Source organism: Gordionus sp. m RMFG-2023, chromosome 1, assembly GCF_954871325.1.
Source record: "Gordionus sp. m RMFG-2023 chromosome 1, tfGorSpeb1-WG-v2, whole genome shotgun sequence".
In the NCBI taxonomy this organism is placed as follows: domain Eukaryota; kingdom Metazoa; phylum Nematomorpha; class Gordioida; order Chordodea; family Parachordodidae; genus Gordionus; species Gordionus sp. m RMFG-2023.
In genome coordinates this window covers 17,907,053-18,051,231 of record NC_088775.1, presented here as the reverse complement: position 1 = coordinate 18,051,231, position 144,179 = coordinate 17,907,053, and the positions used below count along the sequence as shown (strand labels likewise).

At 27.3% G+C, this 144,179-nt stretch overlaps 2 protein-coding genes and 4 long non-coding RNA genes across 8 annotated transcripts; 4 read left to right on the top strand and 2 right to left on the bottom strand.

The window, feature by feature from the left end:
- The first annotated feature begins 27,182 nt into the window (after positions 1-27,182).
- On the top strand, positions 27,183-28,709 carry LOC135922031 (uncharacterized). The gene is made up of 4 exons (XR_010570704.1): positions 27,183-27,840; positions 27,884-27,969; positions 28,209-28,328; positions 28,380-28,709. It is a non-coding gene; the product is annotated as an uncharacterized LOC135922031 (long non-coding RNA).
- An 11,972-nt stretch (positions 28,710-40,681) lies between these two features.
- On the bottom strand, positions 40,682-43,721 carry LOC135931248 (uncharacterized). The gene is made up of 3 exons (XR_010572985.1): positions 42,871-43,721; positions 41,408-42,813; positions 40,682-41,071 (listed from the first exon to the last, which is right to left on the bottom strand). It is a non-coding gene; the product is annotated as an uncharacterized LOC135931248 (long non-coding RNA).
- Positions 43,722-47,407: 3,686 nt separating this feature from the next.
- Positions 47,408-57,321, top strand: LOC135931479 (CDP-diacylglycerol--inositol 3-phosphatidyltransferase-like). The gene is made up of 6 exons (XM_065468615.1): positions 47,408-47,505; positions 47,547-47,681; positions 47,725-47,878; positions 47,924-48,002; positions 48,042-48,123; positions 56,877-57,321. Exons 1-6 carry the CDS (start codon positions 47,442-47,444, stop codon positions 57,017-57,019), a joined length of 657 nt encoding a protein of 218 aa, XP_065324687.1. The 5' UTR covers positions 47,408-47,441; the 3' UTR covers positions 57,020-57,321.
- Positions 57,322-63,809: 6,488 nt separating this feature from the next.
- LOC135922762 (uncharacterized) lies at positions 63,810-64,416 on the top strand. Its single transcript, XR_010571028.1, has 3 exons — positions 63,810-63,852; positions 63,907-64,053; positions 64,350-64,416. It is a non-coding gene; the product is annotated as an uncharacterized LOC135922762 (long non-coding RNA).
- A 13,848-nt stretch (positions 64,417-78,264) lies between these two features.
- LOC135922112 (probable cyclin-dependent serine/threonine-protein kinase DDB_G0292550) lies at positions 78,265-129,489 on the bottom strand. Of its 3 annotated transcripts, XM_065456524.1 has the most exons (12): positions 129,342-129,489; positions 121,788-121,930; positions 119,032-119,417; positions 117,859-117,970; positions 114,468-114,556; positions 99,268-99,382; positions 86,502-86,685; positions 86,076-86,198; positions 83,480-84,221; positions 83,127-83,316; positions 82,848-82,920; positions 78,265-81,533 (listed from the first exon to the last, which is right to left on the bottom strand). In XM_065456524.1, the coding sequence occupies exons 3-12, from the start codon at positions 119,206-119,208 to the stop codon at positions 78,875-78,877; spliced, it is 4,464 nt and encodes a 1,487-aa protein (XP_065312596.1). In that variant the 5' UTR covers positions 119,209-119,417; positions 121,788-121,930; positions 129,342-129,489; the 3' UTR covers positions 78,265-78,874. The 3 variants fall into 3 exon arrangements, with proteins under 3 accessions (XP_065312596.1, XP_065312597.1, XP_065312598.1); XM_065456525.1 differs by lacking the exons at positions 121,788-121,930; positions 129,342-129,489 and adding an exon at positions 119,805-119,953; XM_065456526.1 differs by lacking the exons at positions 117,859-117,970; positions 119,032-119,417; positions 121,788-121,930; positions 129,342-129,489 and adding an exon at positions 107,617-107,708 and having other exon boundaries at positions 114,468-114,530.
- On the top strand, positions 118,413-119,870 carry LOC135922113 (uncharacterized). The gene is made up of 3 exons (XR_010570742.1): positions 118,413-118,442; positions 118,483-118,549; positions 119,820-119,870. It is a non-coding gene; the product is annotated as an uncharacterized LOC135922113 (long non-coding RNA).
- Positions 129,490-144,179: the final 14,690 nt, after the last annotated feature.

The window sequence follows — 144,179 nt, the reverse complement described above, 5'->3', positions numbered from 1 at the left end:
TATAAAAAATATCATATTAAGTACTGTAAATGGAAAGAAAATAGGGAAATTAAAAGGGAAAGGAAGCAAAAGAGAAAGAAATAGGAAATTAAAAAGTTTGAGAAATGTGAAGATAATAAAAGAAATTAAAAGGAAAGGAAAATAGAATAGAATAGTTTTTTTAAATTTTTATCAGGCTGATTTTTCACATATTATTTGACACTATTGTTAAAATAATTAATGTTAGTGACATCTTCAATAATGATATATATGTTGTCGGCGTAGCATAGCCAGTCTACATTTTGTAGGTTACTGGTATTTGTGATGTCACTAATTCGTAGATTGAAAATGGGGGGGGGGGGGGTTGGCACATCCTTGTTTTATACCTGTTAATTGTGTTGTTTATTTAAATTTGTGATCAGTTGAAATAATTTATTTTAATGTTAATTGAGTATTAATTTAAATATTTATTGAAATGTTTTAGTATATATACCAGTTGATTGTTATACATATGATCATTATTATTATTTGATTTTTTAAAGTAGAAATAAAATTTATTTAAAACACAAAATTTAACTTGTTTCTTTCGTGGTGCCCCGGCACGTTTTTGTTAAAAAAAAAATATTTTTAACATACAAAATTTGCATTAAATTTAAAAAAAAACTAAAAAGAAATTCGAAGGACATGACTTGTCTTTTTCTTTTTTTTAAAAAAAAAAAATATAGTCAAATATTATTCTGATTATACATATACAAAAGGTAAAAGTTAAAACTTACAATTTTACGCCAATTTATATTTTGATACGCTTATTATGCTACAAATTATAGTATATAAATTTAATACGAATTACACATTTTTTCATGTTATAGTATTTTCTGATCTATTTTGATAATTTAAATATAAAGACATAATATTATCTGATTTTCTTTTATAACTTAAAATTAGAGATTTAGAATAATCAAGTCTTTAAAAACTTAAATTTAAAGAATTATCCAATTTCCTTTGACGACTTAAAATTCAACGAGATTGAATTATCTAATTTCCTTTGACGACTCAAAATTAAAGCATAGGATTTCTCTTTGATTTGCTTTGACGATATAAAATTTAAAGACATAGAATTATTTAATTCCGTTTGACGATGAACATAATTTTTTTGTACGATATGAAATTCATAACTTAAAACATATAGTATTTTCTTAAAGTAAAATTTTTATTATGGACCATAAACTTAATGCTAACTATGGACAATAAACTTAATGCTAATTATGGACAATAAACTTACTGCTATATGCGATCCTTATCTCAGATTTCCAAAACTTATTGGAGAGATGACGAACACATACCTTGATATGGTTGAGACATACTTTGAGGATTACATTGCGTCTGACGCATCTAAGGCTAGGACCTTATTAGGTAACTTATCAATTGACATTTACGACAAAATCCATCCGTGTGTTTAAAGGCACAGTTAAAAGATTATAAGGTTATTTTTAATAAACTCAAGTTATTAATTCCGAAGGAAGATATAAATTTATGTATAAAAAATTTTAACTTAGCGGTACAACGTGACGACGAGTCTTTTTATACATTTTTCTATAGAATACATAAATTACATAAGAAGTGCAATTTCATAGATGACAGTTGATAATGTCTACTTTAAACGATCATATCAGAAGGAAGCTGAATAAGCATAAGGACTGGACTGTAGATGAGATGATGAAATTAGGAGTTGAGTTAGATGGTAGTAATATTAAACCAGACGTTAGCGATACAAATTATGTAGACAATGATAAAAAATTGGATAAAAATAAAAAAATTTCTAATTCAAATATTGATAAAATACCATGCAAAAGTACTTTTAGTAATAATGAGAATAATTCTAATGATACTGAACGTAATAATTTTAGAGAAAATAATTTTAATTGTAATGGACTAGGGAAAATTTTGATTTTAAGAAGAGGAATTATAATGATTTTAGGCCTAATGATAATGCTAGCCGAAACTATCAAAACAATAATTTTCGAGACAGTGAGGACAACTCTAGAAATTTTCGTAATAACCAATCTTCGAACAACAATTCAAACTATTACGGAAGAAACTCCATGTGGCACAATAACAATAATGCAAACAATTATGATAGAAACAATGCCTGGCAAAACAACAACAATTCAAACTATAACGGAAGAAACTCCAGGTGGCACGATAATAGCAATTCAAACAATTATGGTAGAAATAATGCCTGGCAAAACAATAATAACTTTGGGATAAACATCTCCTGGTCTTACAACAACCAAAGAAATCAGAATCAATATGATGATCGAAATGGTAATCGATATGAATCCTACAATTATAACAATAATAGTGATGGAGGAAACAATACATGGAAAAACTATAATCTAAGAAAACAAATACAATATCATGATCAGAGCCAAAGTAATAGCAACAATTGCAATATGAATATTGAAGAGATTGTGGAAAATAAAAATGACGTTATACAAAATAATAATGATAGTGATTTTAATGTCAACAATTTAACCGAACATAAACTTATTGACAATGCATTTATGACTTCTTTAAAAGTAAACGATGTTACCGTTACTATGCAAGTAGATACTGGATCTAAATTTACGATTATACCTCATGAAATGGTTAAACAAATAGGTATTAAAGATATTAAAAAGTCCACTCTACAACTCTCAGCTTATCATGGAAACTTAATTGAAATTATCGGCGTAACTCAATTAAAGTAAGCTACGATGGTATCGCCAAACACTTGCAAGCAGTGATCGTAAAGTCTAATAAAAATGCATTATTGGGACGAATGTGGATCAATGCCTTTAGTAATATTTTGAACAAGTGTATAGCAAACATCGATATCAATTATGAAGATAGAATAAATAAATTAATAAAAGATTGTGAATTTAAACTGACTACCAAACCAATCAACAAAGTTAACGTCAAGATACATTTACGAAATGATGCCAAACTTAAGATAATACCACCAAGGCGTATACCTTATTCAAAAATAGATGCTGTAACTAAAGAATTTATGAGATAGATAGACGAGGAAGTCTTGAACGGATGTTCGATGGGCAAGTCCTATAACCGCTGTCTACAAAGAAAATGGGAGAGTTAGGGTTAGCGCCGATTTCAAAGACACTGTTAATCCTGCTCTTGAAGATTTCAGATACCCACTTCCAAGAATAAACGATCTTATAGCTAAGCTCAAGGAGGGGAAGAAATTCAACAAGATCGATTTCAAAGACGCGTTCTTACAAATCCTTATCGACATAAACTGCATAAACATATTAACCATATCTACACACAGGGGATACTACCGGTTTACTAGACTTCCTTTTGGGTTAAAGACTTCTTCTGCAGTTTTTCAACAGATTATGGATAAAATTTTCGGTGACATGAAAGATGTCATCTTTTATATTGATACCAATTAATAACGAGAAGTAGTGACGAAGCTCATTTCAACAACATAAAAAGAGTTTTTGAAAGAATATTATGTTATGGCTTAGTGCCTAATTTTGCAAAAAGCTTATTCTTCAAAAAAAGTCTGAGGTTCTTAGGACACGATATCGACGCCAATGGGATCTACGCCAACCATGACAAGATAGAGGCGATCGTTAGAATGCCGGAACCTAAATCAGCTGCTGAATTGTCAACGTTTCTAGGTATGGCGGGCTACTACAGAAAATTTTTGAACAACTTTGCTGAAATAGCTGATCCTTTATACAAGATTGTCAACAAGAAAAAATGGGAGTGGAATTTAGAACACTCCAAAAGTGATGATCTTAAGACGTTGATTAGTATTCCTCCAGCTTTGACATACTTTAATCCTGAATTACCTATCGGAATTGCTACTGATGCATCTAAAAGAGGTTTAGGAGCTGTTTTGTTTCACACCGAAAAAGATGGCAAAGAAAAACGAATAGCTTTTGCCTCGAGAACGTTAGCAAAGTCCGAGATATACCAATATTGAGCGTGAAGCTCTGGCCATTATGCTTTCTATCAAGAGATTTCAAGAATACTTGATAGGGACTAAGTTCACTATTGTAACGGACCACAAGCCGCTAATCCATGTTTTCACCAAAGAGCTCAAAGATAATAGTACATGTCCTTAAAGTTATAGAAGTGGAATATAATTTTTTTTTTTTGGGGGGGGGGGGGGTTACGACTTTAACATCAGATATAAAGCTGGTAAATACAATGTTGTTCCTGATTGCCTCTCAAGACTACCACAAGTAATTGATGATGACGTTATTGATGATATCGCAATTATAAATGACTTTGGCGATATACCTCTTAGTTTAATACGTGATGAAACGTCCAAAGATTTTGAATTATCTCAAGTTATTAATGATATAAGAAATAATGTGCCTATTAAAAACAAAACTTATGAAAATATTGAATATGAACTTAGTATTATTAAAAATTGTCTGTACAAAAGCAACAAAATAATAATTCCAACAAGTCTGAGAAAGAACATATTAAAGGCATTACATGAAGGTCACATGGGAGCAGGTAAAATTAAATCCTTAGCCAAAGATCGCATGTGGTGGTTTGGTATGGTCAACGACATTGATTTGGAAGTTAGAAGTTGCGACGATTCTAATATTTTTCACGACAATCCAAAGAAAATACAAAATACATGGGTATTGGCGACTAAACCTTTTGAAAGGATACACGTAGATTATGCGGGTCCATTTTTTAAAAAAAATTGGTTAATAATCGTCGATGCCTATAGTAAATTCCCAATTATAGTTCCTGTAAAAAACATCACGACTGAATTCACGTTGAAAGAAATTTTTAAAACTATTTCACTATTTGGCATACCTGAAACCATTGTTACAGATAACGGTACCAACTTTAGAAGCAAAGACTTTGGGATATTTTGTAGTAACTATGGAATAAAACATGTACTAACAGCCGCCTACCATCAGCAATCTAATGGACAAGCTGAACGTATGGTGAGAACATTCAAAGCTCACTTGAAAAGAAACATAAAAATTGACTTAGAAACTGCACTGGACAGATTCTTGTTTAACTACAGAAACATTCCGAATGATACTACAGGTGTCACACCATCCAAAAGAGTGTTTAACCGCGATATTAGAATAAAGTGGGACTTATTGAAACCATTGGAGGATAAAATTGACAAAGTCAACATATCGCTACCGAGAAATCGAACCTTTAATGTAGGAGACTTCGTTTTGTACAAGAAACAGAGTGACGACACGTGGTGCAAAGGCAACATCATGCACAAAGAGAGTGACACCATGTTCCAAGTTAATACGGATAAAGGTGTAGTAAGGAGACATATAGACCAGTTACGAAAAAGGGAATGTTATAATAGATTTAAATATTATGAAAGTGACCATAAGAATTCTTTTAAGAAGGGAAGTGTAGATATAAGTGAAAATAGTAAGATATCTTTCAGACCATTAAGAATTAAACAAAAACCTTCTTATTTAAAAGATTTTATATCTTAAATTATTAAAATAAAATATATAAAACGCAAAATTTGAAAAAACGCGAAATATTATATAATAATCTTTTTTGATTTATCATTCTTACGGAATTCTACATATTTATCATTCCATATTCCAAAATTATTATAGAATATCATTCTTACGGAATTCTACATATTTATCATTCCATATTCCAAAATTTTTATTCCAAATTCTTTTTTCCAAATTTAAAATTTTATTCCGTATTCCATATATTCAAATTTGATCAATTATTCCTTATGATAATGATAAGTACAACAATTTTAACAAACCTACGAAAACGTATGGACTCACGCGACTCAAACAGACTTATGCGCCCACCGAGCAGCAACTTGATACTTGTGTTGTTTATTTAAATTTGTGATCAGTTGAAATAATTTATTTTAATGTTAATTGAGTATTAATTTAAATATCTATTGAAATGTTTTAGTATATATACCAGTTGATTGTTATATATATGATCATTATTATTATTTGATTTTTTAAAAGTAGAAATAAAATTTATTTAAAACACAAAATTTAACTTGTTTCTTTCAATACCACATTCTTGTTTAAAAAAAGGTAGGGTTAATCTTTTGTGTTTTGAAACTATTTTCATAAATATTTATAATAATTTTGAATGTGTGTAGCTGGAATGGAAAAGTTTAAATTATTGATGTTATACTTTTTGTAAACTAAGGGTGTATGATGATTGTTTGATTTGTAAAAACTCATTTTTATAAATTAAAATATTATTTACCCTTATTTTGCTTTTCTTCTTAAAAAATATGGGCTGAATTAATAATTGAATGATATTTATTTTTAGATATCAACCTTTGTAAAAACTCATTTTAATAAATAAAAAATAATAATTTACCAGGATAATAATTGCTTAACCAGCATCTGTACAATCATTGAGAGAGGTTAAGAAGGGCTTGTTATCTTAAGAATAATTTTAAAAATATTAATGTATTAAACCTGAAGAGGAATCAATATTAGGTTCAACTCTCTAGAAAGAGTGGGAATATCATCAGAACTAAAATTGATATATTCTAAATGTAAAAAAAATATAAGCATTTATAATTTAATTTACTTGAAAGAATTGAATGATATTTATTTTTTGATATTAGCTCTTGTAAAAACTAATTTTTTGGAATATAAGGGTATATGATTGTTTGATTTGTTATAACTCATCATTTTTATAAATAAAAAAATATTATTTTCCCTTTCTTCTCAAAATGAATATGGGTTGAGTTAATAATTGAATGATATTTAACTTTTGATATCATAAATTAAAAATATTATTTACCAGGATTATAGTTGCTTTTTATTTGAGTCTTGCTTTCTTGGATTTTCTTCTCAAAATATTTCACCTATAAAAAAAGTAAATAAATTTTTTATAAATTATAAATATTATTTACCAGGATATAATAGTTGCTTTTTATTTGAGTCTTGCTTTTATAAAAAATAAATTAATTAATAAAAATAAATAAATATGTAGCTATGACATGACGTAGGGATGACATGACGTCACAATGACGTAGTTAGGACATCGGAAAATTATAATATAGATAATGATAAATTTTTTAAATAATCATTTTTATTATTATTCCAAAACTGGAGATAGAATAGATACCAAATTTTATTTTTATCTATTCTCCAAATAACTTCTCTTTAAATCCAAAAAATTTATTGAATAATAATTAACTAATATTTGATTTTAAGCTGTGTCCAAAATGTTTTAAAAAAATCCTTAAAATTTTTACAAATTAATAACAACACTTTGGACACATTCAAGTTTTAAAAAAAATTAAAATATTAATTATTAGTTATTTATTAAAAGATATGTAAATATTTAATTGTATTTATTATTGTATATTACCTTTCAGTTATTAAACTTTGTATGAACCTATTATTTGATAATGGTTTTTAAAATTTATTTATATACTTAATAAATAAATATATGTTGTAAATAATTGTATCAATAAACAGTTGGAAAACCAATATTAACTTTTATTTTGAAAGCTAATTTTTCCATAAAATATATATAATTATATTTGAGTTATATAATAAAATTATAATAGAAATGATATAATATCTTCTAAGAGTAGGAATATAAATTTTTTTATTAATAACTATAAGATTTTCATTTTCTTTGTTGGCATTGTCTTGATTTAGCTATTATACAATAATAAATATCAAATAATAGTAATATTGTACATAATCAATAAACATATTTTGTTCAATATTTATATCCTTAAGTGGGATAGCAATTTCATTAAGGTACGATGCAGTTAATTTTATATACAAATAAAAAATAATACTGTTCCCAGATGTCATATTTCAGATTCCTAAAATAAAAAACTATTTTATATTTTTGCCTTTTAATATTTTACATTTGTCTTTGTCAATTTAAAACTTGAGTCAGAGTATTTGGTAATATTATCTCTTTTACCCATATATATTGTTTGACATATAGTAGCTCCTTATTTTCCAGCACCTTTTAATGTTACGATCTGAGTTATTGTAATATATTTATTGTATGTTTTAAGAGAAAAATGACAGATTATTCCAAGAGAAATTGCAGAGATTATTAGCAGTGTAAAATTTTAAAGAATTTAAATCTAAATATAAAAAAAAATTAAATTCATTCATTCATTCATTACCACGCCTAGAAATTGCACGAAGTGCAATTTCATCACCCACCAGGAGTTGGGCATGCACCAAGTATATTCACTAGTATGTAGATCCCAATGATATATATAACTATAGATTGGCGATCATGCATAAAAAAACGTCCACCTATTGAAATCAGCTGTAGCGCCATTTTGTAGCTTGTACGTTGATCAAATGCCTCAATAATAATACTAATTTTTAAAAATTTAACAATTTTATATCTAATAATGATTTAAAAAAATTTTGTTTATTAAGCACGTATGGGTTCGGTTCATCCGGTGGTAAATATTATTTTATTTTAATCATATTTATTTACAGATATAACTTACATTAAAGAAATTAAGCTTAAAATCAGCCATCACCCACCTTTAAAGTAATTAAATTATGCTGTAGTTCTCGGGTATAGGCTTTTTCTTTGTCCCACTCCTTCTAAATTAAAGCCTATAGAGGTTTAAGCAACATTTTTCGAAATGCTGTGCCTACAAGTACGTGCGGCTTGCCCACAAACGTGTGGAGGGCTCCTCATATTTTTATTTTTATACCCAAATTAAATTGTTCCAATTAGATGGAAATGAGGAAAACCTAGCGTAGCTCTGTTGAATCTTCAACGTTAGAGGGCAAAAGCGCTATATATCACTATCACGTATATTTAATAATTTGTTAATAATGTAATTATGTAAAATAATCAAATGAATCCTAACCTCAACTGATCTTCAATTAAATTACATTGGTATTCTATAAAATAAAAAAACTCAACATTTAATCCAATAGTAGTATATAATATCATTAAATTACTTTCACCCAGAAATTATTCAGAAACATAGATTGCTACAATATCACTGAAACAAAAATCACCAAAATTATACCCATACAAAATATTCCATACTTATATCTAATACACCCTCAAATATTCAACCAAATAAAGTCCACTGCCTATATTTAATTGCCAAAAAAGCTTATCACATGACTCAATCAAGAAAATACTTCTTTCAATTAGTTTTAAGTTAATTTATCTACTTGATTAATATTATTATAAAAATAAATTTATTTTTAAACATTCCTCAACCATTAACCCCCAATTATTTATTAGAAAATCTAATTTATTTTATACAAATTAATTGCATATATCAAAATCATTTATTTTTTTATATATATTTGTTAATTTTTCTTATAAAATTAGTTTTTATAATTTTATCAAATTCACTTGATGTTTCAAAAAAAATCTTACTATCCACTTATTGTTCATTTATGGAATCCTTATTATTAAATATAATATTTTATGATTCATATCTTATTAATAAATAAAAATGATGCATCGATATTTATTGTAGTTGCTGGTACTTTTAATTTTAAGTAATTTATACCTTAAAATAATAATCAAAATTTATATAAAAAAAGAGATCTGTATAGATATAATTAAATAAAATCTACAAATTTTGTTTTACTAATAAGAGAAATCAGTGTTAATTTTTTTCTTACTTTTTTAACTTATTTTTATTTTGTATTATTAATTTTATTATAAAGGATTAACCAAAGATATACTCTAAAAGTAGATGAAGATCAATTAATTACGTTAAGAAAATAAGATTTTATAAAAAAATATCCTGTCAATTAAAAATTATTTTGGATTATGTGTTCTAGATGAAATAAGTTAAACCATCTTAAAAGATGGGTTGAGAGCTCATCTCACTTAATTTTTATTGTAATAATCATTTATAATTTTTTTTGTTTTAATTATTTCATCTTAATTATAAATGACAAATGAAAACATCTTTTATTTTTTTTTCAATAAAAACATAGTGTAATAATAACATTTTTTGCATGGGTATAAATTATTATATAAATCATTTAAATAAGGTTTATACAATAAATATATAAAAATATAAATGTGTACACTTTAAAAAACAAAATGTATTTTTAACAATATGATGATTCACATTCATATTATCTTTGATTATAAACATTCATCCTTTTTGATTCTATCATCACCTATAAAAAATAAAATATATTTACATTAGCATAGATTATATATAATATCATAATTTTTATAATATGTCTTATATAAGGCCTGTTCTTTATACAATATAATTTTTAAAAAATAAAAATGTAATAAATTAATAAATGATTATTTATGTATATTGTATATTAAAACAGAATCGAACATTCGAAAAATAATAAATAAAAATTTGATATCAAAAATAAATTGAAATATAAATCAGTGGTCGTATTGTTTATAATTAGTAGTTGGTATTACTACAAATGGCGACGATAAATGGAGAAAATAATTCCTTAAATGGAGATAATAATTCCTTAAATGGAGAAAATAATTCCTTAAATGGAGATTCAAAAAAAATAGCGGATTTATCTACGATTAAATTTGATAAATTCGAGTTGGATACTTCTATCCACAGATATTTTTCTCAATGGGAAGCCAGTTTTCGGTTAAAAAACGTAAGCCCATGAATGTCAATATAAAGATATATTTTTAACATTTTTTGGCAATAAGAATATTGAGTTGGTGGACCGTTTTTGTTATCCTGATTCGATCGAAACTTTATCTTTTAAGGAAATTAAGTCAATATGTTTTAAACTATTTAAACCGACGTCAACAGCTTTTGCTTCTAGATTTGATTTCGTTAGATTACGGAGAACAACTGAAACCATAACTGAATTTGCAGATAAAATTAGAACAATTGGCAAGCGTTGTCATTATCTTAATGATATTGACGAGCGTTTACGTGATCAGTTTATGGTTGGCATGGAAATACCGGGATTGGAAAGAGATCTTAGAGCTCTATATCCCGACGGTCTTGATAGAGATAATAATGTACTGACTTTTCAATTTATTCTTGATCTGGCATTAGCTTCTGAGCGAGCAGATAAAGAAATGGCAAATAAAAATATGCCAGTTGTTAATAAGATAAATGTTAATAACAAAAGAAATGATAATGATAATAATTATAAACATCCAATAAAAACGACGACTACAATTGATAAAGGCTATAATAAAGTCAAGTATAATAATACATTTGATAAAGAGAATAATAACTACAAATATAATAATGATAAAGATTATAATAAACTTAAATGTTATAAATGTGGTTTTATTCATAACCGAGAAGTGAGATGTCCAGCTACAAATGCGGCATGTAATAAATGTAAAAAAATTGGTCATTTTGCAGTTTGCTGTAAATCAAAGAATTTAAATTATATAAGAGTGTCATCAAGTGATTCTATTCATAATATTTGGAAGATTCAACAAAATCGAGAGAATCGAGCAAAACTAACTGCAGAGATAAATGGGTTAGATGTTGAATTTGATTTTGACACTGGTGCACAAGCGTCATTGATAGGAATTGATATATGGACAAGTATTGGGCGACCAAAAATTAGGCCAACCAGTCCATTGACTGCATATGGTGATCATCCGTTAGACGTCAAGGGCGAGACCCAAGTCAATGTTAGGATTGGATCACAGACAAGGACTCTACCAGTGGTAATAATGAATACAACTGGGGTGCCTCTTTTCGGATTACCATGGATTATAGCATTCAATTTAGAAATGCCTCGTCAGGTTATGATTAAACAAGTACGCAATTTGGTCAACAATATTGAAAAAGAAAAATGTTGCATAACACTAGATTCTAGAATTCGAGATTTGATTAATAAACATCAAGAAATTTTTGATGATAAGATGGGACATATACGTGATTTTGCAGTGCGAATACATTTAAAGGATACCGCTGTACCAAGATCGTTTCCAGCATGTAGGGTACCATTTCCACTTCGCAAAGCAATTGAAATGGAATTAGACAGATTACATGCAGCAGATCTTAAGGCGAAATTAACAAAAGTGAGATTTTTACAAAAATCGGTTTCATTTTTAGGGGTTATAATTGATAAATTCGGTATACATCCTAACCCGGAAAAGGTGAAGGCTATCCGAAATGCACCAAAACCTAAAAATATACAACAACTTAGATCTTTTCTAGGACTAGTTAATTATCATGAACGTTTTATTCGCAATCTACATTCTAAAGCGGCGCTACTACATAGATTAACGAGCGTGAAAGTACCTTGGCAGTGGTCGAAAGATGAACAAAATTCCTTCGATGAGGTTAAGAAATTATTGTCATCCGAGGAAACGTTAATTCCTTATAACGCGCAGTTGCCTATAATTTTGGAATGCGACGCATCTGATTCAGGATTAGGGGCTGTGTTGTTACATCAATTAGTAGACGGAAGGACAAAACCTATTTCGTTTGCGTCACGTACTTTATTAGAATCAGAGAAACACTACGCTCCGATTGATAAAGAAGCTCGAGCACTTTTATTTGGTATTGAAAAATTTCATTCATTTATTTATGATAGAAAATTTTTACTTCGAACTGATCATAAACCATTAGAGCGATTATTTGGGGAGAAACGCGATTTACCTAAAATTTCTAATAATCGTTTGACACGTTGGGCCTGGAAGATGGCTTCTTATGATTTTACAATAGAATATAGACCTGGTAATAAAAATGTAATCGCCGACGCATTATCAAGGCTTCCAATATTAGACACGGAAGAGAATCAAGATTCTAAACATGCTTTGGATATTCGAAGTATTAATTTGGATGATATGCAATTGTCAGAAAATATTCTACGAAAAGAGTCGAAGCAAGATTTAATATTAAAAAAAGTAGCCATACATATTCAGCAAAGTTGGCGAAACTTTGATCGTTATAAAGATAAAGAAATAGTTAATTTTTATAATCGACGGGAAGAGCTTTCTGTCGATCGTGATATTATAGAATGGAATGGGAGATTGGTTATTCCTAATAAATTAAGAAATGCAGTGTTAGGAATGATTCACCGGGGACATCCTGGGGAAAATGTAATGAAATCTATTTTTAGATTGTATTGCTGGTGGCCCAGATGTGATGTTGATATAGAAAATTTTATCAAAATATGTTCTGGATGCCAGAAAAATAGACCTAGTATTCAAGAAGTACCTCTATATTCTTGGACTGTTGGAAAGGAACCAGGGAGCGAATCCATATTGATTTTGCTGGACCAGTAGATTCGCGATACTGGCTAATAGGTGTCGATTCCTATTCCAAATGGTTAGAAGTTGATCTAATGCAAAATACCTCTGCTGATGCTATGATAAAACGACTAAAAAAATGGTTTGCTAGGTTTGGAATACCCAAGTACATTGTGTCAGACAATGAACCACAATTCTTATCTGGGGAATTCCGTAGGTATTGTGATTTAAATAACATACGTCATATACGTTCAGCACCCTATCATCCAAAAACTAACGGATTAGCTGAACGTACAGTACGAACTTTGAAAGGTCGGTATTATGCAACGAGAGATTCAATTAGCGATCCCGAAGAAGCTATGACACAGGTTTTAACAACCTACCGATTGGGAGAGCATAGTTCCACAGGGAGATCTCCTGCTAAAATTATGTTTGGGAGGCAATTGAAAACAAGTCTGGATTGGATCCGACCAAATGCCGAACACGAAATAGTAAGGGCTAATGATAAACAAAGCCTTCATCATGATTTACATTCAAAGGAAAGAGAATTTGAAATCTCACAACCTATATGGTTAAATAATGAAAATACCAATGGTTGGAGAGAGGGAGTAATTAAAGAAAGAATAGGACTTTATTCTTATATTGTTGAATCTTCCGGGAAAACATTACGAAAGCATGCAGATCAGTTAAGAAATCGTTTAGTTATCCCAAATCATGAAAGTTCTTTGGAAGTTACAGAAATGGTTGTGCCAGTGAATGAAGCAAATACAAACACAAATACAAATACCACATTACGTTGCTCATCAAGAAACCGTAAACCTACAAAGAGGTTTATTGAAGAAATCTAACTTTAAATTGTTTGAAGGAAATGTAATAAATTAATAAATGATTATTTATGTATATTGTATATTAAAACAGAATCGAACATTCGAAAAATAATAAATAAAAATTTGATATCAAAAATAAATTGAAATATAAATCAGTGGTCGTATTGTTTATAATTAGTAGTTGGTATTACTACAAAAAGAGATATAAATATTAATTTACATGACTTATTGATTATTAAATTGTATTGCTTTTGTAAGATTTTGCCTCATACCAGTTCTCAATTCCTGGTTTCTCAAGTCAGCAAAATGGAAAAATCTAATATTTAAATATCTTTAAAAAAAATAGTATTAAAACTAATAAATGATTACCTTTGAACAATTAATTTTACAAGAATTTGAAAATGGCTGTAACCAATCTCATGTTCATTAATATGTTCAGTAAGATCAATAAAAATATTTGTACCAATTATTGTGGAAAAAACCAACACTTCCATTTTTTTAATAATATTTTTACGTTTAATATCATTTTGATAAGTTCTAAATGAACTTTCACAAATTCGGCATAATATAGACATACTAGATGAAGGAATCACTAACCCCCCATTGTCAAACAATATCAAACTTCTTCTTGAGAGAAGAATTAATCCCACTATAATTCAAAGTTAGCAATCTGATTATATATAAATAATTTAGTTTTAATTTTAAAAAACAAAATTACTAATAAAAAATCCAAAAGAGGACGTGATATTTTATGTTTTAATGATTTAGAATATACCATCCATAGAGTAATAAATGCCACATCGTATTACAGGTGTAGACAAAGGAGTTGCTTAGGACAGGGTATTTTACAATCAGGTAGGTTCACAGAGATGCAGGATCATACCATAGAACAGTGTAAATCACATATTGGTAAATATTTTTATAAATAAATCACTAAATCAATTTATTTTTAGGCAATATGTTTACTCCATGTCAACCCTTAGTAACACAGAACATGCAACCTGTTAATGCCATATCAAGTTTCACAAATTAAAATTTCTATAATCAATTTAATTTTAGGCAATATATGTGCCCTATCTCAACTCTCTGTAGCAAACTACCAAACAACTATAACTAGTTTCATCAATTATTTTATTTTTATAAACAGTTTATTTTTAGGCAATATGTTTACTCCATGTCAACCCTTAGTAACACAGAACATGGAACCTGATAAGGCCATATCAAGTTTCACAAATTAAAATTTCTATAATCAATTTAATTTTAGGCAATATATGTGCCCCATCTCAACTCTCTGTAGCAAACTACCAAACAACTATAACTAGTTTCATCAATTATTTTATTTTTATAAACAGTTTATTTTTAGGCAATATGTTTACTCCATGTCAACCCTTAGTAACACAGAACATGCAACCTACTAATGCCAGATCAAGTTTCACAAATTAATAAATTTTATAATCAATTAATTATTATTAGGCATTATATTAACTCAATCTCAGCTATTACCAGCATTTAATATACAACCTACAATATCTAGTAATTTTTTATAACTTATTTTATTAAATTATTTTTTAAATAGGTACAGAAGATGTAAATAATGCCCAAATGCTATTAGAATTACAATATGCTAGCATCCAAAATTCAAGTAATAAATTCATGATTTAATTATTTTTATTTATATATCATAGATATTCAATACATTAAATCCTCAAAGGGTAATTATTGCCTTTACTATCAAGGATTTCTGTACATAAGAGATTATTGTAGGAAGGATTCTATATATTACAAATGCCGTCAAAATTTATGTAATGGACATGTAATATTAAGAATCCAAGATTCTAGAGTTGATATTAAAAGGAAACATACACGTGAAGAGGACAAGGATGAATTCTTGGGCCTTGAAACAAGAAACAGTCTTAAAACTGCAATGTAAGCGAACCCATTAGAATCAAGAAAGACAATATATAATCGAATTTTAACAGAAAGGCTCCATAACACTCCAGATATCTCAGACTTCCCTAATGCAATTCCACCATTTGAATCAGTCCAAAAAACAATGATTCAAATGATCAAGCAGTCACGGCCAGCTTTGCCTCTTACAACAGGTGAGCTAATATTACCAACAGAATACATCACATTTGAAGGGGAACCATTCCTCTTAGCCAATGATAATGAGATCCTGATATTCTCAACACATGAATTTATTAGAATCCTTGCAGAGGTTGAAACCATCTACATGGATGGTAGAGAACAGCACGGGCTGTCCGTAGCCCGACCCGAGCCTCGGGCTCGGGTCGGGTTCGGACATCAAAAAAAAATTTCTCGGGTTCGGGCTCGGGTCGGGTTGTAAAAGCTGTCCGACCCGAAAACCCGACCCGAAAATAAATAATAATATTAATATCTTAAATAGTCAGTATAATTTATAATATTAATTATAAAATCATATTATTTAATATTTATCACATTTTAGGATTAAAATGTCAATCATATTAACATGTCATGTCATTATTAATTATTATTTTATAAACCTAACAACCGGATACCAAACTATTTTATCACTAAATTGTGTGTTTCCCGTGAATTACAAGATAAGACATATTTTGTGTACTAAAGATAAGTTTTATTCATTATTTATTATTTATCTAGCCTATACATTGTCTTTTATAACATTTGTTTTAAAAAATTTCCATATAAAATTTAAGATTGGGATTTGATTCAGGGGAACTTATTTCTATAATTTAAATTTCACTACCATAAATGTTAATCATCCCATCCTAGAAATTAAAAAATATTATATAAAATTGGTAAGTTACATTTATATATAAAATATAATCTTTACTTATTTCGTTTTGGTATTATTATTTTTTTATCTATCTACCTTAATATTAGTTATAAATTTTCCAGATAATTTTGGTTGTCAATATTTTAAAATATGGCAGAAAAAAAATAGGAAATTAATACAAGATTCTCAAAGAAAATAAGATGTATACTGTGATATGTAAAATTTAAAACATGAATATTAAAAAGAATCTGTATCTGTATCTTTTGTCAAGAAAATGAAAAAGATACAAGATTCTTTTCAGAATTAAGGATCTTAGATACAGATATTAGTATTTTATTAAAAATGTCAAAATATACTGAGTACAAGATATAAAGGGATCTTGTATCATGTATCTTAGATACAAATATTAGCAGTACTGCCCAACTCTGTTTATTTCAATCTAATTTATTAAAGTCATTTTAAATATTTTTTTTAACACAGCCATATTAAAAAAATTATCTTAATGGATGCAAAATTAAAAAGAATTGGTGAAAAGATTAAGACAAAGGAGTATGAAGTAAGGAAGAATCTTAATGGAAAATCCGATGTATGGAAGAAATTTTCATTTATATATGATGAAAATAAAGAAAAGCTTAATTATGTCATTTCTATTATATGCAAATTTATTTATGTATATAATTCAATAACAACAGGTATATGAACTTATTAAATTATTTTAAGAACAAATCAATTTAAAAGACATAAATGTGTATATACAAATACAAGTACAACAGCAGAGAGTAAAAAGACACAATTAACAATTGATAGTCTTTTTGGTACTGATCCGAAAAAACTCAAAAGTTGTACAAAATTGAAAAAAGAGTGCACAAAGGTGCTTACTATGTTTTGTGGACGTGATTTGAGATCATTTGATACAATTCATGGGGAAGGCTTTGTTGATTGTTGCCAATATTTTGCCAAAATTGGTTCAATATATGGAAATATTGATGTTAAAAGTATCATTCCAAATCCTACGACAATTTCTAGAAATTCAGTAGATACTGCTGATGGTATCCGCAATAAATTATTTTCTATATTAAACTCATATATGAAAAAGGGTCGATGTGCTGGTAACAAATTTATGAAAATATGGTTAAATTATTAATAAAATTATTTATTAAAAAATAATAAAATAAATATATATCTTAACATTATTAATGAATATTTTTTTCTTAAGAAACTACAGAGGTGGTAGATACGTTTTTGGACTTCTCTCTATGGGAGGCTGACAATGCGTATTCTGATGCTAGCGCCGAAGTTGACGAGCTAAAAAAATACCTAGATCCGAAATTATGTATTGATGACGATAATATTTTAAAATGGTGGAAAACAAACCATTATGAGTTTCCAAATTTAAGTATTTTAGCTCTTAAATTCCTGGCTATCCCTGCTTCGTCGGCGTGAAAGGGCGTTTTCCAGGTAGGGCCTTTGAGGATAGAAGGACTCGTTTAAAGCCAGATTAACTGGACGCCTCTTTATTTATATATCATAATTATTCACTTTGTGATAATTTTGATAATGATATTGATGAGGTCAATATAATATAATATGTTCATTATATTTTTTATATATTTATTAACTTTTATATCATATCTATATTCGCATAAATGATGCTTATTGTATTATATAATCGTTATAATTTTTAAATTCGCTTGTATATTAATCATTTTAAAATATTTTTTACAAATTTAATAAAATGCAACTTAATATATATCTTGAATAGATTATGGCCGTCAAATAAACTTTTATTTAAGGTGGCTGAACTGAATAAATACACATAAATTTTTTTTTGGTTATTATAATATTAAAACTTAAATTGCAAAATTTTATTCGGGTCGGGCTCGGGTCGGGTTGGACTAAAAAATGTGTGCTCGGGCTCGGGTCGGGCTCGGACAAAAATTTTTTTTTAATTCGGGCTCGGGTTGCGAAAAGATAACTTTGCAGTTCTCTAATGGATGGCACCTTTTTCATTTCCCCCAAAATTTACAAACAATTATACACTTTTCATATTTATTATAAAGAGCATATGTTAGTAACCATATATGCTTTATTGCCAAATAAAAGTAAAGCTACTTATATAAAACTCTTCCAAATGACAAAGAAGATATGTGAGGACTATAACTTAATACTTAGTCCAAAATATGTTCAATTAAATTTTGAACAGGCAGCCATAGAGGCCTTGTATGATGTATTTATAAATATACAAATCAAAGGTTAATTGATAATATTGTTTATATTTTTTTAATTTTATAATTAGGCTGTTTTTTCCACTTTACCCAAAGTGTTTGGAGAAAAGTCAATTCCTTATTGCTAAAAAAAATATATCATGAAAATCCTATCGCCAGAAAAATTGTAAGGAGGATGTGCATTTTACCTCTTCTCAAGCTTGAGGATATTGATGATGTCCTAGATATAAGTAAAAGTTTGGCCCAAATAAATAATATAGACCTAAATCTTTTGTTTCTAGTAAAATAAAAATATTTTTTTTTTCTTTATAAGGCGTAATTCAATGTTCTCAAGGGAGATCTGGAGTAGATATGCAATAGGTGGCCCGTACACAAACAATCACCTTGAAGGATGGCATTCAGCCTTAAATAAGTCGGTGAAGTCATCTAACCCAAATATTTATTCCTATAACGCTAATACAATTGGACCATCCTCAGCTAAAGAAGGTTCAAATTGATCTAGGGATGACACTTAAGAAAACAAATACTAAATATATATTAAAAGAGAGAAATTTGGAAAAATTGACTGTACAATACAATAATTGTATCATTAATAAATTAGAATTTGTGATAAAGCATCAGCTTATATTAAATTAATATATAATTCAAATTTATTTGATAATATATAATTTTTATTATTGTATTTTACATTGTAAATAATTTATATTTGTTTTATACATGCTAAATAAATATTAGTTGTTTATATTTTTGTATTCGATTTATACATTTGAAATAATTAAAATATGTCATATACATTATAAATTTGAATAATAAAATAAGCTTCTTAATTTGCTGTAAAAATTGTATCCTAGGTTGTTCTTTTGATATTGTGTAAGAGCTAAGATAAAAAGATAAATTTTTGCCATTTGAAACCTGCTAAATATTCTATATTTGAATAATAATATATATTAAATTTTACCATTTTAAACCTATTAATCTTCTTAATTTTCTGTAGAAATTATATCCTAGGTTGTTCTTTTGATATTGTGTAAGAGCTAAGATAAATTGTTACCATTTGAAACCTGCTAAATATTCTATATTTGAATAATAATATATATTAAATTTTACCATTTTAAACCTATTAATCTTCTTAATTTGATGTAGAAATTATATCCTAGGTTGTTCTTATGATATTGTGTAAGAGCTAAGATAAATTGTTACCATTTGAAACCTGCTAAATATTCTATATTTGAATAATAATATATATTAAATTTTACCATTTTAAACTTATTAATCTTCTTAATTTGCTGTAGAAATTATATCCTAGGTTGTTCTTTTGATATTGTGTAAGAGCTAAGATAAATTGTTACCATTTGAAACCTGCTAAATATTCTATATTTGAATAATAATATATATTAAATTTTACCATTTTAAACCTATTAATCTTAATTTGCTGTATAAATTATATCCTAGGTTGTTCTTTTGATATTGTGTAAGAGCTAAGATAAATTGTTACCATTTGAAACCTGCTAAATATTCTATATTTGAATAATAATATATATTAAATTTTACCATTTTAAACTTATTAATCTTCTTAATTTGCTGTAGAAATTATATCCTAGGTTGTTCTTTTGATATTGTGTAAGAGCTAAGATAAATTGTTACCATTTGAAACCTGCTTAATATTCTATATTTGAATAATAATATATATTAAATTTTACCATTTTAAACCTATTAATCTTAATTTGCTGTAGAAATTATATCCTAGGTTGTTCTTTTGATATTGTGTAAGAGCTAAGATAAATTGTTACCATTTGAAACCTGCTAAATATTCTATATTTGAATAATAATATATATTAAATTTTACCATTTTAAACCTATTAATCTTCTTAATTTGCTGTAGAAATTATATTTTGCCATTTGAAACCTGCTAAATATTCTATATTTGAATAATATATATAAAATTTTACCATTCCAAAAGAATTATTAACATTTAACGTAAGATTATGGTAAAAAATTAAATTTTACCATTTCAAACTTATTAATCTCCATTTTGAACGAATTGGACGAAAAATACGATGAAGTGTCTTACGATCAAAGGCACCCCTATCAAAATTTTTTTTTTTTTCTCTTTAGCTTTCACCTTTTCTGGTGGTAAGCTCCTTCAACATCTCTCTCCACTTTATGTTATTCGTACAATCTCTTTTATCTATTTTATACTTCTTTATATTGGCTCTAACTTTATGGCCCCATTGAAGTTTTGGCCTTCCTCTTTTACGTTTGCCCATCACTTCCAATCTTTCAACTTTATTTCCTATGTAGTTCATAGGCCTTCTCATTGTGTGCCCATACCACCTAAGTCTGTTTACCATTAACTTAGTCTTAATGGGCACTACCTTTAAACTATTTAGTATTCTTGTACTGCGCACCTTATCCTTTCTTGTTACCCCAGCAATCATCCTCAGCATTCTCATCTCCATAGTTTGTAGACTTCTCTCGTCTGATTCTTTGGTTGGCCATGTTTCCGAACTATATAGAATAGTTGGTTGTACTATGGAACTGTAAATTTTTCCCTTTAATTTGTGTGGGATTCTTTTGTCAAATAGCACTCCAGATAAAGATCTCCACTTTAACCACCCTTGATTAATCTTATTCTTTATCTCTTTTTCTATTGTGCCGTTTGTTTGTATAGTGGAGCCCAAATATTTGCAGCTTTCAATTGCGGATATCTGCCAATCATTTATATCAATACTCTCCGTTTCATCTCCTCATATCACCATATACTCCGTCTTTTCTCTATTTACTTTTAATCCGTGCGTTTCTAGGATATTTATCCAATTCACTAACCTTTCTTTCATTTCATCCTTGGATTCGGCAAGTATCACAATATCATCTGCAAATATCATATTCCACGGGACTGTTTGAGGTATAGACTGTGCTAATACATCTATTACTGTAATGAAGAGAAGTGGGCTGAGAGCCGACCCTTGATGAACTCCTTCGGCTATTGTGAAGCCTGCTGAAGTACCTGTTGTGCTACGGACCATTGTTGGATGTCCCATATACATATCCTCTATTATTCTTATATATTTTTCGGGAACTTTTTTGTGGCGTAGCGCCCACCAGATAAGTTTTCTTGGGATTCTATCGAAGGCCTTTTCTAGATCGAGAAAGACCATGTGTAGCTTTTTGTTCTTTTCCCTGTATTTTTCACTCATTTGCCTAATTGCATGGATAGCATCGGTTGTTGATCTTCCAGGCATAAAGCCAAACTGTGTCTCTCCTATTTCGATTATATCTCTTAATCTTTTTTCTATTATTTTTTCGTATAGTTTTAGACAGTGTGACATTAGTTTTATGCCCCTGTAATTTTGACAATTGTGTGGATCCCCTTTATTTTTGAAGATAGGAACTAGATAGCTCTGCCTCCATTTTTGGGGGACCTCTTCATTTCCAAGTATTTTATTGTACAGATTTGTGAGGAGATGTATTCCATCATCTCCTAGTGCTTTAAGGCTTTCTATTGGAATATCGTCTGGACCCCTAGCTTTGTTGTTTTTCATATGCTTGAGGCATGTGATTATTTCTTGTTCCGTTATAGGTTGTACAAGGTTTTGACAAGGGGAGTGTTCATCGAGATGCAATATGTGGGAATTAAAGTTGAGAAGCTCCTGAAAATATTCTTTCCATCTATTCATTATTTCTTTTTCCTTTATTATCAATTTCCCATTTTATTTTTGATTACTTTCGGAGCTCCGTTTATATCCCTAGAGTTCTTTTCTCGCTGTTTGGCTAATCTGTATATTTTATTTTGCCCTTCTTTGGTATGTAGATCTTCGTACATGTCATCGTATGCCATAGATTTGGCCCTAGCCACCGCCTTTGTAGCTAATCTCTTGGATTTTTTGTATCTTGACTTGTCATCTGCATTTTTGGATTTGTACCATATTTTATAAAGGGCTTTTTTCTCCTGTATAGTGGTTTGTACCTCTTGATTCCACCACCATAGTTCTTTGTGTGATTTGTTGCCTCCTCTTGTCAAGCCTAGCGTCGATTTTGCAGTGTCTATTAATCTGGATGAAAGGTCTGTCCATATTTTTTCACTGACTTGTGAGCAATTTATTGTTTCAATGTTTGCATTGATTGCAAAGGCATCTGTCATTGTTTTTAATTTGCCCCATTTGATGCATGGTTCCAGTTTTATCTTATTTTGAGTGGATTTATTTGAAATTTGTAAATCCATGATTAAGCTTGTGTTGGGCGGCGATATCTTCTCCTGGGATGACTTTGCAGTCTATTACATCTTTTAATCTTCTGCGAGAGATTAGCATGTAATCTATCTGTGTTTTCCTAGTACCACTTTCATATGATATTAAATGACTGTCTTTTTTCCTATAGTAGGTGTTGGTTAAGGCAAGGTCGAAGGCTTGCGCAAATTTCAGTACGTGCTCTCCTTCATCATTTCTTTCTCCATATCCAAAACCACCATGATGCCTTTTGTAGCTATCTCTTGCTTTCCCCACATGCGCATTTAAGTCACCACCAATTATGACTAGGTCATCCTTAGGGATTTCCATTACGGCTTCATCAAGGATAGCTCTAAAGTCATCTTTCTCTTCTTCCTTGCAACCCGTTTGAGGAGCATATACTGATAGGATGTGTAGTATTGATTGACCAATGCAGAGTTTTATCCTCATTAGTCTATCAGAGATCCTGTTGACTTCTACAACTGAGGAGGTTAGATCTTGACTGAGGATGATGCCGACACCGTTCCTATTGCTAACAAGTCCATTATAGTACAATTTATACCCATCTCCAATCATCAAAGTCTTCTGTCCTTTCCATTTCGTCTCTTGTATGCACGCTATATCAACTTTTCTCCTGTTCAACATTGATGCCAATTCTCTCGTCTTACCTTTAAGCGTCCCAATATTCAAACTTGCCAGTCTTGTCTTCTTTGCTTTGACCTTTACTTTATTTTTCACAGGATGGAGGTCTACACCCTGCGCGTCGCATGGAGGGAACGCCCTAGCTTTCATATTCATATTTTCATTTGTGTCCTTCATTTTGTTTATTGGACAGGTATCCTTAGCACCCGGCTGTCCAGGCCTGTCGGTGACCGGGGTGTCATCTCTAAGCTCCGAAATTCATCATACCATATGTCTTTACACATCAGTCATCGAAGAAAAACTTGAAAGTTTTTATGGTTCTTACCAGGATTGAACCCGCGTCCTTGTTCATACTCGTGTTTCCAAGCCTACATCTTACCCATTAGGCCACCCCAAATATTTATATATAATACAATTTAATTTGAAATTCTTTTTCATTTTGAAGTAAGAGATTTTTTTCTATTTCAAAATTCAAATTTATCTTACAATTTACTTTAAAATTTATATTATGTCAATTTTCAAAAATCTAACAATCTACTCCTACAACATTCCTGGCCTACTTTCAAAAACAACTATACTTAGGAAACTCCTTGATCAATATGATATTAACATTTTTTTAATTTTAACACAAGAATCTCTTATTACCAATAATATAAAAAAAAAAAAAGAGAAAACAAAACAAAACAAAAAAGAGAAAACAAAAATAAATAAATTACAAATTATAAAAACTAACTCTTCTTCCTTTACTCCTTCACCCCCCCCCCCCCCTCCTCCTTTTTTCTAATACATATTCCTATCTTATCTTATAATAAAAAACATTATTTACAATGTGGATCCTGGCTTATCCACGAGTGGTACCCGTCATCCCACTCAAATTAAACGGGACCATGACAGTAGGGTAAATTACTGTCAACTTTGTGGATCCTGGCTTATCCACGAGTGGTACCCGTCATTCCACTCAAATTAAATGGGACCCAGACAGTAGGGTAAATTTTCTGCCAAACGGTGAATGCAAATTCACTGCACTGGAGACGCCCTCTATGGGGTGGTGGAGTGCCAACTTAATTGTGGGATGTCTCCCCAGTGTATAATATGATATGATGATATTATGAAGTAAGAGAAATTATCCATGAGTAGTGTTGTTGAAAGGGTTGATTTAGCCAATTTTTTAAAAACGATTCATTAAAATTTTATCTAAAATAATATTACTTAAAATAAGTCTTGAAATTTCGCTAATAGATATCCATATCTTTCAGTTATATATGAACAAAATCTCCAGATTTGTGTAATATTTATTGGTTGAAATAGTGAATTAGTCGTTTTTAAAATTAAAATGTGCTTAATCAGCCGTACCCATGATAATGAAATATTGATGGTTTCATTTTCAAGCACACTATATTCCTTAAATATTTACTTTGCAACTACATACATTTTTTATGACATGAAAAGCCTGACTTCTACTCTTCTGAATCAAAACTCTAGTAAATTCTTTCAAATGCATGGAAGATGTTTGGGAGAGTAATGAGACTCTTTTTTAATTGCTGAGGATTATACATAATACATAATATATCTCTGTCAAGTTATTACTTTTATTCATTAATTTTTTATTTTTTCTAGATTCAAAGAAATAAATTCTCTTCTTTATTTACTAATTTATCTCAATCAATTCATCATAACTTAATTCTTTCTTATCTTCTCCAATTCTTTACCTAAGTTATTATAAAGTTTAGCAAGTACCATTATAAATCAATTATTTATTTCCTTTAACAATTTATTTTTTCTATATATTAATCTTATTAACTTAATTTAAACAAAATAATATAAATCAACATTTAATATAATTACAACTTCTTTCTTAAACAAAATTTAACTTTAATCCTCTCTTAAAACTCAATTTCATGGATATTTTCTTATTCATCATTTCTCTTGTCTGCTTTTTGCTTTTTCAATTTTCCAAGTATCGTCTGCTTGTTTTTTCCCCATTTTTTTCTATTTCAAAATTCAAATTTATCTTACAATTTACTTTAAAATTTATATTATGTCAATTTTCAAAAATCTAACAATCTACTCCTACAACATTCCTGGCCTACTTTCAAAAACAACTATACTTAGGAAACTCCTTGATCAATATGATATTAACATTATTTTAACACAAGAATCTCTTATTACCAATAATATTTAAAAAAAAAAAAGAGAAAACAAAAAAAATAAATAAATAAATTACAAAAACTAATTCTTCTTCCTCTTTACTCCTTAATCATCCCCCCCCCTTTTTTCTAATACATATTCCTATCTTATCTTTTTTAATAAATAAACATTATTTACAATGTGGATCCTGGCTTATCCACGAGTGGTACCCGTCATCCCACTCAAATTAAACGGGACCCTGTCAGTAGGGTAAATTACTGTCAACTTTGTGGATCCTGGCTTATCCACGAGTGGTACCCGTCATCCCACTCAAATTAAACGGGACCCAGACAGTAAGGTAAATTTTCTGCCAAACGGTGAATGCAAATTCACTGCACCGGAGACGCCCTCTATGGGGTGGTGGAGTGCCCACTTAATTGTGGGATGTCCCCCCAGTGTATAATATGATATGATATGACATTATGAAGTAAAGACTTTTTCGTCTGCGGAAAAATGGCTGATGTTAAATCGCCACCTCCAAGAAATAATGATATCTATCAATTCTACAAATACTTCTATCACTCACAATTTCATTTTCAAGCACACTAATTTCCTTAAATATTTACTTTGCGACTACATACATTTTTTATGACATGAAAAGCCTGACTTCTACTCTTCTGAATCAAAACTAGTAAATTCTTTCAAATGCATGGAAGATGTTTGGGAGAGTAATGAGACTCTTTTTTAATTGCTGAGGATTATACATATCCCATAATATATCTCTGTCAAGTTATTACTTTTATTCATTAATTTTTTTATTTTTACTAGATTCAAAGAAATAAATTCTCTTCTTTATTTACTAATTTATCTCAATCAATTCATCATAACTTAATTCTTTCTTATCTTCTCCAATTCTTTACCTAGGCTACTATTATTTATCTTTTATTTCAATTATTTATTTCCTTTAACAATTTATTTTATCTATATATTAATCTTATTAACTTAATTTAAACAAAATAATATAAATCAACATTTAATATAATTACAACTTCTTTCTTAAACAAAATTTAACTTTAATCCTCTCTTAAAACTCAATTTCATGGATATTTTCTTATTCATCATTTCTATTGTCTGCTTTTTGCATTTTCAATTTTCCAAGTATCGTCTGCTTATTTTTCCCCATTTTTTTTTTCTATTTCAAAATTCAAATTTATCTTACAATTTACTTTAAAATTTATATTATGTCAATTTTCAAAAATCTAACAATCTACTCCTACAACATTCCTGGCCTACTTTCAAAAACAACTATACTTAGGAAACTCCTTGATCAATATGATATTAACATTATTTTAACACAAGAATCTTTTATTACCAATTATATATAAAAAAAAATAGAAAACAAAACAAAAAAGAGAAAACAAAACAAAAAAAAATAAATAAATTACAAAAACTAATTCTTCTTCCTCTTACTCCTTAATCACCCCACCTCCTCCTCTTTTTTCTAATACATATTCCTATCTTATCTTTTATAATAAATAAACATTATTTACAATGTGGATCCTGGCTTATCCACGAGTGGTACCCGTCATCCCACTCAAATGAAACGGGACACTGACAGTAGGGTAAATTACTGTCAACTTTGTGGATCCTGGCTTATCCACGAGTGGTACCTGTCATCCCACTCAAATTAAACAGGACCCAGACAGTAGGGTAAATTTTCTGCCAAACAGTGAATGCAAATTCACTGCACTGGAGACGCCCTCTATGGGGTGGTGGAGTGCCCACTTAAATGTGGGATGTCTCCCCAGTGTATAATATGATATGATTATGAAGTAAAATTTTAACAATATATTTTTTATTTCAGAAATATTTTAGCTCAAATTATAATGATATATATGACTTCCTAAAATGTTCTAACACCGCCTTCAAGATTATAGAAAATCAATTATTCTATGGGGAAAGTAAATTTTAGATATGTCATGATTAATTTATTAAAATTAGCCATTATAAGTTTAATGCAATATATAATATTTTAACATTGAAAAATGATCAGGCCATTGATTATTATCTTTTTTTCATTAAAAATTAATTATAGCTGCAAATGTAAGTGTATATATATATATATATATGTAAGAACATTTGATAAAATTTTACATATAGGCATTATTAAATGCTATTTTACAACTAAAATTTAATTTAGATTATCATATAAAGATGGTCTAAAGCCTCCCAAACGTTGTCGGGATGTAGACTATGGGAAACAACTTGGTGAACCCACCATCCTGGTGCAAATTGAAGGTGATGGGAATTGTTTTTATAGGTAAAACATATTAATATAAAATTTCATTTTATTCTACTTTATATAATTTAGGGCGATTAGTGTAGAGCTTACTGGAGCTCAAAATTTCCATGTTATTCTCAGGCAATGGTTGGCACAATTTATGCTAACATCCGAGATGGGAAAGGTAATTGAAAATTATCTTTACGACACGAACAAAAAAATAGACATAAAAACTTATGTCTTAAATAATGTAATGACACAGCAGATATGGGCTTCTGACACAGAAGTCAGGGCGATGGCCACAATGTTAAATACGGCTATTTTTACTTATATAAAATATAATAATTTTGTATGGGCCCGATATGACCCATTTTATATTCGCTACAATATTAAAATATTTAATAATAATTTTATTTATATAAAAAATGGGGGGAGTCATTTTGAAAATGTTTTAGATTGTGATTTATCTTATATCTAATCACTATTTATTATTTTTATTAAAAAAAATTTTTTATATAAATATATTTCATTCATATTATAATTTATTGCTTTATATATATATTTTTTATGAAAGTTGTAGTTTATAAATAATATTAAATTACATTCTGATATGCATTATATGATAATAATTATATTTTTCCATGATGTATTTATTAAATTTAAAATTATGTATAAATATTTATATCAATAAAGTTCTTCGTCTATTTTCTTATACCAAATAAAGTTTTATTTAATATTTGTGACCCAATTCAGTACAAAATAATATAGAGATGGATTATCTTTAAAACATTATATTAGGTAAACAAAATAAGCATTACGATTAAGCCATTTAGGCTAAGAATTATCTTACTGTTTCTTTGCAGTGATTTTTAGAGGGTTGGGTAGAAAAGTCGGTTTGCCTCTAGTAAATTTTCTGGCATATATGAGCTTTGTCTAAATTTCGAGAAGATGTACTTTGTATAAGAAATATCATGGGATCGGAGTATTTGGTTATTTTATAAATTTCATGTTGTGTAAATTAGCATGTTAGTAAGGATCTTTTCCCTACCTAAATATTGGTAAACTTTAATTGGAGCCTCCTATCAATAATCTGAGCTAGAGGTCTGGATTGTGTGGTTTTTTTGCCCGTACTTTAAAAAAAATATTTTCAACATTAGGCGAGAGTGTTAAAAAATTTGGGAGAATTATATTTTTCAGGCGAAATGAGCAGAACAGTAAATAGTTTTTCATAATATTCTATATTATGTTTAATTAAAAATACATTAAAGCCATAAAATAATTTTAAAACAAAATATATATAAAAAAAATTAAAAGTGAGAGCGAGGGCAGGTTAAATAAATCTTTTCGCTAAAAACCTGCCCATTACAGACCTCGAATCTGCATATCTTATCACACACTATTTGGTATGATATGCAGACTAAAATTATAAATTTAAAACTATAGAGAGGAGGCGACTATTTAGATACGATAGATAAAAAAAAACAATTTAAATAAAAAATGTACGCTACATGGATTTAAACCCGTATTTTGAGGATAGGTAATGTAAGTCTTACTAACTAGACTACCCACCACACCTAGTAATGCTTAATTTTATTTGTTATATATAATCTAATTAAATTTATATATATCAAAAAGAGAAATTTTATTATATTGTTAACTTTAATGATGTTAAAATAAAGATGAGCTCTTGAAATGAAACAATATATATTTTACAAAGCATTACTTAGATATTATTTTAAAACATAGATTATAATTAAATAGTTAGGTGTGATACCATTATTGTCTCTATATTATATATTATATCCTTAACTTTAATGATGTTTCTTGATTTTAAAGCTCTCATTATTCGACTTAAACTTAAAAAAATAAAGATGAGTTCTTAAAATGAAACGATATATATCTTGCAAAGCATTATTAAAATATTTTCGTGTGAAAGTGATCTGTGAGATTTCGAAATCTCACGCAATCACTTTCACACGGATGGGTTGTGAGATTTTGATGATAATGGCCCCCAATGTTTTTGAAGCGATAAATCTAAAGCAAAAATTTTCATGACATGAATTTAAATGATAGTATAATATAGAGACAATAATGGTATAAAATTTAAGTGTTAAATTATAATCTATGTTTTAGAATAATATTTTAATAATGCTTTGCAAGATATATATCGTTTCATTTTAAGAACTCATCTTTATTTTTTTAAGATCATTAAGTCGAATAATGAGAGCTGTAAAATCAAGGAACATCATTAAAGTTAAGGATATAAAATATAATATAGAGACAATAATGGTATCACACCTAACTATTTAATTATAATTTATGTTTTAAAATCAGAGTTGTTAAAAGATCGAATCAAAAGATCGACGATCTGGATTCGATCGCAAATTTGTCAATTTTACGAGATTTATGATTCTGACTTAAATTGAGGATCGAGATCATTTTGTTTAAAATTCGATCCCGATATTTTTAAAAATTAATTTTTTATTTAAAAAGCAGTAAATAAAATAAAAATTTTGAAAATTAAATTAAAATATAATTTTTAAAAAAATATCTATCTTCATATTTTATCAACTTTCATTATCAACTTCCATTCCACCATTTATTTTATAGATATATTTATTCATTTCCTAAATTTTACGAGATTTAGAGCTCTTACAAGTTATTTAATATAAATTTATAATAATATATTAATATTTATTTTAATAGGTAAATGTAAATGTCCATTATAGATTTAAAAGATTCTATTGCTTCTACCATTGATGTAACAGCAGATATAAGTGAGAATGAGAATCTTTTACCATTTTTGAAATTACGTAAATATTTTACTTTATATGAAATGGATGAAAGCAACTCTTATAATATGATCAGCACCAAATGCCGTCTCTGTAAGAAGATAATATCATCTTCCAAAATATCATCCTCGAACTTAAAGAGACATTTACAATTAATTCTTATAAATTTTTTTTATTTGATAATCTTAATGTCAACATGTTTAAATTTAATTTATTACATTAATGAGTTGAGCAGGTCCTACAGAAATGGAATCTAGATACAGATTCTTTATAAAAAAAATGAATTATTAGATACAGTATAATTAATAAAATATTTGATGAGGAGTTAATCTTGGTTTTGTTATTTATATATAATAATTAGGCATTTATTTTTTAATATTACTATTATATTAGTTTAATTTTCAAAAGAAGAGTATTTATAATAAATAGAAGTGTAATAACTAATAATTAAGCTTTTATAATGTATTTTGACTTTCTTTAATATAATTAAAACATCCAGTTCAATGTTATTTGTATTGAACTTAGCAATGTTTCACCAAAATAAATATCTATTCTATTATTTCTTTATTATAATATGTTAAATCTAATCAATTAGTATTATAGTTTCAGTTTGAGCTTGATTATATAATCCTCTTGACACAATTTTTAGGGCTATTTTTAATAATATATTTTGAATTGAAAGTATTTTTTGTATCATTTGACTCAATCTATAAGTTCTTAAATGCCAAAAAGCCTCATTATATTCATAATAGGAAAATACTTTATCAAAATCTTAGGCCCATATCATCTTGGGCAACTATTAATAATGATAGACAATATTGTAAACTTAAATTTTTAAGATCCCCCTTTTAACTACTAATAAAACATACTTTAATATGTTTAAGAAAATTTGTTAAACCCTTAATCCATAGTTCTTAAATGCCAAAAAGGCTCATTATATTCATATATAGAAAAATATTTTATCAAAATCTTTAGCCCATATCATCTTGGGCAACTTTTAATAATGATAGACAAAGACAATATTGTAAACTTAAAATTTAAAATAACCTATATGAACCTTTTTTAACCATATATAAATTTAATAATATACTTTAATATGTTTAACAAAATTTGTGTTAAACCCTTTATCATTTTTTTGTTTATATAGGTTTTACATTCAGCCTGTACATTGTTTTTTTAACTTTAAATTTCCATATAAAATTTTAAAAATGAAATTTGATTCAGGAGAAGTTATTTTCATCTTTTATAAAGAAAAAGCACAGTGAATTTAAAAATGAGATTACCAAACACATCAACGAATTCTCTACACAAAAAAATATATCACTGCAAAACCAAAGTGGTTCTGGTTGCAAATCCAGACAATCTAAATTAAATTTCAACAATCTAAACATTCCAGCTGTATCGCAAAAAACAGCAGACAAGGTTATCATGGATTTTATTATTGACACCTTCCAACCACTGTCTCTGGTTGATGATCCTTCATTTGAAAAAATGATTAAAACATTTTCTCCTGCGACAAAAATTATTTATCGCCAAACTGGGCAACAGGATATCTACTTCCTTCTCTTATATGACGACAAATCTTATAAGAGATTTGTCTGAAATTTCTTATATATGAACCATTGCTGATTGTCGGAGTGGTCATCGAAGGTATATTATATTTATATAAATTTTATAATGTTTATTTTATTAGGGCTTTTATTGGACTTACTGCACATTAGCTGGATCCGTTAACCCTCAAGAGAAGGTCAGCCGCTTTGGCACTGAAGAGGATAATTGGGAGGCAAACATATGATGTTTTGGCCAACGAAATCATGGGCATCCATAAGTTCTATAAAATTCATAAATAGGTGGTGAAGATGGTGACTGACAATGGAACCAACTTTGTCAAGGCATTTAAGTAATATTTATATTTAGCAAAAAATATTTAAATAAATTTATTTTTTCTAGAGTTTTTGGAGAAATTGAAGAAGATATTAGTGAGGATATGGAATTGATAAATTTGGATGACATATTATCCGTTGATGACCCAATTATTCCTACTATCAGCCTACAAAAACATCAACTTTGTTGCCATAATCTTAACCTTATTGCAACAAGAGATGCGGAGATGGCAGATTGTGATCTCAATTATAAACGAATATCTAGATCCACTTTTGCAAAATGTTTTGCTTTAGCTAATAAACAAAATATGTCGTCAAAAATGGCGGATATTTTATTGGAGAAATTGGGAAGATATTTAATAGCTCCCAACGAGACAAGATGGAATTCTTATTACCAATCCATGAAATTAATAGATAAGATGCTTTCTGAAATGTTTTCAGAAGTAGAACAAGTATGTGATCAAATTGGATTTGCAATGTTTAGGCAAGAGGAATGTTTTTTTGTTAAAGAGTATGCAACAGTAATACAATGATATTCTCTAAATAAATTTAAATTTTATAGGTTATTGAACCTTTGGCGATCTCGTTAAAAATGTTGGAACGGGAGGATAATATGGAGCAGGGATATCTAACTCCCGTTCTATCGATATTAATAGATAAATTAACGAAATTTAGCTGCCTGCGGTATTGTCAGCCCCTTGTAGATAGTGTTCTTAGAGGTATTGATAAAAGGTAATATTTTTTTATGCAATTATTTTATATTATCAGATATCTGCAAAATATATTAAGAAATTGCAAAGATCTGGCAAATTTAGGAAAATATTTTTAACAGGCCAGTTCTACTAAACCTCTGATATCTAGTAAAATATTAATGGGCCTTTGAAGACATTAAAATTTATTAGATTATTTGAATTTTAAAATATTTTGATTAATATTCTTTGTAAATAAATTACAATGTTAATTTCTTTGTATATTAAGTATTAAGTTTACATTTAATCAATATTTATGATATGACCCAAATATAAATAAATACCATACAGATGATGTGCCAGACTTGACTGTAAAATTTAAAAGGGTTAAGTTTTGCAGATACTCGATTTGATTTATATGAATAAAATGAACACTTATTTAATAATAAATTAATTATCATTTCATAATATAGATTTCCTGTATGAAGACAGTAACATTTTGGCAGCCATGACACCCTAAATTTAAACTTAATTGGCCTTATATTAATCTGCCACAAAATATGATGGTAAAAGAAAGATTAGTTGCCCATTTGGAAAATATGCAGGAACAACCATATGCGGATACCTCAAATGATTGTATGGATGACAATGCTTTTTTTGGGAAAAATACTGTACAAAATGCTTGTTCCGTTAAATAAAATTTTTATTCAAATGATGATTCCATGAATATTTTTAATACTTATATTAATTTAAAAAAAATATTGAATATAATACACCTTTGCCTTATTTAGTAAAGCTAAACATGTTTTAAATGAAAGACGCGGATGTTTAAATGATGATAATTTAAAAAAAATTTAATTATTAAAAGCTAATTTTAATTATAAATAAATATATTATAATTGTTATATTTATTATTCAATTACAATAAATTTCTACCATATTTAATTTATTTTTATATTAGTTAATTTTGCATCGGTTATATTATATTATTATTCAATTACAATAAATTTATAACATATATTAGTTAATTTTGCATCGGTCAGAAATTTCCTTCAGAAATTTAAATAGAAAAAAGATCGATTGGATTTCGATCCTCTTTTTTTGAAAAGATCGTGATCGGGATTCGATCGTTTTAAAAAGATCGGTTAACAAGCCTGTTTAAAATAATATTTTAGTAATGCTTTGTAAAATATATATTGTTTCATTTAAAGAGCTCATCTTTATTTTAACATCATTAAAGTTAACAATATAATAAATTTCTCTTTTTGATATATATAAATTTAATTAGATTATATATAACAAATAAAATTAAGCATTACAAGGTGTGGTAGATAGTCTAGTTAGTAAGACTTACATTACCTATCCTCAAAATGCGGGTTCAAATATATGTAGCGTACATTTTTTATTTAAATTATTTTTTTTCATTTATCTTATCTAAATAGTCGCCGCCTCTCTATAGTTTTAAATTTATAATTTTAGTCTGCATATCATACCAAATAGTGTGTGATAAGATATGCAGATTAGAGGTCTGTAATGGGCAGGTTTTTACTGCCCTCGCTCTCACTTATAATTTTTTTTATATATATTTTGTTTTAAAATTATTTTATGGCTGGTTTGGCTCTTTATTTATTTTAATGTATTTTTAATTAAACATATAATATGGAATATTATGAAAAACTATTTACTGTTCTGCTCATTTCGCCTGAAAAATATCAAATTCTCCCAAATTTTTTAACCCTCTCGCCTATTGTTGTTAAACGACTAGTTTTGAGTCGATTTTTAAAAACGGCTAACTCAATATTTTAACCAGAAAAAATATTGCCTAAACCTCGAGATTTGGCTACTAGATGCCCAAACCTCTGTTCCTTCCACTTACAAAATCTTCAGGCTTGCGCAATAGTATTCTGGATGAAATATTGAGTTAGCCGTTTTTAAAAATCGGCTCAAATTGAGCCGTTTAACAACACTACTCTCGCCCAATGTTGAAAATATTTTTTTTAAAGTACGGGGGAAAAAACCACTCAATCCAGACCTTTAGTTCAGATTATTGATTGGAGCCTTCAATCAATATCATAATAAAAGTTTAGCAATATTTAGGTAGGGAAGAGATCCTTACTAATATGCTAATTTACACAACATGAAATTTATAAAATAACCAAATACTCCGATCCCATGATATTTCTTATACAGAGTACATCTTCTCGATAGACATTAACTTAGACAAATCTCATAAATGACAGAAAATTTACTAGAGGCAAACCGCCTTTTCTACCCAACCCTCTAAAAATCACTACAAAGAAACAATAAGATAAATTCTTAGCCTAAATGGCTTAATCGTAATGCTTATTTTGTTTACCTATTATAATGTTTTAAAGATAATCCATCTCTATATTATTTTGTACTAAATTGGGTCACAAATATTAGATAAAACTTTATTTGGTATAAGAAAATAGACGAAGAACTTTATTGATATAAATATTTATAGATAATTTTAAATTTAATAAAAACATCATGGAAAAATATAATTATTATCATATATTGCATATCAGAATGTAATTGAATATTATTTATAAACTACAACTTTCATAAAAAATACATATATAAGGCGATAAATTATAATATGAATGAAATATATTTATTTATTTAGGAAGTCATAAATATCATTATAATTTGAGCTAAAATATTTCTGAAATAAAAAATATATTGTTAAAAACTTACTTCATAATCGTATCGTATCATACACTGGGGAGACATCCCACAATTAAGTGGGCACTCCACCACCCTATAGGCGTCTCCAGTGCAGTGAATTTGCATTCACTGTTGGCAGAAAATTTACCCTACTGTCTGGGCCCGTTTAATTTGAGTGGGATGACGGATACCACTCGTGGATAAGCCAGGATCCACAAAGTTGACAGTAATTTAATTTACCCTACTGTCAGGGTCCCGTTTAATTTGAATGGGATGACGGGTACCACTCGTGGATAAGCCAGGATCCACAAAGTTGACAGTAATAATATCATATTGATTAAGGAGCTTCCTAAGTATAGTTATTTTTGAAAGCAGGCCAGGAATGTTGTAGGAGTAGATTATTAGATTTTACCTTAAATCGAGGAGCCAACCCGAGGACCATTCTCTACTCTTCTCCATTTCCGCAGACAGCGGGTATGAATTTCTCGAAGCTTTTCCATCGCGAAACCTTGACAAGCTCCTAAGCAATGATGAGCTACGTCACGCCATCAGTCTAAGACTTAATTGTGATATGGTAATACCCTATCACTGCATCCTTTGTCAAACGCCGGTCAACTCCAAAGGCCGTCACTCTTTACACTGCAAGCGCTGTAGAGGCAGATTCATTAGACATTCAAAATGCAATGATACTATTGCCAGGGCCCTAAAATCTGCTGGTATCCCATCAACCCTAGAACCCACTGGACTCTACAATTCTGATGGTAAACGTCCCGATGGCTCTACCATGATCCCTTGGAAGAGGGGGGAATTTCTAACCTGGGATTTCTCATGCATCGATCCCCTTGCCCCTTCCCAATATAAATAGAGATGCTCTAGTAGACGTCGAGACGAATAAACTCGCTAAATATTCGCCATCGCTTCCGGCCAATTACACATTCCTACCACTAATCGCCACGACTCTAACATCGTTCGGCTCTCACGCCCTTGCCTTCTTTAAAGAGCTGGGGAAACGGATCTCTACTAGGACCGAAGATCCCAACGAGGGTTACTACCTACGCCAAAGATTAGCCCTCAATATAATAAAATCCAATTACCTCAGCTTCATATTCTCAATGACTGATACCCCCTAATTACTTACAATTTATATCTAAATTTTATTCATTAATTAATATTGAATTTATGATTTTATTTTTATATTTAATATTACATAAATTACTAATATCTTAAATGTTCTATTATATGATATTCTAACTGATTAATATAATATATTGTATTTAATTTAATATAAATTTTAAAGTAAATTGTAAGATAAATTTGAATTTTGAAATAGAAAAAAATGGGGAAAAAATAAGCAGACGATACTTGGAAAATTGAAAAAGCAAAAAGCAGACAAGAGAAATGATGAATAAGAAAATTTCCATGAAATTAAGTTTTAAGAGAGGATTAAAGTTAAATTTTGTTTAAGAATGAATTTGTAATGATATTAAATGTTGATTTATATTATATTGTTTAAATTAAGTTAATAAGATTAATATATAGAAAAAATAAATTGTTAAAGGAAATAAATAATTAAAATAAAAGATAAATAAATGATTTATAATGGTATTTGATAAACTTTATAGTAGCTTAGGTAAAGAATTGGAGAAGATAAGAAAGAATTAAGTTATGATGAATTGATTGAGATAAATTAGTAAATAAAGAAGAGAATTTATTTCTTTGATTGAAAAAAAAAAAAATTTAATGAATAAAAGTAATAACTTGACAGAGATATATTATGGGTTATGTATAATCATCAGATTAAAAAAAGAGTCTCATTACTCTCGCAAAACATCTTCCATGCATTTGAAAGAATCTACTAGAGTTTTGATTCAGAAGAGTAGAAGTCAGGCTTTTCATGTCATAAAAAATGTATGTAGTCGCAAAGTAAATATTTAAGGAATATAGTGTGCTTGAAAATGAAATTGTGAGTGATAGAAGTATTTGTAGAATTGATAGATATCTATAAAATATAAAAGATTAAATAAAAAATAAATAGGCCTGGGAGTTCAAATAAAGATATGGTAATCCATTATTTCTCGGAAGTGGCGATTTAACATCAGCCATTTTCCCACAGACGAAAAATCAAAAAAATTCATTTTTAATATTGGATTCAGGTCTAAATCGCATTAATCAAAATAGCATAAACATACTCACTTTATGTTCACAATAGAAATGATATAATATATTAAATGGAAAATATGCCTTACTTATCATATCATATTATACACTGGGGAGACATCCCACAATTAAGTGGGCACTCTACCACCCCATCTGGGCCCTGTTTAATTTGAGTGGGATGACAGGTACCACTCGTGGATAAGCCAGGATCCACAAAGTTGACAGTAATTTACCCTACTGTCAGGGTCCCGTTTAATTTGAGTGGGATGACGGGTACCACTCGTGGATAAGCCAGGATCCACATTGTAAATAATGTTATTTATTATAAAAGATAAGATAGGAATATGTATTAGAAAAAAGGGGAGGGGGGGTGGTGATTAAGGAGTAAAGAGGAAGAAGAATTAGTTTTTGTAATTTATTTATTTTTTTTGTTTTGTTTTCTCTTTTTTGTTTTGTTTTCTCTTTTTTTTATTTTTATATTATTGGTAATAAGATATTCTTGTGTTAAAATAATGTTAATATCATATTGATCAAGGAGTTTCCTAAGTATAGTTGTTTTTGAAAGTAAGCCAGGAATGTTGTAGGAGTAGATTGTTAGATTTTTGAAAATTGACATAATATAAATTTTAAAGTAAATTGTAAGATAAATTTGAATTTTGAAATAGAAAAAAATGGGGAAAAAACAAGCAGACAATACTTGGAAAATTGAAAAAGCAAAAAGCAGACAAGAGAAATGATGAATAAGAAAATATCCATGAAATTGAGTTTTAAGAGAGGATTAAAGTTAAATTTTGTTTAAGAAAGAAGTTGTAATTATATTAAATGTTGATTTATATTATTTTGTTTAAATTAAGTTAATAAGATTAATATATAGAAAAAATAAATTGTTAAAGGAAATAAATAATTGAAATAAAAGATAAATAGATGATTTATAATGGTACTTGCTAAACTTTATAGTAGCTTAGGTAAAGAATTGGAGAAGATAAGAATGAATTAAGTTATGATGAATTGATTGAGATAAATTAGTAAATAAAGAAGAGAATTTATTTCTTTGAATCTAGAAAAAATAAAAAAATTAATGAATAAAAGTAACAACTTGACAGAGATATATTATGGGTTATGTATAATCCTCAGCAATTAAAAAAGAGTCTCATTACTCTCACAAACATCTTCCATGCATTTGAAAGAATTTACTAGAGTTTTGATTCAGAAGAGTAGAAGTCAGGCTTTTCATGTCATAAAAAATGCATGTAGTCGCAAAGTAAATATTTAAGGAATATAGTGTGCTTGAAAATGAAATTGTGAGTGATAGAAGTATTTGTAGAATTGATAGATATCATTATTTCTTGGAGGTGGCGATTTAACATCAGCCATTTTCCCGCAGACAAAAAAAGTCTTTACTTCAAAATCATATCATATTATACACTGGGGAGACATCCCACAATTAAGTGGGCACTCCACCACCCCATAGAGGGCGTCTCCAGTGCAGTGAATTTGCATTCACTGTTTGGCAGAAAATTTACCCTACTGTCTGGGCCCTGTTTAATTTGAGTGGGATGACAGGTACCACTCGTGGATAAGCCAGGATCCACAAAGTTGACAGTAATTTACCCTACTGTCAGGGTCCCGTTTAATTTGAGTGGGATGACGGGTACCACTCGTGGATAAGCCAGGATCCACAATGTAAATAATGTTTATTTATTATAAAAGATAAGATAGGAATATGTATTAGAAAAAAGGGAAGGGGGGGTGATTAAGGAGTAAAGAGGAAGAAGAATTAGTTTTTGTAATTTGTAATTTATTTATTTTTTTTTGTTTTCTCTTTTTTGTTTTGTTTTCTCTTTTTTTTTATATATAATTGGTAATAAGAGATTCTTATGTTAAAATAATGTTAATATCATATTGATCAAGGAGTTTCCTAAGTATAGTTGTTTTTGAAAGTAGGCCAGGAATGTTGTAAGAGTAGATTGTTAGATTTTTGAAAATTGACATAATATAAATTTTAAAGTAAATTGTAAGATAAATTTGAATTTTGAAATAGAAAAAAAAACGGGGAAAAAATAAGCAGACGATACTTGGAAAATTGAAAAAGTAAAAAGCTGACAAGAGAAATGATGAATAAGAAAATATCCAAGAAATTGAGTTTTAAGAGAGGATTAAAGTTAAATTTTGTTTAAGAAAGAAGTTGTAATTATATTAAATGTTGATTTATATTATTTTGTTTAAATTAAGTTAATAAGATTAATATATAGATAAAATAAATTGTTAAAGGAAATAAATAATTGAAATAAAAGATAAATAATAGTAGCCTAGGTAAAGAATTGGAGAAGATAAGAAAGAATTAAGTTATGATAAATTGATTGAGATAAATTAGTAAATAAAGAAGAGAATTTATTTCTTTGAATCTAGAAAAAATAAAAAATTAATGAATAAAAGTAATAACTTGACAGAGATATATTATGTGTTATGTATAATCCTCAGCAATTAAAAAAGAGTCTCATTACTCTCCCAAACATCTTCCATGCATTTGAAAGAATTTACTAGAGTTTTGATTCAGAAGAGTAGAAGTCAGGCTTTTCATGTCATAAAAAATGTATGTAGTCGCAAAGTAAATATTTAAGGAATATAGTGTGCTTGAAAATGAAACCATCAATATTTCATTATCATGGGTACGGCTGATTAAGCACATTTTAATTTTAAAAACGACTAATTCACTATTTCAACCAATAAATATTACACAAATCTGGAGATTTTGTTCATATATAACTGAAAGATATGCGTATCTATTAGCGAAATTTCAAGACTTATTTTAAGTAATATTATTTTAGATAAAATTTTAATGAATCGTTTTTAAAAAATTGGCTAAATCAACCCTTTCAACAACACTACTCATAGATAATTTCTCTTACTTCTTAATCATATCATATATCATATTATACACTGGGGAGACATCCCACAATTAAGTGGGCACTCCACCACCCCATAGAGGGCGTTTCCAGTGCAGTGAATTTGCATTCACCGTTTGGCAGAAAATTTACCCTACTGTCTGGGTCCCGTTTAATTTGAGTGGGATGACAGGTACCACTCGTGGATAAGCCAGGATCCACAAAGTTGACAGTAATTTACCCTACTGTCTGGGTCCCGTTTAATTTGAGTGGGATGACGGGTACCACTCGTGGATAAGCCAGGATCCACATTGTAAATAATGTTTTTTATTATAAGATAAGATAGGAATATGTATTAGAAAAAAGGAGGAGGGGGGGGGGTGAAGGAGTAAAGGAAGAAGAGTTAGTTTTTATAATTTGTAATTTATTTATTTTTGTTTTCTCTTTTTTGTTTTGTTTTGTTTTGTTTTCTCTTTTTTTTTTTTTATATTATTGGTAATAAGAGATTCTTGTGTTAAAATTAAAAAAATGTTAATATCATATTGATCAAGGAGTTTCCTAAGTATAGTTGTTTTTGAAAGTAGGCCAGGAATGTTGTAGGAGTAGATTGTTAGATTTTTGAAAATTGACATAATATAAATTTTAAAGTAAATTGTAAGATAAATTTGAATTTTGAAATAGAAAAAAATGGGGAAAAAACAAGCAGACGATACTTGGAAAATTGAAAAAGCAAAAAGCAGACAAGAGAAATGATGAATAAGAAAATATCCATGAAATTGAGTTTTAAGAGAGGATTAAAGTTAAATTTTGTTTAAGAAAGAAGTTGTAATTATATTAAATGTTGATTTATATTATTTTGTTTAAATTAAGTTAATAAGATTAATATATAGAAAAAATAAATTGTTAAAGGAAATAAATAATTGATTTATAATGGTACTTGCTAAACTTTATAGTAACTTAGGTAAAGAATTGGAGAAGATAAGAAAGAATTAAGTTATGATGAATTGATTGAGATAAATTAGTAAATAAAGAAGAGAATTTATTTCTTTGAATCTAGAAAAAATAAAAAATTAATGAATAAAAGTAATAACTTGACAGAGATATATTATGTGTTATGTATAATCCTCAGCAATTAAAAAAGAGTCTCATTACTCTCCCAAACATCTTCCATGCATTTGAAAGAATTTACTAGAGTTTTGATTCAGAAGAGTAGAAGTCAGGCTTTTCATGTCATAAAAAATGTATGTAGTCGCAAAGTAAATATTTAAGGAATATAGTGTGCTTGAAAATGAGATTGTGAGTGATAGAAGTATTTGTAGAATTGATAGATATCATTATTTCTTGGAGGTGCGATTTAACATCAGCCATTTTCCCGCAGACCGAAAGATCACATAAAATTACTCAATCAAATTTTTATATTTTTTTACAAGCTGAGAAATAATTTCATAATGAAAAAGAATTTCAAATTAAATTGTATTATCTCTTACTTCATAATCATATCATATTATACACTGGGGAGACATCCCACAATTAAGTGGGCACTCCACCACCCCATAGAGGGCGTCTCCAGTGCAGTGAATTTGCATTCACCGTTTGGCAGAAAATTTACCCTACTGTCTGGGTCCCGTTTAATTTGAGTGGGATGACGGGTACCACTCGTGGATAAGCCAGGATCCACAAAGTTGACAGTAATTTACCCTACTGACAGGGTCCCGTTTAATTTGAGTGGGATGACGGGTACCACTCGTGGATAAGCCAGGATCCACATTGTAAATAATGTTTATTTATTAAAAAAGATAAGATAGGAATATGTATTAGAAAAAAGGGGGGGGGATGATTAAGGAGTAAAGAGGAAGAAGAATTAGTTTTTGTAATTTATTTATTTATTTTTTTTGTTTTGTTTTCTCTTTTTTTTTTTAAATATTATTGGTAATAAGAGATTCTTGTGTTAAAATAATGTTAATATCATATTGATCAAGGAGTTTCCTAAGTATAGTTGTTTTTGAAAGTAGGCCAGGAATGTTGTAGGAGTAGATTGTTAGATTTTTGAAAATTGACATAATATAAATTTTAAAGTAAATTGTAAGATAAATTTGAATTTTGAAATAGAAAAAAAAATGGGGAAAAAATAAGCAGACGATACTTGGAAAATTGAAAAAGCAAAAAGCAGACAAGAGAAATGATAAATAAGAAAATATCCATGAAATTGAGTTTTAAGAGAGGATTAAAGTTAAATTTTGTTTAAGAAAGAAGTTGTAATTATATTAAATGTTGATTTATATTATTTTGTTTAAATTAAGTTAATAAGATTAATATATAGAAAAAATAAATTGTTAAAGGAAATAAATAATTGATTTATAATGGTACTTGCTAAACTTTATAATAACTTAGGTAAAGAATTGGAGAAGATAAGAAAGAATTAAGTTATGATGAATTGATTGAGATAAATTAGTAAATAAAGAAGAGAATTTATTTCTTTGAATCTAGAAAAAATAAAAAATTAATGAATAAAAGTAATAACTTGACAGAGATATATTATGTGTTATGTATAATCCTCAGCAATTAAAAAAGAGTCTCATTACTCTCCCAAACATCTTCCATGCATTTGAAAGAATTTACTAGAGTTTTGATTCAGAAGAGTAGAAGTCAGGCTTTTCATTTCATAAAAAATGTATGTAGTGGCAAAGTAAATATTTAAGGAATATAGTGTGCTTGAAAATGAAATTGTGAGTGCGATTTAACATCAGCCATTTTCCCGCAGACGAAAAAAATCTCAATATAATTATTTTATCGATTAGTTTAATAAAAATGAAAATTTAATATAATTTAAAGTGACCTCTTACTTCATAATATCATATCATATATCATATCATATTATACACTGGGGAGACATCCCACAATTAAGTGGGCACTCCACCACCCCATAGAGGGCGTCTCCAGTGCAGTGAATTTGCATTCACCGTTTGGCAGAAAATTTACCCTACTGTCTGGGTCCCGTTTAATTTGAGTGGGATGACGGGTACCACTCGTGGATAAGCCAGGATCCACAAAGTTGACAGTAATTTACCCTACTGACAGGGTCCCGTTTAATTTGAGTGGGATGACGGGTACCACTCGTGGATAAGCCAGGATCCACATTGTAAATAATGTTTATTTATTAAAAAAGATAAGATAGGAATATGTATTAGAAAAAGGGGGGGGGATGATTAAGGAGTAAAGAGGAAGAAGAATTAGTTTTTGTAATTTATTTATTTATTTTTTTTGTTTTGTTTTCTCTTTTTTTTTTTTAAATATTATTGGTAATAAGAGATTCTTGTGTTAAAATAATGTTAATATCATATTGATCAAGGAGTTTCCTAAGTATAGTTGTTTTTGAAAGTAGGCCAGGAATGTTGTAGGAGTAGATTGTTAGATTTTTGAAAATTGACATAATATAAATTTTAAAGTAAATTGTAAGATAATTTGAATTTTGAAATAGAAAAAAAAATGGGGAAAAAATCAGACGATACTTGGAAAATTGAAAAAGCAAAAAGCAGACAAGAGAAATGATAAATAAGAAAATATCCATGAAATTGAGTTTTAAGAGAGGATTAAAGTTAAATTTTGTTTAAGAAAGAAGTTGTAATTATATTAAATGTTGATTTATATTATTTTGTTTAAATTAAGTTAATAAGATTAATATATAGAAAAAATAAATTGTTAAAGGAAATAAATAATTGATTTATAATGGTACTTGCTAAACTTTATAATAACTTAGGTAAAGAATTGGAGAAGATAAGAAAGAATTAAGTTATGATGAATTGATTGAGATAAATTAGTAAATAAAGAAGAGAAATTATTTCTTTGAATATAGAAAAAATAAAAAATTAATGAATAAAAGTAATAACTTGACAGAGATATATTATGTGTTATGTATAATCCTCAGCAATTAAAAAAGAGTCTCATTACTCTCCCAAACATCTTCCATGCATTTGAAAGAATTTACTAGTTTTGATTCAGAAGAGTAGAAGTCAGGCTTTTCATGTCATAAAAAATGTATGTAGTCGCAAAGTAAATATTTAAGGAATATAGTGTGCTTGAAAATGAAATTGTGAGTGCGATTTAACATCAGCCATTTTCCCGCAGACGAAAAAAATCTCAATATCCCATAAATGTTTTTCGACTATATAAGTAAATTATAAAAATCTCTTACTTCATAATGAAAAAGAATTTCAAATTAAATTGTATTATATAGAAATCTTTCTAAATTGACAGCCTCATTCAAATCTGACGTTTTAAAAGTATATTTAAATTAATAATGCGAGATTTTAAAAATATCTATGAGATTTTGAAAAAATCCATGAGATTTTGAAATATTGAATAGCCGTGAGATTTCGATGGTTTAAATGGCCCCCAATGTATTTGAAGCGATAAAAATCAAAATCTCATGAAATCACTTTCACACGGTGTCAGCCGTGAGATTTTGATGGTGTGAGAATTCGAAATCTCACGGTAATCACTTTCACACGTTACAAAAAATAGATATGGTTTTTAGAAATTTATCTATCTCCTGGTTCGGGAAAAAATTTTGAAAATTACTATGGGTTGGCCAGGTTTGAGAATAATTTTGTGAGTTGGACTGGGCTTGGAAAATATTTTTATAAATTATGTTGGGCTGGGCTTGAGGAAAATTTTTCAAATTATTATAAGCTTGAACGTTTGATAATTTTTTTATTATTAACTATGGGTCTTAGCCGGCCTAGGCTCGGCCTGATCAAAAAACCAAGGCCCATGAAAATCTGATTTTGATTGTATTTTTAAGTTCATTATGATTGTTTAAATATTTTATTTCAGTTCTCAACTACCAAAATTATTATGATCTTTCATTGGGCTTGGGAGAATTTTTCAAAATTATTATGGCTTAGTACTTTGCCTGGGAATTTTTTTAATATTAAATACTAGGTATAACAAGTGATCAGTAATATTTAACAAATAATATTGGTATTGAAGGGGGGGGGGGTAAAAAGAATAGGAATTGGTTATTATTTTCAAATAACAGGTAACAACTAGCATGTAAGAAGAAAATTCTCATTCCCCGTCATTTTTGACGGGCTATCCCTAGTATATTATATAACTGACAAATGCGTCTGTAAAAGTGTATCTAATATTTTATAACCAATTATATATAATAGGATTATAAACTATATATCTACTTACTTTTTATAAAGAAATCTCATATACTTATTTAGACCTTGAAAATATTTTTAGGAAGAGGCATGGTAATTAAATTCAAAAATGAATAATATAGTTGATTCGTGATTTTGAACTCCGCTAATTACAATATTAAATTTGTTAATTTCAAATAATCTTTATATAATAAAAATAATCAATTAGTTCAACTGATGCTAAATTAATATTTAGTGAATGATATTGATATTCTATTTAATTCAGAATTTGATTGCAAGCGGACATAATGAAAATATAATTTATATGTATTAACCTAATCTAATAATTATAATAGTATTCATTTAATAAAAATTTAGATAGTCTTATTAATTTTTAAATAATAAAATTAAATCTATATATTATTTAATAGAATTATAAAAGAAATGATTCAGAGGGCAATCAAAAAAATTTATTTTTAGTTCATATTAAGGAGCCATTAAAAAAAATTTTTTGATTCAGTGGTCTATTCAAATTTTTCAGGGTAACGGCACTGGTTGAAAAAGTTAATGTAAAGATCACTTTTTAATTTTTGGATTTTTATACAATTTTTTACAAGAATAAGATGAAGAGAAAAAGAATATTTATGAAAATTAATTATAGGGTATCGCCATCTGCAGCAATACTCATGAATTAAAAATAAATATCTTCAATAAATTTAACAAAGGAGCGTTGTTTATTCTTTTAATTCATTTTTTTGACAGTAAAGAGAAACCTAATAGGGAGATTTATTCTCGATTAATAACCTTAAAATAATTAAAAATATTGAAGGTGCCAGGATGCTAATTTTTTTTTTTTTAAACATATTAACATATGCTAAATATCATTTATCCAAAAATTAAAAATTATTGATTTTATGGACATTATCAATAACTTCAAAAAATCTGATAATATCTATATATTTATTCCAAATTTATTAGGTTAAATGTTTATTTATATGCCTTTTTATTTAAAAAATTAGGTTACATCAGAATTATATTAGCAATTTTTTCTATATGGTTTATGCCTTATGATTACAAAAAAGCTATCATATTATATGTTTCAAGTGAATTATTAGATGCTTTTGATGGTTATGCGGCCAGATATTTTAAACAGAGTAAGGTATCTTTGTATTTTCTTAATTTATCTACAGTTTTAAGGCACACATTTTGGGGCAATGTTAGATATGTTGACTGATAGATGTTGTACACTAGTTTTATTGACTGTTTTATGCTCATTCTATCCCAGATGGGCCTTTCTTTTTCAACTCAGTATATGCTTGGACATATGTAGCCACTGGATACATATATATAGGTTATGAAATATTAATAAGTTTAATTTAAATTTTTATAAATATAGCTCTAGTTTAGTTGGCAAAACTCATAAAACTATTTCACCAAGTGGTAATCGATTTATGAAAATTTATTATTCATCACGGGTAATTAATAAAAATTATTCTAAATTTAAAAAAATATAGGTGTTACTATTTTGTATGTGTGCTGGAAATGAATTATTTTATGCCTCTTTATATTTATTAAACTTTAACCTGGGACCTAAAGGTTTTTATTATTTAAATATCAAAAATTATTTTTGACATAACATTATAAGAGTTGAAATTTATATTAAAAATAATTTTTAATATTTACTCATCACATTTAGAATGGTTTTTATAATACAATAAAAAATTAATATTTTATCTAGAATTATATTTGGAATAATCATTTGAATCTAAAGGCTCATACACAGTGTTGTGATGATTTAATGAAACATGTTAACGATTAAATTAAAACCCATCCATATAAAAATATTTTTATGTTTGCAAAAATAATTAAAATATAAACTAACATTTATATAAATGGGTTTTAATTTAATCATCAATATGTTTCATAAATCATCACAACACTGTAATTATATACCAATTTTAATAAGTTAAGATGTTACCACAGATTTGCCAATACTAGGGTTGTTAAATTGCCTTATTTGGGCCAGTTTTAAAAAATGACTCTAATAAGATTTTATCCAAATTAATATATCAGGTTTTTGCAACAAATGCATTTATAATGAATATATTAGCACATTTTATGGAATACTATTTTATAAAGGGTAGTAATGTCATCACCAACATAATACCTGGCATATTTAGTAAAAGGGCAAGCTTTAATCTTTTAACCCATATTCATATGGCAATGACCTGAGTCAGTGTAATTATTACAAAAATCTAGTGCTGTAAACATTTCTAAAACAAATCGAACGCGTTCCACGTTCATTGACAAAAATCGAACATTACTGTCAAAAAAAGTATCGGGTTTACTTATTTTTAAAAATTCATTTTCTTAAAAAAATTTAGAATATTAAATTAATATTTTTTATTATAAAAATAAGATTTTCTAAATTTAAACAAACTAAAAAAAAACAAACGCGTTTGTCAAAAAAGGGAACGCGTTCACGTTTAAAGTTTGTCAAAAATAAAATAAATCTCGTTGATTATTTTTTTTCAAGAACGCGGACTTCGTTCACAAACGCGTTCATTTTGAACACGTGATTTACAACATTTCAAAAAACAAATTTCCAAATGTAATTTATCATATTATATTGCAAAAAGTAAATTAACATTATTTACATGATCGATATCATTTGTCCATGTAATGTATTATTAAACTATTGCTACAATACGCGCAGTTGGTAAATAGTCATAAACTAAAAAGTATATTTGAGACTCCTGTTATACCTCCTACACTCCTATTTTTAAATATAAAGGTAATCCTACTCCATATAAGGTTTTTAACCAAGTTTATATAGCCTTGATGTGAATCTATCGACTAATACACAATAATTGTATTAATTAATATTACCAAGGCCAAAATAATTAAAAAAATGTAATTATTTTTTGATTTTTTAATATTCTCATGCAGAAATTTTTCAGGCAAAAAAATATATCATGTAGTAAGAGTTTATAAATTTTAAAAATAAATGCTATCATTTAAATTTGTCACAAAAAAGCATGTGAAATTAATATTGAGCAAAAGATAATCATCAAAGGCCAGTAAACATCTGACCGGCTCACCAATAAAATTTATGTGATAGAGAAGGGCAAATGTAGGAGAAATAAGAAAATTGCAGGAGAATTTTTTTTTGCAGGTGCCGACCTTCGTTCGGATTTGTGAAAGGGCTTAGTTACCCCCCCCCCCCCACCCAATTTATTCTTATAAATAGTCAGTAACGTTAATATTTTTTCAAAATATGTAATAGAGAATACATGCTCGCATATTCTTTCTACGGGTGAAGATTTATCGTTAAAATTATACTCATTTTTCCAATGCTTTTAGACCATTTATTTTGGGCATTCTGGAGAATCTAAAAAATTAGATAGTATAAAAATCTCCTTAAACAAGATAACAAATCTAGGTATACTTTTAATATATTTATTAAATAACAAAATCCATCAATTGTTGATTTTGTTCCACGGTCACAACCAGAGATGCGTACCCGGCATTTGCCCGGGTTCGGTTCGGGTTCGGTTCATGAATATTTTGAACCCGGGTTTGGTACCGGGTTCAGCTTGGGTTTAAGATTTTTTGAATTTATAAAAAAAATATTCTATATTTAAATAATAATTAAAAAATTAGACATAAATTTGGTATAAAAAATGAATTTTTTATTTTATTTATAGGCAAAATATAGTTAAAAATACAAAGCATAATCATGTATAGATTTAAAGACGTATTTCAATTAACAATATTCAATATAATAATTTTTACTTTGACCTGTTCACTTTCATTTTCCTCTAATTAAAAATCTTTGAGAATAAAAATTAAAAATAAATGGCGTAAATGAATTTAATTGTTTAAAATTTATTAACAAACCATTAGGAATCTTTGAGAATAAATTAAAAAATTTAAAAAGTAAATGAATTAAGTTGTTTAAAATTTATTAACACTTCACTTAATTGGAAATTTGAAAATATTATAAAATGTCAAGTAAATTATTAATATTCAATTCATATTTACAATTATACAAATATCTTTTATTAATTTAAACAATATACTGAACCCGGTTGAACCCAGGTTCAAATAAAATTCCCGGGTTTGCGGGGTTTTGAAAATTTTATAAACGGGGTTCAGATTCGGTTCGGGTTCAAATTTTTTCCCCCAAAATCCGGGTTTTCTTCTCCGGGTTCGGTTTGAATCCCTGCATTTATACATTTGTAAATAGAATTACTAAAATCTAATTTTGATTGCTAGTAAAAACATCTGCTTCATTTAAAAAGCCATTAATTAGAACATTGAAAATGACATTTTTAACAATAGAGCCATAAAATTTATTATCAATTTTTAGCTATAAAGTTAAACATTGCTGTAACATAATTTTGTGAATCTCTATTAACGAAGATTCTTGTGATTGCAATTGCATATTAAGATTAACAGCCTATTTCCTAAATGTGAAACCATGCTTAAATATTCTTCCGCCAATTCATTTACGGAAAATTCTTTCAAAATATTTGGACAGCTTTTATAATTTTTATTAAAAAAATAATTTTTTAGAGTTTCGTGATATTTTATAATTCTATCATGGCGGGTATTAGTGATAATCATCTGTTAGGGATCTTAATATTTCACACCATTTCATATCATACGTTGTGCCTGTGCTTGACATTGTTGAAATAGGAATTAATTATTGATTGATTCTTCATAATTCTAAAATATTGAGGAGTTATGCAATGATATGTTTTAAATAACTGGTTATAATGATCATGGATTGCTCTTGCTCAAAGTGAACTATAATAAATAAAATAATTATCTTATAGAAGTAAGTCCAATATTATAATTATGTTATGTATTTATAGTCCTGATAAAATATTTCTATCCTAATTCCTAAAATACACAAACACATGGTTATTATGATGTGTTATTTGGAGATCTGCAAAAATAGACCCGGGCCAGGCCTAATATTTTTTAAGAAAATTTGGGCCGGGTCGGGTTTTTTAAATATATCTAAATTTATTAATTTTATGTTGAATTTTTTATGTAAAATAAAAATATGTGGTTTTATTTAAAGAAAGTAGACGCCATATAACATATATCGTTTATTTGAGTAATTATAAAAATTAATTATACAAATTTTTATTATTATTATGCTTAGTCATTCTTTTTATTACGCAATCAGTATATAATGTCGCTTCTTTCTGCTGGTATATTATTTTTTTTATGTTTATTTTTTTCAGAGTTGGCATGTCAGTCAATTGACGGTCAAATTCGATCAATTGACCAAAGGCATATGTGACCTGGTCATATACTCTTATTGGCGAATAAATATATTGATTTAATTAAATAATATGTATTTAAAGCATGTTTATCAATCTAATTAAGTTACAATTTATTTAAAAAAAAAATTTTCTCATTAATAATTTGATTGGATATCAATATATAAATAAATATAATAATTTTGCTAAAGCCTCCAAACAAGATGTACATCGTCAATAAAATGCAAGGAACAAATACAAATATGCAAGAAAGCTCTGAAAGCAGCTGTTAAAGATTTTGGATATTTGTTCGAAAAATATTGTGAATAATATATTAAATGAAGAAATAACTTGGACGAAAAATTTAAAATTTTAAACTATTCTTAACATTTTACACTCTTATTGCTGTAAGTGCAAAGGAATGGCCTACGTAAAAAACGAAATGCTTAATTTGGAAAACACATAATTCAATCATGCCATGATTTTATAATTTCTTCACCTGAGGAAAAAATTGCTATATTAATCAAAAAAAAATTTAATTTAAATTACTGATAAGGAATTTATTTGATTTTAATAAAACACTTATGAAAAAATATAAATATAAAATTAATATTTGTTGATTATTTCTAATTATAATGCAAAAATAATAACGAATCCACATTTTCTGGATTCACTCACGTTCCTTTTTTTATCTATAAACCTTCCCACAATGTTAATTCCTCGTTCAGAAGAAGATCTTAATCTTGATAGCTTCGATAAATCTCTTTCTTGTCGTTTCCACCAAAGTAGGATATTTGTTTGAAATATATCCTCTATTTAAGTGAAACCATTAATAATAAATAAAAAAAAGTAATTTAAATTAATTGTTTATAAATGGTAAACTTAAACTAAACTTAGTAGCCTAAAATCTTGCTAAATTGTACAAAAACTCACTACTTTAAGATTTAAATATTTTGTTATGTCATTAGGTAAGGTGCTCTCTGTAAAAGCTAGGGGTACCAATACCAATATAAACAAATATATAATTAAATATTGGTATTGGTTGACCTAATTGGTTGATATATTTGAATACAATATTAACCAATCCCAATATCAATATTAAAAATAGATAAATACATATAATTACTTGCTTTTATCGTGGGTGATTATATCGGCCTAAACTTATTACATCCGATATTTCTTTAGTGCAAATACTAACTTTTCTGTATTGTGATATATTGGTGTTATTTATAATTGTAGTATATTTTTATTATGGAAGTAAATTTTTTACAAGATATCAATTTTTATCTATTCATTTAGGATATTGAAGACCAATTAGTGTTAGTAAATATAGATAATGTTGATGATACTAATAACGATAATGAACAAGAACAATCATCAATATTTAAAAAAAGACGAAATACCAGCAAAAATCTGGGAATTTTATACGAGTTGCGATAACAAAAAGAATGCTATTTGTAATAAATGCAAAAAAAAATATGTCTTCACAATTTTGGAACCAAGGTTATGAACACGCCTTAAATCCATCCACCCAACATTGTGAACAAATAGAATTGGCAGTAAAAAAAATTCACACATTAAAATCATTTTTATTAATAAATAAAACTAATTTTAATTATTTAATTAGAGACTTTTTTATTCAAAATAACTTAGCCTTTTCAAAGGTTGAGGATATCACTTTTAAAAATTTAATATCATATTGTAACCCTTCACTTCTAGAAAAACACTAAAAATAGACATTATGAAACATTATCATAGCTCTTTTAACATTCTAAAATCTATACTTTCTAACATTACATCCAAATCTTCCTTAAAAATGGACATATGGTCCTCTCCAAATAAAATATCCTTTATGGGCATAACATTTCATTATATTGATAATGATTTTAAATCAAATAATCATTTATTAGATTTCATTCCTTTTAAATCAGCACATAATTCTATTAATATTTATAATATTTTTAATTCTGTATTAAAAGTAAAATTTGAAACTGATTTTTTTTGTATTACATTAGACAATGCAAGTTATAATTTAGCATTTCTAAAATTTTAAATCAAAGAGATAATTTTAATTTAAATAATGTGTGCAAATTCTTTTGCCATGCTATACATTTGACTGTTATGGCCGCCTTGGAACTCATAAATAAAGCTTTTAAAAAAATAAGAAAATTTTTAAAAATTTAAATTTTATTAACTCGAAAAAATATTTCTTGATCCAACCTTAAATTTCCTTACCCAATTTTGGATATACCAACACGCTGAAATTCAACACCAAATGGTTGAAAGGGCAATATTGCTCAAACTCTATTTGACAACATATACCAATCATTTACAAATGCCAATCAAGAAAATTATATTAGCACCTTAGCCTGGAATAATATAGAAAAGAAATATAGCGAGAATTTCTGCAACCATTTAATTCGCCACAGTGATGACCTCATGTGCAAACACTCCATCAGTCAACCATCATCCTTTATATTCCAGCATTTTTGAGCATGTTGAGAGTTAAATTAATATTCTTAATACTATTTTAAAGAGGGCTTCTTTAGCTGCCTTAGCAAAACTTGATAAATACTATAATTTTAATAAACACCTGGTATATTATATCAACAATGATTGACCCACTGTTTAAAATTCAAGTCACCTATTAAAGGATAATAGTATAGACACTCTCATTGGATACCTAACCAAAGAATATAATATTTATAAGAAATAATTTTAATTCAGCTAAACATATAAATGAAACAGAAAATAAATCTAAAAAATTGTCCTTTTATGATAAAATATATCAAGTTAAACATAGTCATTACAATAATAGCTTAGAAATAAGCAAATATGTGCATGAAGTCACAATTTCTAATGATACAAATCCAACAGACTGGTGGAAATTAAATCAAAATAGATATCCAATATTATCGAAAATTGCCAGAGATTATCTTGCAATTCCAGCTACCTCAGCTAGCTCTGGGGTTTTCAGAAGGACGGTATGTCATAACGGACCAACGTTGTTCACTAGATGATAATACTATCCCTAAAAAGTTGGATGCGCATGCAGGATCCTTCTTAAAGACATAAAATTATTTTTCCTTACATTAAATTTATATCAATCTTTTGCACTGTATTATATATAAATAGACAGTTATGTTATATTTTAGTATACTCATTTTGCTATATTTTTTGAATTTTCAAAATCAATACGTTTATTATTTGATTGGTTTAGTTAGGACATCACCTAATAAGTTCCTAGTTTAAAAAAAGAATTTGGATTCATTGAGAGTTGGTTCTTAGTCCTATTTTTATGGTAATGCTTCATGATTTTTTTCCCATATTTATTTAAAACTAGAAATTACAGGTGTTTTAAATGACTATTTTTATTATTTTATTTAGTAATTTGAATTTAAACCAATATCAATACAAGAAATACAAAATATTGTTTAAAAAAATACCAATACAATATTTCGTTTATCTTGGGTTTTTAATATTGGTTCCCCTAATAACAACCACATCTTCCAATCTGTTATTGTTAAATTTTGACGTGGATATTTTCATCCACGTTGATATTATATTCTTTCATGCAAATACATGTTTTCGATATCAACACATCCTCAGATATCAACACATCCTCAGATATCAACACATCCTCAGATATCGATTGGCATTAAAAATGTTGAAATTTCATGGAGCATTATTTTTGATATTTACATAAATGATTTTAAATAACAAATAAAAGTTGTAACAATTTTTATAAAGAACGGATGGGTGGGCGGTTGGGCGGAAAAAATATGTAAATGTGGCCCACCCTCCCACTTAAATGGATAGGCGGGCTGGCTAAAACCTCGCCCAATTCAGACCTCTAGCTCACACTGTTGATTATTTATGTGATTCCCAATTAAAGGGATTTACTAATAATGAGTTTGATGAAGCATGTGATATAATACAAGAATTAAACATTTTATAGTTATGATAATCAAAATATTTTAAGTGATCATAAATTTCGAAGGGGCTATATATTTAATTGCCAAAATTGGAAAGCAGTAACGTTCATAAAAAACAATCAGATTTCGGTCTCAAGCGTTAAAATGGGATTTTCCCACCTTGAAAATTAAGAGAAGTGTATATGGTAAATATCTAACAATTCCTAGTTTTACTTCTTTTAAGAAAGAAATTGGTAAGAGTACATAACCTCAGATTGATTAAAAATATGATAATATTGAATATAAATCAGAACAAAACTCTGCCATGGAGAGCGAATTAATTATAATTTAAAAAAATATAATTTAATATTACACAGATTCATTTTTTACTTATTATATATAAAATAAAGTTAATATTGTCTTAAAAAACATTTTGAATTTGACGATATTTGACTGGTCAAATATTGCTCAATTGACTAAATCATATTTGACCGGTCAATGGACAACCCATTTTTTAAAATTTATATATTTTTTTTTTATTTATAAATTTTTTAAATGATTTAGGAATTTTTAAGATTATTTTTTAGAAATTATTTGGATAAATTGATGGCGCTTAGCCATATATATAGAGTCTACATAAGCTGAGGTTGGGTAGGAGCATTTTGCCTAGAATTTTTTGAAAAGGTTAATTTTTGGGGGTTATCGATTAAATTTTTAGATGAAATAGGGCAAAATATATTGATGTATAAATTATATTTAATAAGCTATATAGAAAATTAAAATTGACGTAGTTTTATTCATTAAATCAAAAATGCCCTAGCTTGATTACAGTTTTTAAAATTTTTATACCAATAAATCTTTTAGACGTAATAAAAATAATTGAAAACTTCTTCTCTACTCTTATTTTTACAAAACAAGCTTATATATTTTCGTCGATCGATAGTTTAGGAAATAGTAATCTCCATTTATACCAGACCCGTCTAAAATTTTACTGGGTCCACAACCCCGAGAGAAAAACAGCTAGGACGTCGTATTTTGATTTATTTATTTATAGGTTTTGACATCTTTACCACTATCAAAAAAATTTCCCAATAATATTTTTATCTTTATTCTCATAATTTACGATTTAAAAAGGTGCATTTTATTAAAATAAATATAGTAATGGGTATCCCATGTTGGCTCCTAATGTTGTATATGACACTACCAATTTGTATTGCTAAGACTATCCTCAATTTAATTCAAATGATCAAAGCTTGCCAATTCATTGTAGACTACGATGTAAGTGAAAGGACGAAAAAATAAATGTACAAAATAAACTATAAATGATAAAGTTTAGATGTTATTTACATAATGTATATATTATTTATTTTTTCTTCGAATAAGAATATTATTATATAATTACATTTTTTTATTTATTTTATATGTGATTACACTTAATATTTTATCTCAAGATAATACCAAAAAATAACTCATATCTCATTTCAGCTTAATAATTTATATTATTTATTAAAAAAAAATGTCAATCAAGAAATACTATTTTTGTCGTCATTTATAATCTTGTTTTTTTAAAAAAAAATGAATTTATTTATTTTAATATTTGTGCAATAAAATTGAGTAATTTTTTTTATAGAAGTAAAAAAATATATTTTTAGAATGGCATAATTATATAAATTTTTTTATCATTAAAATCATTTATTAAAACTATTAAGATTTTTTTAAAAAAAAATTATTTTAAGAAAAATATAATTGAGTTCCTAAAAAGGAACAATAGTTAAATTTGTAAATATTGATTTTTATATTCTGTCTGAGGAATAGGAATTCTCTTGGCTCAGATGTATGCGAATTAAATTTATGAGTTAAATTTTTTAAAACTAAAACGAACTGTCCGTTGGTAGACATAGCTATTGGTGAGAATATAAAATTACTAAGGCTTTTGTATTTGTTTATTTTGTTATTCTTTGCTTGAGTAAGCAGGTTGCTATTAATAATAGTGGGGAAGGATGAGACAAATGTAATTGTCGTTATAAAAAAAATGGACACTAAAAAAACATTTCTAAAAATTTTAAAATATGAAAGATGATGACTGGAGAACATGGTATTTTAAAATATGAAAGATGATGACTGGAGAACATGGTTGGGCAACTTTTCAAAAAAATTAATCGAATCTAAAGTACCTACAAAAAAATTTCAAAAAAAGTATTTAAATACAACACTTTGACGAAAACATTCTGCATAAATAAATACTTTTCACGAAAGCCATTTCTAAACATAACATTTTTTCGATGTGAGAAAAACCCAAATATATTACTTCCATCCAAACAGATTATTTTTAATGCATTCGATTTTTTTTTTTTTTAATAATTCAAATTTTTATTCAATATAGTTTTCTCACATCAAATATAAAATAAAATAAAACAATATTATATAAATTTTTTTTTTAATTATCATCAATTAAATGGTGTCTGAAACGATTGAAACCAGTTGCTTTTTAATATTATATTATGCAATAATTTTAAACCAGGTGAAACATATTTACTAAAAAAAATTAGATAAATTGTGTATATAAAAGGTAAAATTGTTTGATATTGCATCACATCTTGTTGAGTTTATTAAACACCCTTCTATCAATAATTTTTGATCAAAAGATTTTTTAATTGATTAATTGAGCATCATTATTTGATCTGAATATAATAATTTATATTTCTATTATTAAATTAATTATAATAATAGAATTATTAGATAACTATCCATGATCATATTATAGAAATGAATATTTAGCAGATCAGATATTACATTTAATCCAGAATATCTTGGAACAATTACAAATCTTAACCTTAGCTAATATGAGAGTGTTATTGAGTTATTTTTTAACAATTTGCATAAATTTTATAGAATTTTTATACAATTTACATAATTGAAATATTATAAACAATTACAAATAAAAACCTTGCAAATTATTTATTGCACAGTTATGTGGATTCCATTTAATATAATTTTAATAAACATGTATTATATATTTAAAATAATTTTTGAATATTTTTATACCACTAAAAAAAGATAATTTAGGATAATGTTAGGTCAAAAAAAATGGTAATTTTAGATAATGTCTATTAAAAAAAGGTAATTTTGAAAATAATGTAAAAATTTTTTTTTGAGCCCCCTGAGATTGTAAAGGCTAGTGACGCCTCTGGTCATTACATTTATTAATGTAAAGTTTATAATAAAAATATATAAGTTTATCTGATGAATAATATTTTAATAAAAGTAATCTATAAATTCATTTTTGCAATCGCCAAATAGAGAACAAAAAATAGTTTTTATTAGCAAATATTGAATTAGAAGTTTATTCAAAATTATTTACTGTGTGTTTACCGAAGACATTACCTGAAACATCATACGATGATATAATTAAATTTTTAAAAAATTATTACTCGAAGAAAACTTTTATGCTGGAGTGATATTAATTTTTCAAAGCGGAACAAGGAAAAGAAAACTATTACAGAATATATAAGTAAATTAATGATAAAAGCAAACACGTGTGATTTTAAAGAGATGTATAATACAGTGTGTGATAAATTAGTGTTGAGAATTACGAATGAAAAATATTAAAAATAAACACTCCAGACTTGACATGAGAAAATGCTGTTCAAATCGCTACACCAATGGATATAACCAAAATGATAACATACAAAATTATCTGCAAGAAATCAAAAATTATTTGTTATTGTTTTGGGTTAGAAAACCACATCCAAATTTAAATGCAATTTGTCTTGATTGTGGCACAAAAGGAAGAAAGAATATATTCTAATGGCAGATGTCCCAAAAAAGGGGCGAGAAAATTTTGAATATTAGGATTCTCAAGAGGAGTCGCGAAAAAACTGACGTGAAATAATTTATAGATAAATGATATTCGATAGTCTCCATTTTAAATATAAGACTGTTTAAAAATACCAGTAACAAGAACGGATATTATTTTAAAATCTTATAATTTAATGACCAATATTAGAGGTAAATGTATATTATACCTTAAATTATAAAAATAAAATTATATATCATGAATTTATAATTGTAAACAATGGTATTAATCTGATATGTAGAAATTTAATAAACTAAATTTAATAATTAATGAGTTGTTTTTTTTTGGGGGGGGGGGGGGGTAATAGTGAACAAAAAACAAGTTTATCGATAAATACCAACCCCAACTTTCAATGTCTTAAACAGGGTTGCCATGTCTCCCTCCATCAGCGGGAGACTCCCGCATTTTTTTAGTTTACACGCAGACATCTCTCTCCCGCAAAACTACCGCAATTAGAAATCTCCCGCAAAAATATACCGCAATTTTTTAATTTTTTCCGGAATTTTTTTAAAATAATATTTTAATGTTTTTAATATATAAATAATAATTTTGAGAGACAGTAATTGATTATTTTTATATTTTTAAAATAAATTTTAAATATTTATTCGAAAAACATGTCTAGTTTGTAAATTTCTTTTTATCCTGTTTTATTTTTATCCAATAATAAATCAACATCATTTCATTCATATACGTCAGTACAGGGGAGTATATCGTATATCAACTTCGATATCAATGCAAAAATATTCTCCAAAATAATAAATAATACAGATGCAACTACAGCTGTGGAAATTGTATAAACCTATCATGTAGTTCAACAATCACAGAGCTATAGCATCACAATGTTGGTCGAATCTTTTTCTCATATTTAATGTCCCAATATAAGTGCAAACCTTACTTGTGTTAGAACACAAATGAGCAAGAATCTACTTAATGCAGTTAATATTCAGTTATTTTTTATTAATAAAGATTCACAAAATCATGCTACAGCTCTGTTCATCTCTACAGTTAAAAATTTATAATAAATTTTATGGCGCTATTGCTAAAAATATTATGTTCAAATAATACTCTAATTATACATTTTTAAATGAAGCAGATATTTTTATTAAGACAATTTCAGAATATTTACAAAATTTGATTTTAATAACTCTATTTACAAATGTATAAATATTATGACCTTGGAACAGAACCATCAATTGATGGTTTTTATAATTTAATAAATATACTAAAAATACCGAAAGACATTGATGCCTTGTTTGAAGAGATTGTAATTCTATTTTTTTTATGATTCGCCAAAATACTTAAAGTTAGATGGTCTAAAAGCAGAGGCAAATGGGTAGAATTTTTTCGTGATAACGATAAATCCCCATACCAGAGTTGGGCAGGTCCTCTGGAAAAAGAATCTAGATACAGATACAGATTCTTTATAAAAAAATGAATCTTAGATTCAAAATATCAAAAAGTTACAAGATAAAAGATACTTGTATCTTTTACTAAATTAGAGTATCTTAAATTAAATACAAGAAATTATAATTACCAATTAAATTAGAATAGTTTATAAAATACAGTTTTTATTATTTATTTGTGGAACATAGCATACACATATAAGAATGAATATTTGCAATAATTAATATAATATTTATTGATGACTAGGTTTTATGTAAAAAGAAATTTAATAAAATCATTCGTATTCACAAAAAAAATTTATAATAACCAGAGATTTTAATATTAATTTTTGCCCATTAATAGTATAAACAGGGAAGGGAGAGTAGTATATATAAAGGTAGTTGAAAATGTGCAAATAAGAAAAAAAATTAATTCAAATGGTTAATTAGAATTTGCAGGTTATTTTCTTTTGTTTTAAATATAGATTATATTCGGAGTATATGGCTAAATGGCATCTCTAAAAAAAATATTCATTATCTTTGATAAGTATTTATCATTACTTGTTTGTGATATTTATGTATTTTTTTAAATTAGATATATTTTCTAATTTGACTTATTAATTCTTACATTTGTAATATCATATATATATAAATATCATTTAAATCTCTTTTTAAATTTTTTTATATATTTCTTGCAAAATCATTAATTATATATAAAAAATATGAAAATAATGTACAACATTATATTATTTAATTGTTAATTACATAGCAATTTTCTTTAATGCATTTTAAATTGATTAAATTTTGCAAATAAATACTGTAATGTAATTTTACTTATATCATAAATAAAAGTAACTAATAAAGTTAAATTCTACCTTATTATAATTATTTTATTAAGAGCCTTTTAAAATTATCTAATATTATATATCAATTGTAGCTTAAATATTTCCTCTAATTAGAACTTTCTAAAATAATAAATATAATATATTAGGGATGTGTCGATATTTTTTATCGGATCGCATCGGGCCGATATTTTACACATTTTAAAATATCGGTTATCGGTCAATATTATAAAATTTGATCCGAACAAAATTAAAATGTTATAAAATTAAAAAAAATAGTTATATCTGAAATCATTTATTTTTATAAATAAAATCGAAATCCATTTTTATGTATATTTTTTTAATAATAATAATTAATTAATAAACATTCATATTGTTATTTTTTTGCGCATTCTGTTTATCAATAATCTCTTCAGAATCTGTTTTAGTGAAGCTGGTGATATTGACAGTTACTATCGCCGCAAGCTGACCTCTGATAAATTGGAAATATTGGTATTTCTAAAAAGAAATCTTCGATATTAATGTTAAATATTATTATAAATATTTATTTCAAATTTCATAATATAATTGTTTATTACTTAATATGTATATAGATTAATGTTATTACTTATTATATAAAAGTGATTTAACAATAAAAATATTTTATATACTTTTAGAATTGCAATCGAATTGAATATAAACTATAACTGATCATTATAATATATTTAAATGACATAAGTTTGGTATAGTTAAATTATAGATGTTATACTAATAAAAATATTAAAAATTAAAACCATTGGTATCTTTACAGAATACAAAATTATATACGATATCGAATCGGTAATCGGCCGATATAAATTTAATATCGGATCGGATCGACCTCTAAAAAGTGGTATCGGTATATATCCAAAATGATTTTAATTTTCAACCATGTTTTTACCAAATTCACTGAGGCATTATCAGATCAAAAAGCTAACATGCAATTTATTGATAATCTCAAATTTGCTATATTTACCATTAGTTAGCTATGTCTTTGGATTTTTCACTATTTGAGGGAAAAAATTTAATAGTTTTATTGAAACGACCTTAATTTTGTTGAAATAGCGGAGGATCAAGAGAAATATTTTAATATTTCCTTATTAGATGCATCTGTTAGAATTGCATATGTATGCCCATCTTTCAAAACGTCAAGAATTGACCTCCTGGATTTAGGTCCTAAAACATTGATGATAGCCTTGCTCATTTCTGTTTTACAAGTATAGTTTTCATTTATTATGGGTAAAAGATTCTACCAACATTGTGATGATAAGTATCTCTGTGAATGTTGTACTACAAGATAAGTGATTACAATTGCCGCAACTGTAGTTGCAGTATTATTTCTTATTTATGGAGTCCTTCTCCTTATTATGCATTTAAACGTGATATGTGATAAATAAGTGCCTAACCCTATAATGTTATATACACACACGGTAGATTTCCAATCGGTCGTTTTGCGGGACATTCACATAAAATATATTTTTAAGTAAAATTAAAAAATTTTTTTTATAAAATTTTATCTTGTTTACATTCTTTTAATTTAAAAAAGATCGTTGGTGTTTTTATAAATTTATTTTATTAAATCAAGATGTTATTTTATTTTGAAAAATAGTTACCGACTTTGTATTTATATAAACTAATTATAAAAAATAATAGGCGGAAAATTAAGTCAATTCAAAATCCCGGCCTAAGGCCGAGGCCCGCGAAAAATTTTTTTTTAGCCATTTTTTTTCTACCGCAATTTTCATATTTCTTCCGCATAATCCAAATTTCTCCCGCAATTTGAAAATTTTGACCTGGCAATCCTGGTCTTAAGAGCAGACTTATACCATTTACGTGGAAGATAAAATTAGAAGCAGAATTACAACGACTGGAATCCATGGGAGTTTTAGAAAAACTGTAATATTCGAATATCGTTTCTCCGATCGTGTGCTGAAAAATATGGATCCATAGGTGACTTCCGACAGACCGTTGATGCAAATATTTTGATGATTGATCAATATCCTATACCCAGAATTAATGTATTATTAGCCACACTAGGTAATGGATCCAAATATATGGTATTAGATTTATAAGAAGTTTCTTTTCAAATAGCACTAGATGAGGAGGCGAAAAAGCTGTTAATCATCAATACGCCAAGTATATTGTATCGTTTCACACGACTTTCGTTTGGGATAGCTTCAGCGCCATCCATTTTTCAACAAGCAATGGATTCGTTATTAGAAGGAACCTTGGATAGCGGTATATTTGGACGATATAATAATTACTGGGGAATCAATTGAGATATATAAAAAATTTTTGATAAATGTATTAAGGACGTTAGAAATAAACGGTATGAAATTAAATCTAAAAAAATGTAATTTATTTAAAGAAAGGATTTAATTCTTAGGTCATGCCATTAGCAAAGGGAGAATCACAACAAATAAGAATGTCATTGCGATTTTAGACGCTACTTAAAAATGTTAAAAAATGCAAGCTTTTATCGTTAAATTAATTATTATCAAAAATAAATAATAAATTAAAAAAATTAATATTAGAAGCACCATTTTTGGCCCATTATAATCCCAAAAAGCCGATAATTCTCTGCTGATGCGTTGCAACATGGAATAGGATCAGTTATCACATATCAATAAAAACGAGGAAAAACCAGTTGGATTCGTTTTTCGAACATTAAATGCCGCCGAACTAAATTACAGTCATATAGAGCGTGAGTCTTTAGCAATCATATTTGGATTAATTAAATTTAAGCAATATTTAATTGGTAATCATTTTACTATAATCACTGATCATAAACCACTTATAACGTTACTTAATCTACATAAAAGAATAACAGATATGTCGTCAAGATTGGTAAGTTGGTCATTACTACTAGCAGAGGAACGAAAAAAAATAGCAATACGGATATGCTTTACCGTTTTCCAATTCACGGTAGACAAACTGTGTAGGACGATTTAGATATTAATTTAATATTATCGAATGCTCCACAATTTATTTCAGCGTTAGATATAAAATCTCACGTAAGACCGTACTATCAAAAGTTTCACATTACATTATAAATGACCGAAAATAATAGAGGAAAATCTAAAACCGTTTTTCCAACCCTGAAATGAAGTCACGGTAGAGGCAAGGTTTATATTATAGGGATTAAGAACCATAATTTCAAAAAAATTAAAAGTAAATTTTGTATTTATTTACATATGAACACAATTATTACCCAAGAAAACGTTTGGTAGCCTAATATTAACGAAGACATTTACACGGTAGGAATTGTGAATTATGTCAAACAAATAGCCCTGGCGGTAAAACGATCATAGGAAAATGGACATCCGGAAATAAACCATGGGGAAGATTTTATTTAAATTTTGCGGCGAAGACATCGAATTACACGGTAAGAATTGTGAATTAGGTCAAATAAATAACCCGGAAATGGACATCCGCAAATAAACCATGGAGAAGATTTCATTTAGATGCGGAGATATATATCAAGTAAATAGATAATTTTAGTAAATGACATGAACAAAAATTTTTGATAAATAATTTTACTGAAGTAAGAAAAATATCATTAAGATTTTTTGCTATTTTCGGTTACCCCAATACGATTGTTGTGGATAATGGGCCCTCATTTTGAAGTAATTCAGTGTATTTTGATACAATTAACAATTAGAAATGTATATAGTGCTCCTTACCACACAAGAACCAACGGAGAAGCGGAGCGTTTAATACAAACTTTTAAGAGTTTTTTTTAAAAAACATAATGATTATAATAAAATACAAGATTTTCTTTTTAATTATCAAAATACTCCACAAATGACCGCAAAACAACCACCAATTTCAATTATGCTTAAATTTCAACCCATAGGACCCTTACAATTAATAAAATTATCCTCATCCATGGTTTTTTAAAATATAAATGAGAAAATATATGCAAAATATTTTTAAAGATATTTGAATACTAAATATTATTGTTAAAGGAACAGGACCAATGAGTTTTTAGCTAAAAGACATATTAAGCATTTAAAACATAGGTTTGACGATTCCAATTTTAAAAATAGAAAGGAGGGAAGATAAGGAAAACTATACCACGAATGGATGAAATTGATCCTATACAAAATTCGATAGCCAAAAACATTCATCCTATAAAAAACACAATAGACAAAGACATTGATCCTTACAAAACTCGTTAAAATATTGATCTTATAAAAAACTCGATAGCTAAAGACGCTTGATAACCGGACACCATCATAAATGAAAAGATTGAAATCGATAGTATGGGCGTTACCCAAAACGGTTAAGAATAACTGTTTCAAATCGAAAGCCCAAAAAGGCGAGAATAGATGTATTAGAATCAATCAACCTTGAAAATAAAGGCAATTAGTAATTAATTGTAATTGTATATTATGATTAACTGATGTATTTATATTGATTTGTAAAAAATATATAAAATGACGAAATTAATCACAAAGATATAATAAAATTATTCATTGTTTTCCCGATAGTTCAGCCTGAACTGTAAAATAGGCTTGAAAATATTAGTCGAGTTGCGATAATGAATATCTCGAAAAATGACGCGAGATTAAAATATAAAAAAAATCCGAAGCAAAGCGAGAAAATAAAATTGAGATAGAGAGGCGCGAATTATTAATATGCGATTAATGAATTTTGCACCACCAAACTAATAGACCAGATGGAATATAAAAGAAAAATTTGCGCGCGATAAAAAAATGACATTTAATATTAACAGGTTTTATTTAAAAAAAATAATGAAATGATACAAAAACTGAATAGCTCCTAATTTGACGAAAATGAAGCGAAATATTGGCAAGTTTAAATATATACGATAAGCCACAATTGGATAAGAAAATGTATAATAGCGCGATAATTAAAGCTAAATGGCGATATAAAAGAGGGATAATTGGAATTGAAAGGTTAAATTAATACAAACTATGTAAGAAGTTATGAATTGATATGCGAAAATAACAAAGGAATAATAAATATGTTGGCAAGAAATATCAAACAAAGAAGGTTTATGGATATTATTTTAAAAAAATGTGACCTAGAACATTATCAACGGTTTATTTTAATTAATTTATATATATTTTTTTTTCCTTTACATTTCAAATTAATTTATAAGAAAAATCTATATATATCTTTTAGTATATTTAAAATTTATTTTTAATATAAGTTTTTCAAATAAAATATCATTTAATCTATACCTCAGAGACCTGCAGGCCTGGCTCTAAGCCCGACTTGGTTACATGCAGGGCGTGGTTTAATTTTTTAAATATACCTAGGCCGGCCTAAAAAATTTTTTTTAATAAATACCTGGGCCGGGCGATATATTTTAAAACCAAATATATTAAATCGCCATTATTAGATATAAAAATTAAAAATGAATATATAATATTTAAATAAATCTGGGCCGGCCGGGCCATAAAAATATAAAATCCGGACCGGGCTGTGCAAATGGTACCTCTGCAGGTCTCTGCTATACTTATTAATTAAATTTCCGACTTAATAATCTTTCTACCGGATAAAAGATGGTAAAATAGAATTATATTTAAAAAATTATCATATATATACACCTATGCGCTTATTATAAATAATTAAATACTTCTGACCTTACTGTTAGAAGCATTATTAACTGTTGTATATGCAAATTCGAATGTTAATTTTGAAAAGTGATTATTCATAAATAGATGGTAGACGAAGATAATATTTTTGGGGTAATTTGTCTATGTAAATAATCTTAAATTGAACATAATATTTTTCTATAAATTTTATATATATATTCAAATATGCAAATTTTATACATTTTAATTCTTCGAAAATTGTTTAATTTTTTTATATATATATATACATTGTTAATTCAAAAAAGCCCAGTTTTGGATAATTTGGATTCTTCGAAAATTATTTTATTATTTATTGACCGATGATTTTTTGATTATTAATTTACAGACGATATTTTGATGATTATTTTGGATTTGATAGAAGTTGAATAAAGAGTAAAAGTAGTGAATTAGTATTAGAAATTATTAATAATTATATATTTATTTATTTATTATTAGTTCCATAGATATTCAGTCTCTCCCACTAGCCTCAGCAATAAATATCAATCTCATATTGGTACAGTGGTGCCTTACAGCGATTGATCCAGGCTTTAGAAGATCAAAAGTCAGTCTAATTATACATTGGAACAAGGTAAAAAAAAATAATAATAAAAAATATATATAAATTTTTGATAATTTCGGTTCTCTTATTGATGTTATATAAATTTTGGATCTTGGTATTGGTTTTATTCGTATGTTTATATTTATTTAATTGTTTAAGATTATTTAAAATTATTTTAATCAAGTGGTTATTGAGTACACTTTAATGTATATTACGCAAATAAATTTATTAAGTTTAATTCTTGAAAATATAAGTATAATTATATTTTTGCTGCTTATTTTAAGTTTCACGTTAGGTTTAATTATAGGAAGAAATACGACTTACGTTAAGATAGAGATTAAAGAGTTAGAAAATATTAAGAATATATTAAGAGAGGAAGATAAGAAAAGAAACATAAACAACTTCATACGAACGGATAATTACAGACAAATAATTTGCTATAGTTGTGGTCAGCCGGGCCACATGTCGCGCCAGTGTGAGATAACGAAGAATCTAAGATGCGCGAGGTGTGGCAAGAATGGCCATGTGGCTATAAGTTGCAGAGTAAACAATTCAATTGTAAGGTGCAATAATTGTGCCCAAGAAGGACACACACAAGAAAATTGCAATAAATGACTAAGAGAGAAATATTTTAATTTTAATGATAAATTTTGTAATGATAATAATTTTTCTAAGGATGATAATTTTAATTCAGTTAAGAATAAATATTTTAATTTTAATGATAAATTTTGTAATGATAATAATTTTTCTAATGTTAATAGTTTTAATTCAGGTAAGAATAAATATTTTAATTTTAATGATAAATTTTGTAATGATAATAATTTTTCTAATGTTAATAGTTTTAATTCAGGTAAGAATAAATATTTTAATTTTAATGATAAATTTTGTAATGATAATAATTTTTCTAAGGTTGATAATTCTAGTTCAGGTAAGAATAAATATTTTAATTATAATGATAAATTTGGTAATGATAATAATTTTTTTAACGTTGATAATTTAGTAGAAAATAAGAATAAAGATTTTAATTTTAATAATGAGAATTTGGATAATGTTGATAATGCTAGTGCAAGTAAAAATAATTATGGTAATAAGAACGAGAAATTTTGCGATGATAAAAAGTGCTTTAACGTTGATAATTATAATTCAAGCGATATTAATAGAAGTGATATAAAGATAAAAAGTAGAGATTTTGAAATATATAGAATTAAAAAGGCAACTAGGATAGACGTACTAAAAATGGAATTAGAGAATTTTTTAATGAAAAATAGATGCCCTAGAGTAAAGATAAACATGGAGGAAGCAGAAATTTGTTTTTTATTAGATACAGGAGCAGAGATTAGTTTAATAAGTATAAAGGATTTTATGAGATTTTGGCCAGAGAAAGAGTTTGTTACTAAAAAGATAAGAGCCAAACAATTGGATGGTAGCATGGTGAAAATTTTAGGGTATTATAGGGTAAGGTTACCAAGAGTTAATAAAAGTATAAATTTGTGGATAACGACGTTGAAGATTGAACCGATTTTAGGATGGTATGATATAAGAACGTTAGGTCCAGTTTATAATTGGTGGAAATTTTTTGACTCTATCCCTGTAAGTTATGAAGAAAATAGTGAAATGATAGATTTCGATAGATTTAAGTTACCTATTATAGAGGATAAACAAGAATTAGTTCTCGATAAACTTAAAAATCGAACACCAGAATTTTTGATTAAATATAGAAGCAACTTAGAAGAAAATAAGAAAACAAGAGATACAAAGATAATAGAGGTAAATTCGAAATTAAACAAGAAATTAATAATATGGTAGATCAGAATGTTGTTGAAGATATGGTTGACAAAGAAATAAAGATTATTTTGAATAGGTATAATGAAGTCTTTAAAGAAGAATTAGGTACTCTGAAAAATTTTGAAGTAGATATACGATTAGAAGAAAATTATAGACCTAAGTTTTGCGGCATAAGAAGATTACCGTTTTCTTGGATAGAAGAGATAGATAAAGAATTAGATAAATGGTTAAGAGACGGAATAATAAAACCAATAGTGCATAGTGAATGGGCAACACCTTTAGTGCCCATAAGGAAACCAGATAACAGTTTAAGATTGTGTATAGACTATAGAGTAACAGTTAATAAGTGCGTAATAAATGAAAAGTATCCACTACCTAGAATAGAACAACTGCTAGCGAATTTAAGAGGAGACACCCTGTTTTCAAAGATTGATTTTTCGAATGCGTATTTGCAAATTAAGGTGAGTGAAAAGACAAGTAAGATACTAACGATTACAACTCATAGAGGTTTGTTTGCATTCTGTCGATTACCTTTTGGTTTGAAAATATCAGCGCCAATATTTCAAAGAACGATGACGGCGTTATTTCAAGGAATAAAAGGAATAATGTATTATTTAGATGATGTTTTGATATCTGGTAGAACAGAAGAAGAACACAATTCGAGATTAGTTAAAGTGTTAAATATTATAGTAGAAAATGGTTTAAAAGCTAATTTGAAGAAGAGCGTTTTTGGAGTAAAAGAAATAAAGTATTTAGGACATGTTATAAAGGGAAATGAGATTACGCCAATTGGAAAGAATATAGATAAGATCATGAATATGAGAGCCCCGAATAATAAAGCGGAGGTACAAGCGTTTTTAGGAGCAACAAATTATTATCATCGGTTTGTTCAAAATTTTGCAGAAATTGCTACACCGTTGTATGATTTATTAAAGAAAAATAAAAAATTTGAATGGGGAGAAGCACAGGAGAAAAGTTTCGAAAAGTTGAAAATAAAGATGGTAGAGAAGCCTATTTTAAGTTGTTTTAATGAGAAATTAAATATTATTTTAGCAGTAGATGCTTCTAATGAAGGTATAGGAGGAGTTTTGTTGCAGATGATAGATAATGTGGAGAAACCTGTTTTATTTTTATCGAGACGATTTAATAGCACTGAGAAAAATTACTCAACGATAGAAAGAGAGGCTCTAGCAGTGAAATTCGGGCTTACGAAATGTAAGGAATATCTGATAGGAAAAAGGTTTTTATTGTATACGGACCATAAACCGTTGGTAGATTTATTTAAAAAAGAGAATAAGGAACTTATGATTTCACCCAGGTTGCAAAAATGGCTAATTTTAGTTGGTAATTTCGATTTTGAAATAAAATTCAGAGAAGGTAAACAAAATTGCTTACCGGACATTTTATCAAGATTGTTTAATAAAGACATTGAAGACAAAGAACCAGTAATCAATAGTTTAGAATATATAGAAGAAGAAGAAAATGTAAATGGTAATATTATAAGAGCGGTGAGAATAGATACAAGCGAAAAACCTATAACATTTGATATAGTAGATAAGATATCCCAAAAAGATGAAGAATTAATAAGAATTAAAGCTTGTTTAAAAGGAGATATAGAATGGAAAAATGAAGATAAAGCGTTTAAAAAAGTTAAGAGTGAATTAAATATAGAAGACAATTGTTTATTGAGAGGATATAGATTAGTGATACCGAATAAATTAAGAAAGGAAACCTTAAATGTAATACATTCAGGTCATCAAGGCATAGAAAGAATGAAAAATAAAGCAAGAGAATATATGTGGTGGCCTAAGATGAATAAGGAAATAGAAGAGTTAACAAGGAGCTGTGAAACCTGTAACATGTGGGCTAATGTTCCAGCAAAGAATAAGGAAGATAAATGGCCAAAGACAGACATTCCATGCGAAAGAATACACGTAGATTTTTTAGAATATGAGAAGAAAAGATTTTTTATCATGGTAGATGCAGGTTCAAAATGGATAGATTGTCAGCAAGTTTCAGGTTTATCAACAAGAGTAGCTTTAGACAAGATAAAGGATTTTGTAGGCAAATATGGTTTGATGAAGACGATAGTATCAGATGGAGGTCCAGCGTTTAAAGGTAGAGCATTTGATAAATTTTGTGATAGGTGGAATATTAGACATTTATTAACACCACCTTATTACCCAAGAAGCAATGGACAGGCTGAACGAATGGTAGCTTTAGTAAAGAGTTGGTTGAAAAAGGCAAAATATGGAGAAGGGCAATGGTGGTTATCATTGTTAGCATACAACAGTACGGAAACAGCAAAAGGAAAGTCACCAGCGGAAATATTTTTAGGAAGAAAGACGAGATCAGAATTAGATTTTTTAAAGGAAAAGGTGATAAGGAGAGAACAAGCAGAGAGTGAAAGATTTCCAGTAGGAAGTTTGGTGTGGGTATTGTTGTTTGATGGGCCTATTAAATGGGGGAAGGGGGTAATAAGCAAAAATATAGGAAAGAAAAAAGTAGAAGTAAAGATTGAAGGACAAGAAGGAACCTTTACAAGGCACCTGAAGCAAGTAAGGTGTAGAAGCTTAAGGCCTTAGAGAGAAATGAGAAATATACGAAGAATTAGAAAGGAATAAATTGATGATAGACATAGTAGGAGAATCATAATTTAGAAAGGAATAAATTGATGATAGACATAGTAGGAGAATCATAATTTAGAAAGGAATAAATTGATGATAGACATAGTAGGACAATCATAATTTAGAAAGGAATAAATTGATGATAGACATAGTAGGAGAATCATAATTTAGAAAGGAATAAATTGATGATAGACATAGTAGGAGAATCATAATTTGGAAAGGAATAACGTGATGATAGACGTAGTAGGAGAATCATACGTTGTAGGAAATAAAAGGGATGTTAGACTTAATTAGGAGAGTTATATTTTATAAAGAGTTAGAGAAGAAAGTCGAAGAATATATATATATATGTGTATAAAGTATTTGATTTAGATGGCCTCCTATGTTAGAGTGGGTAACAAAATAATGAAGATAGAGATCCGAGAGGTTGACGGTTCAGAAGAGTCCAACAGATGGGTAGAAGCCGCTAGGAACGAAGCAAAACAAAGATATGGAGATTGGCTACAAGAGACGCCAACGAGAGGGGTTCACAGGATAGCACCATATAACACAAGAAGGAGAGTGGAATGTTGGGCTTGTGGGGGAGGACACAAGTTACGATATTGTCCCAGTGTAGAGTTGACAGCGAACAATAATACGAATTTACCGATGCGAAATATGGTTGAATCAGCGAACACTTCGGGGGCAAGGGAGATCTAAAGGAAGGAGGACTGTACCAATATGAGATTGATATTTATTGCTGAGGCTAGTGGGAGAGACTGAATATCTATGGAACTAATAATAAATAAATAAATATATAATTATTAATAATTTCTAATACTAATTCACTACTTTTACTCTTTATTCAACTTCTATCAAATCCAAAATAATCATCAAAATATCGTCTGTAAATTAATAATCAAAAAATCATCGGTCAATAAATAATAAAATAATTTTCGAAGAATCCAAATTATCCAAAACTGGGCTTTTTTGAATTAACAATGTATATATATATATAAAAAATTAAACAATTTTCGAAGAATTAAAATGTATAAAATTTGCATATTTGAATATATATATAAAATTTATAGAAAAATATTATGTTCAATTTAAGATTATTTACATAGACAAATTACCCCAAAAATATTATCTTCGTCTACCATCTATTTATGAATAATCACTTTTCAAAATTAACATTCGAATTTGCATATACAACATTAACATTTATAGAATTTTCTAAAATAAAATAATCTTCTTTCTCAACATAAAATGGATCCCTAATTTTCTTTATGAAGATGGCTTCATCCAAAAGCATATTTTGCAAATATTATTTTTCACTACTTGCTACCTATTCATTTTAAAAATATGTGAGTTGCTATAGGCCTTATTTTTTTGCATCAAACTTGATGTGGACGTTGTTGTGTTAGAGAATATATGACAAAAGCATCTGATAAACATAATAGCTTAATAAAAAAAATAACTCGGTGGAACTGGAATCTACTATACCTTATTCTAAATCATTATATTCTTCAAAAAAATAATATCTTTGGTTTCACTTTTGTAAATATTCATTTTAAAAATAAAATGGGATTAAAAGGATAAGATGAGTTTTTCCAAAATAAATTGTGGATTTACTTTTAGAATCAATTTATAATAAAGAGATCGTAATAAACACAAAATACTTATTATTTTTTAGTATTTAAAATACAAATAATATTCAAAAAAGTATTTGTATTTAGTATTTCTAATACAAGTTCTCGTATTACTGTCTGTTGTAATTGTGGTAATATGAAAATTTACTAGATTAAGAAAAACGCCAGACAGGCAAATTACTTTTAAACAAAATTACGAAGCCGAAAGATATTCAAAGCTACTCAAGAAAAAAGAATTAAATTTCGATACAAATTGAGACTTTGCAAATGTTGATTAAAGAAAAAGGATATATAATGGAAAAATTATGATGCGAAAGATAATGATTAAATTATGATTTTACGAACTTAATTTTTAATTTTAATTTTTTTATATTATTTTAATTTCTTATTTATAATTATGTAATTAGTATTTATATTAATTAATAAAGTATTAGTAGTTAATTTATTTATACTATTTATTTTATTCTCTAAATTCTTTCAACCACTATAATTGTTGGCCGGAACATTATATTCATGGATAAATTCAGTTTACATAAAATACTAAAATGTTACAATGATGTTGGAGAGTGGAGGCGACAGGGCAATTTCAACAATTCAGTCTAATTAACTCCGAAAAGAAATTCTAAATAAAGGGAAAAGGGGATGAATGAAATGAGTATCGACACTAAGACAAAGAATGAGAGCAATAAAACGGTATCAATATTAATGGTAGTGATTCGGAAAAGAATAGAATTAGTCGTTTAACTAAAAAGAATTCGTCACAAGAGATCGTTATAGGTAAAAGTAATCGTTTATATATAATATTAGGTTGTGGATTAACCAAAAAATCTTCATAAAGAGAAACGGCTTTTCGTCATTAGAAAATTTATGCCGCAATCGAGCTCAATTAGAGATCGGATTTTTTTATTTTGGCAAAATAGACAAGAAATCATTATTGTATAAGAGATCTTAAGACAAAGTCGATATCTTGACAAGCGACTAGGTAGAACAAGTGGTCAAGACCAGGATGCTATCGTTAATCGTTGACAAATTATCGCCAATTGCTTATCAAAACTTTAGTATAGGATAAAAAATCGATGATCTTAGAAACAAGAAGTCGTGGAAACAATCGTTACTCGCAGACAAATTATCGTCAGTGGTTTACCGTCATTTGTTACTAGAAACCGTTAGAAACAAGCAAAGACTAGGATAATTTGGGATTAAAACGAAATATAATTAAAAGAGCTAGAAGAATGTATCGGGAATCATGATAATAGAAGTGAATCGAGTTCGTCAATGGCCTATAGAGATCAAGAGATAATCGTTTACAAGGGGTTGACAAGAAACAGAAGGATTCAAGAATTTCAGATTGTAATCGGATACAAACAGTCCTTAGAAGTGAAGAATATTAGACAATAGACCGCCGTCGTTAGAAACTAGAAGACATTAAAGATTAAAACGAATAGATTCGGTGGAGAAACAAGATCAGTAAAGTCAAAATTGGAAGAAAGGAGATCACTCGCAGAATGGTGGGACTAATCTAAGTGGAAGGGTGTTGTAATTGTGGTAACATGCATACTAGATTAAGAAAAACGCCAGACAGGCAAATTACTTTTAAACAAAATTACGAAGCCGAAAGATATTCAAAGCTACTCAAGAAAAAAGAATTAAATTTCGATACAAATTGAGACTATGCAAATGTTGATTAAAGAAAAAGGATACATAATGGAAAAATTATGCCAAAGATGATGATTAAATTATGATTTTACGAACTTAATTTTTTTATATTACTTTAATTTCTTAGTTTAATTTCTTATTTATAATTATGTAATTACTATTTATATTAATTAATAAAGTATTAGTAGTTAATTTATTTATATTATTATTTTATTCTCTAAATTCTTTCAACCGCTATAATTGTTGGCCGAAACATTATATTCTATGGAAATATTCAGTCTACGTAAAACACTAAAATGTTACACTGTCCAACTCTGCTGGAGAGGACATGAATTCACATATTTCTACGCCCATCTATGAAGATGTTGAATATAATGAGGCAGAGCTATATTTATTTATTGAGCAAAAATATTTAATACATGATAATAAATATGTTAAACAAAAATTATTTAATTATTGTATATTATATTTAAACTAAGTTATATTATATTTAAGAACATCAGACAGTCAGCTTTAAATTTGGAGTCATAGTTTTTAGCAAAAATTAGTGAACAAGATTTGTCAACTGATCGAGATTATAAAAATATTTTAATTTATTTCTTAAATATAAATAATTTTATCTTAAAATCCAATCCGTCACCATTGATAATTTAATAAAGTATTAATTGATCTAATTAAAAAGATTTCCCATTTAGATAACTGTTAAATAGCACTCACTAAGAATTTAGCTCAAGTTAAAAAAAACAGATTTAAAAATCAAAAACATCTGGGATTTTTAAAAAACTAACTTACTGGGGCAGGGGGAATCCTTTTGCATCAAATATATGTAAAATATTATTGACGAACGAGATTTTCTGGTTTCTCCAAGGTTGTAGTGAAGGTCACTGTCCGGACTGGACCGATACCCTCGGACCGGACCACGGTTCTTAAGAAAAAGATCGATCCAGACCGTGGTCCTAAATAAAAAACATATTTTTTTTAACCTAATTTAATTTGTTTTATCATTTTATTAAATATAAGAGTATTATATAAACAATAAAATTTATCCAATGGTATTGAAGAAAGTGATTTTGTGCTTGTGGAGGGCATATTAAAATTAAGACTAGATTATGTTTTTGAGATATTTTCATCATTAGAAATATATATTTTATGTTTTATCAGATGTCTGCTTAAGGTACCTAATTATTTTATTAAGAATAAGGTTAAGTTATGACAATTAATTATTCAGACAGTTTCTTAAGAAAAAATAGAACTATATAAATAATAACCAAAATATTTTAATAATAATACTGCTTATTTTGATTAATTTATTGCTTAAAAAATTATAAACAAATATTTTGTTACTTGTTGGTGACGATACATTAAATTTGGTACTGCAGTGAACACATACTCCATGTTTTTTATTGGGACTATAAGTAAAATGTTTCTTGGACAAACTTATGGTTTTCATATTGTAAAATAAAAATTAACAAAATCTAAAATAACTCATCTAGAAAAATATCATAAAATAAAATATACAAAAAAATTATATTAATTGAATAGTAAAGCAAACTTAAATAATAATAAAAGACCGGTCCGGACCGTAGAAAATAAAAAGACCGGTCCGGACCACGGTCCTCAAAAAAGATCGGTCATCGGTCTTAGACCGGACCGCTGACCTTCACTACAAGGTTGACACTTTTCAAAAAAACCCTGATTGGAATGATAGTTTCTTCGACTAAAAACTATTTAGCCGTTTTTGAAATCAAATAAAAAATAAAATATTACCCCACTAAACTCAGCAAGTTTCGATTTAATCAGATCTAAATAATAAATGCTAGTGAAGTTTTTTTCGACAAAAACTATTTAAGCGTTTTTGAAATCGGCTAAAATATAAGATAATAGCCAACTAAACTCAGCAAATTTCGATTATATCTGAGCAGACCTAAATGATAAATAATGACGTTGATGAGTTAATTCATTTACTAAAAACATCTATTAAATTTCGCTTACTCGCGCTATTTTATTTCCTAAAATAGCATATATATTAAATTTTATGCCGATCTTCAGGCTTGGGTAATATTATTCTGGATAAAATATTGAGTTAGGCGTTTCTAAAAATGGGCTCACACTTGGAGCAATCATTTGCTAAAACACTTTTATATAGTTTTATATTTTGCCAATAAAAATTTCATTAAATCTGGCAATTTTTAGTTTCAGAAAAAAAGTTTAAAGAAATTTCGCCCAAAATTGTGAGCAAAAATCTTTAAGGATCAACAAAAATTAAAAATTTTTAAAAAAAAATTACGAGGAAAAAATAATTTTTAGGCATAAAAATTACAATTCTGAGCAAAATTTGATCAAAAATTTTTTTTTATCTCCAGATCACAAAATTTTTTTCTTAAGAGTTTGTGAAATCAAAAAAATATTACCATATATCTTTTTTTATTTGAATCTATTTAATTTATATTTGGATTGATGTGGATGTTAGAAAATTCAAATTCATTTACTTCCTTCTCTTCAACTCGTATATAATATATTTATCGAATAGAAATAATTATTGTATAAACAGTTTCTTTTATTGATATCGAGTTTTTTAGTATATTTTGGTAAGTATTACAAGTTTCTATGTAGCTTTTTAAAATTATAAATACAATGTTTTCCCATTTTTTAAGCGTTTTTCACAATAAAAATAAATTGAGCAAAGGGGGGAGTAGAATGAAATATGACCCTATAAATTGAATATTAATCTGTTTTTTATATATTTTGAGATGAAATAATGGAAATTAAATATAATATTTTGTTTGTTTAAAAAAAATATATTTTTGAAATAAAATAGTTGGTTTATATTATATAATATCAAAATTAGTGAATGAATGGTATTATAATCACAAAGAAACGAGCATAAATAAATTACTATCTTTTTTAATATAAATTTTAATATCGCAAATATATGATGATATAAAAAAATGTACAATTGGATTTAAACAATATATATTTCTTAGTAATTTATAATACATAATACTAATTAATTCGGGCAATATATTTTTTTCCTAATGGAGAGAAAAAAATATAATAAGAACTATTCATTATTAAAATATCGCATGAATTAATGATTTAAGTAAAAATTGCGAGTATTAAAGTATAATTTGTAAATCTTTGGTTCGGTTCCACATTTTATTTTTTTAAATCAGGACAAATTATATAGTAAAGTTTTTAAATTTGTTTTATGGGACTGGAATGGATGTTTTTATGAGCCACTTCTTTGATGGAATCGTACAAATTAGAAGAAGGCTCTGGAATACCTTTTATGTATATATCACATTTTCCATCACAAATATTCACCTTGCACTGCTGATTATGATTTTGGGCGTTAGCTCTGTTCACAACACCGCTAGAAGATGACGATTGGTAATCTCCGTTACAAATTTCTCCTCTTGGTTTAGAACCAAGTGTTGCATCCTTATCGGGATCTATGTTTCCTATACCGCCGTTTTGAATAGATTCGGTATAACGATGATCATAATTTAGTTCCAAACGGTTAAACTCGTTATTACGAATATTAACGAGAAGATGACTGTTTTGTTTATTGCAATTCGTTTCCTCTCTTATCATGTCGCCAATTAAGCCTTCTTCCTCTAACCCGTCTTCCCCAGTTTCCTCCAATACGCCCAAGCCCAAATCATCCTTCGGAGGAGCCCCTTCGAATTGATAGCAATGCAAATCATCATCGTCCGGGTGAGCCTTCTGCTTTTTCAAGACTACGTCTTTAACTGGCTCGCTCTTAACGCTATTATCGTTCACACTTTTGTTACTAGCATTATTTAGATGATCCAAAACATCGGAACTTGAATCTGGTGGTTGAAGCGGAGAATCAAGGCAATCTATCGCTTTACCACTTTTGATCTCTATTCCCATTTTTTGAGGATTATGTGACGAATCCTTATCGCATTTAAATTTAAGGGAATTATTATATTTGTTGTACTTATGGTGAACCTTAGAGCTATTAGGTTGATTATCATTACTAAAAGAAGCGAGATTATGTTGGTGTGATGTAGATGAATCATAATTATGATGATAGTAAGAACTTCCAGCCGAAAACTTTTTATTATGATAAGATTTGTGAGTTGTCTTGCGGTGCTTACTCGCGTTATTGCTATTATTGATGTTAGAGGGGGAGGGAGAGAAAGTTCCAGCCTCAAAATCATATATTCCCCCCTGGGTTTCTCCATTGTGTTGCGATGAAACGTGGTGGTGACTGTAATGATGATCACCGCTGGCGGCTCTGGCTGCCATCCAGTAGTTGTAAAGGTAAAAGTGGTCGGGGAATGGCGGAGGACTGTAGTGATGACGTCGATTGTTAGCGTTGTTATTGTAAGGAGAGAAATGAGACGGAGGAGATGGCCCTGAGTTATCTTGACAATCGCAACTTTTTTTATTGCAAGAAGGAGGTGGTCGCCACAGTAAGTTACCGAAATCAGGAGGGGTAGGCCAGAATGGGTTTAGAGGACTCAGAACGGGATGGTAGTAAGAGTGAGGTGCTATGGGAGAGTTTTTATCGTGCCGAAATTTTTTGGTTGAGCCAACCCCACCTTTTTCTCGGATATACTTCCTTTTTGTGATCTGTAATTTCGTATTTTTTACACTCCCTTCTGCTCCCTCTTCGCTATTATATTTATCGTCAATATCTTCGGGACAACAAGGCGAATTGGGAGGGGATACCGAAAGTGGCGATAGTGGAGAACCTCCATCATTGTCCCAAGAACTACCGCATTCAACCTTAGATTCGATTTCGTGCCCCATCGCATCCTCTTGAGATGACGAGATAGGATCAGATGGTGAAGGGTTTGTTAAAGGTATCCCACCAGTTTCTTTACAATATTTAGTTAAAGATTTTCGACTATTGTTACCAAAAAATCGTTTCCGCCCGGTCCCATGATGAGCTGTGTGTGCTAAACCATGCGTACGAGACGATATCTTCGATTTATTAGCCTTGGACTGACTGCGATTTATCATAGAAAAAGGAGACAAAGAATTTGACTTGTTAGAATCATGTGATAAAGATGCACGAGGAGGCAGCAATTGTGGGATTGCCAATGGATTGCCTTGATTACTAACAGCTGCTGCTCCCAGCATTGCTAGGAAGTAGGGTTGATAAAGAGGAGAAAATGGCGATGAAAGCATGTGTTCGGGGCCTTGGTTATAAATGCCGTGATGAGGATGGCGATAACGATGTCGAGAGCGATTTTTCTTCTTATTACTACTGCAATTTCCCGTGTTGCACCGACAATCGACTTCCTTCTGACTATTGTCCTTATGAGTTACTTTATCGCTTTGATCAGTATTTCCTTCTCCAATTATTTGATTAGTATCAGAATTAGGTGGATCCGTAGAAACAATTTTTTTTTGAGATATGCTGTCATAGGCAGTCGTCGAATAATCTGTTTTGCTATGATGAATTTTTTCAATGAGGTTAGTTTCATCGTCGTTGTTATTTTGGTTTACAGGTAGAACTCCGTCGATTAGCTTATCGCTATTGTGACTAATGAAACTGGACGTAGAAGTTTCGTCGCTTCCATCTATATTGCATGAACCGGTTCTGTTGTCGTTTAATATGAAAGAGGAGGAAGGGTTCGAATGGTCGATTTTGTTTGTATTAACGATATTATTAATATTTCCATTGCGATCATTGCCATTGTTAAGAACTTTGGTATAGTTATTGTATACGTCGATTAATTGAGAAGAGTTTAATGTGCTGTCACAATTATTATCGAGGAGCGGTTGTTGTGAATTTTCTAATTTGAAATCTTGGGTAATGTTATCAGTTGGGTTGGTTTCGTAGTCCTCAATGAACTTGATGCATTTTTTCTTCCTCCTAAAATAGTTACAATAATTTTTGTAAAAAACAAGGGGATGTTTTAATTATCATGCAATATTCCTATTTTTTTTAACAAACTTTATAAACAGTATCATAAATTTATATAAGAATCAAAAACCCCTCATTAACAATTTTTTAAAATTACATAACTATTTTATAATTTATATATATTTTTTTAATCAGAAATAAAATTTTTCAAGAAAACGAAAAATTACAAGCGCATTAGAGGAAAAATTTTAAAAAATTTGTTATTTGCTTGAAAAGAATAATAATAAAAGGAAAACAAAATAATTTAAATCCCGCGTTCCGACATTCCATAATCAAGGTTCGGTCCAAGCTAGCCCTAGAAAATTTGTGAGCTCTATTGTAAATTAACTATTTGGTACAATTTAAAATTAGATGAATAATGGTAATCTCTCAAAATAATGAAACAAATATCCAAAACAGGCTAAATTTTGATATATTATTTCACATTTATCAAAAATAGATTTTTTTATAAAAAATTATTGTAGATTAACCATTTCATGTTTAGGACATCAATTCCAAATTTAAAAATTTAATGCGAATAAAAAGGTGCGTTAAAGAAATGAACTATGACGATAATTATATAATCCATCACATTCGGCTGGCTCTTCGTATATATGTATTTAATTTTAATTTAGGCTAAAATTAGTTATCCTTGCTTACTGGAAAGTCGTGGTTAAGTTGAGATTTTATGAGTTCCACCCAAACAAACCTAAATATGAAACTAAACCAGTTCAGTAATGTGGTTCAATTAGAAATTAAATATCAAGTTAATAGCGTAAAAATTCTAACCCTCTAATATTTTAGTAGTATGATTAATTCGGTCATATTTAAGACACATATGAAGCATAATATTCGAGGTCTATAATGCCCTACCGAATGGTATAAAAAAATTATATGGGCCGGGAGAACAATTATTGGGCTGGATTATTGATGAATTCTGATATTTGATAGAAGTGATAATCCATAAAGTGTAGTGTTTTTAATTTACCCACTCCTTAATATTACAAATACCCGTTTAACTGCATATATTTCGGGTTATGGCTTATATAAATAAACGGGACCGGGCAACCTTAATCAAAAATTGGAAATTGGGCCTGAAATTTTTGTAATGTATATATATATATATATATATATCGTATAAGAATTATGACAAGCGATTTTTTTTCTCTTTATTTTTTTTAAACTTTAATGACACTTTTACCAGTAAATCTATTATAAAAAGAGGACTAGTTTATAATTTATATTGTTTAAAATAGCATCAATAAAATTACCGAGGTATAATACCTGCAGGGTTTGCACCAATTATTCTGTTGATCTATGCCGTACCTTGCCCTACACTTTTTTGATGCCGATAGTTCTGTTAAGGAATTTAAATTTAAAAGTAATAATATATAATCAGCATAATTGTCTTATCGCAATAAATAAATGTATCGTACCGATGCTTGTATCTAAATGTATCGGTTTATTAAAAAATTATATTCAATAATAAAAGCCATTGAAAGTTTAAATATCGCACTCTATACATTTTCCCTAAACTTAACATTAGGTATATAAAAGTTTTACCGGTGTTTATGTCGGAAGGGTCCACGACTTTCTCCCGTTTTTTCTTCCTCTTTTTAGTTCCTACTGCGTTATTGTGGGAAGTATAATTATCCCTAGCTGTCCAGCCGGGGTAGAGTTGCATGTGTATTTGCCTTTCTTTCCGAGCCATTTCGTAATATTTAGCCTGTTCTTCACGAGTTAAACTGTGCCACTTTAAATGGTTTAAAAATTAAATTTACTTATATACACAAATATTAAAACAATTATGGTCCAAAATAAATTTTTTATTTTTATTAAATTTTAAAAAATAAATTTAAAAATATTAAACTCACATATTATCAGGGATACTTATGTTTTAAAAAAAATAAACAAACTTTTCTGCCCAAGAGCTGATTGATAGCGGAGCTCTCTTTGAGGGTGCATTCCTCCATTACCTTCGATCGTTGATCCTTCATGAAAAGCATGAAAGCATTTAATGGCTTTTTTATATGTGGAACAATCGGGTTGTTGGGATTCGAATTACCGTTGGAATTGTTATTATTGTGACATTTTTTCTTTTTGACCGAAATTTTACCATTAATGACTTTGGAATTTTTGTTTGCAATGTCATGCAGGGAGTAGGGATTAGATGGGTCTGGGTCATTGTTTATGTTAAGGGAATTAGGGGAGGAAGGACCGGTTCGAATTTTGGATTTAGAGTTGGGTACCTGGTTATTGTCAGTGTTATTATTACTATTATTAGGATTCGTAGGAAACATCGAAGAAATGGGAGTCAGGGTTGGAAGGGATGAGATCGAGTGATGAGATGGTGGAAAATGGTAAAACGGGTGATGAAATCCGTTCATGAAAAGATTGTTGTGATTGCTCAAGGACCCGTTGTAACTCGAATTATTGGGGATTCCGTTATTAGCATTGGGAGTATTCTTGAAAATGATTGATTTCCCGTTTTTCGAGGGAGTGTTGTTATTATTCAAGAAAGGCGAACCATTCATTCCATTATTCATCAAAGGGTGAGAGTAAGGGCTTTGATGATGGTTGAAATTTAGGTTGAATGCCGGGTGTGGATGATGTGATAAATGTGAAGGGTCGAGGGGGGAAGGAAAGTGAGGCGATGATCTGGATATATTTATAAAAAATTTTAAATATATAAATAATTTAATAGATTTAAAATGAGGGGACATCCATATCCTTAAGGACTAAAATATGAGGTCCAAAAAATAATGCCTTCATTTAATATTTCAAATAGATACATGACATTAAGAAGAAACAAAATATCAAAATATAACTTATATTATTTATAATAAGAAAAGTATATTTATATTAACAAGAAATAGGCATAGGTATTTTTTAAGATTACGAGATAAAAGAAATTAAATTTATTGGTAATATTAAATAATTTATGAATCATTTACAATATATAAAATGTTATGTGTCAGTCATTATATTTTAGTAAAAGGAACCTCAGACAATTAATATTTTTTTATTCAAAGTTATAAAAAGTGTTATCTAGGAAGCCTATCGTCCCGTAGTCTCGAATTATGATTATGTTTATACATTTTATCGCCTTACGAAAAGGTGAAAAAATGTGATTATCATTTACGGCCTACTTTAGTTGGATTTACAAGTTAAATACCATTTTTCAATAATCAACCCAGCATAATACTTTAAGTTTATATAAATAGGAAGTATAAAGGTAACCAATTTTTTTAAAACTATTAATTAAATATGACATGCAGATATTTTATGCTATTCTAATTACATAATTATTATATTTATATAGTAAATAAAGGTGCACATTCTATTATCAATCAAAAGGATCCTACCCACACCAAATCCGATATGTATGATTATGATATTTTATTTTTTATTATAAAATTAAATTTTAGTAGATCAACTTGCCCATAAATATAGACCTCTCAATACTCCATTCAGCCTATAGAAAATATTTTACATATTTTCCAATACTAATATAACAAAGTACTATATTTAACAAAAAAATATATCTTATAAATTTTATTTTTTATTTACTTAACATTTAAAATTAGGTTATGTAAATTAAAATAATAGAAACATTATCAGCACCATCTTTTCTTTATAAAAATTATAAATATCATTATTAGTTGTAAATTGAAAAAATGAGCTATGGTAGACCTTAAAAATATAGGCTGATTGGTTAAATTCTTTTTTATTAACATATTATGAAATTCAGAATTTATTACAAACCTGTCTTTATTTTATTGGCACATATAAATTTATTTACAATTAATGAATATAAATTTGTAACTATATATATAGCTTTCTTGAGTATCATTAAAATCTTGAAAAAAGACATGATATAATTTAACTTGCTTACCAAATTTAATATTAATATTTTAAATTCTCTCGCTTCAAACTGTAGGGGCCATATTGGTCGCCATTTTAGTTTATTTGTCTTTTTGATATTTTTTAATATTCGATAGAGTGGATCCAAATCGGAAGAAGTTGACAAATTATCGGTCACATTACATTGGAAATAAAAACTGTCATTTGATTATTATTAAAGGGTTCAAGTTGTTTAATAGGGTTTTTAAAAGCCCGATTCGGGTCTATTTTTAAAAAATACCCAATTAAAATTTTAGCCAAAATAACTTTATGTAAGCGAGATTTGGCAAGTTTCTGCCATCTACGAAATAAAATGACCAGGCTTCCATAATATTTATATGGCTTAGATTAAAAAATGAATAGCTCAGAAAAAATATACTCAGAAAATCGTCTTAGATTTTATGAAAACTATCTGTGAAATTTTAAAATTCTTAGCTTTATGTATTTCTTAATTCTGAGTTTGAATTTCTATTCTGAGCTAATAACATAAGTCTTCATTTACACCTGTCTAATACTACCCGCTTTAGAAAAATTCTAACATGCCTGTGTATAGAATCCGAACATTTACAAATGTGGGAAAATATTAAATAAATATAAATAAAGGCATACTTTAAATCGGGATGATGGTACATGTAATCAGATTTCATCGAATTGACGGGCATAAATGCTGGAGAGAGACAAGCTGCTCCAAAAGATGAAGCGGTTATTGGTGACAATAACGGGGGACTGTACCTATAGTTACATATTAAATTCATCGAATATTATGAAATCTTATAAAATTTTGTTGTGTTTTTTTATTTTTAAATTCAAGTAATTAATTTTTTTTGATTATATTAAATAATACAAAATTCTGGAAACAATTAAATGACAAATTAAATAAACAATTTGTAGTGTTGTTAGGTAACACCGAAGAAAGTAACTCCATTAGTAATGGAATTACTTTAAAAATAAAATGACGAGTATTGGTAATGCGTTTTAGAGGTAATAAATAGTTTTGTTAATTGTACACTTATAAAATGTATATTTAAAACTTACTTGGCAAAATTATGAGGAAATGGGTGAGCTCCGGGACTGTAAGGTAGAGATGAAATGGGATGTTGGTACAATGCCGGCGGCGTCGGCCAACTGCCTTGTCTAAAATCGGAAGGATATAGAGCTTGATGATGGGGGGAATATTGATGAGGCGACGGAAATGGGTAAGGTGATATTCTAGGAATTCCTGGATAATTTTTTTTGCAAAGATTTATTATTTTTATTATATATGATTTTAATTTCTGATTAATAGTGGAGTTTCTAGGTAACTCTTTTATTGAAGGGTGGTGAAAAATATTTTAGTTGCTCCAATCAAATTCATGGACATTAGCACACTTTATCTCTCATGTCGCAGTCTTATGGAATAGATTTATTAGAATAAATGATAATATTTTACATAAAATAACAAATCATTAATCTAAAATTTTATTCAAAATTTGAGCCCTAAAACTTATTAAAAATAAAATAATTCTTCCATTATTTAAATTAATAACCAGTCAACCAACACCGCTAATAGGTTTAAAATAAGTTAATTATGAAATTTACTCGAAACGTCTTAAGATATAATGTTTACAATTATAGTATGATAAAAAAAAATCATTACATTTTTTAAAAATGAAAACAAAATTATTAAATTAATTTGGCACAATTTATCCAAATAGTGTGATGTAGTCAAGAAATCATTTTAAAAAGATATTTTGCTTAAGTATTAAGCTAAACAAATAAAAAAATTATAAACCATAAATCAAAAAAAAAAATTAAATAATTTTTAATAATGAAAAAAATTTCAAAAGAAGGATTATGTTGTGAATTGTGATATTCATTTTCATAAAAATAAAAGAAAAAAATAAGCTATTTCGAATAATAAATTATATTTTTAATATTGATTTTTGAATAATTCAGTTCTTTTTTAGATTAATTTTTTTTCCCTTTTTTTAAAAAGGGATTAATTTTTTTTGAATAAATCACGACGATACAAAGGGGGAGGACGAATATTTAATGAGACATTGTTTCATTTATGCTTTAAAAAAAGAACTTAACAACGAATTTGAACTCGAAGCAGCTGTGCCGTTAGGGAAGTGTACCGATGTATACAACTTTTTAGAGACCGATTTGATTCGTTGTCAGCCGAACTGGTTTACGATACATTTATGAAATAGGAACAAACCAAAAATACACTAATATTAAATATAATTAACTCATCTATTTGATATATCTAAGCCTGTGCGCTATCGCAGAAATCTGCTGCGGGCGGGATCACACCACCGCCAAAAAGTGTCAGTACTTGTCACGCCGCCGATTCAAAAATTCAGAAAAAAGGGGAAGTAAAAATATTGTAAAATAGAAATAAAAACTGACTTAAACTTTTCAATCGAAATTGATTAATAATAATCTTTAAAATAATTCGGATATAAATTTAAATTTTAGTAATATACCAGTAATAACATTCACATTATTTTATAAGCATAATATCATGAAGTTGAACTGGTTCACAAGCATTTTTAGCAGTTAAGTTCAGGTAAAAATCACTAGATGGTTCGGGTTCGATAAAAGATCCGGCCTAAAAGGTTCGGTTTGGACCCCTAGTTTTACTATCTTTCAGGGCTTATAATTTTTCTGATTTTATTAAAATATACCGTATACTTTCTTTCATCAGTCAAATTTAAAAAAAAAATTAAGATCGAACCTATTTTACAATAAAAATTTGGGATCGGTTCGCGGATCTTTGAAAAAAAATATTCTCGGATAGGACCGGACTTTAAAATATAGGCCCGATGAAGGGCTCAAATATATTTTATTTCGTTTTAAAAATGAACAATTTGAAAAAATATGGTTTATGCTAATTAAAAAAAATTTACTATTTAAGATTTATATATTAAAAAAAATATCTTTAAGTGTTTTATTTTTACAATTATATAAAAATATTATGTTCATTTTGATATAATAGCTGTAGTGTTATATAAAAATAAATTGAACAGTTATCTTTTTTTCCATATATTTAATCATTAACTTAGATTCATGTCAGCAATAGCGTGATGTTTTATTCGGTTAAAAATCTTTTCTCAATAAGGACTTTATGGAAGAACTTTAAAACTTTCAAGAATACCGTTTAATTTCAGTTCAAAAATGATGTGCCCTAAACGTATATCCATTATTTTTACAAATATGATTATAGATTTCCAATTAACCAATATTCATATACTATTTAAATACATAAATTTTTCAATAGATAAACATAGCAAATGAATATTTAAAAGAAATCATGTTAACTCTGTACAATTCACGTGACAACATGCTGTGTCTTTACTGCCTTACATGACTTTATTCAGTTCGAATCATTCGTCATCAGAATTTGGAACAATTAGAAGTATGTTATTAATTATTTTCGTCTCACAACTGATGAGTTTTTGAACACTGGAAGACCTTTATTATGCTCTTTGTCGAAATTAAATATTTTCATAGATGAAAACTATAATTTATAATCGTATTTATGTTTACAAGAGTAATATTATAACTACAAATTTTACATATTAAATTATTTCAAAAAGTTGTTTCCAATATATTAATATATTTAATTTAAAAAAATTAAAAATAAATATTTGGCACCAGTAAGATTCGATACTCAGCCGAGATAAAACTCGGCCTTTAAGTCTAGATATATCGGATCCGCCAATTTATGGATATCGGCTAAGTAAAAATGTATAAAACAAAAAAAGTTTTTTTTCAAATATTTGATTATGCAAAAAAACTAATTCGACAAATTGTTATCTTTTGTTTAAAAAATAAAATAAAAAATTGTTGGAAACATGACTCGGAAAATCAAAAAAACGTATTGCCAGGAAGTGGCATAAAAATTATTTTTAAACATTTCAAAGATTAATTTTCTCAAAAAAATTATTTTTTTGTAATAACCTCAAAAATTAGGTGTGAACAAGTTATAAATGATTATAGCGATGAAAAATATCCAACAAATATTGGTAGAATATATTGGATGATTGCGATTTTGAAAAAAAATTTGTAATAAAATTGGCAATTTAAATATAAGATTGTATTGTAGTAGCCGAAAAAAATAGTTTTTTTCATCCCTAATTTCAGCCGATAATTCTTAAAAAATTTAATCGACTAATGGTATTAGCCTACACTGACGATTAATTTATTAAAAGTGTACATACATCGAAGTCAGCTGTAGTCACTACCAATGTGTCTATAATAAACCCATAAAAAATATTTAAATGTCTTTTCTTTAACAAATTGCCTTTCAATGGGAGACTTCAATGTATGTAGAGTGTGTACAATCAGACAGATTCGATATCATATCATAAAATCATCTAATTTTAAATATATACAAAGGTTGATAAATAAATAAGACTATTAATTGAAAAAAAAAAACTGTTTTTTTAAAGTGGAAATCAATCTTTCTAAATCAAGATAATTAATAAGATTAAACATATTTTAAATCAAGCATAATGCTCACAAATAATTTTGCTATGTCAACTTTTATTTTTGTAATGAATAAATATTTCTTGACTAATACAAAAATAGGTATTTAATAAATTTTAATTAATTACCCTTTAAATTTTTTTAATAAATTAATCCCTTATTTCTGTTTTTTCTATATAAAAAGATATCGAATTTTTATAGAAAAAAAAGAAGAAAAACTTTTACATCTTTTCACTGTCATCAAAAGCTCTACGACTTGTGTGTTTTATTTCAATCCGTTTAATAATATTATATTACAGATACAGTGGTATGTATCTGTTTATAACAAATACATAAATAAATAGTATTTTTTACACCAATAATAATATAAAACTATCATTATCAATTTTTGGCAATCTCAAACCAGACGTGACAAAAAAAAAAGAAATATCTTTTATGTTTTTCTTATACATTTTGACAATATATTTTTTTCTTACATTATATAAAGTATAAAACATGATTTATCTTTCTTTCTTAATTTTTTTATCGCCTTCAGTTGTAATATTCACTAATATATAATTTTTTTGTTATTGTAAAGAAAAAAATGAATTGTATAAATATTTTGCGATTCAATTGTAAAGATTAGATATTTGGTTAAAATTTAAGCGAAGATTAAAAACCACAATGTTTTAAATTTATTTATTATAAATAATTATATAAGAACATATTTTTTAGGCCCGTAATCATTTTGAAATATCACCAAGCAGGGGCGTAACCAATAGGGGGGATAATATCACCCCCCATCGCAAATTTGACTGTTTTCCTAAATATCATTTTAAGCTAATAAAAATTTTACCCCCCCCCCCTGCCCTGTCAAAATTTTTCAATATCAAGCAGTTAATCCTTACTGCTAGTTGCATTAAGAAATTATTTTCCTATAGCTCACTACTATGTAGAAATTTACAAAAACCAAATTTCGATTTGGTTCAAGTTATTGATTTGGAGGAAAATGTGAACAGGAAGAATGAATGTAGATAAATATTTCATAATATTTATATAGACGTTGAATCAAACTAAATCTTATAAAATATCCAATTTCATCCCATTCTTATATACTTTTTTATCGCAAATTAAAGTACGGTTTTTAGATAAAAAACAAGTCTTTGGTAATCTTCATATTTTATTACCTAAAGACCCTTCTTCGTTTTCTGATGCCATTATTGGTAAAATTAAATATTTAGCAAAATTTTATTCCTATGATATTGATATTGATACTGAAATCACTTTAATCAGTGAATTCGAATTGTGGTATAAATATTTACTACGTTTATTATTTTACCTGAGCATGCTATTGATGCGCTTAATCGGTATAAGGAAACCTTGGCTTTATTTCCAAATATTTTGAAGGTATTTAATATTCTTGCATGTTTGCCTATTACAACATATACGAATGTAAGGACCTTTTTCAAATTGAGAAGGTTGAAAACTTATTTACAAAATACTTCTTCCTAATCTCGGCTGAATAGGTTAGCTCTGTTAAATATCCATAGAGATTTGATTTCAACGACAAACGAAATTCTTGATGAATTGGCAAATTTCCCACGAAAATTAAAAATCGCATTATAATTTTAGTATTTAATAAATTTTTTGTATAATATTGTATTTGATAATGAGTTATAAAACCTGTTCTTTAAAAAATTTTCTAGTCAATATTTTATAAACACTACAATCAGTATTTTCAATTAAAATTTTTTTATTCTATTTATATTATATGAGAATTTAAGTTGAAACTAGTTTTTAAGCCAATTTTATAAAAAAAATTGACACTAAACTTTATTTCAATTTTATATTAAAAATTTTTTTTTATTTATAATATACCTAACTTAAAATAAAGATTGGGTTATAACCTTTATTTCTTCTTTAAATATTCATAAGCACGAATTAGTAAATAAAAGCTAAAAACGGCTCTCATGCTCTAGACTTCTTTAAAGAGCTAGGAAAACTGATCTCTGCTAGGACCGAGAATCCCAACGAGGGATTCTACCTACGCCAACGATTAGCCATAAACATAGTAAAATACAATTATCTCAGCTTTATTTTTTCAATATCCGAAACGCCGTAATTGAACATCCTATATGCATGGTATAGACTTTGGCCATTTTGTTGCATATTATTTTAATATTAGCGCTTTATATTAATGTATAATTAATCTATGTTATTTTATTAATTTATTTTACTAATAATGTAATATTACTTAATTAATTTATATTTTTAATATAATTATTATTGAATTATGAATAATTTAAAAGAATAGCTCAAAGATATGACCCGGCCGAAGGTGGAAGAAAAGCTGGCCGAAGGCCAGCCAAAGGGGGGTTTGGGGGCAAAGGCCCCAAAAAACGCCACTGTCACCAAGAATATATCTTAGAAAGCTATTAATCAAGATAAGCTTATTTTCAAATAGGTCCGGGTTAAAAAATTAGAAGTCAAAACTAATTTAAATGAAAGATGGCGATACAGTAACATAGGTATATCCAGGTTTTAACTTCTTTTTTATATTAAAATCCCTTTTTTTAAATTTTGAATTATAGTCGTTATTTTAAATGATTATAAACTTTAACTAACTTTCAAATTCTTCCTTATAATAATAAAGAGGGGGAATTTATATTAGCTTAAGATGATATTTACGAGAGCAATCAAATTTTCATCCCTTGGTTACGTGCATGATTTGTTTGTATAATATTTCCATATATTTGTAACAATTTTCTTGTAGAATTATTTAACTGTAATTATTGTAAAAATAACATTGATAAAATTTAGATTTACAAAAAAAAACAATTATACATCAAGTTAAACAATTTTATGAGAAAATGATTACAAATATATGGTAATGTTTTATAAATAAATTATTAGATATTTATAATGCATAGAAAAGGGGGGCTAAGGATATTTGTATCAAGGGGTATTCGTGAGTAGGGTCTTGTTCTCAGGGATGTTTTTGTCTGGCTCTTGGAAATAGGCATTAAAATTGCTATATGATTTTCCACACTCTCTTACCCAGATTTTTAAACATTTTATATTAGCCATGTGTCCGTGCAAAAAGTATGAGACAAAAATTCTTAGAATACATTGTCTGGTAACCGAACTGAGATAATCAACTTTTAAGAATTTAGATAAATAAATTGAAGCTATTTTGTAATGTCTGAGGTATTTTATCCGACATTTATTAAATTTCTATTAGTGAATATTTCAGGGGTTAATCGCAAACATCACTGAAGCTCATTCCAATGATTTATACGTATGAAATATGCCATGGTTATATAAAAAAAATCGCAATTAAAAATCATATCTTAAAATGGCTTGCCGCTAATATATTAAAATGAATGGAAATATATAATAGATAAACCAATTTTGTAGCTAGACCTGTTACTAGCTAACAAATTTACGCGCGCTAGTCATAAATCTACAGAGTTCAAAATTTTAGGGCCAGCTAGATTTTAAATAAGAATATTTTCAACCCCGGCCTGGTTTTGAAATTATTATTTAAAAAAAAATTAATTCTTGAGTAATTACATTTCATTTTTCTAGGAGTATTTAATGAAATTAAAATAATTTGTTATTAGACAAATAATAATTATTATATATATGTAATATGTATTTATCATATAATCAATTATCCTTTAGATTGTAAACAAAAAAATAAAGAATCAGATGCGTTCGGAATTTATAATGTAGCAATGATATAAAATAGGATCTTCTCTTCTATTTTTTGTATAATGTGACAAGTTTTTTTTAGAGAAAAAAGAACTTAAAATTTAATCTATTTTTTAGGTTAACCATACCAAAAAAAATGATTATACTCAAAAAATGTTAATATAATATCTGACAAAATTTATATTTTTATTTCGAATAATTTTTTCCAACGATTTATACTTTTAACCTGACAATCTTATGGAGAACAATATTAAACCAGATAATTTAATTTTCTATCGGGGGGAGGGAGGGGGGATAAAGGCTAAGGAAAATTTCCACCAAGATTTTGGGGGCTATTATTTAATTAATCACCCTAAATTACTCGCAAATATGAAAAATAGTATCCATATGGTGTGGTCATCGAGCTTCCAAAAAGCCACATAATATGGCTGAAGAGATACCAAGAAGAGGAAAAATCCATAATTATATTATATAGCATCCAATTACAAAAACAGAAATCAACCAAAATGATTTATAAAACTGTTGTTGTAGATATAAATAGATAGCCATAGAGGAGAGATATGAGAGCGGAAAAAATTATTTAATCATACTAGATTTTCGTCCTTTTTTCTAGGCCTCCGACCGGAACAAAAAGGAAACTAATTTCTAGGCCAATTTTTTTTATGGAGTTATTTTATAAAAATATAGGGGGGATTCCTCTTGATTTTGAATTTTTTTTGGAGAGAGTACATTATATTTTTATATATAAATTTTTAGAAGGTGGAAGTTTTTGTTATATTTCATAAACTTAAATTTTTTTAGAAATGTGGTATAGGTAAGTTGAGCTTGAGTATATGGTAGATTTCGACTTTTTAAAAAAATTGTTGGTTTACTATGTTAGACCTGACAATCCTGTATAGCAAGAGCCTTAATTCGCATTGTGAAAAAAAAAATTATATATAGATATTAAAAATGTGAACACAAAGGTTTAAAGGGCAAGGCAACTTGTGCAAAAATTCTTAATGGACCGAAACGTGCTTGGTTTTGCAGTCTTAACCATATTTAATTATTCGGATATCATCGAATTTACTAATTACCTTGGCCTGAATTTTGCATTATTTTTGGGTTCCAGATGTAAAGAGTATACCAAATATTTACAGGAATCTTTGTTCCCACTAAACAAACCTATTTCTACATCAAGTAGTAGTTGGAATTCAAACAGAAAAAAAAACATAAATTTCTTTATTATTTATATTCTATGCCTTAACATTTATTTTTAGAATGTTCATCCTAAAATATTAGATGAGATAAGGTTATATAGAATAAATAGTATACATAAAAATTTCGATTCAACAATAATCAACCAACAGCAGCAGAAATGCAAAAGAGTAGATGCACTTATATTACATCTATAATTGATGAACTTTAACTTTTTGCATTGGTCGAAAGTCCATCCTTCAATTTGTGTAATAAATATAATGTAATTATGTAATGAAAGTAAGGGAAGAAAGAATGCATGATTATGTTTTACTATATACTTTTATAGAAAGTAACGCGTAGGCATTACATTTTTTTTAAAGTAATGCACGGCAATAGTTTCAACGAATTTATTATAGAGGAACGGGAAATCATAAAAGGGCTCAGAAATTTAATTTGAGCATGCATATTTCAATTCTAAGCAAAGTGTCTTTGAGCATAATCAACGTTTTCGTATATCTATGTGAAAAGAAAAAACGAACATGCGGTCAATTTTTAAAAAAATTGCTAAAGTCAGTCTCAGGACCTCCCTTTTTTTTATATAACTCATCACCTTTCATTTTATAAAAAGAATTAAAGAGCTAGATATTTTTAAAAAAGCAACATTTTAATTTTTATTATAACCTTGTTAAAATTTACATATTGGTTTTAGAAAAAAAATGTTTCGAATATTATTATACTTTACTAATATTTAAAATTATTATATTATATAAATAATTTATTACAATTTTATTCGTTTCGTTTTTTTTATTTTTAGTATTTACATGCTATTTTTAATATAAATTTTATAAATTTGCATTTAAAAAAAAATATATATATATTATAATAATAATAATGCTAATTCAAAATGTTTTCTCTTTGAAGAAAAGTAAAATACATTCTCTTTTTATAAAGTTCAAATAAGGCTGGAAATAAAGGCCCATTTTAAAACAAGGGATGACTTGAGAGGAAGGGGCAACAGCATGCCTAAAATATTTTAGCGTAAAATGTTTACATGAGCACGTCTAATAAGACAAAATGGACACTGAGACGAGTCAATGTTTAGTAGGGGTGTACCGATCTATTGGTTTATTGACCCAATGAGACCTAACGACATTAATACCAATCTATGCTGGTGATTCATTCATTAAAATGCATTCGGAGTGTAAATACAATGAAGTTCTCAATTGAAAAGCGTTTAGATGAAAGGTCTTTCAACGGCGATACAACTGACTTCAATGTATGTACACTTTTAATAATGATTTGTCAGTCAAGTTTAGTAATGAATTTGGTTGGATATTTTTTTTAAATGTTGAACTATGAATACTCGGTCGACACTCATTATTTAAATAAAACTCGACCAATTACATTAATACTAACCCTGAATGACAAATCAATTATTAATCAACCACTATAAAGACTTAATCGGTATGTATTTAATATTTGGTGAAGCCATGGTGCGTCTGCGCCAATAATTGCAACCAATTCATTGTCATTTATCAGATCTCCGAAAACAGGGTATAAGATTTAAATTACGGATGGTTATTATTATGTTTTTAATATCAAATTAATCGCCTCTAATGTAAATTTCGCTTTTGGTAATAACATGATTATACATATCTAATTATCACGATAAACTCATCGGGCCTAACTAAGTTATATAAAAAATTGAGACAAATAAGACCAGGTTCCGATACTATCAGCTTACGAAACTGCTCTTTTCCATGCAAGTATCTGCTTACTAAAAAATAATATTCAAGGGCAAAACGCCAAAAGTAATATGAATAGGACCCCGACCTTTATAAATAAAGGCTTAAGAAGAATCATAAAGACATACCCATATAATACCTCTAACTCAATCCCGTGGAATAGATACAACATTTTATTTATTAACTAACTCATTCCTTTGAGCAGATTAAATTAATTGTTTATAGTTTAAGACACTCAAAATAATATGATATTCTCCTCAATGGAATGGCTACCAAGCGAAAAATCTCTAATTATAACTCCTAAACACCCCTTCTTTATATCCTGTGCTATCAGGGTACATAGAGGTACCGCTCACGATATTTCATCTTAATTATTACGCCATTTAATGGATATTAATTAATCAAAGTGTAGGATTATAAAACTACTCTTGGAAAATAACTGTCTCATTCTCGTGAATCTTAGAGTTATATTTAAAAAATTAGTTATAATATTAAGAAATTAAATTTAGATATTCAGCATACTTAGGAATAATTAATTAAATAAAAATATATTAAGGCCTACTTCTCCGTATTTAAGTCATATTATATTCCCCAGACAGGGTTGCCAGATATTCTTCACTTGAAAACATGAGTTTTTCTTTTATAATAAATGGGGGACTTCGCCCCCCATGCCCCCCAATTTGTCATTGATGTAGCATACTCATTTAGGTTAATATATTATATTTAATATAACAAGATTTTAAAATCAATGAAAATTCTTTATTGATTTACTAATAACAATTATGATATATAATTTTCTGATGTTTATAAATATAGCATAATATTAATTATTATATTTTATGGATGATTTTAAAAGAGGCAATAAAGATTTCCCATCGGCACTGTTGAGATAGGCTGAAAACTCTTTGCATGAATAGTTATATTTAACCATTTAGCTTCCAATGATGACGTTCTTTTCGCCAAGCAGTAGTCATTAGACTGAATATTCTATCTGATGAAGCATTTGAATGCGGAATAGAAAATATAAAATTGCATATTTTCTCTATCAATGGTGAGTTTTTACTAGAAAGAAAATCCATCCATTTTTCTTGGGTATTCATGTGATAGTTTTTTGATAATTTTTCTTCATAATAGGAATAAAATTGTGAATATTCCTCAAAGAGAATTTCTGTATCTATGTTTGGTATTTTATAATTACTAATAATTTTTTGTAATTGTTCAAATTCTGGACATTATTTAAAGTCATAGGGCTAAAATATTTCCATAAATTATCTATAATATCATAACGTTTTTCTACATATTCTATAATATTTTTTAAAAATATCTTTGATTCATTTTTGAAATTTATTGCTTTTTCTATATCATTATTATGTTGTAAAATATTTTTAGAAATGCTCCCATAAAAATTTTGTTAAATTTTTAAATTTAATGAACTCTTTAGTTTTAGGATAAGATCATATATATATATTGCTAATACATCTTCATATTGCAATTGTAAATTTATGTTATTGACTTAAGTGCCAACGTTAAAGACAACACCTAAATATGCCTCTGCAAAATCATCTGCAAAAATTATTTTCAAAATTAGGTTGTTGATAATGATAAAAAATATTCTTTAAGGGGGTTGAAAATACTTAAGCATCCGCTTATTCGCTGGGATTAATGTAAGCCAGCGTGTTGGAACATGGCGAAGTGATTCTCACCATTCTAAATTGCACCATTCTACCAATTCTTTTAAAATTGTAACTCTTTTTGTCGAGTTGCTAAATTCATTATAGCACTTAATTTCTATATTCTCAAATCATATTTAAGAAAAATTATGGCCTTTTTAAACGAATTGTGAAGAATGTGGCATATACAACCCATTGGTATAATATTATTACTATGACTTTTCAATTCTGTCCAAATACTTTAATTTTTCCCAAAGCTTACAGGTGCGTTATCTGCAAAATAGGCCGTTACATTAGCAATATCAAGTTCAGCGAATTTTAAATTTTCTAGCAAGCATCTAGATATGTCTTTAGGGGTTTCACAGTCAGCCGAAAAAATTTTAAGTAATTAAACATTTATTCCATTCTTTTTGTTGAAGTATCTAAGTAATAAGGGAAATGTTTTTATATTACCTTTATTCTATGCATCCATTAGTATTGAAAACGGATGATTGTTTTTTAGATCTTTTATAATATTTGCCCTTAATCTATTTCTTTAAAATTTTACGAGTTTTAATATAGATTTATAAAATCCATAAAAGAAATGTATAGTTATTTAAATTCATATTATAATTATACTTGATAAACTTTCTAAAAATTGAATTTATGTGGTAATTGATTAATGAATATGATTGGTTAGTTGGACTATTAACAAATACTACAATTTATTTAAATATTTTAAAATAAAATTAATTTAAAATTTTATATTTGTCTTTAAAAATATTTTAAAAAAATTTAAAAACGTGGGAAAAAGTGTGAGACTAAGTGTGATTATTTTAATTTACTCAAAAAACGTGAGAAAAGCGTGAAGTGTGAGAAAACGTGGGTAAGTAAAAAATTAGGTATGAAGTCGTGAGAATCACGGCTAAATCGTGACATCTGGCACCCCTGTCCCCAGAGCTTATCTAACCAATTAGCTTAAATGATTATTCTCAATATATAATTTAAAGGGTTCTCTCTATTTCCTTCTTTCTTTATATAATGAAGTTTAAAAAAATATACCTGATTTGGGATCTATAGACATGGTAGGAATACCCATGTGAGCTGGGGGAGGTTGAACGAAATGTTCTTGATTGTACAACATCAGCTGGGCCAGAGAATTGGAAGGCCGAAATCCCTAAATCATATTGAATATAATATTTGATGTATATATATTAGGTATTCATGAGTTAACTAAATTTATATCAGAAACCTGCAGGCCCGGCCTGGAAATGGTACAATTTTAAATAATTAAAAATTATTGCTGGGCCTAATTTTATTAAAATTAATATAACCAATACCAATTAAAAAAACATATATAATAGATTATGCAGTGACTTCTAATACGAGGTAGGAGGGGAAATAAGTATGCGCAAGATCATCATGGAAGTAGGGGGGATAAGACGAAAATAGTTTTTGTTTTGGATTTCTTGATTTGAATTTACTTAACATGCTAATTATAATATAGTACGGGGTAGGGTTTGTATTTACATACAAATATTTTATATTAATTTGAACCCGGTTGAACCCTGGTTAAAATAAAATTCCCGGAGTCGGTTTGGGGTAAATTTTATAAACTGGGTTTAAGTTTGGTTCGAACCCCTGCATCTACCAAACAGAATAAACATTAAAATATTATGTTCTATTAAAGCCCTACTTAATGGTTTGGTATAAGTTTCAAATTTTTGTAAAAGCTTGGCAAACTTCAGGCTTAAAGGTTGTAGTTTTCATTGTTTTATAACTCAGTTATCTTTTTGCTACTAGATTTGATTGAAGAATTAAAAGTACTAGTCAGGCACTAGATAATAGCGTATGCCAGATATATAGTTTTTTTTATAATTTCCATTCTAGCATAATACCAATTTTTTTTCCTACTGTCTACCGCTGATTAAATTAATTTACAATTGAGCACTAAACATTGAAAAATTTTCTAAATAATACTTTCAGTTGCTTTTTAATCGTAAAAATTTTTCATTTATGCTGGATACTACACTGGTAAAAGTCAGACGTTAATAAAGTACAAAACATCGGCATATTTTAAAATAAGTACTTTTAATTGTTCAGCCAACGTTAAGGGAGATGGTATAAATATAACCACGGAAAAATCAGTAATATAACTCGAAATCCTTAAGGCATCATTAGATAATCAGAACTCTGTAATGTAATATTATAATTTAAGCGAAGGAGGTTAACTCAACCCTCTAATTAACCGTTAACATACTTAGTATTATCTATTTTATATTTGAATCATAGGAGGATGTGTACCCAATTTGTTACCTTTGGACGGATAGAAGCATCCCTAAGGAGTTTGATTAGTATAAGCTTACATAAATATTAAAAGAGGGCTAGAGTGGCGATTGCTAATCAGAGCTCTCTATTTCGACGGAGGGGGCAGCTGGGTTAAATCAGATGGGGTCTACCCTTAGTAAACACTCAATATATAGTCTGCATCCATTTTATATTTTAGTCATCGTGAGGGGGAGTTCAATGTGTTGTATTTAAAAAATACAATATAATAAGACTCATTTCAAAAAAAATTAATATAAATAAATGAAGAGAAGACCAAAAAATTCCTTTAAAAACATAGGGAACAAAAATTTAATAATATTAATTTAGAAAAATATTTTAAAAAAAATAATATTATATTTAATCAATCAAAAAATTCTATATTACTAAAGTGAAACTTAGATCCTCTTTTATCTCCCTTTTCTATGTTCTATATATTTATTAATATACGATATCTGACAGCATAAATAATCTATATTTCTTCATAATATATATTATTTATATAATAAAAAAATATCTTCTTCAAAATAGATAATAAATAAACAATATTTTCCCTCTTATCTTATATAACTTACAAATTTTTTTTTGCTTTTCAAACAAAAAATATTAAATAATATACTAAACCATTTTAGTGTTGTAAATTGTATATACATTTTTTTATAGTTAGTTAACTTAACTTGTACCTCTCAAGATAAAAAGTTACAATATATTTTTTTGTTAGATAATGATTATATTATTAATAATAATACAAGAAAATAGTTCTTCTCTTGTAAAATAACAAACTAAATATTTGAAATAATAAGATGCAATTTTTTTAAATATGTGATATTTAACTTCTTCTATACAAATTGATATTTCAATAAACTTATTATAGTTATAAAAATGAGTTGCTTGAGTTTTGTATTTTAAAATTTGTAATATAATTTTTTTTGTTTAAAAACTTATTAAAAATTATGAAAACATTTTGCAAAATGCAATGCAACAAAGGTAAGTATCCATTCTTGTTTTTTCCCATGGATAATTTTATAATTGAGTTTGAATAAATATAAGTTTGAAATCGAAAAATAGAGATGTTTTTAAAACTTCCATATAATTAAAACATGTAAAAAAAATTTATTTGAAATATAACACAAACGAAGTTGGGTAAAAAAATAAAATTGATACAAGCTAATATTTTCGACAAAGAAGCACACAAAGATATTCATCATTATCCACCCCTAAATTTACAATTGCAAACACGTATCACAGGTCGTTTTCCTGCTAATAAATTTCTGTGCTAATTTTTAATTTATTAATTATTGTTTTCAAGAAAAAATTTAATTGCAAAACAATTTAGAAATATATTTTTCTATTAGATAAATAAATATAATAAAATATAATATATAACTAATAAAAAGATTATGTATTATTCCAAACAGGGCGGTGCAGAAGGGGGGGGGGGCGAGTGGGGCAGCCGCCCAAAGATGCTGAAATTAGACAATATTTGGGGCCGCCAAATTTTGTAACAAATAATAATTTATTGTATATGTTAACGGCATTGTGTTTTTTCTCAACTTTTAGTCATTATTTGAGCTGTATTTTAAATTTAAAAATCTGATTTTACCGGAAATGTATTCATGTTTGGAGTACCTAACCTATAAATTTCAGATGATTTTGTCATGAACTTTTGACAATATAATTTATATGCGTTTATCCATAAATTTTTTATATCAATTATAAATGACTCAGGGAAACATGCAATTCATTTACGGTATAATCAGATTTTTAAATTTAGAAAAACGCGCTCAAAAAATGATTTAAAGTTGAAAAAATCTTATCTACAAAGAAGCAAGGTAATAGGTAAGTAAAAAAATATAATAAATTTAAAAAAAAAGACTTCTATTAAATGATTATTTTGATAAATATTTGGTTTATTTTCTCGTAAAGGTCCTGTTTTTGTGGTTGTATTTGCTATGAGGCATTTTTTGGATATTCTGATACGTGTATTTTAAAATAAATAATTACCATAGGCTTCATATAAAACATAGACCGGCACACTTTAAATTAGTCTAATTTAGCTTGAGTTTTAATATATACTATATAATGTGCTAGTTTCCAGATATGAGAAAATTTGATTAATATAAAAATACTGTTTAGTAAGGTGAATTGTTAGGAGACGCCATATAATCTTTTATTTCATACCCAAAAAATTTTCAAAATGGGAAGAGGAAACAAATTTGATTCAGATGCTTAGAAACGAAAAAAAAGAAGTACTAAGCTACATTTATTAATTCTCAAAAGGGGGCTAATTATAAAACACTTTAAAAATAAAAATGTGACATCATGCACCATAAGTTAAATAATCTCGATGATGAGCGCATTAATATTCTTATACTAATCATGAAGATCCCACAGAAGTCATTGGTTCACATATTTCTCACTCTTATTATGACGATCCTGCAGAGATCGTTGATTTACATATTTCCTATCTCATCATGACGCATGCAAAGTGACAATATTGAATTAGAAAGAACCATTACATTTATAGGAATAACGCAAGATTTTTTAGATCGCTTTTGACTTAGCAAAAGAGCTTGCACAGGAATTGGAAATGAGTGTAAAAGAGCAGTGCTTTCCTTTAATAGCATTAATTCGTAGACGGAATGTTAAAAAAAAAATTTTTTTAAGAAGATGACACGCCTATACATGATCCTCAAAAAAATGAGATTGAATTTTTCAATATATTACTAAATCAAGAGAAATCTTGGATGAACGTTTCCAAGATATTACTAAATCAAGAGAAATCTTGGATGAACGTTTCCAAGATAATTTTGAATTCAATTTAATAAATCAGAATATGCGCCTGAAAGAGCATTTATGATTAATATTTAATAAAGTAAATACGTTTTTAGTTCTCATTGTGAAAATATATCAAATAAGCTTAGGCAAATGGTGTTTTTTAAGGGGCCGCAAAAAAGTCTCGGCACGGCGCTGATTCCAAACCAAAACCAATATCATTTATTCGTCATATTCATATATATATTATAGTACAATATCATAATATATAAAAAGATGTTGACTTGTTAAAAATTGCACATCAAAATTAATAATATGACTTTATTGTTATAAAAATTATCTTAAAATTATTATTAAAAAAGATATTATATTCATTTATAAATGATAACCTGAAAGGTAGTTAAACAAACAAAAATTTTAATTGTAAATAATAAATTTAAAAAAAATAGAATAATTAAAAAAAGATATTATTGTATATACAATAAAGTTGAAGAGGGGCGCGAAAATAACCAATTAAAATTTAATATTTTTATTGTATAATAATTTAATAGCTCTGTTTGTGTCATCATTATAAACTTGAAGTAATAATAAAATATAATAATATTATGATTACATCAAGATATTATATTATAGTTATAATCATCCTCATTATCCTAACACTTTATCAGTGACAAAATTTTAAGTTTCATAAATAATATATTCCTGATTAAATAATAATTGAGAGCCAACTTAAAGCTACTTTACCCAAAACCAAGTGAAATTTGATATTTAATTTATTTAACTAACCAAATTTTATTTTTAGGCTAATCAATTAAAAAAGTAAAATTAAATTTGGTGTAAGCAAAAAAAGGCGCTACGAATTCCTATAATGTTAACGATGAATAATAACCAAAATTGGTTCTAAGAGCAGAGCCTTTAGTTTTTTTGAATGACTAAATAAAATCCTGTATACGTCATGTACACATGTTTAAGTGTATATATTGCAAGGGGTTTTAATAATTTATAGAGGGTTTTTCGAAGGACCTGAGTTTGGTATCTAGAATATATAACCTATTACCCTGTAAATTTCAAGCAATTTTTGTGCGAACTCTATTTTTTAATAAAGATTTTCATATAAATCAAAAAATTACCCGGCAAAATTCACATGGTAGGTGCTGGAATACTATTCAACAAAATCGAAAATTTTGAGTTTAATATGAAGCTTATTTCTAAATTCTTTGTATAATAAAATATTAGTTTTCTTTTATTGCAAATATATAAATAATGGTATATTTTTTTTATAGTCAGTTGCGCTGAAGAGATAATTCGAACCGAAATTTGAAATAAAACATATGGTTAATTTTTTTGTAGCATAACTCTTTACATACATAAATCTCGATAATTGAATGATTAATAATAGCTGGTTTTAATACTCCACTTTACCTAGTGGAGAGTAAATGGTTCATTTTTTAAATTAAAAAAAAATCAGTTTAATTAAAAAATATATATAATATAATCGTAATGGGATGAAATTTTTTAAATACGACAATTATTATAATTATAAAGAAAATTCAGGAAGAATTTCATTTGCTATTAATAAACTTTTTACTTTCCTTCTCGAATTAAAAAACGGATCTCAACTTATATTTAAATATAGTAATTATATGTAAAATATATTATTCTTAGGGTCTGATACAAATTTAAAAGTTTTCATCAATATCATTTTAGGCTAATAAGAAGAATTCTAAAAATATGTCGTTAAAATGAGTCTTTTTGTCCGATAAAAAATATACAGCGAGTTAGTAAGAGATCTGCAAAGCCCTGTCCACGTACCGGGAAATTTACATAAAAAATAAATGGACCGGGTAATCCAAATGATAAAAAAATCGAACCAGGCCTCGAAAATTTCTATTTTTTCGTAAAATTTTAAATAGCCAGACCGGGCATACAAATTTAGATTTATTTTCTTATTAATATTATTCGAAAATAAATTATAATATGCTTAATTCTTTGTATTTTAAAATAGCTGCTTAATTAAAATGCTAAATATATAAATAATATATATTATTCGAAAATAAATTATAATTTGCTTAATTCTTTGTATTTTAAAATAGCTGCTTAATTAAAATGCTAAATATATAAATAATATAAATTATGATCCAATTATGAATACATAATATGATTGTTATTGATATAGATAGCGGAGATCTGTAGGCCCGGCCCTAAGCCCGGGTACACGATAACAAAATTTCTTATTTCCATTTTTTTGATCCTTAGATAATATTTCTCGTAAAATATTATTGAAATTAAATTTTCAACTAGTCATCATTTTAAGGTGATATTTAATCAAATTCAAAGCAATAAAGATACACTCAATATTCAAAATATAATGAAAAATTTATTTTAGATAATTATCATTTTATCTCTTTTTTTCTCAATCACACGATACTTAATATAAAAGACTATATTAAATTATAAAAGGAAAAGGATATGCAAATTACCATCAACCAGTTGGAAGTGTGATATTCAAACTCACTCCTTTTACGACAAATTGGGAGATAAAGATAATTTGAAAAGTTATTGTTAGATTACATATTCGCTGATAAATGATCACAAGAAAATGAGGAATAGGTATAATTTTGGCCATAAGGAAAAATTTACGCACCCTGACCGAAATTTTTCTTAAAAGAAATCCGGGTCGGGCCCTGCAAATTCCTTTGCAAGTCTCTGATACAAGCCATAGAGTAGATATAAGAATTTTAAATGACATTAGGTAGAAAAATTATTTATACATTTAAAATGTGTTCAATTAAAACTAGTCTAATAAAATTAAATGGTCCGGGCCTGACTTTTTGCAAAGTTTTAACGGTATAAGTAGAGAACAGATTTCTTTTAGTTAGTAATACAGGTATTAATTATTTTTTGAAAGGTAAATCATCATAGATGAGATGCAACATAATATTGATTTCTAATAGAAACAACAACAAAAAAAGTGAAATTTTACGGGATAACTTATATTCGGGGAAAAATATATAATTTTTTTTAAAAAAAAAACAAACTGAAACTGACATAAAGCTAAAATATAAAAAACCAATTATTTTTGTTGTAAAATATGTGCCTCCTTTAGACAAAATAATAATGTTTTTTTCCCCAACTAAAACACAGAAGGAGAGAGAAAAAAATAGCTTTTCAAACCTCGAGGAGAAAAGAGAAAACGATCGATCGATATGCAGAGAAAAATATATCAATGACCAAAACCAATATAATAAATTATATATTTTTTTGACAAAACAAAATATAATATAAAATATAATAAATTTTTCTAACAAAAAATATTTTTAAAAAAGAGGAGAAAAAATAAATTAAACTATCAATCATTTTTCCTTATATCTCAAAAAAAATCGGACATTTTTCTTTATAATATACTGCAAATAAAAGAATAATTAAAATATCGGATTGATTTGTATTGCATCCATTTTTTAAATCCGACCTTCCCCAATTTTTAAGGATCCAAGTCCGACCATCAAGTAAAGATCTGGAGGAATTCGTAGAGAATGTCCAAGTCCGATCAAAGTGTCAGCGCATATTTGAATATTATTAAATATTTCTCAGAAACATGCAGAGATCACTTTTTAAGATTATTATAAAAATTATGGGCTCGCCGGCTTGGTCAGCGTTTGTATTTTCATGCCCGATCAGGATTTTTGAAACTTTAATATTTTACTGGCCCTCTGCTACTTCCATTAATGTCAGGCAAATCGGTTGCCATATTGTTTTCGGGATAGTTGTCAAAATTTTGATTTAATCTTTCCTTTTTTTACTTTATTGGGAATGGAAATGGTATAAAAAAAGTAGTATTTTGCTTATATTTTTTATTCCCCCTTTATAATTATACTACCAGCTTCTGCATAATTTCACTTATTCAAAATTATTAAAATTGATGTCCAATAATCTGTCAAAAAAAATATTAAAAATTATAGGTTGGGCCAGGGTCGAGTATTGCAGAGCCCTGATTGCAAGCACCTTTAAGAAGAAGGATATTAGCATTTGTTATTTAAAATAAATCATCAATATAAATTATTTTATCATGGGTAAGTATATGATATTTCAATATAAAATTATAAGCCCAACTTAACGTGAATAAAGGACAAATGATCAGAACTTTTTAACGATCCGGAATTTGACTAGTTTTTAGAGGGCTTTGGTCTGGATCTGTTTTTCGGTTCGGTCAAAATCAAAGGCATGACAGTGACTTTCACTACCAATAATGTCCCCTCCTTACCCATATAATTGAACCGATAAAATATTGACAAGTATAATAAATTTTGTTACACCGAACATGCTTTTGGCTCTTCATAGCGACGCGACTACATTTCAAAGCTCGAATATAAGGTTGCCCACTTGAAAAGATGAATTTGAAGTATCTTAGTCACACAAAGGGAAAAAAGAATAAATTGAAAGTAAAAACAAATTGTTGAAATCAATAAAAAAAGGTAATAGGTGGGATGAATGGATGGCTAATATATTATAAAGTTCATGTCACACACACAAAAAGGTGTGCTCTGTGTCTGAGCATTTATGTATCTCATTCTATTATATTGATTGAATCCATATGCGTTTCCCCCTTTTTTCAAAAAAAAATTTTTTTTCACGCGAAATATAAATATTTATAATGTATAGATATAAATTGTAAAAGATAATTTCATCGGTTATGTGTGTGCTTACAAATTTGATAAATAAAATATATTTATTTATACAAAAAAAAAGTTTGACATTTTATATAATGATAAAGGCACGAATGTTTCCTTAGCTTTTTATTAATTTTTCAAAACTTTAATACTTTTACATACTAAATAGTATATGTGAATTGTACTCAAAAATATTAATATTTTTATTTGTAATATACATATTAGTTTGTATATGAATTGATAGAAATTTGTGATGGCATAAACAACACACTAACTAAATTTTGTATGAGACATTAGGAGGGATATCACACAAATAGCAATTATCCGGAAATTTAGGTCAAAAATAGATAAGCCTGGTTTATAAATTTCCTTTTTGAAAAAATTAAATTGTAGATATCGAGCAGGTTTAAAATGGTCCCTCTCACTTATGTGTGTCATGTTTATGCGTTCAAATTTTGCGACAATTATAGGCAATTTTTTTTTGATTATTGATTTTATTAAATGTCCACTCCTGTTATAATAATATAATACAAAAATAAAATAAATTTAAAAAGCAGTTGTTTTAAACAATCTTTATCTTTTTTATTTTTTTTGGTGGCATTAATAATTAATGTCCTTAGCGACGATAAAGTTACTCCATGTTTTCTTTCTTCGACGGTTATATAAATTATAAAAAGTTTAATAATGTCACGATCAAATTCAGGCTGTATAACAGTGGTGCATCGCGAGGAAAATTAAAATGTACTTTCAGCGCAAAGAAATACGATATAAACTATTAGCCGCCAAAAGCGTGAGCTCAATCTAAATTTAATTTAAAGTGTGTGAAAAATAAAATTATACCTTGAGCACACTCTTCGAAATACATCTTTTAATATTTTAGCTTATAAGTAGATAGCAGAGACGTCACAGCCCTATAATTATTACGATAAAACTTGTTCAATCTGAACATCTTTTTGAACCGGTTTTTGTTTTTTTTATTTTATTTAAGGTTAATTGAGAAACTTAAATTTGATATTTATTATTGCATCAAAGCTATTACAAATTTGTTATTCGTGATCTAAATTTATTTTAAAGTTAAAAATTCTTATACGAACGAAAATAGGAATTTCCTTAATCTAATTATCCTAAGAATAATTGAGTAAAATCACACTATACGCGAAAACTTCTAATTGGATATTTTTTATTGATTAAATAAATGGATGGGTCCAAATGTGAATTTGCGGAAAATAATCTGCTGCCCACGACGCTTCGTTTGTGGTGGTTGTTATAACTTCCTATTCGATTCGTATTTTACGAATAAATTTTTGTGAGGATATTAATGATATTTTTGTTAAGTTAAAAAAACAACACTTATATAAATTAATATAATAATACCATTAAATAAATCATCTTTTCATGATTAATCCTTTAAAGCTAAAAAAATATTAATGAATTCTTTTTAAAAAAAATGATATTTATAATTAAATTTGAAAATATATATATGAGATATATTGTATGAAAAGAATTTGAAAGAAGAGGAAGAAAAAAAACTGAAATTGGCCAATGTATTTATTATTTTGTGAAAAGGGGGAGATTCGGTGGACAAAAATACGGAAAACAAGAACCCATTTTTTATCGAAAATGTCTGGAGAAGGGGTTTTTCAAATTTTTGGGAAGAGGGGTTAATCAACTTTTGAAATAAATTAATGTGTATTTTGGTCAGATTTAGGGGTTATTTAAAACTAGTGTATTTTTGCTGGAATTCAATATTTACGCCGGAACTTAAATTAAATGATTATTTTATCGAGGCAGAGATGGTGGGGACAGGGGTGACGATTTGCAAGTTTAACTTTTTCTAAATTTACAAAAAAATATCTAAGTAAACGTAGTTTATAAAAAAAAGTAGCAAAATATAATATAAATTTAATATGACTTAAGCCTGACTGAAATTTTTTTTTTAGTTTTACAATATTTTGTCATTTTTTTTATTTTGATTTTATAAATTATTAATTTTTTAATTAAGGATACAATATATAAATTTTAAAAAGGCTTATATTTTATTAATAGAAAGGCTTATATTTTATTAATAGAAAATAAGAAACCTGGAAAAGTGGCCATTTTAGGTTCACTTTATTTATTTAATGGCGACTCGATAGTTAGATCCATTATAAAATAGAATTTTTTTTTAAAAAAAAATCACGGAGGTGTTAATTGTGACGAGTAGTTTCTTTCTGTTTCGGATTTTACTCTCTGTACCAAAATAACAATTCACAACTGAGAAAAAATTAATATTAAACAAAGGCTTCAAATAATAAAAGTGATGATGTGAATGTTTATGTTTTATAAACAAAATCCTTAATATAATTAATTATTTATTAAATTTATCCAAAAAAGAGTAAAATTGAAATTCTTTTTTATTTATATCATCTAGTAAGAAAAAAATGAGGACCACAAGTATGGACATGCTCGGATATTTAAGTTATTTATGATGAGCGGGGAATTTTGACATTATAAAAGCATTTTTAAAAAATAAATAGAGGATATGCCAGGCATCGTCACCTGATAATTCTTGTTATTTCGACGTATGCGGATGAGTCCATAGTTTAGACATGCTGAACTTGCTATAGGCTCTTCCTAACGATTCAGGTATAAAAGCTTCGCAAATGGTTAGGATATATAAATAATCTAATAATAAAAGTGTTTGAGCCTATCTAAACCTATTAAAAAACCCTTTTGATTAACACGGGTAAGTCGGACAGATTATCACAATTTTAATAAAATATTTTTCAAAATGCGAAAAAATCATTTAAAAGTATTGGGTAAGGGTTGATCTATTTTATCCGCTGATTCCAATTCGCTTATTCTAGTCGCATTTTGACTTTAGTGACCTTTTGCACATGACAGGGGGTACTTTTGTCCGGTATTCAATTAATAAATGCCTTGACGAGATTTTTTAATGACAATTTATGTATTCTTCAAGGTAGTAATTAAATTATAACGTACACAAATCTATTATTTGTATAAATGTTAACTAATTAAAATAAATTAAAGCGAAAAAATTCAAAAAAATACTAACAATAATTTGTTGTACTATCAAAAGAGTTTATTAAAAGTTGAAACAACATTTTTTTTATATTATTATCTCTTTCTCAGGTAATAAAAAAATGACTTTAAATGATTAATGATGATAAAGATAGGACATTATCGGATTAATTAAAATTTACTGATGTAAATATAAGTAGGAAAATATAAAGTTTTCAATTTTTAAAAAAAAAAAAATTTCTTAATTAATTAGAAATGTAAAAGTTAATGTTTGTAAAACTCTAAAAAAAGAATTGTACTAATAATTACTATTCAGGTCAATTAATCTATTAATCTCTTCTTCTACTTGCATTAAATATATATAATTCATAGTATTCATTCACACATTTTGATATTAAAATAAGATAACGATATCGAATATGAGGGAAGAATACGTATAAAAAGCGGTAGATAGGGTGGAAAAAGTCTTTAGATGAACAAAAAACATATGGACCACGGAATATATTAATAAATAATGTTGAATGTTATGATGCCTCTGAGAGTTATTAATGTTTTTTTTTAAATAATAGATTAAAATTATGTCGGTAGAGGTTAGATTATGTATGTGTGCATCATATTTTTATTTTTTTTAAATTAGCTAAAATAATAGGTGGTCATATCAAGAATTTAAATAATGAATAATAAAACTTACAAAAAAAATATTGTTGTCGAATTTCATATTTAGAATTAATAAAATTCTTTTTTACTGATACATATATTTTTAAATTAAATTTATGCTAAATATTTTTAAAAAATGTTAAATATTTAAAATTCAACCCATAAGAAACCCACCCCATTTGGTATAAAATGAATGTATTTTTATAATTTATTTAAAAACCCACATATTTCAACATTTGAAATCTCGAAAAGTGTAAAAGCTAATCTACACATGAAACCTGAATTTAGTTAATAAGAAATTGCAAGCTGAGTTTAATATTTAATATTAGCTCAGCGCAACTAGAGCGATTTAAAATTAACTTGGGGTCAAACCCAGATAACCAACTCCACCTTTTGGCTCTTGAAAGAGATCTTCAAATTCGATTTCCCCAAGTGGCCGACTTGCAGGGATCTGTTTACAATTTTGAGAAATCATACTGACCAATAATATATTAACTTTGCCATAAAACTGTTATACAAGGATTAGCACATATGGACATTATATTGAAAAATACATATTCAATTATATTGTTTTTTTTGCACGATTCTCTCGAAACCAAATAATATATTTTGTAATTCAAACACATTTGGTCGTCTCAAACTAACGTTAAAGAATATAAAGTGAGCACATTAACGATTTTTTAAAAAATATATTATAACACTAAGATATAGGTGGATAAAGTAGAGTCATGCAGACCTCTACTAGGTTGGTCTAACAAATAAAATGAAAATCGTGCCGGGCTCAGACATATTAATCTTTATAAATGTATCGATTTTTTTTTATAAACTTTGGCCTCGCTTAGAAATAAATAAATTCGGACCGGAGTAGGCCCTAAAATAGTTAATTTGCAGGGCTTCTAAGATAGTGGGTTAGGGTTAACCCATAATAATTTTAAAAATATTCCTGCATAAAAATAATCTTGCATTCAACCTTCGAAACCTTAATGGGGATTCTTTGATAATACAAATTTAAATTGGGCTATTAAGTGTCAAGGGTTATTAAATTAAAAAAATAAAAATTATAGATATTTTTAAATAACCCATAGGGAGATCCCGTGGAAATTAATGTTGTTAAACAGCTAAGCTAATATCTTATTATTACCCAAACCTCGAAATTTCGCTAAATGTCACTGCCATCTGTGGAATTCTCCAAGCTTTAACAATTTATTATTGGCTAAAATCTTGAATTAGCCGTTTTTAAAATTGGTTAAATCGAGCTGTGTAAGAACATTATCCTTTTGCTCCACATACTTAATGAAAGCGGAAATTAGAAAAATTAATCAATACAAAATTCCTAATATCACTTTAAATTTTATTATTTCTGACACAATAGGTGCTTTTGGACAGAGCCCGGGATTTTTCCAAAGCACTAAAAATGCGTTAAATTTTCGGGTGATCCTCAGGAAGGTTTTTTTTAACCTACGTCAGCGAATTTTAATGGAAATTTGTAGGTCTTTTTTATTATAAATTTTAATCATAATTAAAATAAAACCTTCATTCATAAAAAAATACTATTTATTTCTTAATGTTCCATATTTTTTTATAAAAAAAATCATATCATTTTGAGCCAGGGCGGGCATGATGGGCTTGCACTTCAGATTTCTTAGTATAAAATTTAGGTATTTAAAATAATAATATTTTTCATTATTATAATTTATATTCTTATTCTTAATAATAAAAAATATTATATACAATATTGTTTGCTATATTATGTATAGTTGACCGGATATATAATAATTAATACGTTATATTAAAATAAAATTTAAGGATAAAATAATCTAAAATGAAAAAAAATTCTTTCTTTTTTCTCCTGTAAATATTATTGATATTTTTAAAGCATTTTTTTTACCGGTTATCGGAAATTTAGAAGAAAAAATAAAATAATTTATGTGTCTACTAATTGTAGAGCAAATCAAAAATGGCAATTAAAATGTCGCATTAATAATTTTATTATATTTAATAAAATCAAATTACATATATTTTGTAACTTTCTTATATTGTTAAACTTGCTGAGACCGATTCTGCAAGAGAAGTAACGCCGCCCCGTTTACATTTTAAAGGTTCGTACATGCACTAAAATTGTGCACTTGCTCAATTTTTTTTTAAAAAAGCAGTTGATAAATTAAGCAGGTTTTACATAAGTAGTTTTTATCTATGTAATATTGTTTTTTTTAATCAAAGATTCTCCTCGAGAAAAATAAAATGCTTTTATGATGAAGATGAAAAACACCATATGCTTTTTCGTTTATATTGTATAATTCACATTATTAAAAATCTTATTATAAAATGAGGAAAAAAAATTATCTTTTTAGGTATTATTTTTTTATTTTATTACTGTAAAAAAATATTTTGTTCTTTTCTTGTACTAATAAAGGAATGATATTTTACTTTTATGTAGTAAATGCGTGATGTGATAATATATATATAATAAATAAAACTAACACTTTAGAAGAAATTATCATCATTTATGATCTTTCAGTAAAATTGATAATTTAACTTAAGATTTTAAGAATTATAATAATTAATAATAAATAATAAGTATAACGGAACAAAAAACTTTTTTAAACATCATTTAATTAATGCTACACCTTAGGGGTAAAGGATGTTTTTTATCAAATGTTTAATAAATAACTAATTTGTAAGATATATTCAAATAAAAACGGGTTATATTACAAAAGTTTTTACAAATATTTTATTTATAAATAACAAATGGATGGTTGTATTGGAAATATTCCCAAAAAGTATATATCATTAATTATAAATAAAATATTGGCTTACCATTGGGTATCCATTAGGGGAATAATGGGGCATAAAATATCTAAATGCGTCACCGCTTCCATACAAAGTTGAAGGATCGAGAAATTTACCTATATAAATTAAATTTTTCAAAAATTATATTTTTCAAAAATTTTATCATTGCTGCCAATAGTATACTAACGTACTTTATTATGTAATAAATTAAAAAAATATAAAATAACATTGGGAACTTCTACTATACTCTACCAAAATATATGGGATAAGGATTTTGCAAATCTGATGTGAGATTTTAGCTAATAAAAAATATTATGTAATTTATAGAGCGCGTCATCTTAAAATTGCCGTAATCATATTCTGACAGGTAAAGAATACTCACCCTGTTTAATTAGTTTAGACAATTTGGTCAGCTTAACACAAAAATCATGGGGTTCAGGCAAATAAATAAAATTATTATGGGGTTCTTGTTTCATAATTTGAATTTTCCTGATGCCCCTGTGTCTGTAAGTTTGACCTGGACTCTCACGCGCCGTGGAGTCTGTTATGCTTTAAACTTTTTAACTACTTTCTAAATAAATCCGTGGTGATTGGAAATCTTTCATTTTTAAATTTAAAAAAAAATTCTGATTAGACCTGATAAAGTACCCAAACGGCAAATTTCAGACAATTTCATCGTGAACTCTTAAATTACTTCTAATTTATATTATTTTTTTTAATATAAACTAAAAGGTAAACAAAAGTTCACACCAAAAATTGGCTGGAATTCATAGGCTAGGCACCCTACTAGTTTATAATAGACTCCCAATCCTCATAGATTCCATATCCTAATACGACATAATAATTTTTCATAATATAAATTAAAAAATACACAAAAGATCAGGGGGAAAATTGCGCGATAGATAGGTATTCTGTTCGTACTGGACAAACAATACGATTCCGGAAAAAAATAAATTTTTTGTCCCCTTACCCTCGCTATCGAGGCCATTGAAAACAAATATTGAACTATAATAAAATGACTAACCTTAGAATATTACCTTTTTTGGGTTATTAAAATGAATAAAAAAAAATTTTAAATAATTTTTTATAAAATTATCATAAAATACGATGTCTAATAATTTATGGTTCCTTTTGAAAATTTTTCTTTCGAAATTAGCTTATACGGCAATTCAAGAATAAATTAATCTTTAATTTAGAATTAAATTATTCTATATGCATTTTTGGTTTAGTATCTGGTTCCTTTATCTTTTTTTAAAAAGGCGAGCCGATTTATTGTGCCAATGGATATGCGATTAAATGAATAAACCGTTTTCGCTTTCCCATTGTTTTTAAAAAACTTCGGGTGGAAACAGCGATATCTTGCGGAAAGTTTTGTAATCTTTCGTATAATATAATAAAAATACATTGTCATTCGGGGCCCATGGCGCGAAATGTATAGTATACTCGCTACGATTCATTTCACGACGGTTCTCTGCGCCGGCATAACTTGCTACTTTTTATTATAAATTCCGTTTTTAATAAGAAAATTTTTGAATGTTACTAATTACTCGATGAGACCATAACCAAAGTCAATTTAAGGATACAATATTATAACATTGAGTTTGGTGTTTAGATCTTTTCCATTTTCATGATATTCAAGAATTTTATACCAGTAAAAAAAAAATAGGTCGCATTTCAGCATTTAATTCTAAGATTATACGATTAGGGGGGAGGGGGCATAAAAAGAGATAATTTCGTATAGTTGGATTATGGCTAAATATTTTCAATCTATAGGCATATACAAAAAAACCCATAAGCATTGAGGAGGGTTCGAATTAATTTATTCCTGCTTTCTTCAAGCTATATTTTTAAAAAAATCTGAAGCTGGGGTGATAGTTCTCCGTTAAAGAACTTAATTTTAGCAGGGTATAATATACGGCAAGAATTTTTAATAATTTTAGTTACGACTGCCCTTGATAAAAAACAAGTCATAGAGCATTTCAATTATCTATTCATAGTAAATTTGTTTGTTATAATAAATGATCTTCAATTTTAGTCAAAAAAATTAAGTTTAGCTTTTTTTTGGTTAAGAAACCATTTAAATCGCCACAATGGTTATAAAAAAACAATTTATTTACAGGAAATTGGTATAAAATACTGGCTATTTTTATCGGGACCAATGACATAATTAATAGCCCACAATAATATGTTTCAAAACAAATAAGCTAGCACGCTATGTTTATTTCTATTAAAATTTTATGAGAACTTTTATTTTAGAAAAATCAGTTCTATTTATAATAAAAATATTATGCAAATGGAATGACATTAACTTATTTATATTCAATTCAGCGAATCTTCCAAAAATCAAAATGAATTTTAAAGAATGGATTCAGCCTAGAAATCAATATTGTATTATGCCATTGAATGTGAAAATTCAATTTTTAGTCCCTAATTCTATTGGATCCTATAGGCATCTGCTTCAAATTTTTGCCTATCTATATATACCGTGCCGTTAAAAATCAAAACAATCTAATCTATATAAAAAAAATTGCCTGGCCAAAATACCAAAATTTTTTATTACTAAAAAAAAGTAACCGATCAATCAATGTCAAAAATATATTTTTCTACAAAAGAAAAACTAAAAGAAAAAATATTATTTGAGTCTGAAAAAAAACGCATTTTATTAAAGAAGAAAAAAAGGCCGATTTTTTGTTGTTTTTCTTTATTTTCGTTTCCTCTTAAAAAATATTTTATTTTTTATTTATTATGTTTTTGTTTCAGTAAAAATAAACATAATTATGATTATTATTTTATATAGTATATAATTTGGTCAGTTGGGATAAAAATAGTGGGTATGAACAAGATTGTTACTTGAATAATTTGAACTTTAAATTTTTTAAACGAGATGGTATTCGTTTTTAGGCTGTAAAAATGTGAAAGCGCCCTAGCTAACTTTTTCCCGCAGTTTTTTTTAGTTTTAGAGAGGATTTTTCGAAACTTTGATCCCATTAATTTTTAATCAGCTGATATAAAGAGAGCCGTTAGGATGACGGCCTTTTTAAATTTTGGGGAAAAGATGGAAGGGGAGCTGAAAGTTTGCGCGTAAAGAAATTAAAGCCAGTAGAAGAAAATTTCAAAAAAATAAATATGTGAAAGAAACGGGTAGACAACAAAAATCAGCTCACATTTGCAAGGAGATTAAATTACAAAGGTTTTACTATAAAAATTTTGCATAAGAAAAAATTTATGTACTCTCTATTATAATAAATTATAATGTTGAATTAAAAAAAAAATCTATTCGTATGGGCGAGATTATAAAAGTTCAAAAAAAATATTTCCATATTATTTGGCTCACAATACATAGGTTCGAGGGGGTTCAAATTAGACAAACTTCATTTTATATATAATTATATTTATTTATATATATGGGATATTTTACCATTTTCATTTCGGTATCTAGAAGCGAAGTTAAAAGGATTTGCACCAAATATAGAACCCTGTTGTAAGAATTGATTGAAGGTTGTGGCTGAAGATGATGTGACAGTTTTATCCTAAAATTAAAATTTTGAGGAATCATTTTAAATATACGCCAAAATTATACGTGCTTTTAAAAAATATTAAATATTTGAAAGACACTTTTTTTTAACGTTTCAAAATTACAAAATAATGGAGAATAATTATAAAAAATTATTAAACAAAAATCAAATTTTTACTTTAGAAAATGATGCTGTAATAATGTTATTAGTGTATATAAAAAATGTCTATTTTATTATTTATTGCTTAGTCTTTCTTTATTAGAAAGTTTAGTATCTCTTTGATGATTATACTCCTTTTTATATTTTACTTCTTTTAAGTGATAAATAATATTAATAAATTATATTGACTTTTTTGAATATAAATTTTTTGTTAAATTGGCGGTCGTTTGTGTTTTGTTTGAGTAATAAAGATATGCATAAAAAGTCTTTATATTTATTATGCCTTTTTCTAATGTTACATAGATAAATATTATTTCCTTTTTGTGAAGTTAATTTAATTTATATTAATTTTTTTTAGCGTGGTAAAGTTATTTAAAAAGTGGGAGGAGAATTCCAGTGGCCGACAAAGGACCGACATACTAAATTCCCTTTTAAGTTTTTATACATTATTTTTATTTATAAATAATATATAAAAATCTATCAAAAGATTATTAGAATAAAAAAAAACCCACTATATATAAAAAAGAAGAATGAATTTAAAAAATGTTAAATTTCATTTTAGATTTCCTTAAAATGTTTAAAAAAAAAATTTTTTTTTGAAAAATTGCTGACGAAGTATAATTTAACCTATTTTTTTAAAAAATAATGATTAATATTTCAAATAAATATTCTCAAAAAGGAAAGTAATATGCTTTTTATATATATTTTCGGGTTCCAGAACTCTGGTTAACTTTCAATATTTCCGGTTTGCGTTCTTGAACATTAAAAAAAAATTTTTTAGGACTAAATTGATTTATTGTTTTTTAAGAAATAGTTTTAAAAATAAATTGAATTTTTCTAGGGTTGGTAAACATTTACGTAACTAAATATTTTCCCTGTCAATAAAATAATAAGTTTCAAAAAAAAATCTTTTTTACCGAGTCAGTAATATTGACGAGACTAATTTTTTCTTCGTCCAATCCTCTTTCGGAATCTCTCTTTTCTGTTTCTTCCGTTCCTTCTTCCACGAAAACTTTTACCTCGTCACTCGTGACATCTTCACCCCCGCTACTAACACCGGCGCTATTATTCAAATTATTACTCACATGTGGCATTTATTATTTTCCCTTTAATTATTTATCATATTTGCGTGCAATTCCCATTGTGTGTAGTGTAATCGTTTTTTTGTAATTTTTTCTTTCAAAAGATTTTTATGTGGGGAATATGGTTATAAATCTAGTATTGTTATTGGTGCCGGTATTTGAAATTCTTTCTTGGTAAGATTTAGGAGGAAAACATTTTAATTGATTTGGGATATGTGCATCTAAAATAATACCAAAATATATTAACTATCTTAGTTTTTTTTATCCATAATAAAATAAAATAGCAACCATATTCAAATTCAATTGCCAAATAAGCGTAAAAATCATTTTCCGCTATCATGGTGTTATCAATATAAATCTTAATTATAAATCATTTATTTTTTACACACTATCATTAATTCTCTCAAAATTGTTTAGGTGAATTTGTCCTTCCTTTATTATAACCTACCTTATTTGATATCTTATTTTCTTCCATTGTAAAACGAATGATTTAATGGTAAAGATCTTATTTTTTTAAATCTATTTTTTTCGCTTAGAAGGTAAAAATAAAAGCTAAGAAAATATATTTAGTTTAATATGATATATTAAAAATATATTTATTTATATACCATGCTTCTTTTCAGCAACAAAAGAAATGGCGGCATCATCAAGAAAAAAGCAAAACACAAAAAGGCGAAAGAATTATAAAAAAAATTTATATTTAATTTTTTTAAATAAAATTAAAAAAAATAAAATAAGTTTTTCTTTTTATCTTTATTTCTTTTGTAAAGTTTTTTCTTTTTTTTTTTATTAAAATTTTTTTTGACAATTTTCTTGTATAAAAAGAGCGAAATAATCAAAAAGAATTAATAAATATTTTAATTTTTAAATAAAACCAAAAAGGATATTTTTATTTTATTTTATAAAAATAAATATTTTATATTTGATATATTTTTAAATTTTTTTATCTTTATTCTTTATCTTTTATAAAAAAAAAATACATAATAAATAAAAATAAATAAAATTGTTTTTTTGTTTCATTTTTTTCACACAAAAGAAATGAAAACATTAAACAAATAATAAATTTTCTTTCTTTCTTTCTTTCTTTCTTTCTTTCTTTCTTTCTTTCTTTCTTTCTTTCTTTCTTTCTTTCTTTCTTTCTTTCTTTCTTTCTTTCTTTCTTTTCTTTCTTTCTTTCTTTCTTTCTTTCTTTCTTTCTTTTAATCTAAAAATATTAGAGTGACGGAAATAAAAGTGGTTCATTTATAGTAGTAAAACCTTAGCTTTATATTAATAAACTATTTTGCGTCTGTGTTGAGTTGGAAATAATATAATTTATTTTGTAATTGCCAAACAAAACCTCTGAGTCAGAGGTCTAAAGGTAGGCTGCTATCCAATAAAATAATATTTTTCATGAAAAGCCGAAAAATTATAAGCGATGGAGAATAATCAAATTCTGTTTTTCTTAAAAAAAAAAGATTAGAATCAGGAAGACACAAAATAATTTAAATTTTTTCCGAGTACCTATATTACAAATCAAATTTAAGTCCGGCAATGTCCTAAAAATTCTGAGAAAGGGCGAGTCTGGATCTTTCCTTAATTCCGATCCGTTAGCTTGTGAAGGGATTTGATAATTATTTTCGCGTTAGCTTACATAAATAAGAAATGGCCCCAAACTTAAGACAGAAATTTATTTTTTATTCCAAATTTTTATATAATCTTTTATTTTATTATCCTTTTTTGTATAAAAATTTTTTATTTTTATCTAAAGTTATGATTTATTAATTGTATTTTAAAAAATGAAGCACACATGGTACATCATGGACCAACATTTTTTTAAAATAATACTAATTGTTTTTTGAATAAATTTAAATTTGTAGATGTATCATCTTTTAATTTTTATAATATTTCTATTAAAGAAAATAAAGAGAATAAACAATCCTTTATTTATTTAATTACCAAATTTTAATTTTTTCAGTTTCATTTTTCACAAAATCTAAAACGTATCTCGAAAGAACATAATTTATACTTTTTGTCTGGTTTATTTTTATACAGGTATTTTGGTAAGGGGACATTAGGTTTTTCATTTTAAATCAGTAATTTAGCGCGTTTTATTAAATTTAAAGATCTGATTTTGGCGGAATTGCATTTCAATTCTGTCAGTACCTTACCCTATAAATTTCTAATGTTGTTAAATGGCTTGATTTGAGCCGATTTTTAAAAACGGCTAATTCAATAATGTTTTATTCAGAAAAATATTATGCAAGCCTAAAGATTTTGCTCATAGTTGACACAAAGGTTTGAACATCTATGCGAAATCTCGAAGCTTAGACATATTCCATTTTTACAAATCGGCTCAAATCTAGTCAGACAATTTTATGACCAACTTTTGAGGAAACCTAAATTTATAATAATTTTTTTTTGTCATTTTCCAAATAGTTTTAATAAAAACTGAAAATTCTTCTCTTTATAAAATTGTCTGAAATTTATAGAATAGATATTATCACCTATTGGAATGCATTTCCGGCCAAAATCAGATTTAATGCAAAAAAATAAAATAATAAGCATCAAACAATGGTTTTACCTGTATTATAAATATAATAATTCATTACTCGTCATTTCGGGGATTGTCAATTCCCGCACGTTTATTTTTCGACGCAGTGGCAATTAGGCACTACTAGTCACTTATAAGAGCGATATAGGTGGGTCATTTGGGGGCTGAGATAATTAGACACGACGCAATATCGCCTATTTGCTATAAAAATTAAAAATAAATGCAATATATATTAAAGAAATCTTGGCTGGGGCCGTCTAATTTTACATTCATTTTTGTATACTTCGCCGAGAATTCGCGCTAACTGTGAATGTACGGTAACGTGTCAATAGCAATTTTGTTTATGTATATTTATTAAAATAAAATAACTTTGGCACGAAATAAATCACTCCGATAAACTTTAATGAAAAACTTCTCGGGTGAAATAATTTTTTTTAAAACATAAAATTTTAGTAAAACAAATAATTCCTTTATAGCGGACCCCGAGCGTTCTTTAATTTCATATTGCTTTGTGGGCATCATATTCGTATAGAGTATGCCTCTTATTATTTATTTCTCTAATTTATATGAAAAATCTATTATATTATAAATTAAGGGTAGTTCAAAAGTTGGCCAAAAAATTGTCTTATATTTACAGGGTCAGGTAAAACTTACGATTCTTATAAAAAACTCGGGTTTAATGATGATTTTTAAAAGAACAGGATTACTACGACATATGCTCAATAAATATTCGAATTAATTATTCAAATTTTTCCTCTTTTATCATTACTAAAATGTTCTAAGAGTATTTATGGTGTGCTGGATATTATTTTAAATCATGATTACTAAAGTTAAGGCTGGGAGCAGGCAAACACAGGGTTCTTTGAACCACCAATATATAAAAAAATCCAAAAAATCATATTTTATATTTTTTGCAATGTTTTTATTAAAATCATTTATATACATCTTAACCAAATTAGCAATAAACACAGAATATTTTTCCAATGCTTAAATGTTTAATTATGGAAACCGCTTGAATACTTGATAATAATTTTCTTATAATACTTATTTATATGATTGTTATTTAATTAATATTTTTATTAAAATATATTAAACACTAGTAAAATAGATTGGACTTGATTAGATTTTTCTGCCCAGGAAATCGTGATATTTGGTAATTTTATTCAAGGTGATTATAAATTATATAAAATGTTGATGTAATATATCTCCCATATGGAATGAATTGGCATTTTTAAAAAAATTTAACTAATTTTTTTGTTTGCCCCCCCCCCCTTCCCCCTCAAGAGTATTCTTTTCATAACTAGGTATTAGTGTTGTTAAATGGCTTGATTTGAGCCGATTCATAAAAACTGGCACTCAGCATTTTAGCCGGAAAAATATTGACTAAGTCTCGAGATTTCACCAATAGATGTCCAAGCTGCCACCTGTGAGCAAAACTTCAGGATTACATAATATTTTTTCGGGCAAAGTACTGAGTTAGCCGTTTTTTAAATTGGCTCAAGAGCAGTTTAACAACACTACTAGCTATAATATTCATTTAGTTAAAATATACTAAAGATTAAAGTTAAGCGAGAAGTCATGAATTAATATATAATGAATATCTTTTGGTAAAGCCAGCTACGGGTAAAACGGTTGAAATATTAATTTCAAAAAATAATTTGATTAAAAAGAGTTTTTGCTGAGTATTTTACGATTTAAGTACTATTAAAATAGCTAATATTTTGTTTGATAGATACATAAAGTTGTGTTTAATTTTATTTTAACCCCCATTCCTTGGTGCCCAGCCATTTTACTTACCTTGAATACGGTGCAAATTATCTACCATCGAAGGCTTATCATTTCTTCAATATTTTGATAAAACTAGCCATAAATGGTTAACATGTTGAAAAAAATGATTGCATAGGCGTAGCCGGAAGGGAGGGTGTAAAAAAGAAATAATATCTTGGGACAATTGTCTATTTCCGTGAATATCATTTTAATCTAATAAAGATACTCTTTCTACCGCCACCCCCTCTCTTAAATATGTATGCAATAATTTATAAAATTAAGTAAAAGTTAATAATTTTTTAAAATAATGAATATAATTCAAAATATTTAAAAGAAAAATATGGAAAACCAAAATTATCCTTTTAAAAGGTAAAATAGCCAAAAGCCATCAATATGTTTAAATGGGAAAATTCATGCATAAGATAAGACTATTTTTATATGAGATTCATTATTATATATATAATTTTTGGAAATATAATTCCATTCAAAGTATACTATTTTATATGTGTAATTTTTAAACACGAATCCGATATTAAGGTGTGACGTTATAGTCTTTCTTTCCCACATCTTGGCTCCTGTTTAGTGGTTGGCGAAACTAATTGATGAATAAATATGTATACTAATTAAATATTTTTGCACCCAGATATTCAATATTTCTATAAGCTTTGTCCCGACATGATATAAATTAGAAATTTTTTTTATTATATATCAAACGTATCTAGTATCCAAACGGATTGAAATATACTAATTAAGCAGATATATAAAAAATATTTAAAGGCTTATTTATAATTTTTTTATAGGAGAGACTCTGGCAAAAGCCGGGAAAATAATAGTTTAGGGGCTTGGCCCTTAAAAAATTTTATGAGATACCCCCACCCTAAGATACTAACTTTGCCATTAAGGATAGCGCGGCATGGATTTAAACAATGTTATTGATTTAAATATTATTTTTCCTATATTTAATGTATGCAAGTACAACTTAGAGGAGAATAAAAATAATTGTCTTTTATTATTATATAAACTCTTGATTATGTTAAAATTAACATCATCATTTTCAAAATGAATGTAAGTTGGATGATTTATCCTTCTTCATTAGAATAATTTTTAGAATAAGCCTCATTTGACTTTTGATTCTTTATATCTTTGACTTCTATTATGATACCCTAAATAATAAAAGCGAATTAGGCTTCCAGAAAATCTAATTGAAAAATGAATTATTAGAATTCTATTGGAAAATTTCGAATCAAATAATTGAATATTCGTTTATGTAAGAATCGAATATTTGTATTAGTCGTGTACAAATCGGATAATATATAATCCACATTCGTATAATAAATAGTGCTGTAAACGTTATTTCACAAAATAAACGTATTAATTGTTGCATTTATAAAATAGAACACGTTACCTTTGAAATATGTAATACGCTAATCGCTTTTCAAAATAAGTAACGCGTTGCTGGTTACATGGAAGAATATTATATATAAATTCTATTTTTAATTTTTTCGCCATATACAAATATTTTTATATTTTTAACATTCAAAATTTTTATCAGGTAAAAAAAGAACACAGTGCTAAACACAAGTTCAATTAAAGCAGAGGATGGGAGGGTTGTATTATATTTAATAAATAAAAATTTAATTTGGGGAATTTACTAAAAATATTTAAAGAATGATCTTTATTTTCAAAAAAGATATTTATTCAGATCCTCAGTAATTTTTTTTAAAATCTTATCAGAATTTAATTTGAATTAACATTTTTACTTTTATGTTTTTTTAGATGCTGCTGAATATCTAAGTTGAGATATTCGAATTACATTTATAATTACAAAGTGTAGATTTATTGCCTTTAATTTTCTTTACAATATTAAAGAATATAAATTAACATACCTTAATTGATTCAATATTAATTAAATTAATAATCTTGACTGTAGAGAATTTAGCAACAAAAATGTAATCAATAAAATAAAAATGAATAACTTTATTGGTTGATCTGAAATAAAATCGACTTACATATTTATAAAATTTTATTGAATTATAATAAAATAAATTTTTTGGAAAAATTCAAAGTAATGAAATGAGTAATAGTGAGCACAAATTGAGCTTTCAAAAACTGTGTTCCAAACGCAAATTATGCATTTCAAATGGTATCGTGCAAATTGTTAAAATTACCATTTGATGTTAGAAACCATTCATGATTAGTTTTTTAAATACTTTTTTATTCTTCATTTTGTAATATTATACAAAAGAAAAATGACTTATATTTTAAAATGGAATTTTAGAAATTAAAGAAATAAAAAGGCAGACGATAATATAATTTTCATAGACAAATCCTCTTTTAGAATTTAGTTAAAATTCTATATCGACGATATTAATAAAAAGGCAAACTTAATTTGAACAAAGGATGCGTTACGATTAAAATTACGGAAAAACGCAAAGTGCGCACTACAACTTTGTTTTTCCCCAAAAAATGTATCACTATTGGCGACGACTTTTCAACGACGTTCTTTGCAGCATTAATTATGAATAATTCAATTTCTTAGGATTTTATTTAGATACACAATAAAAAAGATAACAAGCATTTTTTTGCTTAAATAATAAAAAAAATAATAATTCTAAAAATAAATTTATGCTAATTGTTTAATAATGCCATCTTTGTTAAGCATATTTGTGTTTAGAAAAATAGACACCCATAGAATGTCAAAGAGTCCCATTATTTTTTCTTCTTCTGATTATATAATCTTATCATTTATAAAATTTATCTTAAAATCTGTCACAATCAATAAATTAATACTGCAAATGCCAGTAAAAAAATAACATTTGATTAAAGTGGCCTTATTTTAAAAAATAATTAATTACGAATATTTGCATATAATTAAAAAAATTATCGAAAATTAGCATATTTATATTTACTAACATTTATGATTTTCTTAAATTTAAAAATAAAACGAAAAATTTTAATTTATTTTTCGTCAAAGAATTAAATAAATAACAAATCAAAATATTTTTAATGGGGCCTAATATGAAAGTTTTTCCATCGATACAAAATTACTGCTATCACAAATCCTAAACTTATTCTATAAATTTAATCTAAAAGAGTTCAAGACATTAGTTATATAATTATTACATCAATAATTGAACAAATATATTTTGCAGTAAATTCAAAACAAATATGACTTAATAAATTAAAATTATAAGGATCTATTATAACGTTATCCATGAAATAAATTTTAAAATTGACAAAATGAATTGTCTAAAAATACGAGATATTAATTTTTGAATAATATTGGTATTGGTTTTAAAATAGACATCTAGTATTGAATTGATTTTTCATGTATGGCCCTGGTATTTGTTACCAATAACTTATTTTGCAAAAAATATACAATTTCTAAAATAGGCATCAATATTCAAGATAGTACGAAATATTTAGGCGCACTAGCAATTATATAAAAAAATTGCTTTTCTTTAATAGGGGAAAAATTGATGCACCTGCCCCCCCCTACCCATTTCTTCTTACGCTACCTCTTAACAATAATGGAGAAAATTTTAAAATATGTTTTGAATTTTTTCGAAAGAATGATTATATCTTCCCCTATCTATCTCAATTTACACATCGTGTTCTGAATAATAGGATAGGCCCCTTTTAAAAGCGAAAAGAGCCCTGTCTTCAAGTTTCAGGGAATTTCTTAATTTAAATATGATTTGTTTTCATTTAAAATTTTTAAAGGATTCTTGGGCATTCGTTTAAGAAGAATGAATTAGGTTAGTGTTTCAGCAGATTCATAGTATAAAATTTAGTAAATCTTTATACCCAATCCCAAGCCAGGCACGATCTATGAAATTTTTTAACTCAAACCGACCACGGCAAAATTTAAATCACACCCGGATCAGATTTAAATTTTTTGATCAGGTTTGCGCTGCGAACTAACACCCGACTCATGCTTCATCAATCCCTAAAACATTGTTAAACTATAAACAGGACTAATGCTTCTTCCCTAATAATACCTTATTGATAGACAATGCTTAGATTTTTTTAAGCCCTCAATTCTGGTTTAGGTGCTATTTCTCTTGGCTACCTTAAAAACTAACCGGAATCTTTGTGAATGAGCTCGAACACAAAGTGCTATAATTTTTTTAAACTGCAACTTAACCATAAATCTTTTTAATTAACGCCTTAACTGAGCCACTTTTTTATGTTCGTGTCCTCTGGTAGAAGGTAAATAGATCGTTTGGCCATGTGGGACCTGTTTCCGCTTCTGGTTGTTATGAGACTGGGCTAAGGTTAAGTGTTAGACTAAATTTTAATTATTTGAACTTTTTTTGTTATACAACCTTGGAATTTTAAATATTTACCAAAAATTGATATTTATAATATATTTAATTTAACAATAAAATAAAATGATTGTTATTGCATTGTTAAATTAATATATTTTTTTATTATATTGAAAATAGGTGTATCATTTTTTATAGGTTACGAAACTCACCTCACATCACAGCACACTTTAATAGCAATTATTGTTTCTTTTTTTTTATAAAATATATTTTTTTGCCATATTTTTATTTTGAAAAAAGCGGTACAAACACAAATCAAATATATTTTACACTTGCGGAATAATGCTTTCAAGCAAAAAATAATAATCATTTTTCCATCAAAAAAGAATGGTATATTTTGAATCATGGACCTCGCTGGTGGGAAGAAAATTCAGGAATCCATGCACGGATAAACCAGTTTGTTATTATTTATCGAATCCAAGTCAAATATATATACCGTTAATTAAGCCATATGAACTGAATAAGTCTGTGAACCGGTTTAAACCTTGTAATATCTTAGTTGTTTTTAAAAGAATATTATCAAATTTTTGGACCTGTATCAGTCGATATTTTTAGATATTATTTTATATATTCAGGCTAAACTTAGTTTTTAGTCTAAAATTATAACTTCAGACCCAGGGTTTAAAAAAAATATACAAATTTGAAGAAAATATACATAAATTAATCAATGCTTAGCGTTAGCCGATTTTTAGCAGTTATACTCAACTATACTCTTAATATATTCATTTTGACTCTTGATTTTTTCAAAATTTATACCGTTTAACTCAATAGTATCTTCACTGGTGTGATAGAGGGTTCGAACGAGTTTTCAATATTTTTATCTGCCTGGATCAATATTTTCTACGAATTTGGTCCCTAGAAGCAAGCGAATAATTTGTTAAAAGCGACGCTTTAGCACTCTTAAATAAAAGAATTAGCAACACAACTGATTCTGATGGATGATTAATATTATTTTAATTTAAAAAAATAATAAAAATCGAAGATCAGAAAGTGACTAGTGATGCATAATCACTAAATATAATTAAAATATTTTACAATATATGTTAGCGGCAATGTGTTATTTTTTCAACTTAAAATTTTTTTTTGAGCGCGTTTTTTTACATTTAAAAATATCACCTTAAATGTATTGAACATGTTTGAATACCTACCCTATGAATTTCAGACAATTTTGCCGTAAACATTTGAACTTAATATTATTTATATTGGTTTTTGCATAGAGTTTTTATATAAATTATAAATGACTCAAAGTTTAACGGAAAATTGTCTAAAATTTATAAGATAGGCTTTGTATTTATGGTAAAATCAGATTTTCAAATTTGAAAAACGCGCTCAAAAAATGATTTAAAGTTGAAAAAATAGCGCATTGTCGATAAAACACATTGCCGCTAACATATATAATAAATTCGAAATATTTATTTCTGTATAAATTATATATATTAGATCCAATCTATAATATATATATATCTATTAATTATTGTGGTATTTAAAATTAAGCAGGATAAGTATTTATGCTATACCTTGGCCGTTCGACATTATCAATCAACATTTCACCACCACGCATCTTTGTGTCATGGCTGTTCTTATTAACAGCCTCAAACCTCCTTCGTTATCTCGAATCATGTTTTTTGTGCAGCTTTGATATATAAGTATTTTAAAATTAATCAATAAAGTGTTTCATCAAAAATAAATTTATATTACATATTATCTTAATTTATAACTTTTAAACTAGACAAGTCAAAAAAAAGAAATTCAAAAATAAAATGTCAATTATATTAAAATACAACTTTTGTTTTTTTTAAATATTTACTTTTAGAGAAAGTTTTTTTTTCATTTTAAAAAAATTAATTTTGACGTGAGAGTAAAATGAAAATCAATAAAATGGTATTTATTATTATGTAATGTATTACAGCAATTCAAAGTAAAATTTATTTATTTATTATTATAACGAATCACCAAAGCTTGGCCAGCTAATGAAAAATAAATGTTCGCATTGACGTTAAAATTGATCTTAAGAAAAAAAGAAAGATTGGATTGACATTGACATATATGGTTATAATATTATATTCAAAGAATCATCGTTTTCAAAAGTGTGTATGGACTAGTCTTTATGTGTGCGGATCACTAATCCGAAAGTTTTGGGCAGGTATGTAAACCTGATCATGGAACTCTCATGTTTTTACTGAACCCAAACCCAAATCCTCCCCCTTGCAAATTTGCTTGTTCTCATAAATATGATTTTAAGCTAATAAAAATCCCATCCCCTTCACCTCCCTCTCTCCAAAAAATGTTTACAATAATTATAAGAAAGAATTTGATAGTAAAAATTAATAACCTTTTAAAATAACGACTATAATTCAAAATTTTTAGAAATAAAGCAGTTTAACAAAAAAGTGAAAGCGCAAAATTATTTTTATAAATATTTAATATAGCCAAAGGATTACAATAAGTAGCCTTATAAATCTCCAGCAAAATTTATGGGGAAAAAATTTACTTAATAGTGCCCCCCCCTCCCCCACAACGAAATCTTCAATATATTTAAGGATACATTGCTTATCTTGTTTTTATATCAATTTTAAAAAGTAAAATATTGAGACAAAAACATACAATCAGGAAAGTAATATAAAACTCATTTTTTAGATCATTTAATTTTTATTAAAATACGAGCAATTATATAAATATAAATATGAAGTGTGTCAATAGTTGGTCAGCCTAGAAGTGCCTTTTTTCCTTTAAATACAAATTGTAAGATTTGTGAAAACTTCAAGAGGATATTTTGGAGCTTATTATGATTGTTCGATTTGAATAAACGTTTAAAATAAATATAAAATCAATTTTTTTTGCTAGTAAATTATATTTATGAAATATATGGAATAGAATAAAAAATAAATAAATGAATTTTTTTTAAAAATTAATATTGAGTTAATATTACCTTAGGCTTTTCAAACCCTGAACCAGAACCCTTTCATAGCCCTTAGAATCTTGACCCGAGCACTTTTTTTGTCAAGGGTTCACATCCCTGGTTCTTGGAAAATATTATTGTTTTATAAAAAATAATTGGCCCGTTATTTAGAGATTACGTTATGTTGAGTTGGCAGTACCTAACATTAGCCGAATAAGGATAAAGAATCTTTAAAAATTTAAGCATACTTCAGAGCCCACCTTAAGGCCTTTTAACCCCCTTTGGTCAAATGACGCAGAAAACTCCATGGCGGCTATCCCCATTAATCAAATATAATATTTTAAAAAAAAAGATATTTGCAAATTGCAAATAAATAATGCAAATAAATAATGCAAATAAATAATGCAAATAAATATTATATTTCATAAAAAAATGATATATATAATTTTAATGTATTATTTTGAAGTATAAAAGTTTATTTAAATATTTTAGGAAAGTGTGACTAAGAAGCAAAAATGCTACACCTCGAGAATAATTTTTAGATTACGTAACAACCAGTTGATTATCCCCAACAATTTATTTGCTAGCTCTACTATATTATTTATAAATAATATCCTAAAAGAATATTTTAATGAATAATTAGTATAATAATTGAAAGAAGGTTGATAATTTTTAAAAGGATAAGTTTTGCATGAGTGTTTATCTCTAGTGAATTTGCTGTCATTAATGATATCTAACTAAATCTTAAGATTAGAAGCAAACGCGTACGCTGAAATTTACTTGTGGGGGGGGGGGGGTTGGAATAATTAAAAAAAAATTTCTAGGAGTTACTCAAGAATATTTTGAGTTTCAGAAATTTATTAGGATTAGCACCAGAAACTTTCTATAAAATAAATGAATCAAAAGGAACTTGTAAATAAAACATAAATTTTTTACACATTTAAAATTTGATATATAAAATGAAAACATTTTATTTTTGTTATTTAAAAATTTATTAGGGTGAAAAAATATTTGGCCTCCAAATGTGAAAAAATTATTTATTTATTAAATTTTAATTCACCATTAACAATAATGTAATAAAATTTTAGAAAAACGTTATTTGTTTAATTTATACAAATTAATAAGCAAGTTGTGAAAACCTGACCATAATTATTTGTTATAATTTTTGTGGAGAAATCCAAGAAAATTAAATAGGAATCATTAATTTACAATGTCTTCCTGCAGAAAGCATTACTAATTGTATTTTAAAGCAATCTAATGAATTAAATATTAATTCATCGAATATATAATAAGCCAGGCATATGTTGGGCAAGCGACATGCCTGGCCAAAATGGAGTAGTACAAACCCTGCTTCAAAAAAAATTAATAAAAAAAGTGCCTTATAAACAATGCTATAAACACAAGTTGCATCTTATATTTCAAAATTGGTATACTAATAGTGCTATCATTTCTAATTTTTTAATTTATCTAATGCATTGTTTAATTGTTTTAGACCCATACTCTTAAGAGAAGTGAGCTGGTCATTTAGAAATATCTCGTATCATTTATAAGAATTTTAAGGATTTATTTTGCTTTTCTAAGAGATTAACTCAGAGGTTTCCACTCATGATTCATTCGAAGCCTATGGCTTTTATTTCTATGGGTTAACATAAATCACATTATATTGTTCATTTTAATTTATGAGGTATTAATAACAATAGATCCGCTAAATAACAGTAGGTAATTATAGTGGGTGCTAAAAATTGTATTGATTACATAAATAATATATTAAAAAAAATAAAAGAAGTGATAATCCTGACAGGAATTAAGGCTGAGAAACTTATATAAAAATTTAATCCCATCCCTTAAAAAAATTTTTAACGTGAAAATATTATCCTATGGCATTACAACATATATTGTTGTCTGTTTTAATATACCCCCCCCCCCCTGACCCTGATTATTTTATATCAGATAAAATGACCCTATTAGAATCATTATCAAACTTAAATATGGAAACGTTACATCATGAAATGAAAATAGAAATAAGATTATTAGCTGCATAAGTTAAAGAAACATAATTTTGAAAATATTGTAAATAACATATATAAAAAAAATATCAACTTGCATTTAAAGAATTGTATAAAAACTATTTAGCAGCCATCATCATTTATCATCTTTTAAGAAGCCTCATTCTCTACACTAAATCGAGCACTAGAGAATTGATGAAAGTTCAACATAAAAATTTAGTATTAATGGCTCATGGGAAAAAATAATACAAATTTTAATTCTTCAAAATTTAAAAATAATAAACGTCGTTTGCAAATTTTTAATAAAAATATCAAAAAATTTCTATGAATGCCTAACAAATTGTTTTATTTCAAAAAAATATTGATCCCCTTAAGTAAACTGTTGCCCCCCCCCCTCCCAGTAAAAATTCCTGACTACGGCCCTATATTTAGTACTTAGCATGTAATGCATCTTGGGATACTTTAATATCCTCATGATAAAAATTGACCAAATATTGAATTATTCTCATTCAAGATTTTAACAATTTGGAAGGCTTCAACGGTAGCAATATTTGCAGATTTGCAAGTGCCTGATTAATCAAGAACCTTTTACTCATTTGAACAATAAAAGTATCTAAGAAGGGTATAAAAAAGTCTATTTTATAGTATTCTTCGACTCACCCTATATTAATATTGAACAAGGAGCTTGCCTTGCTGCGAGTCGGGGCAGACAAATATTAAATTCATAGAGTTATGCTTTTGACTCAACAATGACATATAATTTATGAAATTCATAATTTACATTCGCCCTAATTTCCTTAAGTTCCAATGTGATGTTTTCAACTATTCTCATAGTCTCAATCAAATCGGTGTCATTTATTCTAAATACTTTTGTAATTAATTAATTTGGTAGTATATTCTAAGGTAAAAAAAAATTGGTTGTATTGTGTCCAATAATCTGTCTGCTTCTGAAGAGATGTCTTTCTCAGTCCATTGAGTTATTTCAGCAAGAGCATATGTAATAGGCTTTTTTTTAACTCCATAGAAGACTTATTTTATGTGTATGGCTTCATTTTGCTGCCAAGATTTTTGTAATATTTTTCTCCATGTTGGACAAGGCACTGTAATTTTGTTTATTATATTTTTTCTCTTGGGATATCTAAGCATCTTATAGATGCTAGATATGATATTTTACCTAATGTAAATTAGAAATTTTAATTAAAATAAATAATATTAATCGATCACGATTCAGCCGACCCCTTTTAAAATTGTTAGAAATTTCTGGAATTATTTAGATAGGTAAAAAAAATGAGAAAGCCGTTTATTTTAGCTCGCCAGCATACCTGGTTCTCGAGATATAGTGGCTCATAGGTGAAAAAAGAGCCACTTTAGAATCTATAAAATTTTTAAAATGCTTATATCTCATAAACTATTTATAGTAAAAAATATAATATATCATATTGAAGGTAAAAAAAAATCTCCAAAGGGCTAGCAAAAAAATAAAAATTGGAGCCAATTTGAGTCTTTAACTTCCGGTTTAAATATATTGCTTTACCTGTATTTTTAAACAAAAAAAGGAGTTTGTTTTCGAAATTTTTTTTGCTTTTATTTAGACACCTTTTATAAATATATATACGATGTCAAAACCTTAACGGTATTTCCTAAATATATATTTTTACCAAAAATTGAAAAAATAGATGGCGCTTTATGAAATTACGGGTTATGATTAAAATTTTGTTGTTAACTTACCACGATATTTTCACTTTTTATACTAAAAAATTTCTAATTTCTATTAAATATACTAATTAAACTGGGAAGGGGGGGGGTGGGCATTGTGAGCAAATGCCCATTAGACACTTAATAATGTAACAAATTTCCATGGTATAATTTTAGTCGTTAAAACCTTTTTTCATTTTAGATATTTTTTTCTTTGGATATTTCTTTTCACATAAGGTTTTCTTTTAATGAGAAATTCCCTATTAATTGTAGGGATATATCAATGTTATCAATAGCCTCTTGATTAATTATATGAGGGGGATAATCAATATTTACATTGTCATTTGAAGTATATGTTTGCTAATTTTTGTCGGCATGAAGTAAATTGATTGACAAATTGTTTTGGGTCATCCAGGGTAGAATCTTTCTTAGATTCTTGCGATAATAAGCAATAAGCATGTCTTTATAGATTAAATGAGCTGCAACATTTTGGTATTTTAACATTTGGTACGCCCATCTGTGATATAGAATAAAATTTTAATTGATCTTCACCTAGAAAATATGTTTTTGCACTCTCCAAATCATTCCGAATGTTATTGGTAGACAGACGATAAAATAATAAGCTGCAGATGGGTTAATTATTTAAAATTAATCTGAACGGGCAAGTTAAATGCAGAAAAAGAGATCGTTTTTAACAGTTTATTTTGTAAAATAATATATTCGTAAAATATAATCGATAATATGTCTAATAAAATATTCTTTTTTAATGCAGCTGCTATACATTATCGGGATAATAAGTATTCTCTATAGTAGCAAAGTAAAGATCTAAAAAATATAGAACTTTTAAGGATATGGGGGGGGGACTGGAAAATTTTATCACATTTCATATAAACGTATCAATATTTTCATTTTCCTTAAGAATAATATTTTTTTAGCGGCATCTATTTTTTTAATTTAATGTATATCTCGGAAGAGTCGATAGCGTCACCAAGACATCATATATTTATAAGAGGTGTCTAAAATAAAAAGCAAAAATTTTTTTTGAAAACAAGCTCCCTTTTTTGCTTAAAAATACAGGTAAAGCAATATAGGTAAACCAGATGTAAAGACTCAAATTGGCGCCAAATTGTTTTTGGATAGCCATTTAGAGATTTTTTTTTTTACCTACAACATGATATATTATATATTTTTTTTACTATAAATAGTTTTTGAGATATAAGCATATTAAAAATTTCCAGATTCCAAAGTTGGTTTTTTTGCATTTGAGCCCCTATACCTGGGAAACCAGGTGTGCTAGCGGGTAAAATAAATGGCTTTCTCATTTTTTTGTTTATCTAAATAATTCCAAATTTTTATAATAATTTTAAAAGGGGTCGGCCAAAAATGTGCTTTTTTGATCGATTTGACATGGAATAGCCCTATACCTAATCAATTTGATATCAACGGAAGAGAACATGAATCAGAAATTTTTAGTTCAATGAGCAGCATAGTGCGCATATACAGCTGTTGGACATTTTCTTTTATAAAGGCATGAAGCCTATTGAATTGCCCACTCATTGCATGGGCTCCATCATACCCTTGTCAAGATGACTAAGATTCTAATTTTCATCAATAATAGTAAAATAAAAGTCCTGATATCCATTTATATAAATTTTTAACCTTAAATATTAATTTTTTGAAATATTTTACTTTAATGGTATCTGAATAATATATAAGGCCAAAATTTCAAATCGATATTAATTCATAAATAAATTATGTGATAAATAAATGTAAATTGAAAATGCGATAGAAAAGGTAGGAATGATTATGAAATATAAATTAATAATCATAAAACAGTAATATTTTAAAAATATATTTTAGCATTTGGATTTTTTGGTATAGGGAATTCGTCTCATATCCTCCCATCCGTTGCGTACGCGCCTGCGTAGTAATCATCTTGATAGATTTAGCTGTTGACACTTTTTAAAATAATATCAATTAAATATTTAAGCTTGAAATTTTTTTAATTATTTTTACTAATTTATTAAATCTATTAGTTATATTATTGGACATACCTCTCTCAATTTAGCAAGTATATTTATTTTACGTCGTAATACTTGGTAAAAATTAAATATTTTTTTTTAAATTTAATTAAATTTTGAATTGGAAGGAAAGGGGTGGGGGATAAGACATGTGATGCACATAAACATGTTGTTAAAGGAAATGATCTTATAAATATAATCTTAATAAAAACAATTCCCTCTTAAAAATTCTCATAAAATTTAACTAAACCCTAAATCCACTAAAAAAAATTGCGTCATATAACCCCCTCTTCCATTATGTTGGAGGGCTCTGAGCCACCTTGACTGTGTCAGAAATATTATTTATAAAACTTACAAGGAATATGTTTGTTAGATCCTTCCTTCATTTTTTAAATAGTGACTCATATCGTATAGACTAACCTTAGCATTAGATGAACATTACCATGTTTGCGAAGTATATGTAGCAAGTAACTAACATTACGATCAAAAATCGTACCTTCTTAGCGATAAGGATTTGCAACAGTTTTGAATCATTTCAAGTATAACACAAATAGAAACCTTATTAGTTTAAATTCAGAAATTTAAAGTCTTATTTACAAATATGTATATTAATACAAAACAGAAGGCTGTTCAGCCGGTTATATAGCTTCGACTAAATAGCCTAAAAATTAAAAGAAAAAAAATTTAAAAAAATACCACTAAACATAAAAGGGTGTACTAATTCTATTTGGCATAGGCTAAACAGAAATATGAATCAAAAGTAAGGAACCAGGACACGGCCTAAAAGGTATGCTATGCTCGTGTATATATACCAAAATTTAAATTCACAAAATTTGATACGAGCTTTCTCCTTTTTAATGAGAATTCCTAACAATAATCCTTTCCGCAAAATATTTTTTATCCTTTAATGGAGGAGGGGTATCATTAAAGGTGCATAATTCAAAATTAATATAAACAAATTAGACTATTTTTGGAGATGCCAAATTTTTTTCTTCTTACGCATTTAAAAGTTAATTATAATATTAAAAGTATAAATATTTATAAATCATATGAAATATTCCTAATTCAGTAATTTATTAAATTATTTTATATTCTATAACACATTGCATATATTCCACAATTCATATTCTAAACTGCTTATTCACTGATATAATTCGTTATTTCATGATTTTTTTATATCTTAAGTAAATTGCAAGGTTATTAAAATGCTGTCAAATTTATTTAGACCCTGGTTCACCAAAACCTTTAGCACAATCTGACCCTGACCACGCTTGTTGGGCAAAATTTAGGGCGGGTACAGACGGGCCGGGCCATCATTTGCAGATCTATAGTCTGAAAATGTGATGAACGGCAATAAATGTTTTTACATAATCAAGATTAAGTTACAATCGGAAATTTGCGATAAATAGAAAAAAAATTGGGCCAACAATTGAAATGATTATTTACAATTGTGTCAACATAATAAAAATATGCGCAGAATGCAGGTCCGTCTAATAGATAGTCTTGAAAAAGAGGGTAAGATGACTTTAATAAATTTTAATAAAATTATATTTTAGAAATTCTTTATTCTTTATTCAAAAAGTAAATTGGCCTAGAAACTTAGATACGTGGTTTGGTGGGAAACAAATAAAAAGAATCTGTCATAGATTAAAATTAAATTCATATAAAATGATTGTTAGACAATATATCGATGAGGATATTCCTTATGAAAAATTAAAAAATTCCTTAACTATGTAGATACTTTATCCTAAACCCTAACAGTATTAATTTTTCCAAAAAAAAATTTGGGATAGGATGAGTTACACTTGGAGAAGGATGAGCTTTCCTAAGAGACGCTTTTGAGCTGTAAAATATTGCTTACTTATAAATATAAAAATAATATATACATTATTGCAACCACTTTATTGATTAAAATAAATAATGGAAAATAATTATAAAAAGTTAGTGAAATTTATTGACAATTTAAACAAATAAAGAATTGAAATTGCAACAGGATCCATGTGCCCAAAAAGAGAATTTACATGGAACAAAGAACCAAAAACATTTTAGATGCATTTATTAGATAATTGTATAATATAGTTTCTGCACTTTCTTGAAATTTGTCTTAATGTAGACAATTTAAAATCTTGTTGTTTTATTAATCTTGATTTATGTTACTATTGCATAACCTAAGTTTGTTTTCTCCATATCGGTTAGCAAGGATGAATTTTCATTATATATATCAGAGACCTGCAGAGGTACCATTTGCACGGCCCGGCCCGGTTTTAAATTTTTTAGGCCCGGACCGGCCCGGATATTTTTTAAAAAATTTTTTACGGCCCGGCCCGGATATTTTTAAAAAAAAATTTTTACGGCCCGGCCCGGATTTAAAAATTTAAGGCCCGGCTCGGAATTTTTTAAAATTATATTCAACCTGGTATATACAAAAATTCACCTATGAGGTATTTTACCATATTTTTCAGCGAGTATTATCGCTTATTATTTAAAAAATACATGTAAAAAGCTAAAATTTTGAGAATATTATATTGAATTTATAAAAATTATAAAACTGTTATTTATAAATATGGATATTTTGAGCATATACTATATTTTATATTGCATTTATAAAAATAAAACTAATATTCATAAAAATGGTAATAATATTTTGAGCATATACTATATTTTATATTGCATTTAAAAAAAATAAAACTAATATTTAATTTATAAAAATGGAAAATATTTTGAGAATATATTATATTGTATTTATTTACTATTTAATTTATAAAATAAAAATAAATCGCTATTTAAAAAAATGCATGTATAATAAATAGTATTTTGAAAATATAATCTAATTGCACAATATTAATATAATTTATTTTATAATATAAATTTTTAACAAAAGAAGATAATTGTATTATATAATATTGTAAAAAAAAATAATGAAAAATGTTGGATTAAAAACTTTCATGACTCAAGGTAAATCTAATAAATGCAATAAATATTTGACAGTTTGCAAAGTAAAAAACCAGCATGATTGACGAAACCCTATACTCAAGAAAGATATAAAAATTCACAAATTATCATGAAGAAAGAGAAGATATCTACCTTTTCAGGTTGAAGATTACTTCTTATTTCTTCAAGAATTCTCGTAGTGGAAAAATTCGGCTCATAGCTTGCACTTGAAGCAGGAGCTTTGATGAGCCGCCCACCACTCTAACAAATTATCCACCTTAAATGTTTCATCTATTTTTTTATTGTAATTATAATATTCATCATCGGGTATTGACATATTACCAGAATTACCATCGCCCCATTTGTCATAAAACGATTCAGTTTGTTAAACAACAGTCGTAATTTGACTGGTCGATGGTATTTCATTTACTTCCTGAGCCTCTTGTAATTTAATATAATCTTTTATATAGTTTTCCGTCATCTTGCGATCTGTCCCTGACTACATACGTAATTGCTTGAATTTGGGACAGAGAAAAAGAGAAATAAAATGATACTTGTGTAAAACAAATTTTTCAATTAAAAAATGCTTTATATTAAGTAAAATCAATTTTATTTCTCCTTTTTCGCTTTGAAAGTTATTACAAACTTCAAGAAGTGATATTCCTTTATTTGATTGTTTTGGTAAAATATATTCTAAAAATTTAGATATGAATTATAAAAAAATATATTAATAATACTTGAATATTGGGGCTTATTTAAGATATTCCTTTATTTGATTGTTTTGGTAAAACATGTTGTAAAAATTTAGATATGAATTATAAAAAAAATATATAAATACTTTGAATAAATTTGCAAATTAATAATTAGATCGATCTTAGGGTGTTAGGTAGTGTTAACCATCACCCAATATTATATTAATCATAACTATAATATAATATAGTCTTATAACCATTAACTCATAATGTAAAAATTTTATAAAAAATATTAAGGCCCGGCCCGGGTTTAACAATCTTAGGCCCGGCCCGACCAGGTTATATTTTAAAAAAATTTTTTTAGGCCCGGCCCGGATATGTTTAAAAAATTTTAAATACGGCCTGGCCGGGCCTGCAGGTCTCTGATATATATATATATATTAATGACTACATCATTTGTTAGTTGTTTCTTTTTTCTAATATAAACAAAAATAAATTTTAAAAATAACGCTTAAAAAGCATATGAACCTTTGGAAGGTAGCCCCAGACCCTCAAATTTAATTTTATAGTAATTTAAACATATTTTTTGTTCAAATAAAGAATAATTCTATATAGAATAGGGGTTAATCTTAACCTTTATAATTTTTTCAAATTGCAGCATTTAAAAAGGTTACTTTTGATGGTAAAAATCCTATATTGTTTTATAAAAATTTTATATGATATTAAAAGAATTATAGCCGTAGATGCATAATGGAGCTATACATATTTGATTAAAAAATGAATCATTAGAGTTAAGTATTCTAAAAGAAAACCCCAAGGCTCACAAGAACCTCAGGCTCATAAGATCCCCGGATTTCCCCTATGTTTGTTTGTAATATATACTTTATTCGTTAATTGTATATGTTTTATAATGATATGTATGTTTGATATAATATAATATCTGGCTAAGGTTTAGCTACATAACACATATGAAGATATTATCATTATCCTTTTGTATATATCTTTCATGATTGCATTTTGACTGATGCTATGTATTATGAATAAAACGAAAGAATTAATTTAACAATTTAATTGGAAACCAATTTGGGGATTTAAATAATAACAAGTTATTTTGATTATAATAAACCTACTATCTATCCTATAAAAATATTTTCTAGCTATATATAGGCGTCAAAAGAAGGTTGGGGGGGGGATCCCTAAAAATGTTTTCACCCCCCCCCCCCACTATCCCAGGAAAATCCTGGCTATGCCTATGTCTGCACTATCTAGTGTGAAATCATCTTATGATTTTGATCATGGTAGATAATTGAGTAAGTTTAAATAGTAAGTAATTTGTCAAATTTTATATTCATAAACTTAAACCTTCTGTAACTGAATCGATTCCAGATCCAAAAAAATCAATTTTATATATATCATATTTTTTTATTTTGATAATATATAAAAAATAGCAGCCCCCCCCCACCCCACCTGCCCTTATAAAATATGCACCGTGAATGAAATTGGTTTCAACATCGAAGACTGGATGAGAGCTCTTGCTCGTGTACCAAATTTAAAAAAATAAACAATCCCTATTTTGATTTGTTTTAAGTTTGTATAAATTAAACAAAATATTACTTCTTATTTATAAAATTTTCGATATAAATAAAGCAAAGAAGTTGTAAATCTAAATATGTCCTTTCTCTTTAGGCTATTTAGAGGAAGCTATAAGACGGCTAAACATATGACTGTTTAGAATTCTCAAAAATAAGACAAACCAGGACGGTCTTACTCCTTCAAAAAGTTATGACTATCGTTTTAATTAAATAAAATATATCCATTATTCATACTTTTGTGCTCTATGGTTAGCTTCAGCCTATGCCTGTATATTTTTTGTGCATTATCATATAATATATTTTAACAGATACGATTATAAAATAAATTATATTCGATATTATTCCAAAATAACATTTTAAATATGCCAACAATTATTTGGTGGGGAAGAATCTGGGACACATTTGGAAATCTGTGGGCTTGTCGTCTGACTTTTTTTTGAATGGAAACTATTTTTGTAAAAATTCAATTTTTGAGATTCATTTTTCTCCCACAATATTGCATTAATAGAATTATATCAGATAGACGTTCATTCCATATTCTGCATCAGTTAGAGGAAAAGGGGTAGAATTATAAGCCAGATTTTAACGCATTGAGCCCATTTTGTCTATGTATACAATTTCAAACAACGATTGGCAAAAATGACTAATTTTTTTATGAGAATGCTCAAATTTAATATTGTACACTCTCCTCAAAGCCATAGAGTAAGTTGTTAATAAAGGGACCCCCGTTTATATTTACACTTCTCAAGGAAAATGGGTTTAATTTTAAAATATTTAAAAAGAATACCTATTTTTTTAATGGCCTTTTCATATAATTTTATGCAGTTTAGTTTGTATTAAAATTTTCTTTCTTTCCTTCCTTCCTTCCTACCTTCCTTCCTTCCTTCCTTCCTTCCTTCCTTCCTTCCTTCCTTCCTTCCTTCCTTCCTTCCTTCCTTCCTTCCTTCCTTCCTTCCTTCCTTCCTTCCTTCCTTCCTTCCTTCCTTCCTTCCTTCCTTCCTTCCTTCCTTCCTTCCTTCCTTCCTTCCTTCCTTCCTTCCTTCCTTCCTTCCTTCCTTCCTTCCTTCCTTCCTTCCTTCCTTCCTTCCTTCCTTCCTTCCTTCCTTCCTTCCTTCCTTCCTTCCTTCCTTCCTTCCTTCCTTCCTTCCTTCCTTCCTTCTTTCTTTCTTTCTTTCTTTCTTTCTTTTCTTCTTTTTTTCCAAAATTAGTATATATTTTAAATTGAATTATGAATATAAAAAAATATTACTTATATAAATTAAAATAATATGAAAAGCCATTTAATATAATCTAAAATTTAAATTTTGTTGCTTTTTTTTAAATATCCCTATTTAATATAAAATATATAATAAAAAAATTTAATTTATCCCGTTATACAAGTTTGAATAAATTAAGTTAACAAAGTTTAACAATTTTCATTTCATTATTATTCTCTTGTAATAAGAACTATTTACTTAAAAATTCTAAAAAAGCCAATTTTATTTTATTTCATAATTACATTTAAGATCACGTAATTTTTCCTTAACTTATTAAATATTTTGCCAAATTAAAAAGAACAACAACTTAAATTAATATTATGATCCCTATAAGCAGAATTGTTAAAAGATACTTTCAAATGGATTTACATATAGATACATCGTCTAAAATATAGATACAGATAAATCGTTTAATAACGTATCTAGACAAATGTTTTTAACAAATGTATTTAAAAGATATAATTTTGATTATAATTGTGCAAAGTGTGCATAATGCTTAATTTAGGATTTTCTTGTTAAAACTCAAATTTTGAAATGATCTAAAAAATTTATTGAGAGCTGATAGCACATCTGTATACAAAGAATCTAGGAAAATAATTCCCCGGAAAAAAAATCCCGGAAAAAAAAATCCCGGAAAAAAATCTCCGGAAAATAAATCCTCGGAAATAAATTCCCTGGAATTCCTGGGAAAAAAATTCCCCGGAAGATTACTCCCCGGAAAAAAAATCCCCAGGAAAATAATTCCCTGGAAAAAAATTACCCGGAAAATAATTCCCAGGTAAATATTTCTCCGGAAAAAAATCCCTGGAAAAAAATTCCCTTGGAAAATAATTCCCCGGAAAAAAATTCCCATAGAAAATAATTCACCGGAAAAAATTTCCTCGGAAAAAAATTCCCCATTTTTTAAATCCTATAAAATATTAAATTATTTTTATAAAATTAACAATATAGGAAAAAATATCCCCGGAAAAAAATTTGAAGAGCGGCTAAAATTTATTATTTTTCTGATGGAGCAGTAACCAATATAAAAATAAAAGATTTCATTAATCTCTACAATCATGAAAATGATTTTGGGATAAAGGCTGAGTGACATTTTTTGAAATCGCACAAGGTAAAAGTCCATGCGACATTTTGGGGGCGGTTACTAAACGGTTAGCAACTCGAGCAAGCTTGCAACGTCCATATGAACATCACATATTGACAACAATAGATTTATTTAACTATGCAAGAAATAATATTTATGGGGTAAATTATATATTTATG

Coding starts and splice junctions, on each gene's coding strand:
- LOC135931479 (XM_065468615.1), top strand. CDS start 47,442: ATGGACATTATCAATAACTTCAAAAAATCTGATAATATCTATATATTT. Junction 47,682..47,724: donor GGCCAGATATTTTAAACAGA/GTAAGGTATCTT, acceptor TACAGTTTTAAG/GCACACATTTTGGGGCAATG. Junction 48,124..56,876: donor CTTTAACCTGGGACCTAAAG/GTTTTTATTATT, acceptor AAATAAATATAG/TAATGGGTATCCCATGTTGG.
- LOC135922112 (XM_065456524.1), bottom strand. CDS start 119,208: ATGCCACATGTGAGTAATAATTTGAATAATAGCGCCGGTGTTAGTAGC. Junction 117,971..119,031: donor TCGTCAATATTACTGACTCG/GTAAAAAAGATT, acceptor TTTTAATTTTAG/GATAAAACTGTCACATCATC. Junction 82,921..83,126: donor CCCTTCCGACATAAACACCG/GTAAAACTTTTA, acceptor ATTCCTTAACAG/AACTATCGGCATCAAAAAAG.